Source organism: Oncorhynchus keta, chromosome 7, assembly GCF_023373465.1.
Source record: "Oncorhynchus keta strain PuntledgeMale-10-30-2019 chromosome 7, Oket_V2, whole genome shotgun sequence".
In the NCBI taxonomy this organism is placed as follows: domain Eukaryota; kingdom Metazoa; phylum Chordata; class Actinopteri; order Salmoniformes; family Salmonidae; genus Oncorhynchus; species Oncorhynchus keta.
Genome location: NC_068427.1, coordinates 32197001 through 32341179, shown reverse-complemented (window position 1 = coordinate 32341179; position 144179 = coordinate 32197001). Strand labels below are relative to the sequence as shown.

The window sequence follows — 144179 nt, the reverse complement described above, 5'->3', positions numbered from 1 at the left end:
ATAGTGCATGGGGCTGTACCGAGACCACAGCTGTGATCATAGGAAGGAGCAGAACAGGGCTGTGTACTGCAGTCAGATACATTGCATTTAAAAGTAGCAAGAGGGGGCCTAGTAGATCCATGACTGAACAAGAGCCCCCTTTGTTCTGTGATGGACGCGCACACACAGACTTGGCCCAGTGCAGCAGCAGTGCACTTATTTTGGCCCAGCACCTACTGTATGTCTGAGTCAAGCCCTGCTGTTTGTACTGAGGCGTGGAGGGCGGTGAGTCCCATGGCAGGTTACAGGGGGAGGAGTCGTCGCTGTGATTAATAACCCAGGACTAAACTTCCTCCAGCAACCAGTGAGAGTAAATGTCATTCTGGTTCATCAGTTTCGATGTATTGCCCATGTGAGGACAATACAACAGAACTGATAAGGTTGAGAGCATTGACACTTTTGTAGCTTTAATGAGGCTTACACAAGAGTTTGAGTTCCTCAAGTGCCTATTCCAATGTTGAGATAGTTGCAACTGTTATATTTCAATAATGTATATTAAAGTATGTAATGTGCTAAAATATTGAATAAAACTAAGATGTACAAACTTCACATGATGAACACCAATTACTTTTTGCTATCACGGGTGACCAAAAACAACTACCCGGAAGCCACTCCCCCAATAGGCCATGCCTCCTGAAAATAACAAGATTACCCAAATATTGGTTAATTTAACCAGCAGTTAACATTTCATTCACTATTTTAAGGAGGCTTGGCCTAATGGGGTGTGGCTTTAATATTGTTATTTTTGGCCACCCGTGAGAGTAAATGTAATTCCTGTGTTTCATATTAAGTTTGTACAATGCAAATTCAAATTTTCCTTCAATATTTCAGTATACTTTTAATAACATTATTATTTCAACATTATCACAAAGTGGTAACTATCCTGACATTGGGATATGCATAACCACTTGCAAAATGCCTCATTAAAACAACCGAAGTGTCAGTGCTCAGCCTTAATGTGTGATGACAATACAACAGAACAGATTAATCAGAATTACATTTACACTCACAGGTGACCAAAAATAACTTTCTGAAAGCACACGCCCCTACTAAGCCACACATCCAGTCTTCACACCTCAACATTTTTGTATCATCAGTTATGCTTACAGAAGTGTATAAGTTCCTTAACACTAGAACCGCCATAGGCCAATGGCCACTTACGTTTGATTTTGTAAATAAGATTAATCTGCCCCCCAAAAAGCAATGTTCTGCTCCATCCCTGACTGTCCTAAATGTTTGTATTTTACATTGCTCATTTGTCAGAATTTTTAAATCACAAACAGAAAAATATTTAGAGCCTATTTACCAGTTTTTTCACACCTATTCCCAACTTAATCCGCCAAGACAATTCACAGTAGGACGTTTGTACTCAGTCAGGCGCTAATACGTCCTACTTTCCCCACTGAATAAATTACAAATGGATGAATGGACAATAATTGTGCACCTTCACAATTTAATTTAAATTAAAACCAAACTGAACAATAAAGAGGGTGAAGTGGTTGATTTAATTTAGAAAGACAAGAGTGTAATTTTGAGCTTGTGTTATGCCTATTTATCAGCGTTGGTGCTCATGATAATAATTTGAACGTGCACCTTATGGGTCGATACCATTCTCTTTTCAAATCAAATCAAATCAAATGTAATTGTATATGTCACATGCGTCAAATACAACAGGTGTAGTAGACCTTACAGTGAAATGCTGAATACAACAGGTGTAGTAGACCTTACAGTGAAATGCTGAATACAACAGGTGTAGTAGACCTTACAGTGAAATGCTGAATACAACAGGTGTAGTAGACCTTACAGTGAAATGCTGAATACAACAGGTGTAGTAGACCTTACAGTGAAATGCTGAATACAACAGGTGTAGTAGACCTTACAGTGAAATGCTGAATACAACAGGTGTAGTAGACCTTACAGTGAAATGCTGAATACAACAGGTGTAGTAGACCTTACAGTGAAATGCTGAATACAACAGGTGTAGTAGACCTTACAGTGAAATGCTGAATACAACAGGTGTAGTAGACCTTACAGTGAAATGCTGAATACAACAGGTGTAGTAGACCTTACAGTGAAATGCTGAATACAACAGGTGTAGTAGACCTTACAGTGAAATGCTGAATACAACAGGTGTAGTAGACCTTACAGTGAAATGCTTACTTTACAAGCCCTTAACCAACAATGCAGTTTTAAGAAAATACCAACAACCCCCCCCCCCAAAAAAAAGTAAGAGATAAGAATATAAGAATAACAAATAATAATTAAAGAGCAGCAGTAAATAACAAGAGCGGGTCTATATACAGGGGGTACCGGTACAGAGTCAATGTGCCGGGGCACCGGTGTCGAGGTAATTGAGGTAATATGTACATGTATGTTTTACTATATAAAAATAAGCTGTTATGGGACTGTTTCATGTATTGTTACTATATTACTGATGACATTTAAGGGAAACAAAAAAATGTTACGTGTTGCGGTAGCCCAGAATATTGCAAAACATATCCTTGACTGTATCCAAGTTGATATGCACGAAAAAAACTATGTGTAATCTGATGAGTGACAATATTATCAGTTGTCAAATTGTACATGAAGAGGTGGGCACATCTTGTAATTGACAGATGCAGGGAAAGGAGCATAATTTCATAAAATCCTCAGTCAGAGTCACATGCAGGTAAAACATGTTTATTTCTATATAGTAGCCTGACTGCAGTTTGGCTTCGTTACTGACATGAGGGCAAATGCTCACCTTCGATGGCCACTGGCACGCTGGAGGTGCGCTCTTCAATAATCAATTTTGGTTTCAACCAGGTAGTGTGCGAGCGTTTTGCTGATGTCAACATTGTGAGCAGAGTGCCCCAAGGTGGCGGTATGGTATGGACAGGCGCTAGCTACGGACAACGAACACAATTGCATTTTATTGATGGCAATTTGAATGCACAGAGATACAGTGACGAGATCATGAGGCCCATTGTCGTGCCATTCATCTGCCGGAATCACCTCATGTTTCAGAATGATAATGCACAGCCCCATATCGCAACGATCTGTACACAATCCCTTGAAACTGAAAATGTCCCAGTTCTTCCATGGCCTGCATACTCACCAGACATGTCACCCATTGAGCATGTTTGGGAAGCTCTGCATCGAAGTGTACGGCAGCGTGTTTTAGTTCCCGCCAATATCCAGCAACTTCGCACACAGCCATTGAAAAGGACTGGGACAACATTGCACAGGCCACAATAAACAGCCTGATCAACTCTATCTGAAGGAGACGTGTCACGCTGCATGAGGCAAATGGTGGCCATACTGACTGGTTTCCTGATCCGCGCCCCTACTTTTTGTCCATAAATTAGGGAGTAATGAATTTATTTAAATTGGCTGATTTCCTTATATTAACTGTAAGTCAGTAAAATCGTTGAAATTGTTCCATGTTATATATATTTTTTGTTCAGTGTGTATGTTCAGCATTTCAGTTCACAAAGTTTGAAATAAAGCTAAGCAATACGTCAAAAGATGGAAGATGAAAGGGCAACTTTCTATAACCATAATGACTCAACTTTTATTCATTCTATCAATTTGAAACTGATTGAGAATCTTGAAAGCACTAGTAGGAAGGTGTATGTGGAAGCAGCTGTTGATAGCTAAAAAAACATGGGAACAGCATACAATTCAGTTGTGAATCTCGAACTGTTAGACATCTTTTTAGTATTAGAATAAATGCTAAGGGTAAGCCCCGGTACCCAGTTACATGTACAACCACAAATCCTGGTACATGAGTGTTTCTCAACATATGGTACAAATTTGCCACATGGACCTATCACTTCCGCCATATTAGATTTTCCGCCACCTGGATCTTTGATCAAATCTTCAGAAATCTTCTTATCATGAACCGTATATCCGATTGACTCGAAACTCAGAATGTATGTTACCAATCTCTGTCCCTAGTACGTTTGTGAAAAGCTAAGCAATGTGTCAAAAGATCAGAGAGAAAATGTAACAACGTTCGTGTGTTGTAAGAAGAGAGTCAGACCGAAATGCAGCGTGTAGGTTACTCATGACTTTAATGAATGAAAAGGTACATGAAATAACTGAATAAGAAAACAACAAACGAAACGTGAAACTAATTACAGCCTATCTGGTGACTACAACACAGAGACAGGAACAAACACCCACAAAATACAAAGCGCACTCAGGCTACCTAAATACGGTTCCCAATCCGAGACAACAAGAATCACCTGACTCCAATTGAGAATCGCCTTAGGCAGCCAAGCCTAACTAGACACACCCCTAATCATACACAATCCCAATTAATACAAACCCCAATACGAAACACAACATATAAACCCATGTCACACCCTGGCCTACCCAAACATATACCAAAAACACAAAATACAATGACCAAGGCGTGACAGAAAAATAAAATACAAATGTCCTCAATTAACACCATATATCTCCACTTCTCTTTGCTTGATCAACTTGAAACTTGCACATAAAGTGTTTTCAATTGCTACATGTACACAAGAGAGGATGTATAATGATTCCATGCAAATGTCTCTTTCAGTCTGCTAATAAGCAAGCATCTATTTTATTGTTGCTTGCAGATATATTTTGTATTGATTTCAATGGAGAAAACTGAGGGAAAATCATGAATGTTCAACCTGTGTACTTGCTTGCTCATAAATAAACCACTGAGTCGTGGTATGAATATCAACATTCTGTAATTCTGTATAGCCAGAATGTAACAACATATTCAAAATCAACAACCACCCACAAGTACATATAGACACTCTCTACAGCTGAGGGAAATCCTCATTCAAACATACACTTACTAGGTTTGCATCCCAAATGGCACGCTATTCCCTATGTAGTGCAGGTATTGCATAGGGGGCCATGGTCAAAAGTAGTGCACTACATAGGGAATATGGTGTCATTTGGGATGCAGAGAAACCTGACGTCTCAGAAGAGCCTTCATACTTATAAATAAAAAATACATTCTCGATAATAAATAATGCAATTCCTGCGTCTCTAGTCTCTCGCTCGAGGAAACGTTTCCATCAATTGCACGGGTCTTGTTTGTTATTACCCAGCCCTGCAGGATAAATTTGTTCAACACAATCTAATACCATGAGGCGTTACAAGGCGCGGAGGCTGACAGATTTGTTGCAGTGCGAGTTAATCTTTCATAATCACTGATAGAGCCATTGAACAGACGTGATGGTGTGTGTGTGTGATGGTGATGTGCAGGTTGACTCATAACCCACAGTCCCTGCGGTTACATACGTGGGGCCAACAGGTTTAGGATCATGAAATATTCTGTGGATGAAGGGCTGGTGGGTGGTGGGCGGTTTGAATAAAGAGAAAAAAAATCCATAAATGTATATTTATTGTGCAATTTATACTTATAGGCTACATTGAGTTATTTTTACTTTTTTTTTAATTGTGGGGGGGGGGTTGGTAGATCAGCTTTAATATTGCATACACATTGTAGGTTCTATCAATTTAATTGTTTGCATAAATTCAATTGATTGGACATGATTTGGAAAGGCACACACCTGTCTATATAAGGTCCCAGAGTTGACAGTGCATGTCAGAGCAAAAACCAAGCCATGATGTTGAAAGAGTTGGATTGGGTTGGGTAGAGGCACAGCTCTGGGGAAGGGTACCAAAACATTTTTGCAGCATGGAAGGTCCCCAAGAACACAGGGGCCTCTATCATTCTCGGCGCCGACAGAGATGGCCGCCTCGCTTCGCGTTCCTAGGAAACTATGCAGTTTTTTGTTTTTTTACGTGTTATTTCTTACATTAGTACCCCAGGTCATCTTAGGTTTCATTACATACAGTCGAGAAGAACTACTGAATAAACGACTACCGCCCCGTAGCACTCACTTCCGTCATCATGAAGTGCTTTGAGAGACTAGTCAAGGACCATATCACCTCCACCCTACCTGACACCCTAGACCCACTCCAATTTGCTTAGCGCCCAAATAGGTCCACAGACGATGCAATCTCAAGCACACTGCACACTGCCCTAACCCACCTGGACAAGAGGAATACCTATGTGAGAATGCTGTTCATCGACTACAGCTCGGCATTCAACACCATAGTACCCTCCAAGCTCGCCATCAAGCTCGAGACCCTGGGTCTCGACCCTGCCCTGTGCAACAGGGTACTGGACTTCCTGACGGGCCGCCCCCAGGTGGTGAGGGTAGGCAACAACATCTCCTCCCCGCTGATCCTCAACACGGGGCCCCAAAAGGGTGCGTTCTGAGCCCTCTCCTGTACTCCCTGTTCACCCACGACTGCGTGGCCACGCACGCTCCAACTCAATCATCAAGTTTGCGGACGACACAACAGTGGTAGGCTTGATTACCAACAACGACGAGACGGCCTACAGGGAGGAGGTGAGGGCCCTCGGAGTGTGGTGTCAGGAAAATAACCTCACACTCAACGTCAACAAAACTAAGGAGATGATTGTGGACTTCAGGAAACAGCAGAGGGAACACCCCCTATCCACATCGATGGAACAGTAGTGGAGAGGGTAGCAAGTTTTAAGTTCCTCGGCATACACATCACAGACAAACTGAATTGGTCCACTCACACTGACAGCGTCGTGAAGAAGGCGCAGCAGCGCCTCTTCAACCTCAGGAGGCTGAAGAAATTCGGCTTGTCACCAAAAGCACTCACAAACTTCTACAGATGCACAATCGAGAGCATCCTGGCGGGCTGTATCACCGCCTGGTACGGCAACTGCTCCGCCCCTCAACCGTAAGGCTCTCCAGAGGGTAGTGAGGTCTGCACAACGCATTACCGGGGGCAAACTACCTGCCCTCCAGGACACCTACACCACCCGATGTTACAGGAAGGCCATAAAGATCATCAAAGACATCAACCACCCGAGCCACTGCCTGTTCACCCCGCTATCATCCAGAAGGCGAGGTCAGTACAGGTGCATCAAAGCTGGGACCGAGAGACTGAAAAACAGCTTCTATCTCAAGGCCATCAGACTGTTAAACAGCCACCACTAACATTGAGTGGCTGCTGCCAACACACTGACATTGACACTGACCCAACTCCAGCCACTTTAATAATGGGAATTGATGGGAAATGATGTAAATATATCACTAGCCACTTTAAACAATGCTACCTTATATAATGTTACTTACCCTACATTATTCATCTCATATGCATACGTATATACTGTACTCTATATCATCGACTGCATCCTTATTTAATACATGTATCACTAGCCACTTTAACTATGCCACTTTGTTTACTTTGTCTACATACTCATCTCATATGTATATACTGTACTCGATACCATCTACTGTATGCTGCCCTGTACCATCACCCATTCATATATCCTCATGTACATATTCTTTATCCCCTTACACTGTGTATCAGACAGTAGTTTTGGAATTGTTAGTTAGATTACTTGTTGGTTATCACTGCATTGTCGGAACTAGAAGCACAAGCATTTCACTACACTCGCATTAACATCTGCTAACCATGTGTATGTGACAAATAACATTTGATTTCATTAGATTTGATTTGATTCTTTAATGGAAGAAGTTTGGAAACACTAAGACTCTTCCTAGAGCTGGCTGCCCAGCCAAACTGAGCAATCGAGGGAGAAGGCCCTTGGTCAGGGAGGGAGAACCCAATGGTCACTCTGACAGCTCCAGTTCCTCTGTGGAGGAACACCACTGTTTATATTCGGCCATATTCCCAGTCATCTTTCAGTGGTTAAATGCGATGATTCGCTCTTTCAGTTTTGTGCTAATGCCACAGTGGGCACAACATCTCCATATGCACTTCCTTATAAACTCACTCACCGAATCAGCTTATAAATCGATGTTATTTTTTGAGGCTGCCCGGAACATTTCCCAGTCTGTGTGATCAAAACAATCTTGAAGTGTGGATTCCGATTGGTCAGACCAGCGTTGAATAGTTCTTGTCACAGCTAAATCCTGTTTGAGTTTCTGCCCATTGGATGGTAGGAGAAAAATGGAGTCGTGGTCGGATTTGCCGAAGGGAGGGTATGCATTGTGGAAATATTGAGTAGCAGTGATCCAGTGTATTGCCCGCACAAGTGCGACAATCAATATGCTGATAGAATTTATGCAGCCTTGTTCTCAAATGTGCTTTTAAAAAAAAAATTCCCAGCTACAATAAATGCAGCCTCAGATTATGGTTTCCAGTTTGCATAGAGTCCAGTGAAGTTCCTTGAGGGCCATTTTGTATCGGTTTGAGGGGGTATATACACGACTAGAATTCTCTTGGTAGATAATATTTGTCAGAATTTGATTGTAAGGAATTCTTGGTTAGGTGAACAAAAGGACTTGAGTTCCTGTATATTGTTATGATTACACCATGAGTCGTTAATCATGAAGCATACACCTCCGCCCTTCTTTTTCCCAGAGAGATGTTTATTTCTGTCCTGAGAGAGCCATGTTTCCATGAAACAGAGAATGTTACAGTCTCTGATGTCTCTCTGGAAGGCAACCCTTGCCCTAATTTCATCTACCTTGTTATCTAGAGACTGGACATTGGCGAGTAATATACTCGGAAGTGTTGGGTGGTGTGCCCGCCTTCGAAGTCTGACCAGGAGGCCAAGAGATGAGATATACAATGCCTTGCAAAAGTATTCACCCCCATGGCATTTTCCCTATTTTGTTGCCTTATAACCTGGAATTAAAATTGATTTTTTAGGGGGGGTTGTATCATTTGATTTACACTACATGCCTACCACTTTGAAGATATAAAATATTATTTATTGTGAAACAAACAAGAAATAAGACAAAAAAACAGAAAACCTGAACATGCATAACTATTCACCCCCACAAAGTCAATGCTTTATACCTTTTGCAGCAATTACAGCTGCAAGTCTCTTGGGGTATGTCTCTATAAGCTTGGCACATCTAGCCACTGGGTTATTTGCCCATTCTTCAAGGCAAATCTGCTCCAGCTCCTTCAAGTTGGATGGGTTCCGCTTGTCTATAGCAATCTTTAAGCCATACCACAGATTCTCAATTGGATTGAGGTCTGGGCTTTGACTAGGCCATGTAACAGCAGCTCTTCAACTTCAGCAGGCTGAAGAAAGACATTTAAATGTTTCCCCTTAAACCACTCTAGTGTTGCTTTAGCAGTATGCTTAGGGTCATTGTCCTGCTGGATGGTGAACCTCCATCCTAGTCTCAAATCTCTGGAAGACTGAAACAGGTTTCCCTCAATAATTTCCCTGTATTTAGCTCCATCCATCATTCCTTCAATTCTGACCAGTTTCCCAGTCCCTGCTGATGAAAAACATCCCCACAGTATGATGCTGCCACCACCATGCTTCACTGGTGGATGATGGTGTTCTCGGGGTGATGAGAGGTGTTGTGTTTGTCAGATAACGCAGCGTTGTCCTTGATGGCCAGATTACCTTCTTCCGTGTATTTGGGGAGTCTCCCACATGCCTTTTGGTGAACACCAAACGTGTTTGCTTATTTTTTTCTTTAAGCATTGACTTTTTTCTGGACACTCTTCTGTAAAGCCCAGCTCTGTGGAGTGTACAGCTTAAAGTGGTCCTATGGACAGATACAGCTTAAGCTGCATCCCTGTCTCACCCCACGGCCTTGTGGGAAGAAATGTGTGTGTTTTTTGCCAATTTTAACCACACACTTGTTGTTTGTGTACATAGATTTTATAATGTCGTATGTTTTACCCCCAACACCACTTTCCATCAATCTCTCTCTCGCTCTCAAGCTAGCCATCTAGAAGACCAGGAATAAACTGTTTTACAAGGGGTTAGTGGCAGCAAGACTGAATGTGTATTTTTTAAAATTATTATTTATTTTTATATTGCAACAATAATATCAATATTATACATCAATAATCAAATCAAATGTATTCATATAGCCCTTCGTACATCATCTGATATCTCAAAGTGCTGTCCAGAAACCCAGCCTAAAACCCCAAACAGCAAGCAATGCAGGTGTAGAAGCACGGTGGCTAGGAAAAACTCCCTAGAAAGGCCAAAACCTAGGAAGAAACCTAGAGAGGAACCAGGCTATGTGGGGTGGCCCCAAAAATACTATTGTTATAATAATTTAGGACATAATTTATATGTGACAAGGCAATGAGACATTGACAGACATTCAGAGACTTTTTACATTTCACAAGTTTGATAGATTTAAAAAATTGTAACAGTTCAATGAAAAAAAAACTACAAAATAAGGAATTTTTACACCCAATTTACATTTGGCCAAGAGAATAATAATGTTAATAAAATAGTTATGATGGGAATTACAAGGAGAGGGCATAATTCCATTTAATATCATCAACAGTAAACATGGGTCATTCTGGAAATGTTAGACACAACCATTCATTAATTACAATCCATAGTTTACTAGAATGGAGGCATGAATTTTTAAAAATATCTATAGATTCTGAATCAGAGGATCAAAAAACAATTATATTGTCATCTTTTGTGCAAGAAATCATTAACAGGGTAGATGGAAGAAAATATTTTAAAAGTAGTTTCATTAACTTTTGGGATAACTGGACAATTAAGGAAAAAGGTAGTTGCTTTTGACCATAGCATGGGTTGGTCACTTCCATAGCAATATATTGAATTATAATCACCAAAAATTACTTCATTAACTGTCAATCGTATCCACTTGTTGTTGAATTTTTTGTCGAAAAGATTCAAGTCACTAATTTGTAAAATTGGATAAGAGGGAACAACCTCATAATATAACAAAGTGTTCTTAATAAGTCCAAGTAAAGCAAGTGGAATTGCTTTGCAAACCTTCTGGGTAATTGTATGGTCCTGCAGGGCCTTATATTATGTAGTAGGTCTACCTGTTTGAGCTCCTGTTAGACAGATTCCATTTGGTTTCTCAAGGGAGGTTGTACAGTCTTGCCCTCTACCAGTCTCCATTCAGATAGGACAGTTTAAGCCTGATACAGAGGCTATTTCTTTTGGGCTATTGCCTAGTTTATATTTGGTAAATCTACTCAAAAATGTTGTATGATATGGCACTTTCACCATTGGATCACCAAGGCCTGTAAATAAATATAGTCTCTGAGCACGTCAACCTGCCTTGCCTTCTGCTGATGTCATGCCCTTACAACTGCTACAAGGTCTCTATTTTACAATGACATAGGGTAATCAAAATGTGTTGTAGACAAAATAATGAAAAGGGCTGTCTGGTAGTGTCACGTTCGTCATATTGATGAGACCAAGGCGCAGTGTGATAAGCATACATACTTCTTATAATGAAGGAAAAAAACACTAAACAAACTAACAAAGAAACAAAACCAACGTGAAGCTATATAATAACGAGTGCTGACATGCAACTACACATAGACAATAACCCACCAAACCAAAATGGCAAATGGCAACCTAAAAAGGATCCCCAATCAGAGACAACGATAAACTGCTGTCTCTGATTGGGAACCAATTCAGGCCACCATAGACCTACATTTACCTAGACAAAACCAAAACCCATAGATGTACAAAAAACCCTAGACAAGACAAAACACACGTACCACCCTCGTCACACCCTGACCTAACCAAAATAATAAAGAAAACAAAGATAACTAAGGTCAGGGCGTGACAGTACCCCACCCCCCAAAGGTGCGGACTCCCGGCCGCAAACCTAAACCTATATGGGAGGGTCTGGGTGGGCATCTAACCTCGGTGGCGGCTATGGATCTGGACGCCGCCCCCCTTCTTTACTCTGAGTCCGCTCTTGTAGCACAGACCCGTGGATCATCGTCGGAGGCTCTGGACTGCGGATCCTCGCTGCGTGGATCATCGCCAGATGTACTGGACTGGGGACCATCGCTGGAGACTCCGGACTGGAGACCGTCGCTGGAGACCCCGGGCTGGGGACCGTCGCTGGAGGCCCCGGACTGTGGCCCATCGTTGGAGGTTCCGGACTGTGACCCGTCGTTGGAGGTTCCGATCTGTGAACTGTCGCCGGAAGCTCTGGACTGGGTACTGTCGCCAGGCGCTCTGGACTGGGTACTGTCGCCGGATGCTCTGGACTGGGTACTGTCGCCGAACGCTCTGGACTGCCGAACCGCACTGTAGGCCTGGTGAGTGGTGCCGGCACTGGTGGTACCGGGCTGGGGACACGCATCTCAGGGCGAGTGTGAGGAGCAGGAACAGGGCCTACTGGACTGCCGAGGCGCACTATGGGCCTGGTGCGTGGTGCCGGCACTGGTGGTACCGGGCTGGGGACACTCACCTCAAGGCGGGTGCGAGTAGCAGGAACAGGGCATACAGGACTGCCGAGGTGCACTATAGGCCTGGTGCGGGGTGCCGGCACTGGTGGTACCGGGCTGGAGACACGCACCTCAGGGCGAGTGCGGGGAGGAGGAACAGGGCGTACTGGACCCTGGAGGCGCACTGAAGTCCTGGTGCGTGGTGCTGGAATTGGTGGTACCGGGCTGAGGACACGCACCTCAGGGCGAGTGCGGGGAGGAGGATCAGGGCGTACTGGGCTCTGGAGGCGTACAGGAAGCCTGGTGCGTGGTGTTGGCACTGGTGGTACTGGGCTGGTGACACGCACCTCAGGGCGAGTGCGGGGAGGAGGCACAGGATACACTGGACCGTGGAGACGCATTGGAGATCCAGAACATAGAGCTGGCTCAATACATCCTGGCTGGATGCCCACACCGGGCTAGAATAGCGCACTGGAGACACCGTGTGCATCTCTGCATAACACGGTGCCCGACCAGTTACACGCTCCCCCCGGTAAGTACGAGGAGTTGGCTCAGGTCTTCTACCCGACTCAGCCAATCTCCTTGTGTGCCTCTTGGGCTTCCGTGCTAGCCATGTACCATCATATCGTTGGCGTTCCTCTATACGCCGGTATTGTTCCTCGTAGTGTCGCCGTTCCGCTTTCGCTGCCTCTCCTTAGGACGGCGATACTCCCCCGGCTGTGTTCAGGGTCCTGCTCCATCTAATATCTCCTCCCAGGTCCATTTCCCCATTAAGCGCTGTTCCTCCTTTTCACGCTGCTTGGTCCTGGTTTGGTGGGTTATTCTGTCACATTCGTCATATTGATGAGACCATGGCGCAGCGTGATAAGCATACATGTGTCATGTCCTGACCTTAGTTCCTTTTTTATGTCTCTATTTTGGTTTGGTCAGGGCGTGAGTTGGGGTGGGCATTCTATGTTTTTCATTCTATGTTTTGTTTTGTGTGTTGTATTTCTAGGTTTTTGAACTGGTATGGTTCCCTATCAGAAGCAGCTGTCAATCGTTGTCTCTGATTGAGAACCATACTTAGGTAGCCTGTTCCCACCTGTGTTTGTGGGTAGATGTTTTCTGTGTCTGTGTTTTACCATACAGAACTGTTTCGGTTTTCATTTATTTCTCTTGTTGTTCTGTATTCAGTGTTCGGTTACATTTCATTAAAATATGGACACCACGCTGCGCATTGGTCCGATCTTTCCTACTCCTCCTCAGAAGAGGAGGAAAACCGTCACAGAACTACCCACCACCAAAGGACCAAGCAGCGTGGAAGAATTGACTCCTGGACATGGGAGGAAATCTTGGACGGCAAGGGACCATGGGCACAGCCGGGAGAGTATTGTCGTGCTAAAGAGGAGCTGGAGGCAGCCAAAGTGGAGCGATGACGCTACGAGGAGTTGCCTCGAAGAAAAGTGCACGAGAGGCAGAACCAGAAATGTTTTGGGAGGTGGCACACGGGGAGTTTGGCGGAGTCATGTAGGAGACCTGAGCCAACTCCCCGTGCTTACCGGGTGGAGCGTCGTACTGGTCAGGCACCGTGTTATGCGGTGGAGCGCACAGTGTCTCCGGTGCACGTTCACAGCCCGGTACGCTCCTTGAATCGGCCGGGCTAGAGTGGGCATTGAGCCAGGAGGGATGAAGCCGGCTCAGCGCAACTGGTCTCCAGTGCGTCGCCTCTGCCCGGGTTATACGGCACCAGCCCTACCCACGGTGTCCCCGGTTTGCCAGCACATCCCAGTGCGGCCTGTTCCAACTCTCCGCACTTGCCGGCCTACAGGGGGTATCCAGCCAGGACGAGTTGTGCAGGCTCGTTGCTCGAGACCTCCAGTGCGCCTCCACGGCCCAGTGCATCCGGTGCCTCGGCCAAGGAAGAGGCCGCCTGTAGGTCTCCCCAGCCTGTTGAGTCCTGTGCCTGCTCCCAGAACCAAGTCTCCCTCCAGTCCGGATATGCCAAAGCCGCCCTCCAGTCCGGAACCGCCAGAGCCATCCTCCTGTCAGGAGCCGCCCTCCGCCCGTCTGTCCGAAGCCGCCAGAGCCGCCCTTCACTCCAGAGCCGCCCTTCACTCCGGAGCTGCCAGAGCCTCCCGCCTGTCCGGAGCCGCCAGATTCTCCCGCCTGTCCGGCACCGCCAGAGTCTCCCGCCTGTCCGGCGCCGCCAGAGTCTCCCGCCTGTCCGGCGCCGACAGAGTTTCCCGCTTATTCGGGGCTCGCTGTAAGGGTCCCCAGTTTGGGGTCGGCGGTGAGGGTCGCCACTCCAGAGGCGCCACCTAAGTGGGCCAAGACTAAGGTGGAGTGGGGTATACGACCCGCACCAGAGCCGCCACCGTGATGAAAGCCCCACCCAGACCTCCCCTATAGGTTCAGGTTTTGCGGCCGGAGTGGGGGGTACTGTCACGTCCTGACCTTAGTTCCTTTTTTATGTCTCTATTTTGGTTTGGTCAGGGCGTGAGTTGGGGTGGGCATTCTATGTTTTTCATTGTACAGTGGGGCAAAAAAATATTTAGTCAGCCACCAATTGTGCAAGTTCTCCTAATTAAAAAGATGAGAGAGGCCTGTAATTTTCATCATCGGTATACTTCAACTATGACAGACAAAATTATTTTTAAAAATCCAGAAAATCACATTGTAGGATTTTTTGTGGATTTATTTGCAAATTATGGTGGAAACTAAGTTAAAAAAAAACATACCACCCTCGTCACACCCTGACCTAACCAAAAGAATAAAGAAAACAAAGATAACTAAGGTCAGGGTGTGACAGGTAGCCTCAAGAAAAGTACAAAGATTTGTAGTTAAACAAGTCATTGCATGTATAGGAGGGGGGCTTATTCTAAATCTGCACTTCTACTCTGAGACGATGAATACATATGGCCCCATATCATATGCCATGTACAACAATCAAAAGTATTGTCACAACACCCATCTGACATTTCTCAGTTGATACTGTATACATTGTACAGTATATCAACAGTCACAACAGTCACACTATTATATGCAAGTCCTGGATGCATACCATAACATACCAATCACAATCAGGTGCAGGTCTGATAATAAAGCCTGCTTCATTAGGGGCATCCAGTGAACTAGTGTGCCTGCTATGATTCATTTAGAGAAAACAAGAGTGAGTTAATCCATAAAAACGAATTCTAAACAATGACTGGGGATTCTAATTGAACAAAAGGAGTTATAGAATGAGCCTGAACAGTACTCAGTTCTGGTCCTTTAGGATCCCGCTGTAGAACTCCAGTGGTTAAGAATTCTCATAAGAACCAGGGAGAGGGACAGACTGAGTAAGTGGATCACAGTAGTCGGAGAGGTGCCTTGTCTTGATCCTTCGAGTCTATTGAAGGCAGGCCAGCCACTTTTGAGAGATTACTCAGGTCCTACTCTACAGAGAGAGAGAGAGAGAGAGAGCTCCCCTTGAGGTTTGTGATAGAGGTGATCATAGTCTTGCTATTGAGAGAGGCCGCCAAAGGCAGACCTGGCTCTCAAGAGAAGACAGGCTATGTGCAGGCTAAGCTGCACTTCCTAACCTCGTGCCAAATGTATGACCATATTAGAGACACATATTTAACTTTTGTTTATTATCTATTTCACTTGCTTTGGCAATGTAAACATATGTTTCCCATGCCAAGAAAGCCCTTTGAATTGAATAGAGGGAGAGCTAAAAAGTGAAGAGGTCACCCCCAGAGGGCCAAGACAGAACTGGAGTTGTCCCGGTCAGAGTGAAATCTGTGAAGCCCCCTGCCGTCTCCCTGCGCTGTCATCTTTTTCAGAGCTAGTCATCTTTTTCAGAGCTAGTCATCTTTTTCAGCCGTGTGTATTTTTAGAGTGCATTTACAGTGTAGGTCCATCGGGCTCAATCATGTGCTTGCTGAGTCTGTAGGACCAGGAGACAACCATCACACACACACACACACACACACACACACGCACACACACGCACACGCACACACACACACACACACACACAATCATCATTCTCTGCCCTCTCTCACGTCGCTCTCCCCTCTCATGTCGCTTTCCCCAGATAGCTCTGTGGCAGCCACCTTTCATACCCCAGCAGCTAAATTATACTGTTTCGAAAGCACTCCACAGCCACACATTTTATGTCACTCCACAGCCACACTCCAATCTAAATTTCACAGCTGCCCCTGGGAAGGAGTTGACTGGGATTATGTCCCAAAAGGCACTATATCCCCTATATTGTGCACTACGTCCTTTGGCCCTGGTCAAAAGTAGTGTACTAAATAGAGAATAGGGTGCCATTTGGGACTGGGTGATTTAGAGGCTGCAGGTGCATGGCCTGCCAAAACATGGTTCTCAACAGAGAGAGACACAAATATAGTCTGGGCTGTAAAGGTACGTAAATCTCCAGTATATCTGTTCAAATAAAAACATTGTTTTGTGTTTGTAAAAAGATGTTTTTGAAAAATATTGAATATCTGAAACATAGCAGTTGGAAATAGATGCTTATGGGGCCGGGGTGTCTGCTATATCGCAGTGATACAGAGGAACGACCCATTGACACACATCACATTACCAATGTCCAAAATGGCATCCTATTCCCTATTTAGTGCACTACTTTTGACTAAGGCCTACGGGCCTTAGTCAAAAGTAGTGCACTAAATAGGGAATAGGTTGGCATTTGGGATGCATTCTTGTCAATGGCCCTGTGAGGACATGGTTGTCAGTTGGGGATATCCTTCATCAGTCGCAATATAGTGGCATGAGATTGAAAGGAGGGTGTCATTACTCATCTGGCTGTCAATACAACAAGTAATCTAGACTGTCCCAAATGGCACCCTATTCCTTATTTAGTGTGCTACGTTCGATCAGGGCCCATTGGGAGACAGCCTAGATTACTTGTTGTATTGACAGCCAGATGAGTAATGACACCCTCCTTTCAATCTCATGCCACTATATTGAGACAGCCTATTCTCTCCCCTTCAAAACCTGCGTCTGCACACAGCACCCTGGGGCGTCAATCAGCTAGTAAATGATGAAGAGTACCTGGAACATTATGAAGCAGTTCTGTCTGTCTCTCTCAATTGGCTGTTCATTGAAGGCTATAATGGATGGAGCATTCAGTATTCATTGATTTTCACCAGAAGTTTTGATCACTTAGAATGTGTCCTAAATGACACACTATTCTCTTCAGAGTGAATAGGTTGCCACTCTTCTCTTCAGAGTGAATAGGTTGCCACTCTTCTCTTCAGAGTGAATAGGTTGCCACTCTTCTCTTCAGAGTGAATAGGTTGCCACTCTTCTCTTCAGAGTGAATAGGTTGCCACTCTTCTCTTCAGAGTGAATAGGTTGCCACTCTTCCCTTCAGAGTGAATAGGTTGCCACTCTTCTCTTCAGAGTGAATAGGTTGCCACTATTCCCTTCAGAGTGAATAGGTTGCCACTCTTCTCTTCAGAGTGAATAGGTTGCCACTATTCCCTTCAGAGTGAATAGGTTGCCACTATTCCCTTCACTGAAAAGGGAATAGGTTGCCATTTGTGTCACAACTGAAGAATGGGCTGATTGCTTGATCAGCCATTCTGAAAAACAAAACACTACAGGGTTAACATCATCATTTAACATAGTTTTTCCTGTAATGTTTTTTTTTATGACATGTTTGTAGAATATATTCATTTATTTAACCTAACTTTTTTATAGGAAGTCAACAGAGATTGTCCTCTCTCCAGCCTTCACCCTGTGTGGCTGATTCCTCATGCAACTCTGTCCAACCCTCATCTCTTTATCATACACAGCCAGCACCACAGGGGCACATCAATCAGGTATTTATGAGGACCCAAGGTCAGCTCTAACCTTACTGGAACAAATGGCTGAAATATATCTGGGGTAGATACAGCCGAGAATTTGATATACCTACAGATCCTACAGAGGGAATAATAAGTATACAAAGAATCATGTACTGTATGTCATGAATCGTGAATATATGTCATACTGTATATTGTGTGCAGGTTCATTCAATTTATGCTGTGGAATATTGAACCCTTGGTGAAGAGAAGAAGTGAAGGGCTTAGTTGAGTTGATAGTAACAGAATTCTTTCTCTGTGACTATAAGCCTTCTTCATCATTCTCACGATAGACCACCTACTCAGTAATTCATCCTGTTGACTGTGTCCGCATCAAGAATAAAGACATGATGTGTTATGAAAGTACAAAGAGACCAGTGTGAGGATGACAGCCAGGAAGAGATGAAGGGGTTAGTAGGAGGAGAAGATGGAGAGAGGGATTCCTTGAGGAGTACTTGACGCTGGAGGGTGTGAGGTACAGTGAGTGCTGATTTACATATAAATGTAAGAATATGATAAAATGGCTTGAGGGAGATTGAGAGACTACGGTTCCTCAAACTGGACCACAGACAATGGACACCCTGATGGGTAACAATAGTCATCACTTTTGAAGATAATCATCATTTTCAAGATTAACTGAACTAAAATCATCAAGTTTGAAAATGATCAGGTTGATAGAAATAGGAAACAAATTCAAAATACAGTAACAGTAAAGCAGGTTTGGAAAACAGTGAAAATCATTGTACTGCCAGCTAACACTGTCTACCTCCATCCCTGCAATGCATTGTTCCAACCATCTTTAACAGTAAAACCACAAAATAAAATACAACACTATCCTAATTGACTCTGCATAGAAACCATAGACTCACAAAGAGGACAAAAGAATCCAAACGAATACAGCTGCTGTCTTTGACTGCATCCCTAATGGCAGCCTATTCCCTATATAGTGCATTACTTTTGTCCCGAGACCTATGGGCACTGCACAAAAGAAGTGCAATATAAAGGGAATAGGGTGCTATTTGAGACGCAGGTTGAATGTTCTGTAATCCTCTCTCTCTGCCCCAGGCTGCAACAAGAGAGAGAGAGAGAGAGAGAGAGAGAGAGAGAGAGAGAGAGAGAGAGAGAGAGAGAGAGAGAGAGAGAGAGAGAGAGAGAGAGAGAGAGAGAGAGAGAGAGAGAGAGAGAGAGAGGAGAGAGAGAGAGAGAGAGAGAGGGAGAGAGAGAGAGAGAGAGAGAGAGAGAGAGAGAGAGAGAGAGAGAGAGAGAGGGAGAGAGAGAGAGAGAGAGGGAAAGAGAGGGAGAGAGAGAGAGAGAGCCTGCCTGCCTGCCTCTGTCTGGCTGTCTGTCTGTCTGTGCCTCTTTCTCTCTCTGTCCATCTGTCTATCTCAATTCAATTCAAGGGGCTTTATTGGCATGGGAAAGATATGTTAACATTGCCAAAGCAAGTGAAGTAGATAATATACAAAAGGGAAATAAACAATAAAAATGAACAGTAAACATTACACTCACAGAAGTTGGAAAATAATAAAGACATTCCAAATGTCATATTATGTATATTTACAGTGTTGTAACAATGTGCAAATGGTTAAATACAAAAGGGAAAATAAATAAACATAAATATAGGTTGTAATTACAATGGTGTTTGTTCTTCACTGGTTGCCCTTTTCTTGTGGCAACAGGTCACAAACCTTAGTGCTGTGATGGCACACTGTGGTATTTAACCCAGTAGATAAGGGAGTTTAACAAAATCGGGTTTGTTGTCGAATTCTTTGTGGATCTGTGTAATCTGAGGGAGGTATGTGCCTCTAATATGGTCATACGTTTGGCAGGAGGTTAGGAAGTGCAGCTCAGTTTCCACCTCATTTTGTGGGCAGGATGCATATAGCCTGTTGCGAGTCAGGTCTGCCTATGGCGGCCTTTCTAAATAGCAAGGCTATGCTCACTGAGTCTGTACATAGTCAAAGCTTTCCTTAAGTTTGGGTCAATCACAGTGGTCAGGTATTCTAACACTGTGAACTCCCTAGGGCCAAATAGTATTCTAGTTTGCTCTGTTTTTTTGTTAATTCTTTCCAATGTGTCAAGTAATTATCTTTTTGTTTTCTCATAATTTGGTTGGGTCTAATTGTGTTGCTGTCCTGGGGCTCTGTGGGGTCTGTTTGTGTTTGTGAACATGGTATGTAGAATTTTATGTTCCTTTCGATGGCATAGAATGCCCTTATTTCTCTCTTTCTCTGTCTATATATCTCTCTGTCTCTCTCTCCCTCTGTCTATATATCTCTCTGTCTCTCTCTCCCTCTGTCTCTCCATCTCTCTGTCACTCTCTCTCTCTCTCTCTCTCTCTCTCTCTCTCTCTCTCTCTCTCTCTCTCTCTCTCTCTCTCTCTCTCTCTCTCTCTCTCTCTCTCTCTCTCTCTCTCTCTCTCTCTCTCTCTCTCTCTCTCTCTCTCTCTCTCTCTCTCTCTCTCTCTCTCTCTCTCTCTCTCTCTCTATCAATTAAATTCAAAGGGCTTTATGGGCATGGGAAACATATGTTTACATTGTCAAACAAAGATAAATATATAATAAACAAAAGTGAAATAAACAATAAAAAATTAACTGTAAACATTCAACAGTTACAAAAAAATCTATACATTTCAAATCTCTCTCTCTCTCTCTCTCTCTCTCTCTCTCTCTCTCTCTCTCAGTAACAACAGACTCTACTTCTGCAGTCATATGTTATAATCTTCCTCATCCAGACTACTGTTAAGAATGACATTGAAATCACACTTAATTCTTATGTAGTGCCATTCAGAAACAAAGCATGAGAGCAGAAGACGATGCCAGATTTAGTCACCTATCAGTCTCTCTAAGGCAACTAATCCTCAGGGGCTCATCTCAGTCATCGACACACTGACCATTGGCTCTCTATGCACTAGAATAATGCCATGTCATAGATTTGAATATTGCTTCACTGCATCCACAGCAAACGTAGTAATTTCAAAATATACAGTGCCTTGCGAAAGTATTCGGCCCCCTTGAACTTTGCGACCTTTTGCCACATTTCAGGCTTCAAACATAAAGATATAAAACTGTATTTTTTTGTGAAGAATCAACAACAAGTGGGACACAATCATGAAGTGGAACGACATTTATTGGATATTTCAAACTTTATTAACAAATCAAAAACTGAAAAATTGGGCGTGCAAAATTATTCAGCCCCCTTAAGTTAATACTTTATATCTTTATGTTTGAAGCCTTAAATGTGGCAAAAGGTCGCAAAGTTCAAGGGGGCCGAATACTTTCGCAAGGCACTGTATATTTTGAAATTACTACGTTTGCTGTGGATGCAGTGAAGCAATATTCAAATGTACGATCTTTGTCCCCATCTGCAGTTGCAAACTGTAGTCTGACTTTTTTATGGCGGTTTTGGAGCAGTGGCTTCTTCCCTGCTGAGCAGCCTTTCAGGTTATGTCGATATAGGACTCGTTTTACTGTGGATACAGGTACCTTTGTACCTGTTTCCTCCAGCATCTTCACAAGGTCTTTTGCTGTTGTTCTCGAATTGATTTGCACTTTTTGCACCAAAGTATGTGCATCTCTAGGAGACAGACTGCGTCTCCTTCCTGAGCGGTATGATGGCTGCCTGTTCCCTTGGTGTTAATACTTCCGTACTATTGCTTGTACAGATGAATGTGGTACCTTCAGGCGTTTGGAAATTGCTCCCAAGGATGAACCAGACTTGTGGAGGTCTACAAAAAAGAATTCTGAGGTCTTGGCCGATTTCTTTTGATTTTCCCATGATGTCAAGCAAAGAGGCACTGAGTTTGAAGGTAAGGCCTTGAAATACATCTACAGTTACACCTCCAATTGACTCAAATGATGTCAATTAGCCTATCAGAAGCTTCTAAAGCCATGACATCATTTTCTGGAATTTTCCAAGCTGTTTAAAAGGCACAGTCAACTTAATGTATGTAAACTTCTGACCCACTGGAATTGTGATACAGTGAATTATAAGTGAAATAATCTGTCTGTAAACAATTGTTGGAAAAATGACTTGTGTCATGCACAAAGTAGATGCACTATCTGACTTGCCAAAACTATAGTTTGTCAACAAGAAATTGAAAAAAAGGGTGGTTGAAAAACAAGTTTTAATGACTCCAACCTGAGTGTATGTAAACTAGTTTTAATGACTCCAACCTGAGTGTATGTAAACTAGTTGTAATGACTCCAACCTGAGTGTATGTAAACTAGTTGTAATGACTCCAACCTGAGTGTATGTAAACTTCCCACTTCAACTGTAGATCAAATAAAATAAAATATTATTGGTCACATTCACACATTTAGCAGATGTTATTGTGGGTGTAGTGAAATGCTTGTATTCCTAGCTCCAACAGTACAGTAGTATCTAACAATTCACAACAATAGATAGACATCCATAGACATCTAGTGCCATGGAAAATACATTTTATTTCACCATTTATTGATTTTTTTTACATAGGGGAGGTTTTCGCTCAGGTTAATAACCAATGTAGGTTGGTGAGATTGGTTTGACATGTTGCTGAGTGGATGGGGATTATGAACCAAAATGGGTAATAATGATGACTAAATTTTCCTTCCCAGCACAAAATGAAAGAAAGAAGCAGCAATAAGAAGAAAGAGAAAGACAGAGAGAGGAAAGAAAGAGAGAGAGAAATAGAGAGAGGAAAGAAAGAGATAGACAGGGGGAGAGACATAGAGACATAGAGAGGGAGAGACAGAGACACATGGAGAGACAGAGAGAGACATAGAGAGGGAGAGACAGAGACACATGGAGAGACAGAGAGAGACATAGAGAGAGGAAAGAAAGAGATAGACAGGGGGAGAGACATAGAGAGGGAGAGACAGAGAGACATGGAGAGACAGAGAGAGACATAGAGGGGGAGAGACTGTCACGCCCTGATCTGTTTCACATGGCTTTGTGATTGTCTCCACCCACCTCCAGGTGTCACCTGTTTCCCCCATTAGTCCCTGGGTATTTAATCCGGTGTTCCCTGCTTGTCTGTTGCCAGGTCATATTATCAAGTCAACCAGCGTGTTTTTACGTGCTCTTGCATATTCTTATCTCTTTTGTGCTAGTCCTCCTGGTTTTGTCCCTTGCCTGCCTTGTCTCTGAACCCGCCTGCCTGACCATACTGCCTGCCCTGACCTCGAACTTGCCAGTCACTCTGTACCTCCTGGACTCTGACCTTGTTTATGATATTTTGCCTGTCTACGACCATTTTCTTGCCTGCCCCTTGGATTATAATAAATATCAGAGACTCAAACCATCTGCATCTGGGTCTTGCCATGTGCCCTTATAGAGACATATATATATATAGAGAGAGAGACATAGAGAGAGAGAGACATAGAGAGAGACTTAGGGAGAAAGACATATAGACAGAGAGACTTAGAGAGAGACTTAGAGAGAGAGACAAAGAGATAGAGAGACGGAGATGGAGAGACAGAGAGACAGAGAGACTTAGAGAGAGATAGAGGAAGAGAGAGAGACATAGAGAGAGAGACATAGAGAGGGAGAGAGAGACAGAGAGGGAGAGCCAGAGATACTGGACAGAGAGAGAGAGAGAGAGAGACAGAGACATAGAGAGGGAGAGACAGAGAGAGACTTAGAGAGGGAGACATAGAGACTTAGAGAGAGACAGAGGAAGAGAGAGAGACATAGAGAGAGAGACAGAGAGGGAGAGAGAGATGGAGAGGGAGAGACAGAGATGCTGGACAGAGTGAGAGAGAGACAGAGACATTGAGAGGGAGAGACAGAGAGAGACTTAGAGAGGGAGACATAGAGACAGAGAGACAGAGAGGGAGAGACAGAGAGACTTAGAGAGAGACAGAGGAAGAGAGAGAGACATAGAGACAGAGAGGGAGAGAGAGATGGAGAGGGAGAGACAGAGATGCTGGACAGAGTGAGAGACAGAGAGAGACAGAGACATTGAGAGGGAGAGGGAGAGACAGAGAGGGAGAGACAGAGACTTAGAGAGGGAGAGACAGAGAGAGACAGAGAGGGAGAGACAGAGAGAGACATAGAGAGGGAGAGACAGAGAGAGACAGAGAGGGAGAGACAGAGAGAGACAGAGAGGGAGAGACATAGAGAGACAGAGAGAGACAGAGAGAGACATAGAGAGGGAGCGACAGAGAGAGACAGAGAGAGAGACATAGAGAGAGAGACATAGAGAGGGAGAGACAGAGACACATGGAGAGACAGAGAGAGACATAGAGAGGGAGAGACAGAGAGACATGGAGAGACAGAGAGAGAAATAGAGACAGGAAAGAAAGAGATAGACAGGGGGAGAGACATAGAGAGGGTGAGACAGAGAGACATAGAGAGGGACAGACAGAGACACATGGAGAGACAGAGAGAGACATAGAGGGGGAGAGACTGTCACGCCCTGATCTGTTTCACATGGCTTTGTGATTGTCTCCACCCACCTCCAGGTGTCACCTGTTTCCCCCATTAGTCCCTGGGTATTTAATCCGGTGTTCCCTGCTTGTCTGTTGCCAGGTCGTATTATCAAGTCAACCAGTGTGTTTTTACGTGCTCTTGCATTTTCTTATGTCTTTTGTGCTAGTCCTCCTGGTTTTGTCCCTTGCCTGCCTTGTCTCTGAACCCGCCTGCCTGACCATACTGCCTGCCCTGACCTCGAACTTGCCAGTCACTCTGTACCTCCTGGACTCTGACCTTGTTTATGATATTTTGCCTGTCTACGACCATTTTCTTGCCTGCCCCTTGGATTATAATAAATATCAGAGACTCGAACCATCTGCATCTAGGTCTTGCCATGTGCCCTTATAGAGACATATATATATAGAGAGAGAGACATAGAGAGAGAGAGACATAGAGAGAGACTTAGGGAGAAAGACATAGAGACAGAGAGACTTAGAGAGAGACTTAGAGAGAGAGAAAGAGATAGAGAGACGGAGATGGAGAGACAGAGAGACAGAGAGACTTAGAGAGAGATAGAGGAAGAGAGAGAGACATAGAGAGAGAGACATAGAGAGGGAGAGAGAGACAGAGAGGGAGAGCCAGAGATACTGGACAGAGAGAGAGAGAGAGAGAGAGAGAGAGAGAGAGAGAGAGAGAGACAGAGACATAGAGAGGGAGAGACAGAGAGAGACTTAGAGAGGGAGACATAGAGACAGAGAGACAGAGAGGGAGAGACAGAGAGACTTAGAGAGAGACAGAGGAAGAGAGAGAGACATAGAGAGAGAGACGGAGAGGTAGAGACAGAGATGCTGGACAGAGTGAGAGACAGAGAGAGACAGAGACATTGAGAGGGAGAGGGAGAGACAGAGAGGGAGAGACAGAGATGCTGGACAGAGAGAGAGAGAGAGAGAGAGAGACAGAGACATAGAGAGGAGAGACAGAGAGAGACTTAGAGAGGGAGACATAGAGACAGAGAGACAGAGAGACTTAGAGAGAGACAGAGGAAGAGAGAGAGACATAGAGAGGGAGAGAGAGACGGAGAGGGAGAGACAGAGATGCTGGACAGAGTGAGAGACAGAGAGAGACAGAGACATAGAGAGGGAGAGGGAGAGACAGAGAGGGAGAGACATAGACTTAGAGAGGGAGAGACAGAGAGAGACTTAGAGAGGGAGAGACAGAGAGAGACAGAGAGAGACTTAGAGAGAGACTTAGAGAGGGAGAGACAGAGAGAGACTTAGAGAGGGAGAGACAGAGAGAGACATAGAGAGGGAGAGACAGAGAGAGACAGAGAGAGACAGAGAGGGAGAGACAGAGAGAGACAGAGAGAGACATAGAGAGACAGAGAGAGACAGAGAGAGACACAGAGAGGGAGCGACAGAGAGAGACAGAGAGAGACATAGAGAGAGAGACATAGAGAGGGAGAGAGAGACAGAGAGGGAGAGCCAGAGATGCTGGACAGAGAGAGAGAGAGAGAGAGAGAGAGAGAGAGAGAGAGAGAGAGAGAGAGAGAGAGAGAGAGAGAGAGAGAGAGACATAGAGAGGGAGAGACAGAGAGAGACTTAGAGAGGGAGACATAGAGACAGAGAGACAGAGAGGGAGAGACAGAGAGACTTAGAGAGAGACATAGGAAGAGAGAGAGACATAGAGAGAGAGACAGAGAGAGAGAGAGAGACGGAGAGGGAGAGACAGAGATGCTGGACAGAGTGAGAGACAGAGAGAGACAGAGACATAGAGAGGGAGAGGGAGAGACAGAGAGGGAGAGACAGAGACAGAGACTTAGAGAGGGAGAGACAGAGAGAGACTTAGAGAGGGAGAGACAGAGAGAGACAGAGAGAGACTTAGAGAGAGACTTAGAGAGGGAGAGACAGAGAGAGACAGAGAGGGAGAGACAGAGAGAGACAGAGAGAGACATAGAGAGGGAGCAACAGAGAGAGACAGAGAGAGACATAGAGAGGGAGAGACAGAGAGACAGAGAGAGACAGAGAGGGAGTGACAGAGAGAGTCATAGAGAGGGAGGGAGAGAGAGGAAGGAGGAGAGGAATCACACGAATCCCCCTTTCACTAGCAATAATTAATGAGAGATATTAGTGCATCACATTTAACATGCAACATACACTGTAATAATCATACTGGCAGAGAACAATTGGGACACATGGACAGAGTGAGGGGGAGGGAGGGAGGGAGGGAGGGAGGGAGGGAGGGAGGGAGGGAGGGAGGGAGGGAGGGAGGGAGGGAGGGAGGGAGGGGAGGGAGGGAGGGAGGGAGGGAGTTTTGTGAGTAATGTTGACTGTTCATTTTTTATTATTTATTTCACTTTTGTTTATTATCTATTTCACTTCCTTTGGCAATGTAAACATATATTCCCCAAGTCAATAAAGCTCCTTAAATTGAATTGAATTTGAAGTGAGAGAGAGATATGAGAGAGAGAGATGGGAGTGAGAGGTTGAGAGAGTTTTGTGAGTGTAATGTTTACTCATGAGAGAGAGGGGTTGAGAGAGAGAGTGTGTAATGTGAATATAATGTTTGCTGTTAATGTTTTATTGTTTATTTAGCTTTTATTTATTATCTATTTCACTTCCTTTGGCAATGTTAACATATGTTCCCCAAGCCAATAAAGCCCCTTAAATGGAATTGAATTGAAATTGAATGGAGAGAGAGAGAGAGAGATGGGAAAGAGAGGGAGATGGGAGTGAGTGAAGGTGAAAGGGAGAAAGATGGGGGAGAGAGAAAGAGGGTATGTCTTTAAAGGAGGTCTTTGTACCGTACATCAGCTTTATACTGTATATTAATCTAGGTCAACAGAGAGCAGATTGGAGCTAAAACACAATCCTGTTTAATAAATCTACAGCGATTAAGACCAGAGTTGTGTTCGCTCGGATCCAGACTGAAACAGGGAGGGTTTAGATGGCTTCATCCAATAAAAAAAACACACATTTTTGTTTTCTAAATAACCCTAATGTGCCCTAATGAACATAACCCTGCCCATAAATGCTGTGTGTGAACCACTTTCCCCTTGTCACTGTCTCATTCAGTTCCAGAGTCTTTTGGTCTGACTTTGTTTCATGTTTCCTTACCTGCAAGTTGTAATACACCTCAGGGTTCATGAATGAATGAATGATATTAATTGACAGATTCAGTTTGTCCCCCTCCGAGCAGCACTTCTAATCATCACACTGTTGTAACGGAGCAAAATCATATGTTTCTGTGGCCCAGTGTCCCAGTGGCCCAGTGGCCCAGTGTCCCAGTGTCCCAGTGGCCCAGTGGCCCAGTGTCCCAGTGTCCCAGTGGCCCAGTGGCCCAGTGGCCCAGTGGCCCAGTGTCGTCAAGATCATACTTTACATAGTGGTCCAAGACAAGCTGTATAGTGCATTACATAGGGAATAGAGTGTCATCTGGAATTGAACCATTGTGATCAAAGAGGGCGTATATCCGCTCTGAGCCCTCCCTTTGGCACGACTCCAGATATGTTAAATCTACAAACCAATCAGTGAACATACACAGTCAGGAGTTATTCACACAATAACCTCCCCCACAAAAGACAGCATAACTATGAACTTGTGACCACTTCTTTTAGACCACCTTTGTGCTATTGGATTACAACAAAGTCAATATTTGTTGTCTTTTGACAAAATCCATTGCAGAGAACAATCTATAAGAAATGTCACGATGAGCTGTTTGTACACTGCTCAAAAAAAATAAAGGGAACACTTAAACAACACAATGTAACTCCAAGTCAATCACACTTCTGTGAAATCAAACTGTCCACTTAGGAAGCAACACTGATTGACAAGAGATTTCACATGCTGTTGTGCAAATGGAATAGACAACAGGTGGAAATTATAGGCAATTAGCAAGACACCCCCAATAAAGGAGTGGTTCTGCAGGTGGTGACCACAGACCACTTCTCAGTTCCTATGCTTCCTGGCTGATGTTTTGTTCACTTTTAAATGCTGGTGGTGCGTTCACTCTAGTGGTAGCATGAGACGGAGTCTACAAACCACACAAGTGGCTCAGGTAGTGCAGCTCATCCAGGATGGCACATCAATGCGAGATGTGGCAAGAAGGTTTGCTGTGTCTGTCAGCGTAGTGTCCAGAGCATGGAGGCGCTACCAGGAGACAGGCCAGTACATCAGGAGACGTGGAGGAGGCCGTAGGAGGGCAACAACCCAGCAGCAGGACCGCTACCTCCACCTTTGTGCAAGGAGGAGCAGGAGGAGTACTGCCAGAGCCCTGCAAAATGACCTCCAGCAGGCCACAAATGTGCATGTGTCTGCTCAAACGGTCAGAAACAGACTCCATGAGGGTGGTATGAGGGCCCGACGTCCACAGGTGGGGTTGTGCTTACAGCCCAACACCGTGCAGGACGTTTGGCATTTGCCAGAGAACACCAAGATTGGCAAATTCGCCACTGGCGCCCTGTGCTCTTCACAGATGAAAGCAGGTTCACACTGAGCACATGTGACAGACGTGATAGAGTCTGGAGACGCCGTGGAGAACTTTCTGCTGCCTGCAACATCCTCCAGCATGACCGGTTTGGCGGTGGGTCAGTCATGGTGTGGGGTGGCATTTCTTTGGGGGGCCGCACAGCCCTCCATGTGCTCACCAGAGGTAGCCTGACTGCCATTAGGTACCGAGATGAGATCCTCAGACCCCTTGTGAGACCATATGCTGGTGCGGTTGACCCTGGGTTCCTCCTAATGCAAGACAATGCTAGACCTCATGTGGCTGGAGTGTGTCAGCAGTTCCTGCAAGAGGAAGGCATTGATGCTATGGACTGTCCTGCCCGTTCCCCAGACCTGAATCCAATTGAGCACATCTGGGACATCATGTCTCGCTCCATCCACCAACACCACGATGCACCACACGCTGTCCAGGAGTTGGCGGATGCTTTAGTCCAGGTCTGGGAGGAGATCCCTCAGGAGACCATCCGTCACCTCATCAGGAGCATGCCCAGGCGTTGTAGGGAGGTCATACAGGCACATGGAGGCCACACACACTCCTGAGCCTAATTTTGACTTGTTTTAAGGACGTTACATCAAAGTTGGATCAGACTGTAGTGTGGTTTTCCACTTTCATTTTGAGTGTGACTCCAAATCCAGACCTCCATGGGTTGATAAATTTAATTTCCATTGATCATTTTTGTGTGATTTTGTTGTCAGCACATTCAACTATGTCAAGAAAAAAGTATTTCATAAGAACATTTCATTCATTCAGAACTAGGATGTGTTATTTTAGTGTTCCCTTTATTTTTTTGACCAGTGTATATAATTGTGTGAGGCAGGTAGAATTTCAGAAGCCATTCAAACAAAACTAGATGCATGTTATAACTTGTCAATGAGCAAAGAAATGAAGACTACAAAATCTGAATAAAGAAATCAGATCAGTTATCTAATAGCCAGATGCAGCAAAAACACACCAAACCTTTTCTTTCAAAATACTGCATTTAACTTTATAAGAACCATATGGGAAACATCCACAAAGACATCAGGGGTAACACCTTATAATGACATAACTGGACCATACTCTTAATGAAATACTATAATCTTGTCTACCAACTGTTCTTTTCCCACAGAGTAAACCTGATTAAATCTCAGCTACAGTGAAAACAAATAGCTCTACTGCTCTAGCCAGTATGAGAACATTGGGTGGCAGTCCTCTACAATACTGCATTTAATGTCTTTCCCAAATGGCACCCTAGTCCCTATATAGTGCACTACTTTGACCAGAGTGTGGTCAAAAGTAGTGCACTATATAGGGATAGAGTGCCATTTTGGTTGCAACTTTGTCTCTGGATAAGTTACAGCCCATAACTTGGTTAGCGAGGTGCCTGCCTTCCATGTCTCACCGGGAGTTAAATATCAGTGTGAGGAAAATATTACTTCCTCTACAACCACACCAGAGAGAGAAAACAACATCAGATTACACAATGTTCTTCTGCGGGTGTTATCTTTGGCTGCATGGAGCCTCTGACATGGCGGAGTGTCATGTCTAGGAGTCTGTATCTACCAATGTGGTGTTTCAGCCTCTAGATCCAGGAGAAGCAGGAGCACTTCCTTGAGGAATGGAGGCTTCTCTCTTCTTAAAAAAATGGACATCAGATTTCTAATGCCCTTTCGCTTTTTAATTATTCTTTGAAGTTACATAGAGGGAGATAAACAACAGAGAAGCTTAGACAGAGTAGCCAAAAAAGGGTCTCAAACTCTGCTGCCCCTTCTTCACCACGCTGTCTGTGTGGGTGGACCATTTCAGTTTGTCCGTGATGGGTACGCCGAGGAACTTAAAGCTTTCCACCCTCTCCACTACTGTCCTGTCAATGTGGATAGGGGGCTGCTCCCTCTGCTGTTTCCTGAAGTCCACGATCATCTCCTTTGTTTTGTTTACATTGAGTGTGAGGTTGTTTTCCTGACACCACACTCCGAGGGCCCTCACCTCCTCCCTGTAGGCCTACCACTGTAGTGTCATCTGCAAACTTGATGATTAGTTGGAGGCGTGCATGGCCATGCAGTCGTGGGTGAACAGGGAGTACAGGAGAGGGCTCAGAACGCACCCTTGTGGGGCCCCAATGTTGAGGATCAGCGGGGTGGAGATGTTGTTGCCTACCCTCACCACCTGGGGGCAGCCCGTCAGGAAGTCCAGGACCCAGTTGCACAGGGCGGGGTCGAGACCCATGGTGTTAAATGCTGAGCTGTAGTCGATGAAAAGCATTCTTATATATGTATTTCTCTTGTCCAGATGGGTTAGGGCAGTGTGCAGTGTGATTGCGATTGCGTCGTCTGTGGACCTATTGGGCCGGTAAGCAAATTGGAGTGGGTCTAGGGTGTATGGTAGGGTGGAGGTGATATGGTCCTTGACCAGTCTCTCAAAGCATTTCATGATGACTGAAGTGAGTGCTACAGGGCGATAGTCATTTAGCTCAGTTACCTTAGCTTTCTTGGGAACAGCAACAATGGTGGCCCTCTTGAAGCATGTGGGAACAGACTGGGATAAGGATTGATTGAATATGTCAGTAAACACACCAGGCAGCTGGTCTGCGCATGCTCTGAGGACCAGAGTTGAACAGACCTGAGCGTGGGTGCTTCCTGTTCTAGTTTCTGTCTATAGGCTGGGAGCAACAAAATGGAGTTGTGGTTAGCTTTTCCGAAAGGAGGGCGAGGTTAGAATAACAATGATCTAGGGTTTTACCAGCCCGGGTCGCGCAATCGATATGCTGATAGGATCTGGGAGCCTTGTTTTCAGATTAGCCTTGTTAAAATCCCCAGCTACAATAAATGCAGCCTCAGGATATGTGCTTTCCAGTTTACATAGAGTCGAATTAAGTTATTTCAGGGCTGGGGGGGATATACATATATATCTATATATATATCTGCTTGGGGGGGAATATACACGACTGGGATTATGATCGAAAATAATTATCTTGGTAGATAATGCTGTCGGCATTTGATTGTGAGGAATTCTAAATCAGGTGAACAAAAGGACCTGAGTTCATGTATGTTGTTATGATCACACCACGTCTCATGGATCATAATGTATACACCCCCGGCCTTCTTCTTACCAGAGAGATGCTTGTTTCTGTCGGCGCGATGTCTGAAGAAACCAGGTGTCTGTACCGACTCCGATAGCGTGTCTCGAGTGAGCCATGTTTCCATGAAACAAAGAACGTTACAATCTCTGATGTCTCTCTGGAAGGCAACTCTTGCTCGGATTTCGTCTACCTTGTTGTCAAGAGACTGGATATTGGCGAGTAGTATGCTCGGGAGCGGTGAGCGATGTGCCTGTCAACGGAGCCTGACCAGAAGACCGCTCCGTCTGCCCCTTCTGTGGCGCCGTTGTTTTGGGTCGCCGGCTGGGATCCGATCCATTGTCCTGGGTGGTGGCCAAACAGAGGATCCGCTTCAGGGAAGTCGTATTCCTGGTCGTAATGTTGGTGAGTTGACATTGCTCTTATATCCAATAGTTCCTCCCAACTGTATGTAATAAAACCTAAGATTTCCTCGGGTAACAATGTAAGAAATAACACATAAAAAACAAAATACTGCATAGTTTCCTAGGAACGCGAAGCGAGGCGGCCATCTCTGCCGGCGCCGGAAGTCTGCAGCACTTCCACTATACCAGACTAATGCTCGTGGCTCTATCTACACTCGGTACTTGACAGAGGGCACCTTCAAAAAGATGGAAGATACACTTCCTGCTCTCTGAGTGTCTGACCTTGCTGACTCATATTCTTTATACAAACAGAGGCAGCTAATGCTTGGTTTTCCCTTCCATAACAAAGTTAAAAGAGAGGGGAAAGCTTAAGTGGCTCAATAGACTAACTTCAAATATAGACATCCCCGATACACAAACACTCTTAGTAAATATGATTTTAAAAAACTAACACACACTAGGTCCACCCTTGGGACATGCCACTTCCAACCAAAATACATACAGACAGCACAAGAAGTGGATGTTGGGTTTTGAAGAGCAATGTTCCAGTCCAGATGCAGTCTGTTTGTATGCACTTGAAGTGCTTGTTGTGAATCTCTGCCCTGTCTACTGTAGCTGTTTCCCTGGAATGGATGGATGAAAAGAGAGAGAGAGAGATCTGTGATCAAGTGATATGTGTATGTGAGAGAGAGAGAGATATGTGTGTGAGAGAGAGAGAACTATGTGTGATTAAATATTAATGTCCATTTCGTCTGCTTCTGTGTGCTGATGGTCTAATTAAGAACCCATTAATATTAAAGCAGGACAATCATTTTAGGGTTCAGGCAATTCCTAAATTTACTCTCATTTAACCTTTTAAAAGAACAAAGTGAGTGCCACAAAGTACGGGACATTTATTTATAGTGGTTTTGGAACTGTGTGTGTATGTGTGTGGGCAAATGAATCACTTTGGCTGTCTTGTAAATGCAAACTAATTGTCTTTAGAGTAGCTCTCAGTTTAGTTATGATTTACTTTATTCTATCTACCTGTCGTGCACACCAAAGGCTTTGATACACTTGAGTATAGCATTTTATGGTCTGACAAATGCAGTTCGCTGATTATGATCAGAAATATCTGCTCAGTATCTACCAGTAGAGTGGTATCTCTCTGTTATGATAAGGGGTTTTTCAGTCGCCAATTAACTGTTATTACACATATCATGGATGAGTGATTAAGGACATCCTGCAGCTTTTAGTCAAATGCAGGTGTATAATGTTCCTTTACTTTGCATACCTTTGAAAAAGGAGCTTGAAGGCTTCAGTTAAGCCCTAAAACAGTTAAATCCACTGGAAGTTGGATTTAGACAGTACACGGATGATAGCTTTGCAGATAACTATCAGTTGACCTACTGATTCATTCAAAGACATTCCTTACCTCCTGGGAAAATAAATACATGAATAATTAACTTGCACATATTCCCAGCCAACAAGTGCTGAGCATATGTGGAAACTCCTTCAAGACTGTTGGAAAAGCATTCCAGGTGAAGCTGGTTGAGAGAACGCCAAGCGTTTGCAAAGCTGCCATCAAGGAAAAGGGTGTCTACTTTGAAGATTCTGAAATATAAAGTATATTTAGATTTTTTTGAACACTTTTTTGGTTACTACATGATTCCATATGTGTTATTTCAAAGTTTTGATGTCTTCACTATTATTCTACAATGTGGAAAATAGTACAAATAAAGGCCCCTTAGTCACAGTGAAGGGAAATCGTAACGCTACAGCATACAATGACATTCTATATGATTCTGTGCTTCCAACTTTGTGGCAACAGATTGGAGAAAAAAACATTCCTGTTTCAGGACGACAATGCCCCGTGCACAAAGTGAGGTCCATACAGAAATGGTTTGTTGAGATTGGTGTTGAAGAGCTTGACTAGCCTGCACAGAGCCTTGACCTCAACCCCATCAAACACCTTTGGGATGAATGGTAACACCGACTGCGAGCCAGGCCTAATCACCCAACATCAGTGTCCGACCTCACTAATGCTCTTGTGGCTGAATGGAAGCAAGTCCCCGCAGTAATGTTCCAACATCTAGAGGAAAGCCTTCCCAGAAGAGTGGAGGATGTTATAGCAGCAAAGGGGGGACCAACTCCATATTAATGCCCATAATTTTGGACGGAGGTGTTCAATGAGCAGATGCCCACTGTTACGGTTTTCTTCCGTCGAAGGAAAGTCGGACCAAAATGCAGCGTGGTAATTTTCATACATGTTTATTGAACGACAAAAACACGAACAATACAAAACAACAAACGGAACGTGAAAACCTATACAGCCTATTTGGTGACTACAAACAGAGAGACAGGAACAATCACCCACGAAATACTCAAACAATATGGCTGCCTAAATATGGCTCCCAATCAGAGACAACGATAATCACCTGACTCTGATTGAGAACCGCCTCAGGCAGCCATAGACTAAGCTAGACACCCCCAAGACGAAACACACCACAATGAACCCATGTCACACCCTAGCCTGACCAAATAAATGAAGATAAACACAATATATTTAGACCAGGGCGTGACAGAACCCCTAAGGTGCGGACTCCCGGACGCACATCAAAACAATAGGGAGGGTCCGGGTGGGCGTCTGTCCATGGTGGCGGCTCCGGCGCGGGACATGGACCCCACTCTATCAATGTCTTAGTCCCTCTTCCTCGCGTCCTAGGATAGTCCACCCTCGCCGCCGACCATGGCCTAGTAGTCCTCACCCAGAACCCCACTGGACTGAGGGGCAGCTCGGGACTGAGGAGCAGCTCGGGACTGAGGGGCAGCTCGGGACTGAGGGGCAGCTCGGGACTGAGGGGAAGCTCGGGACTGAGGGAGCTCGGGACTGAGGGGAAGCTCAGCACTGAGGGGAAGCTCAGCACTGAGGGGAAGCTCAGCACTGAGAGTAAGTTCAGCACTGAGAGGAAGCCCAGCACTTTGAGGAAGCCCAGCACTGAGAGGAAGCTCAGCACTGAGAGGAAGCTCAGGCAGGTAGTTGGATCTGGCAGATCCTGGCTGGCTGGCGGTTCTGGTAGATCCTGGCTGACTGACAGATCTGAAAGAGTCTGGCTGACTGGCAGATCTGGAAGAGTCTGGCTGACTGGCGGATCCTGGCAGACTGACGGATCTGGCTGTTCCATGCTGACTCGCGTTTCTGGCTGCTCCATGTAGACTGACAGCTCTGGCGGCTCCTTGCAGACTGGCAGCTCCTTGCAGACTGGCAGCTCCATGCAGACTGACAGCTCCTTGCAGACTGACAGCTCTGGCTGCTCCATGCAGACTGGCAGCTCTGGCTGTTCCATGCAGACTGACAGCTCTGGCTGCTCCATGCAGACTGACAGCTCAGGCTGCTCCATGCAGGCTGACAGCTCTGGCTGCACTGAACAGGCAGGAGACTCCAGCAGCGCTGTAGAGGAGGAAGGCTCCGGCAGCGCTGAACAGGCGGGAGACTCCGACAGTGCAGGAGAGGAGAAAGGCTCTGGCTGCGCTAAACAGGCGGGAGACTCCAGCAGCGCTGTAGAGGAGGAAGGCTCTGGCAGCGCTGAACAGGCGGGAGACTCCGGCAGCGCAGGAGAGGAGGAATGCTCTGGCAGCGCTGAACAGGCGGGAGGCTCCCGACAGCACTGGAGAGGAGAAAGGCTCTGGCAGCGCTAAACAGGCGAGGCGCACTGAAGGCCTGGTGCGTGGTGCTGGCACTGGTGGTACTGGGCCGAGGACACGCACAGGAAGCGTGGTGCGGGGAGCTGCCACCGGAGGACTGGTGTGTGAAGGTGGCACAGGATGGACCGGACCGTGAAGGCGTACTGGAGAGCCTGAGAGCAGGACTGGCACAGGACGTGCAAGGCTAGGTAGGTACACAGGAGGCCTAGTGCGTGAGGCTGGCACAATTTTCACTAGCCGACTAACACGCACCTCAGGACGAGTATGGAGCGCTGACCCAGGTGCCATTAAATCCCCGACACGCTCCGTCGGGCGAATATCGTATTTAAAGCACCAAACTAGCAACTCCCTCATAACTCTCTCCTCCACTTTCTCCATTAACTCCTTCACAGTCTCTGCTTCACTCACCTCCAACACCGGCTCTGGTTCTGGTCTCCTCCTTGGCTCCTCACGATAAACAGGGGGAGTTGGCTCAGGTCTGAACCCTGACTCTGTCACACTCTCCCTGAGCCTCCCCCCAAGACATTTTTGGGGCTGACTCTCGGGCTTCCTTCTGCGCCGCCGTGCTTTTCTCTTCAACTCCATTCTCCTATAGCCCTCCTCGCACTGCTCCAGCGAATCCCAGGCGGGCTCCGGCACTCTCTCTGGGTCGACCGCCCACCTGTCTATCTCCTCCCAAGTAGTATAGTCCATACTCTTGCTGTCCATAACGTCCTCCCATGTCCATTCCTCTTTTCGCCTCTGTTGCTGTCGCTGCCTGTCACCATGCTGCTTGGTCCTGTTGTGGTGGGTGATTCTGTTACGGTTTTCTTCCATCGAAGGAGAGTCAGACCAAAATGCAGCGTGGTAATTTTCATACATGTTTATTGAATGACAAAAACACGAACAATACAAAACAACAAACGGAACGTGAAACGGTTTGGGGATAGAAGCTGTTCAGGAGCCTGTTAGTGTCAGACTTGATGCACCTGTACAGCTTGCCGTGAAGAAGCAGAGCGAACAGTCTATGGCTTGGGTGGCTGAAATTTAAAATTGGGACTTCCTTTCACACTGTCTGATATAGAAGTCCTGGATGGCAGGGAGCTCAGGCCCCAGTGATGTACTGTGCTGTCCGCAACATCTTCTGTTGGGCCATGCGATTGAGGGCAGTTCTGTTACCAAGCATACCAAGCAATGATGCAGCCAGTCAAGATACTCTTAATGGTGCAGCTGTAGGACTTTTTGAGGATTTGGCGGCCCATACTAAATGATTTCAACCTCCTGAGGGGGAAGAGGCGCAGTCTCACCTTCTTCACAACTGTGTGTGTCTGTGTGGACCATTTTAAGTCCTTAATGATTTTGAAACAGAGGAACTTGAAGCTCTTGACCCACTCCACTGCAGCCCCGTTGATGTGGCTGGGTGGGTGCTCGCCCCCCATTTTCTGTAGTCCATGATCAGCTCCGTTGTTACTGACGTTGAGGGAGAGGTTATTGTCCCGGCACCAGACCCACTCCACTGCAGCCCCGTTGATGTGGCTGGGGGGGGTGCTCGCCCCCCATTTTCTGTAGTCTATGATCAGCTCCTTTTTTACTGACGTTGAGGGAGAGGTTATTGTCCCGGCACCAGACCCACTCCACTGCAGCCCCGTTGATGTGGCTGGGGGGGGGTGCTCACCCCCCATTTTCTGTAGTCCATGATCAGCTCCTTTTTTACTGACGTTGAGGGAGAGGTTATTGTCCCGGCACCAGACTGCCAGGTCACTGACCTCCTCCCTGTAGGTCTACCACCATCGTGTCATCAGCAAACTTGATGATGGTATTCGAGTCATGTGTAGCCACGCAGTCATAGGTGTACAGAAGGGGACTATGCATGCACACACACCTGTGGTGCCCCCGTGTTGAGGGTCAGTGTGGGTCACCCTCACCACCTGGGTTCAGCCCGTCACGAAGTCCAGGATCCAATTGCAAAGGGAGGTGTTCAGTCCCAGGGTCCTGAACTTGGTGACAAGTTTGGAGGGGACAATGGTGTTGAACACTGAGCTGTAGTCAATGATCATCATTCTCACATACAGTAACTTGGGAAAGTATTCAGACCTCTTGACTTTTTTCACATTTTGTTACATTACAGCCTTATTATTATTATTATTAAATAAAAACAATTTCCTCAGCAACCTACACACAATACCCCATAATGACAAAGCAAAAACTGTTTTTTAGACATTTTAGCAAATTAATTAAAAACAAAAAACTGAAATACCTTATTTACATAAGTATTCACACCCTTTGCTATGAGACATGAAATTGATATCAGGTGCATCCTGTATGCATTGGTCATCCTTAAAATATTTCTACAACTTGATTGGAGTCCATCTGTGGTAAATTCAATTGAGTGGACATGATATGGAAAGGCACACGCCTGTCTATATAAGGTCCCAAAGTTGACAGTGCTTGTCAGAGCAAAAACCAAGCCATGAAGTCGAAGGAAATCATTTCTGCAGGGATCCTGTAGGGATCCTGGCACGATCCCTACGGTGAAGCATGGTGGTGGCAGCAACATGCGTGGGGATGTTTTCAGGGCTCAGGAGCTCAGACTGGGGTGAAGGTTCACCTTCCAACAGGACAATGAAAATAGCTGTGCAGCAACGCTCCCCATCCAACCTGACAGAGCTTGAGAGGATACGCAGCGAAGAATGGAAGAAACTCCCCAAATACAGGTGTGCCAAGCTTGTAGCGTCATACCCAAGAAGACTCGTGGCTGTAATTGCTGTCAAGGGTCTGAATACTTACGTAAATGTAATATTTCAGTTTTTTATTTTACATAAATTATATATTTTTTTCTAAAAGCCTGTTTTTGATTTGTCATTATGGGGTATTATGTGTAGATTGATGAGGGAAAAAAATAAATTAATACATTTTAGAATAAGGCTCTAACGTAACAAAATGTGGAAAAAGTCGAGGGGTCTGAATACCTTCTGAAGGCACTGTATTGATCTGTTGGGACGGTATGGAAATTGGAGTGGGTCCAGGGTGTCTGGGATGATGGAGATGATGTGTGCCATAACAAGCCTTTCATAACACTTCATGATTACACATATGAGTGCTACAGGGTGGTAGTCATTTCGGCATAAAGCCTAAGAGTTCTTGGGAACACGTGATGGTGGTCAGCTTAAGACATGTGGGGATTACAGACTGGGATAAGGAGAGGTTGGAAATGACTGTTAATATGCCTGCCAGCTGTTTTGCGCATGCTCTGAGAATACCGTCCAGCCTGCGGCCTTAAGATCACTCAGTTCTCTGGGTCAGTGGTGGCCCTCACGCATGGCCCTGTATTTTATTGTAGACGCGTGCATAAAATGCACTGAATTTGTCTGGTAGAGAGGCATCATTGGGCCGATCATGTCTGGGTCTTCCTTTGTTATCCGTAACTGACTGAAGCCCTTGCCACATGTGACGTGCATCGGAGCCTGTGTAATATTATTCCTCTTTATTCCTGTATTGTTCTTTTGCTTGTTTGATGACTCTGTGAAGGTCATAGTGGAACTTCTTGTACTTGTTCCTGTCCTCGGCCATAGCCTCAGAGTGGGGACAACGTCACCAGTGCATGTCCCAATGAAGCCGGTGACGGAGGTGGTTAGCTCGTTGATGTTATTGTCTGAGTCTCGGAACATATTCCAATCAGAGCAAGCAAAGCAGTCCTTTAGCATAATCTCTGATTCTGATTACCATTTCTCAATGGAGCAAGTCCCGGGTACTTCCTGCTTCTGCTTGTAAACAGGAGTTTGGAGTCATGATCTGATTTGCCGAATGGGGGACAAGGGAGGGCCTTGTATGCTTGCTTGTGGGTGGAGTAACAGTAGTCTTGGACTTTATCGCCCCTAGTGGCGAAGGAGACGTGTTGATGGAAGTTGCTTATGTATAGCCTCTTGCAGTTTGTTAAGTGTCAGCTTGTTATTTTTCTTTTCCTGAGGTGGTATGCATACAACCGTTACGAAAAGCTGAAAAATCTGAGCTGAGAACTCACTCGCGAGGTAGAAGTGTCGGCTTTTTACCATCAGGTATTCCAAGATGGGTGAACAATGGGTCAAGACTTCCACTGCGCTCAAGTCGGCACACCATTTGTTGTTGTTGAAGAGGCAAACCCCTTCCCCTCTCGATTTCCCTGACTCCACTGTCCTGTCCGCTTGGTGAATGGAGAATCCGTAGAGTTGGATAGCCATGGGGGATATCTTGTCCGAAAGCCATGTTTCAGAAAAGCAGAGAATATTGCAGTCCCGTTGGTTGCAAATCCGCGATCGGAGGTCATCCTTCTTATTATCAAGTGACTGGCCAGTAGAATGGAGGGAAGAGGTGGCAGGTTTTCCCTTCGCCTTAACCCCGGCAGGACTCCTGCCGTTTCCACTTGGAAACCCCCAAAATTGGGTCAAAATGACAGAAAGAATACAGGGCAGATGATTCAAATTCAAAGTTGAAACCAGAATTGAGGTAAGTAACTGCCGAGTTATTGTTAAAGTTATTGTTGGTTATAAGAAATAGCGGATACAGTTTGTGAAAATAAAATAAAAAATAAACGGCAAAAGAATCACAAAATAGCAAAGTTGGGTCGGAGCTAACAAAGTCGCAGCCGTACAGTACAGTGCCATCTCAGAATATTAACTGAGCTACAGAGGACCATGATCTACTCCTAATGTAACCGTTTGTTCATTCTATTCTATGCTCTAGATTTCTCTCCATACTGTACATCTGATTCATATCATGGGTAAGTTGAGCCTTGTATTTCACTTTTATGACATCAATAGGAAAGCAGGAATCCATGCAGCTCTGTTTCCCGTTTCTTTCCCTGTTGTCAGTGCGCTGTAACAGACGATAAGGCCCAGACGTCAGACACTTGCTCTCTCCTCTCCTCTCCTCTCTCAGGGGAGAGAGACATGGGGAGTGCTAGCCAGCTCTAGCCACACAGCCAAACCAAACAATCTTTCCATTCTCATTTCCCCTCCAGATTCTGAGAAGGAGCCATCAAAGATTCTGAGAAGGAGACATCAAAGATTCTGAGAAGGAGACATCAAAGTGTGTTGCAGCTGATACTGAAGCCTACACTGAGCAATTGTATCATTTTTGTCTACTATCTTGTAATTACAATGGCATGACATGTACTTAGCAAATCATTCACTGATAATGTGTTTTCCCCCTCTAGCAATCAACTATCTGTTTATCTGCCACGTGTCAAGAGTTGCAGCTCTTCCTCCTGTTTGCACATGCATCCTATGGGAGCTGCGGAAGTCGCAACATTTTCTGATTTCACCTCTCTTCCCTGTGAGTGAGAGGCTGACAACTGCACATTCCAGCCTGCCATGACAGTGTGTGACTTATTTCTGACTCCTGCGTTCTTCATGTTGACACCTGACACCCTGGAGACCCCTTTTATTTGTTTAGTTTAACCAAGCTGTCATCATGGCATTCATTTGAATGTGTGTATGTGTGTAGTGCAGAGAGGTATTCACAAATCAATTCCAATGTTTGAGGTTGTTGGCTATTCTTTCATGCTTCTGCCCTCAACCTTGACATAACTCAACCTACAACTGTGTGACCTGGCCTTGGAGACAGAGCCTGTTCAAGACCCAGCAACAGTTTACTATATCACACAGATAACCATAGGTGCTTCCTTTGTCTCTGAATGAATGGGTCAATGATAAAGTGCTGTAAACAGTCAATAGAACTGTACCTACAGTAGCCTATTCAAATGCCACTTGAAATAAAATCAGTTCTCCAATTATGATGAACATTTTAAATGAATTCTATGATGATACTATATTCTATTAATTATTAACGTTTAATGTAAAATAGATGCATGTTCCATGATAGAACACAATTACATTAGGTTTTTGGCCTATATATGTAATAAATTGACAAGTATTTGGCAACTTTCAATTTTTTCCAAAGATATACTATTACAGCCTTGTTTATTTACAATGTATCCCTTCTCCCGTCTCATGAATAGCTGCAGTCAAGGCAATAATCACAGCAAACTTTCACAAGGCAATTATTCAACTGTAGTAAATAATAACATACCAAGCATTGTTCCAACCTGTGTTATGTAATTCCCCTCTGCTGTTTAGAATCTCCAAAACAACAATAGTCCTACATGTGCTCCCTTACTCAAACGAATATCAGAGGACTGCAAGAAGTGACAGCCAGTTGATTTCGTGCCGTTTGCTCCATGACCATCATTTGGAAGAGAGAGTGAAAACGAACCCCTTGACTCAATGGACCCAAAGCAACGATTGACTCACTCGCTATCCAGCGCCACCTGGATTCCAGGCCAGTACTGCAGCATCTCCTTTCCTTCCGATTCTCCAATGTCCACAGCTTGGCCGGAGCTTGTCGTCTTCCCGGCTCCATTTCCACCGGATTTTTAACGCTCCTACCCGTCTCAGATTAAGACGAGACCACGCCAAAGGTAAAGAAGAAGCTCCAATGATCCGGGAGAGTCTAGGTTAGGCGGAGAAAGATCGTCCTTATTTGGTGTTTTCAGCGCTGTCGTGTTAGAGGGAGCTTGCTCGGAACTGACTTCATGCATCAGTTGGTACACCATGCTGATACTGGAGTGTCTCCTACCATAACAAACCTCTCCGTTCTACAAAGGATTCTAAGGTCGGATTCGAACCATTTATCGTTCCTTAGGATGCGTCAAATGACTTATAATCAATATGCTCATATTCGTCGGGTATATACGATTAATGCTCTCCTAAAGTGGGAGAAACATGCTGTGTTTTATTTAGCTCGCCTGCATGCCTTGCGAGCCCCCCTTACTGCAAATAGGTGCAATTATGTTTTCCCTGCAGCTCTTCATTCGCATTCTCCCAACCTATATTCGTGCGCTGGTGACTGTATGCTGTTTGAGTGTTCTGTGTTGTTTTCACCTATTGCTTGGCTTTTGACAGATAAAGCTCCCGGGATCTCACCACAAAACGAAGGTAGCCTAGTAACGTTAGTCAGTAGTCACAATGACTGAATCCGAGCCTGCTTTTATTAACGACAAGGCTACAAATGAGCTGCGATAATGTAGCCTAACAATATTTGCACTCGTGTTACGGTTCTGTGGGGGGGGATTATTCAAAGCCAATTGGACCGAGCTAATGGAATGATTTGGTGCTCCTTATCTAACCATCTAGCTTGCTATAGGCGTGTGGTGTGACCATTATGGAAACATCGTGAACATCGTTTGTCCTTCAAAATGACAGGAATTTGAATTAAGTACTCTAATGGATTTTATTTATAAATAGTCTATAGCTATTGTTTCTAAACAACTTTTGATGAATAGACGGTAATGTTCAACATCCAACCATGTAAGTCGACAGCAGGACACAGACTCTGAGAAATGAATACTAATGTAGGCTACGAACCAAAGACCAACCCACAAAGGGGTCTACCAGTCCAGAGAATTATGTAAAGTTGAGGTATGATAACCTACCTGTCTGATGAGCAGCATCTCTCTCTCTCTGTATGTATGTATCCCATTGATAGATCCAATTAAAAAGTGTCTATCTTTTCTTCTTTATGGGGGGAAATATATGTCCAGTGAAAGGCTATATGTTTATAGATGTCTATATGTCTAGCCTATATTGCATTGATCAGTTTGATAACTTTTCTGTCGTTCGTTTTCAGGGGGAATCAAAATGTCCAGTGAAAGACAGGGGCGGTCAGATGACGAGAGTCCAAGCACCAGCAGTGGTAGTTCTGATGCGGACCAGAGAGACCCGGCGGTACCGGAGCCAGAGGAGGCGGAGGAGAGAAAACAGCAGCCCCCCACACCTCCTCAGCAACAGAAGAAACCCACCAAATTATCCAGCAAGACTACCGCCAAGTTGTCCACTAGTGCTAAAAGGTAATGTCTTCATTATCATAATCACTGTATTCTTACAATCAGGGATACTGTAGTCTACATGATCCTTCTGTTAAACTGAGTAGCCTAATGAATGATTTATGGTTAATTTATAATGCTTTAATCCTTTGAGACACAAAGGAGAGATATTTATTTTTGAATTATTATTGTTCCTGTGCCAAATAAGATTGTTAAAAACTAAAGCCATGCAAGTACATTATCATAGTAATGCCTTTATTTGGTTAATTGGTCTATTGTCGCTGGATATGCATCGTTTGTCAAGTTAGGCTACAAGAGCAGAGCAGGACTTAATATTACTTGTTCACATCTAACTTAGCGTATCTGAGGATAAATTGTTTTTGAGTTCACATACTTGTGATGGTTGAGTATTGTAAAATAGGTGTTTTCACGCTCACAGTTGATGTCTTTCCTGTGTTGCAACCTGTGTTTGTTTGGTTGTAGAAAACTGTTTCTAAGTTTGGGGAGAAAATGGTCAAAAATATTTTTATGACAAATGTCCTATTCCTCTTATTAGGCCTATGCAACTATATTTAGTGTTGGTAAGAGGAGAATGATCACTTTAACGTCCAACTAATAAATATAAAGCAGTTGCATGCAATTTTATCTGAGCTTCAAAAAGAAACTCACTTGTCTACACGATAGTCTTAAAAAAATGTATCAAGTACTAACAGTAGATGAGAAAACAAATGTATTGAGTGGCAAGTATGTCAAAATCCTCCCCTTTTCTCCCTTACACACCGTTAATAATGCTTTAGTAACAGCAATCTACTCAGCTCTCTGTTTAAAGGCCCTGTCAAATATACCCAAGGTCCTCCCCCCTCCCTCTCCCTCTCTACCTCATTTGCATATAAGCTTTAAAAGAAAATATTTTGTGCTAAAAGTGACTGGAATGGGTGGATGAGCGGCGGGATGGTAGGTGAGGGGGCTAGCTTTGTGCTGGGGGTGAGAGGGTTGTGTTGGGGTAAACGGACAGGGAGTAACGAAGGAGAGAAAGTTTTGCTGTTCTGGGCTTCGGGTTCTGCCTGGGAGAACAAAGAGGAAGCAGCCATGTTAGCTGTGCTGAGCGGAGAGAGAGAGAGGGGGGGGCGTGCAGTTAGAGCATCGCTGGTAGAGGGCAGTGTAAATCTCTAGTCTCGAGCTGTAAACTCTCTTCTCTTCTCACAGCTTCTCTTTTCCTCTCTCATTTCTCTCTCTCTCTGACAGCAAAGACCACGATAGAAACAAGTCTGTTGACTTCAAAGTGTTTTCAGTGTGTGTATTGTTCATCCCTCCAGTGTAGTGCTGTACATTCTCCTCTCACAGCCCTCTTCTCACAGCTTCAGCACATGTCTCATTTCTCTTCCACAGAATCCAGAAGGAGCTCGCTGAGATCACTCTAGATCCACCACCTAACTGCAGGTATGGCAAAGATTTCATATTCATTTATATTCTCAGTTTATGCTCTTTTTGTTGATAAGGCTTAAAGGCGTCAGCATGCTTCAGGTCGGCTGGCGCCTAGCCGAACTGTGCTAGTCGAACTGAAGGAGTGTGCTTGCATCCTCCCTTAAAAGACCTTCGCTTGAAAAATGATTCCTCTTCCTCAAAATAGTCAGAATTAATCTAAGATAACACAAGAAATCTGTCATAAATTTTGCAGTTTTTGCCGAAGAGATCTTAGTCGTGCAATTTGACATCGAACTAAAATGGGCATGAAAACAAGTTGAATGACAACAAAGACTTTATTGAAGAATTTCTACTGTTGACCAATCACCGAAGAAGGGGAGTGGACTTAGTCTCCGAAATTCGACATGCCTTCAGAAAAAATGCTGTGTACCCGAACAGCCGTAAAAACCTTAGCCGAAGTCCAAAACGAACAATGCTAGGCTTCAAAGCAGAGACAGAGAGGAAAGTCTGGTGTGGTGGTTTTTGATGTGTTAAATAATTTATGTTTAGCTATGGTCTTTGCACTGTCATGTTTTTAATAATGCAACAGATGCTGCATTTACGCAGACGGTCTTATATTCCATCTTTTGTAACGGGGTTGACATAGATTTGTGTTTATAACAGAGTTGACATAGATATGTGTTTATAATGGAGTTGACATAGATATGTGTTTATAATGGAGTTGACATAGATATGTGTTTATATCGGAGTTGACATAGATATGTGTTTATATCGGAGTTGACATAGATATGTGTTTATAATGGAGTTGACATAGATATGTGTTTATATCGGAGTTGACATAGATATGTGTTTATATCGGAGTTGACATAGATATGTGTTTATAATGGAGTTGACATAGATATGTGTTTATAATGGAGTTGACATAGATATGTGTTTATAATGGAGTTGACATAGATATGTGTTTATAATGGAGTTGACATAGATATGTGTTTATATCGGAGTTGACATAGATATGTGTTTATATCGGAGTTGACATAGATATGTGTTTATAATGGAGTTGACATAGATATGTGTTTATATCGGAGTTGACATAGATATGTGTTTATATCGGAGTTGACATAGATATGTGTTTATAATGGAGTTGACATAGATATGTGTTTATAATGGAGTTGACATAGATATGTGTTTATATCGGAGTTGACATAGATATGTGTTTATATCGGAGTTGACATAGATATGTGTTTATATCGGAGTTGACATAGATATGTGTTTATATCGGAGTTGACATAGATATGTGTTTATATCGGAGTTGACATAGATATGTGTTTATATCGGAGTTGACATAGATATGTGTTTATATCCAGACTGTATCACAACCGGCTGTGATTGGGATTCCCATAGGGTGGCGCACAATTGGCCCAGCGTCATCAGGGTTTGGCCGTTCCTAGGCCGTCATTGTAAATAAGAATTTGTTCTCAACTGACTTGCCTAGTTAAATAAAGGTTACATTTTTTTTAAATGACAGAGTTGACATAGGTAGGTGTTTTATAAAACAGATGTGATGCTGCAGATTCAGTGTAATTATGTTTAATTAGTGAATGTATGATTTTATGTTTTTGATGACCGCAGAGGAATTTTGCTTTATATTCTTTTTACTGTTCGTTTAATGAAACATGTTTTTGGGAGGTATTTTTTGTGGTCTGTTTGTAAAGATTCTTGAATGCCATTTTGCTAGTCTTGAGTCTCCTGTAATTGAATAGATGTCATGCAACCTGATAAACTTTACAATACTTTGCTTACTGGGGTGGGCAATCATTCTTTAATCAAACCAGTGTTGCACAGATACCGGCAGAGGGTATTTTCACTGTTTTTTAATTGCATTTTAAATGTTTACAACCAAGGAGAAATTACACACAGTGACCAAATGATTTGGATTGCATTGAGTTTGAGTTATCCCTCCAAATATGTGTTTCATTCATGAAGTCGGTTAGCTCTAATGACTTTGACCCTGGCCCGGGATTTTCCTTCTAGGATTTATTCATGAAGCAGCACTATGACATATGGTCTTTGTTTTGTTCTCTAGACCCGGGGTTTAAAGGGGGGGTTTTGGCATTCTTTAGACTAGCCCCTTCACCCCTCTATTGGGCTGCAAACATTAATTATTTCCTGTTAAACAAACCTCACCGTGCCCACTGACCCTTTGAAAGGCCCTCTCTTAAGACGCCGTGTGATATGATTCATGTTGCAACAATATCACACTAAGATTCGACATGAATTCCTTTGACTCCACATTTGTGGTTTTAAATTGGAAGCAGTTAGTGTGTGGTGTCATAGACGTGAATGTAATTTCTGCTACCTTTAGTCAAGAGCCATTTATCAGAAACTACTTTGCACAAACATTCTGTTGTCTAAAAAGCTGATGTTGCATGTATGCATCGGTTAAGTTAACCTTCGCCATGCAATACTTCCTTACTAAGATGCAGCTCAGGTCACTATATCCCTGTGAGGACGTGGATCATGGACCACTGATCAGCAAGATGTGGCTTAATGTCTGTGGGTGAATGTGTGCTCCTTCTCCGCTTCCTGTTGTGGTAATGCGGTATTGGTGAGCTCCAGCCCACACCGTGTGTCTTCTGAATAGAAAATTGGGGGATCAATATCGTGCCGCGGCACGACTAGGGGATTCCTGAGACAACGTTGATAATGGTCATTGACAATGCAGGGATTTGATGGCCTTTCATGGTCTGATCCTCTGCTCTGCGCTGTGCACTCTCAGAGTATAAGTGCTGATGTAGGATCAGTTTAGCCTTTCAGATTATTATGGCTATCATAAAATGGACAGGGGGGCCCTGATCCTGTTCTCAGCAGAAGGAGATAATAACCCCACAATGCCTATATATCAGCTCCATCCCTGGCTCATGATTTCCCTTTCAATTAGTAGGACAGTCAGTCAGTCAGTATGGTTGCATCCCAAATAGCAACCTATTCCTTATATAGTGCACTACATGTGAGGCTCTGGTCAAAAGTTGTTTACTGTATAGGGAATAGGGTGCCATTTGGGATGCAGACTCGGTCTCCGCAGTGTGTTGTTTACCTGGAGGCTGCCTGGGATGTTACATTAATTTGATGATAATGCATCACATTTCAGCAGCACTGCCTGGCCTGGACATATCATGGAAAATAAAAAAGGTACCTGGATCTGGTTTCAGTTGTTTGACCTAGCCTAGTTCACTGTTGTCAGTTTGGTTGCATTATCAACTATCAATTAACACACATACCCACACACACAAATCTGTCATTGTGCCCTTGAGCAAGGCACTTAACCCCAATCGCTCCATGCGCGCTGGACAATGGTGAACCTGGCCATGACCCCACTCCCAGCAGGTGTCTCAGGGGGAGTTGGGATTTGCAATGAAACACATATCCATTACACTCTTGTACAAGTGTCCACCCACAAGTGTGTAACTGGACAAATATAAGCACCCCCCAAATTAAATTATTATAATGACTAATCTAAGTGCAAGCTCACCTGCAATTTGACACAAAGAAATACAGACTTAATGGACTGAATGCCATTCTTAAACAGATTAATTCAAACATTGTCTGTGTTCTGCTAGTCCACAGTGGCCAGTGACTCGTTCCCTCTAGGAAAAATAAACATTTTATATTATATTTGATTAATCATTAACCCAAATACTTATTATACCTGATGGATGAGGGATATCCTGGTTTCTATGTCCCTGTTTATGCTGATAATATTATATAATAATGCAGACATACCGTATATTACCGTCCAATATCATCCAATATTTCCCCACTGAGAAACACTAATATTGTTTGTCAGACCACACATAAACATACATATTTATGATCAAAGGACATACAGTGAGCTCGAAGAGTATTGACAATTTATTACATTTTTGGGGCTCTGTACTCCAGCAAATGATACAACGACTATGGGATTGAAATGCAGACTGTCAGCTTTAATTTAAAGGTATTTTTATACATATCGGGTGAACTGTTTAGAAATTTCAGCACATTTTGTATATAGTCCCCCCATTTTAGGGGAACAAAATTATTGGGACAAATTCACTTATATGTGTGTTAAAGTAGTAAAAATGTAATTATTTGGTCCCATACTCATAGCACGCAATGACTACATCAAGCTTGTGACTCTACACATTTGTAGGATGTATTTGCTGTTTGTTTTGGTTGTGATCCAGATCATTTTGTGCCCAATAGATATTCATGGTAAATAATCTATTGTGTCATTTTGGAGTCACTTTTATTGTAAATAAGAATAGAATATGTTTCTACATTAATGTGGATGGCCGATTAATTAGGGCCGATTTCAAGTTTTCATAACAATCGGTAATCTGCATTTTTGGACGCCGATTATGGCTGATTACATTGCATTCCACGAGGAAACTGCACGGCAGGCTGACCACCTTTTACACCAGTGCAGCAAGGAGCCAAGGTAAGTTGGTAGATAGCATTAAACTTATCTTATAAAAAACAATACATCTTCACATAATCACTAGTTAACTATTAATAATGCAACCGAACTGACAACAGTGAACTAGGCTAGGTCAAACAACTGAAACCAGATCCAGGTAGTGCTGCTGAAATGTGCAGTAGCAGGCTCATAAGCATTCATTCAAACAGCACTTTCCTGCGTTTGCCAGCAGCTCTACGCAATGCTTGAAGCACAGCGCTGTTTATGACTTCAAGCCTATCAACCTCTGAGATTAGGCTGGCAATCCTATAGTGCTTATAAGAACATCCAATAGTCAAAGGTATATGAAATACAAATGGTATAGAGAGAAATAGTCCTATAAATTCCTATAATAACTACAACCTAAAACTTCTTAACTGGGAATATTGAAGACTCAAAGGAACCACCAGCTTTCATATGTTCTCATGATCTGAGCAAGGAACTTAAACGTTAGCTTTTTTACATGGCATATATTGCACTTTTACTTTCTTCTCCAACACTGTTTTGGCATTATTTAATCAAATTGAACATGTTTCATTATTTATTTGAGACTAAATTGATTATATACATGTATAATATTAAGTTAAAATATAAGTGTTATTTCAGTATTGTTGTAATTGTCATTATTACAAATATATATATACATGTATAAAAATCGTCCGATAAATCAGTATCAGCTTTTTTGGTCCTCCAATAATCGGTATCAGTATCGGAGCTGAAAAATCATAATCGGTTGACCTCTAGTCCACAATCAGCTCTTTTGGCGTACTGACGTTGAGGGAGAGGTTGTTGTCTAGGCACCACCCTGTAGGCTGTCTCATCGTCATCGTTGACATCGTCGTGTCTTTGGCTGTAATGAATTTCCTCCTCTTCTTCCGAAGAGGAGAGGCGAAATGGATCAGACGACCAATACGCGGCGTGGTAATTGTCCATGGTTCTTTTTAATAAATCACTACACATGAACAAACTAACAAAAACAAGAAATGTGAAAACTCAAAACAGTCCTATCTGGTGCACACACAGAGACAGGAACAATCACCCACAAACACACAGTGAAACCCAGGCTACCTAAGTATGATTCTCAATCAGAGACAACTAATGACACCTGCCTCTGATTGAGAACCATACTAGGCCGAAACATAGAAATTCCCAAAACCTAGAAAAACAAACATAGACTGCCCACCCAACTCACGCCCTGACCATACTAACTAAATACAAAACACAGGAAATAAAGGTCAGAACGTGACATTGGCAAACTTAGTGATGGCGTTAGAACCATTTTATCTTTGGAGTGTTCTCCCTAGAACCCTCTATGAACGGTTCCACCAGCCTTATTATCATTTAAAATGTAATTACATATAGCATAAGACCTTTCTTTGAGGGACAGGTTATACCCTAACACAGGGGTGTTAGAAATCTCCTGGTTTACAGGTCACACCAGGCCTGCAAGTCACATAATGGTGGCTTGCAAAGTGCTGTGTAATTCCTATTGGAATCCATCCAGTTACGATATCCAACAAATGGAATGTTTTAATCACCCGCAACCTGCATTCAAAAAGACTGCCACAGTAAGGAAGATTTGAATACTGAGACTACCTCAATCATCTAAACTGGAATAACCATCTCTGTAACGGGTGCAGTAAATCCAATCATTAACATTTGGATTAGTTTAGAAAACTGTATGTTATTTATCTTTGTGTAGCCTAAAATGTATCATCCAGTCAATATACATGCACAAATACAGATATTATAGTAAAACAAACAATAGAGAATGCTGGGAAATATGATATATGGTTCTATTTAGAAGGCTTCTTGTCTTCCAAAGAATCATCAAAGAACCCTTTCTTCCAAAAACGGTTCTTAGGATGTTAAAGGTTTTAGGTAGAACCCATTGCCTTACAAAGAACCTGTGTCTTCCAAAAAGCAGTAATTCTGATCAAAATGGTTCTTGGTAGAAACCTATCCCTCAGAAAAGAACCCTTTTGTAACCCTTTTTTCTAAGAGTGTAGGTATTACAAACTGGGTCAGGGAGAGCTTGAAAATGTCAGTGAAGACACTTGCCAGCTGGTCATCGCATGCTCTGAGTATACGTCCTGGTAATCTGTCTGTTAACCTGTTTAAAGGTTTTACTCACATCGGCTACAGAGAGCGTGATCACATAGTCGTCCGAAACAGCTGGTGCTCTCACACATCGTTCAGTGTTGCTTGCCTCGAAGTGAGCATAGAAGGCATTTAACTCGTCTAGGCTCGTGCCACTAGGCAGCTCGTGGCTGGGTTTTCCTTTGCAATCTGTGATAGTTTGCAAGCCTTGCCACACCCGACAAGAGTCAGAGCCGGCGTAGTAGGATTTGATCTTAGTCCTGTATTGACGCTTTGCCTGTTTGATGGTTTGTCAGAGGACGTAGCAGGATTTTTTATAAGTGTCTGGATTAGTGTCCCTTTCCTTGAAAGTGGCAGCTCTAGCCTTTAGCTCAGTGTGGATATTGCCTTTAATCCGTTGCTTCTGGTTGTGATATGTATAACGGTCACTATGGGGATGACGTCGTCGATGCACTTATTAATGAAGCCGGGGATTGACGTGTTGAACTCCTCAATGCCATCGGATGAATAGCAAAATAGTCCTGTAGCTTTACATCCGCTTCATTGGACCACTTCCGAATTGAGCGTGTCACTGGTACACAGAAAAAAATGTGCTATCTAGAACCTAAATGGGTTCTTTGGCTATCCTCATAGGAGAACCCTTTGAAGAACCCCCTTTGGTTCCAAATAGAACCCCTTTGGTTCCAGGTAGAACCCCTTCCCTAAAGGGTTCTACATAGAACCCCAAATAGTTCTATCTGGAGACAAAAAGGGTTCTACCAGGAATCAAAAAGGGTTATCCTATGGGGATAGCCGAATAACCCTTTGTTCTTAGAGTGTACTTCCTGTTTGAGTTTTTGCTTGTAAGCCGGAATCAGGAGGGTATAGTTATGGTCAGTTTTCCCAAATGGAGGGCGAGGGAGAGCTTTGTATGCGTCTCTTTGTGTGGAGTAAAGGTCATCTAGAGTTTGTTTCCCTCAAGTTGCACAGGTGACATGCTGGTAGAAATTAGGTAAAACCGATTTCAATTTTCCTGCATTAAAATCACTGGCCACTAGGAGTGCTACCTCTGATGAGCATGTTCTTGTTAGTTTATGGCCCTATTTAGCTTGTTGAGTGCAGTCTTAGTGAAAGCATCGGTTTGGGGTGGTAAGTAGACAGCTACTAAAAATATAGATGTAAACTCTCTTGGTAAATAGTATGGTCTACAGCTTATCATGCAATATTCTAAGTTTGGCATTCAATACCTCGAGACTTCCTTAATATTAGAGATCGTGCACCAGCTGTTGTTAACAAAGATACATACACCCCCGCCGTTGAGCTTACAAGACGCTGTCGCTCTGTCCTCGTTCAGCCACGACTCCGTGAAGCATAATCTCGAACTGCGCTCATCTAGTTTGTTCTCCAATGATTGCACATTCGCCAATAGAACAGAGGGTAGAGGAGGTTTATTTACTCGCCTCCGTAGTTTCATCAGGCTGCCCCCATGTCGGCCTCTATATCTCTGTTTTTTCCTCTTCCGCGTGTCGTGGATTAGGGGCTGGTCCCAGATGAGCAGTATGTCCTGCGCGGCCGAGTCATTGAAGTAGAATTCTTCAACTAAATCGAGGTTAGTGATCGCTGTTCTGATGTCCAGAAGCTCTTTTCAGTCATAGGAAACAATGGCGGAAACATTATGTCCAATAAAAGATCAGAAACACACACAACAGCAGAATTGGTCAGTAGCCCTTAAATCGTCCGATTTACATGTCAGCGCCACACTACTAATCAATATATTTGCAGAGAAAGAGAGAGAGGTGTTAGAGGAAGCGAGCGAGAGAGAGAGAGAGAAGGAGGGAGTGGGAAGGGGAGAGGGGGGGGGGGGACAGCATATTCAATCTCCTTTTTATGCATCGTTATCAGATTCCTCTTTATGAGGGAGGGAAGCCCAGAGTGTGAAAGTAGTGGTTTTGTGACTGTATTATGGTCGGTTGTTAACATTGCAATTTTGAATATAAAGATGTGTAGACAGGTAGGCCTAGATGGAGGTGAAATAGGTTACTACACTACAGGGTTTATAATACAGTATTAAAGACACCTGACTTTAAAAAGCAACCATCAACAGCACTAGAACATGGATTGAACCATCTATGTCTGCCCTGCATAACCAGCTCACTTGAAAAGAGGATGTCAATCTCAATATGACTTCCCTGGTAAAATAAAGGATACATAGTAATTCAAATGATTTTGTTAAATATACAATTGTGTGGTTCAAATTCCCAACTTTAGGTCCATGTATACGTTGGAGCTGTTCTTGTTGTTTGCTTGTCTTGTGTATTGATTGTTAATTCTGCATGGCGGGGTAGATTTCACCATCTGTCCATCCCTAGCTCTCTTCTTATTAGGAAACAGCAGGTGGAAAACATCAATCCTTTTCATCATCTGGTTTCCAGAGGGATACTGTTGAAGAATAATTTAGGGATATTATCAAAATTATGAAAAAGCCTACTCTTATTTATCCATGTTCCATTTATTTATTCATACAATCTAGTTTGTATGTAATTGGTAAATGAGTTATGTGATTGGTGATCTGCTTTGCATTTAGCCTACTGTAGTTCAGAAAGAGATCAGGGGAAGAAGCATTGTTAGTGTGTATGCTACGAGCTTAAAGAAAAAAAGGTTTCCAAAGGGTTTCACCATAGGACAGACGTTTTTGGTTCCAGGTAGAGCCCTTTTTCATTCCAGGTAGAACTATTTTAGGTTCCATGCACCTGGAACTGAAACGGTTCTACCTGGAACCAAAAACTGTTCTTCAAAGGGTTCTCCTATGGGCACAACCAAAGAACCCTTTTAGATTCTAGATAGCAACTTTTTTTCAAAGTATATAGACCATAGTCAACCAGAGAAACTCATACCCCTCAACATAGGCAAGTATTATATTTCTCTTGTCATTATTACACCTAGATGAAGCAGTGCATTTAGAGTGGACTATGAAGAAATATGATGCTGCTACCATTGTCCTGTTCATCCAAGATGATCCACCTCCAAGAAATGTTTAAAGAAAGCTCTAGGCTGGAACTTGTCATTAAGGTTTGATGCCCATGTCTGATATGAAAAATAATGAGTTGATAGTCATGCTGCTGGCAGTTATCTGCCCTGTTACTTTCTCAGCTGTACTGAGCGTCTTGGACATTCTACCCTGCATTACTGACGGGTCAGCCAGTGAAACATTGTTTCCATGTACATGTAAGCCACAGTACATGTACGCCCCCTCCTCACTCCTCCCTTCACTCTCCTCCCTCCCCCCTTCACTCCTAAGACTGCTTAGAAGGTTATTCTGTCCTGTCATAACACTATACCTGTGATCTTGTGTGGTGTCGTGGGTTAAATTCCCGTTGGGATCGTATACACATGCTAAAAATCACATGCACTCACCGTACTGTAAGTGGCTTTGAATAGAAACTAAGTGCCATGCGTTATTTAAGTTATAATGCCCGAGACGATGTTGAAGGCCGGCAGACCGTGCCAATATATCCTCCAAACACCGGCTTCGAGGGCATTATCACTTTTATACACCGGGTTACCAACATATTCAAATAATGATTTACATTCGGAAAGTATTCATACTTTTTACACATTTTGTTAAATTACAGCCTATTTCTAAAATGGATGACATTTTTACATCAATCTACACACAATACCCCATAATGATGAAGAAAAGACAGGTTTTTATTTTAGCTAAAAAATATAAATACATTTACATAAGTATTCAGATCCTTTACTCAGTACTTTGTTGAAGCACCTTTGGCAGCTATTACAGCCTTGAGTTTTCTTGTTTATGAAGTTTTCTTGGGTATGACACTACAAGCTCACACCTGTATTTGGGGAGTTTCTCCTGTTCTTCTCTGCAGATCCTCTGAAGCTCTGTCAGGTTGGATGGGAAGTGTCACTGCACAGCTATTTTCATGTCTCTCCAGAGATGATCTGTCTGGGCCACTTAAGGACATTCAGAGACGTGTCCTTAAGCCACTCCTGTGTCGTCTTTGCTGTGCGCTTAGGGTCGTTGTCCTGTTGGAAGGGGAACCTTTGCCCCAGTCTGAGGTTCTGAGCGCTCTGGAACAGGTTTTCATCAAGGATCTTTCTGTACTTTGCTCTGTTCATATTTCCCTCTATCCTGACTAGTCTCCCAGTCCCTGCTGCTGAAAAACATTGCCACATCATAATGCTGCCACCACCACGCTTCACCGTTGGGATGTTGCCAGGTTTCCTCCAGACGTGTCACTTGGCATTCAGGCCAAAGAGTTCAATCTTGGTTTCATCAGACCAGAGAATCTTGTTCCTCATGGTCTGAGAGTCTTTTGGTGTCTTTTGGCAAATTCTAAGCTCCCAGTGGCGCAGCGTTCTTAGGCACTGCATCTCAGTGCAAGAGGCGTCACTACAATCCCTGGATCAAATCCAGGCTGTATCAAATCCGGCTGTGATTGGGAGTCAGATAGGGTGGCGCACAGTTGGCCCAGCGTCATCTGGGGTAGGCCATCATTGTAAATAAGAATTTGTTCTTTTAACTGACTTGCGTATTTAAATATAGGTTAAAAAAATAAATAATTCAAAGCGGGCTGTTATGTTCCTTATACTGACGAGTGGCTTCCGTCTGGCCACTCTACCATAAAGGCCTGGTTGGTGGAGTGCTGCAGAGATGGTTATTCTTCTGGAAGGTTCTCCCATCTCCACAGAGGAACTCTGGAGCTCTGTCAAGAGTGACCATCGGGTTCTTAGTCACCTCCCTGACCAAATCAAATGTATTTATTTATATAGCCCTTCTTTCATCAGCTGATATCTCAAAGTGCTGTACAGAAACCCAGCCTAAAACCCCAAACAGCAAGCAATGCAGGTGTAGAAGCACCAAGGCTCTTCCACCAAGATGTATCAGTTTGACCTTGCGGCCAGCTCTAGGAAGAGTCTTGGTGGTTCCAAACTTCTTCCATTTGAGATGGAGGCCACAGTGTTCTTGGGGACCTTCAATGCTGCAGAGATTTTTTGGTACCATTCTTCAGATCTGTGCCTCGACACAATCCTGTTTCGGAGCTCTACTGACAATTCCTTCGACCTCATGGCTTGGTTTCATGCACTGTCAACTTTGGGAACTTATATAGACAGGTGTGTGCCTTTCCAAATTATGTCCAATCAATTGAACTTACCACAGGTGAACACCTATCAAGTTGTAGAAACATCTAAAGGATGATCAATGGAAACAGGATGCACCTGAGCTCAATGTCGAGTCTCATAGCAAAGGGTGTGAATAGTTATGTAAATAAGGTATTTCTGTTTTGCAAAAAAAAAAATCTGTTCTCGCTTTGTCATTATGGGGTATTTTGTGTAGATTGATGAGGAAAATTATTTATTTAATCCTTTTTGGAAAAGGCTGTAACGTAACAAAATGTGGAAAAAGTCTAGGGGTCTGAATACTTTCTGAATGCACTGTATTTTAATTAAAACATTATATAGATGAATTTATTCACACTATTTCATCCTTCCACAAGATATAGTCCAGACAGAAATCTAGGGTTGCTACCCAAGCTGGCTGGTCGTTCGTTCTATCAGTTCGTTTGCCAGAGACGCGACCCAGTCATTCAGTCTTTTTGTTCTGTATCTATAGACGAGACCCAGTCGTCTGTTGTAAATGTTTCATTGCCATACTGGCTTGTAACTCTTTTATCTCTTGCTAGTTTGCCAACAACGGCTAACTTAGTCATGTCAAAAAGCCAGAATAACAGCAAAGTAGCTGCATTTGCGTTTGTTTAAGCTGTTTTCTAGTGACATTTATTTGGACACAGCTAACACAATCACTTCAAACTGAAGCTGGAAAGATTGCAAACTAGCTGCATTTTGTTTTGTTTCACCTGTTTTCTATTGATAGTTCTTTGTTTATATCCCAACTCCCGACACATGCATTACTATGGGACAGCTGGAGATCCAATTTGAATATTGAAACAATGTTGCAAATGTCGGAGAGACAGACAGCAAGTTAATACAAATCTCCGTTGTTGAAAACTAAATGTTAGTCTAAAATAAACGTGAGATAATGTGTAGATGCTTTTTATAGTGGAGATCAAGTTTATAAATTGCCTGGCTGGGTTGACGAGACAGTGGATTGCACAGTCAGATGGAACAGAGTAAATAGGCATTTTATCGTCATAGATTTAGCCCGTGGTAACTTGTGGAATAGACACCATCTGGAATGCGGATTTAACTAATCAGCATTCAGGATTAGATCCACCCGTTGTATAATTATTATCTGACAGTACCTGCAGTCTTTTCCTAAGGTAAAACTGCTGTCCACTCCAGTCCTGGCTCTTCCTCTCTGTACTCTTTCTAACTTCCTTCTGTGCTGGCTGCCTTTCAAACACATATTTACTCCTGAGATGACATACAAGTATTTATCTGGCTGAGCCTACCCTGTCAGAGTCCCACTGGGGTTTGTTGTGGCAGAAAATGACCCAACAGACACCACCCTACACGCACATACAGTTCACACACGCTCCCTGTCCCCTGTGCCCCATCAGTCTGCCCCTTCCCACACCTCTATATAGGAAACAACAGGCGCCAAACCACTATTGATCTGTTATCAGTCGGAGATGCATGAACAGTTTCCCAGTTTCCCCACCTCCCTCGTCCATTCTCACACACTTTATGTGTTATTGAAATGTGCTGTGTTGTGTTTGTTGCCTCTGTTCTGAGTGATTCATTCAGTGTATTAAGATCACCTGTGTGAAGCCTTGTCATGCTTCTGATTAATGCATTCGGTCGTTTGTGAATTAATTACACTTAGCTTGTCTCACAGGGGGACGAGGGTGTTTTAGATTACAGTCTGACCTTCTGGTCCTAGTCTTTCAAAAGTGGTCTATTTATCCAGATTTCGGCTATCGGATAGGATTAAATGCATAGAAATAGAATGAATTGAACGGGAGTCCCCATTCAAGTCAATGATTTGACCATTCTATTCATTCTATTTATATGCATTTAATCCTATTCAAAAGACGACGTCTGAATAACTTTTGAAAAACTGAGCCCCGGAGAATGTCCTGTAATCTGGGCCTGACTAAAAGCTGCATCCTTCGGATCCACTTGCACACTCCCTCTCATGGATTTATCAACAGTGGAAACCCATTATAATTAAGTCATTTAGCAGATGCTCTTATCCAGAGAAACTAGGACTAAGTGCCTTGGTCAAGGGCACATCAGCAGCTTTTTCAACTTGTCGGCTCAGGGATTCAAACTAGCAACCTTTCAGTTACTGGCCCAATGCTCTTAACTGCTAGGCTACACCAATCCACATTATTTAGCTCACCACTTAGTGCAGCAACCTCTCCTCTCTTGTTAATGTTACTGCATTACAACAACTTGTTTTATAGGCTTACAAAAAGACTAGAGTGTCTAACCTGTGAATAATATGAAAGAATGATTCCTGATTGCTGTTTGGGGAATGGAATATGAAAGCCGGGGTTTTTATAAAAGGCAGCTAAGAGAGATTCTAACTACTTAGAGAGGGTTCTCTGCCTTGGATGTTATGTGAAGCCAGTCCTGCTTCAATTCCTCCAGATATGGTAAATGTAGATAATGATCCTTTATCTCTGTGTCATGCTTGTCCTCCCCCGCCCTTAAATCCGGTTTCCACTAGATTCCACAGCCACAAAGTCAAAATGGGCTAAATCGTAAATCAGAAATGAGCTTTTTGGTTTTAATTTAAGGTTTATGGTGGGCATAGGGTTAGCAGTGTTGTTAAGGTTAGAGTTAAGGTTAGGGTTAGGTTTATTGTAGAAATAAAAGGGGTTTAGACATAATTTTGACTTTGTGTCTGTGCCCTTAGGGCCTCTTTACACTACACTACAAACTAGGTCCAGGAGAGATACGTGTGTAGTGTAAAGGCTGCATTCTTCGGTTTGGCTGGCTAGGTGAACCGAATGAGTGTGCTCGCATACTCCCAAGACCTTCGCTTGAAAAACAAGAAAAGGTGCCAATAGTGTGTCCGTTTTGAGACACCGTAGCCAGTATACACTTCCTCAAAGTAGTCAGAATAAATCTAAGATAACTCAAGAAATGTGTCATTCATTTTGACGGTTTTTCTGGGGAGATCTTAGTCACACAATTTTACATCTAAGTTTGGTGTAATATTTCTCAAGTAAAACAATGTGCATGAAAACGAGCCGTCTCTTGTTCAAGAATCCCTACTGTTGACCAATGACTGTTATTTGTGTGCGCGAACCGATGAAAAATAGTTGCCTAAAACGAAAAAGAAAATCTCTAATAGTCGTCATAATATATGCACGAAGCATGCGGCCATCTTAAAGAGACAGATCTAGATTTAAATCTAGATTTAAGAGATATCTCCCCGCCTAACTCCGGAGGTAGTGTGGGAGACATCTACAACACATAACCCCCTCTGAGTGGTATAATGTAAAGACAATGGCTCTCCCACACCACATGTCCCTGCAAGAATGACCTTAATTAACTTAACTTAATACCAGTAATTTGCCAAATTTAAAATGAAAGGCTTTAAAAATGTATCAACATATTTCCTTGTCCCATAGTTGTCTAAAATCAAGTAACATTTTATTGGTCACATACACATATTTAACAGATATTATTGCGGGTGTAGCGAAATGCTTGTGTTCCTAGCTCCAAAAGTGCAGTAGTGTCAAACATTTATTCAAAACAATACACACAAATCTAAAAGTAAAATAATGGAATTCAGAAATATATAAATTAGATTGAGCGGTGTCGGAGTGGCATTGACTAAAATACAGTAGAATAGAATACAGTATATACATATGAGATGAGTAAAGCAGTATGTAAACATTATTAAAGCGACTATTGTTCCATTATTAAAGTGGCCAGTGATTCCAAGTCTATGTATATGGGGCAGCAGCCTCTTAAGGTGCAGGGTTGCGTAACCAACCGGGGGGAAGCCGGCTAGTGATCTTCTCAGTCTAGCGACTCCTTGTGGCAAGCCGGGCGCCTGCAAGCTGACGGTGGTCGCCAGCTGAACGGTGTTTCCTTTGGTAAGGCTGGCTTCCGGGTTAAGCGAGCAGTGTGTCAAGAGGCAGTGCGGCTTGGCGGGGTTGTGTTTCAGAGTACTCATAGCTCTCGACTCTCCTGAGTCCGTAGGGGAGTTACAGCGATGGAACAAGACTGTAACTACCAATTGAATATCACAAAATTGGAGAGAAAAGGGGTTAAAAGTTAAACAAACAAAAAAAAGTATAAGATAAGAAGCTCCTGTATAGCTGGAATTGCTATCTTATTTTGTTTTTCTATATACTATGGTATTTACTGTATTCCAGTAGCTGCACTCATCAATGAAGCAGGAATGTGGCTTTAGCTACACCATATCCAAGCCTAGTGTAAATAGAAAGTTGCAAATCTGACTTTGAAGAGATAGATCTCACTACACATATTTTACTAATGTAAATCCAACTTTAAATCCCGGGTATGTCATAATGTCATAATGTAATGTGCTAGGCTGCTGGCTCCTTGCTCTGTCTAAATCCAATGTCTCAGGAGTGGGCTCTGGGCTGGCTGTTCCTCACCCTTCCCCCTCTACAGTGTCTCCTGAGTGGGCTGGCTGTCCCAGTATGATCCCCTCCCCCCTTCTATGCTCAGAGCCCATCACTCAGGCCTGATAACACAGAGAACAGAAACCTTTTCATGCCACGGCCGTTTGGCCTAGACCTCAGATAACACACACACAAACAAACGAATGCACACATGTAGCATGAGATAACAATATGTAGCATAAGATAACAATATGTAGCATGAGATAACAATATGTAGCATAAGATAACAATATGTAGCATGAGATAACAATATGTAGCCTGAGATAACAACAGTACCCCCTCATGTCACAATGCTACTAGGTGAGGGATCGGAAGAATAAAGGTCTCATTTCTTTGTGATCGCTGTTATTTTTTCCCGCCTCCAGCTATTTGTGGCTTTGTCTCTTTTTCATTCAAGGACAATCCAGGATTCTTGTCCAGCAAGATATTGTTTTCCTTTTGCAATCGCTCTCCTCCTTCTCTGCTGATTTCATGGATACCTAACCTCGTTAGTCTATTCGTTTTGGGTTAAAGGCCAGGCCACTCAGCATACAACTGTTCTGTTGCTGAGTTGTGGGTGGTTCACTTTTCCACTTTTGAGTGTTTTTCCTTTGCAATCATGGTCCGTATTCACACAGAGTGCTAGCTAGGAATGCTGATCCAGGATACAGTTTTTCATTTTAGATCATAATGAATAAGATTATATAGACGGGTAGAACCTGAACCCAGATCAGCATTCCTACTCTGAGACGCTTTATAGGGAATAAGGTGACATTTAGAATGCAGATCTAGCTTCTTACTGTAACACTGAGAGCACAAGGCCACACCACTCAGTTTCACACCAGCCGCGGCCCGGGTAGTGGTGACAATAGAAAGCCAAGGGTCCCAGAGAGGGAGTCTCATCTCATTACATCTCCGGGACAAAAGAGACCAGACCCTACAGACCTATAGGCCAGCTGCCCTTCTCCTCGACACACACACATACACACACACAAAGGGAAGACCAGCTACACAACACGCTAGTCCAATTGGGCTAACCGTTTTTTTTTACTGCCTGGCTCCCTTTGAATCAGACAAAAGAGCTCATCCTGTTTTCAAAGTGGCCTATCAACGAGCCGCTCTCCACATCAGGCACTTGTTGTTGTCAGTGAAGCCTGCCCGTTTCCTACATTAGCATTTCTCTTTTCCTCCTCCAAGCCTCCATGGCTGAGTCCCAAATAGCACCCTATTCCCTATGTGGTGCACTACTTTTGACCAGGACCCATAGGTTGTGTGATGATTCACTATATAGGGACTAGGGTGCCATTTGGAACGTAGTCTCCTCTCTGCCCCTGGCCCGGCTGATGCTGAGCTAGCTGAATCTAATCACGGAGCCCCAGTAGGGAAGCCGGCCTGTGGGCCGCGTCTGTCTCATCACTGTGTACCTGTCAATAGACCTGGGATGTGGTGGTGTTGTTGTGCATCATCACCAGTAGTTTGTCTTGTATGACATGCTCACTGTGCACTATGCTCATCCAACCTAGAGACATTCTGTTTATCTGTAATTCCTATTGTTTGACAATGCTGGTTTGGATACTCGCTCCCCCTCCTTGTTTTCATGATGTGTATTTTCTGTGTGCTGTTTCCCTGTGAAGAATTCATGGCACATATGATTGTACCAATATCTTATGAGTCAGAAGACTGTCTCACAGAACAGCATCACAGGGACACGACAGATACAGTACCTTGTCCAGACTATTCCGTTCATGTTTTTGTGTCTATTTTCTATGAAGAATATAGCCAGGTTTGAATTATGTTGAAAATTACTTAGCATCTGTCAGAAACAGCAATGTTATGGCATGTTTACTGATTAAAAACATGTTCATAGAGGTGTAACAAGTTCAAATGAATAGGTATCTTCTTAGATGTTCATGAACTTGATGAGGTCGAGAGGAGAGCAGAGCTGTTACAGGATACACAAGTGTGGGTTGTCCTCCATATTCATTGTTGAATGTGGATTTGAATTATGACTTTATAAACACAACACCACAAGAAACATTTCATTCGTGTCAACATCTGTGTCAGGCCTCAAACAGAACACTGTTTTGAAGTGCCCCTCTCTCGCTCTCTCTCTCTCTTTCTCTCTTTTTGTATCATAGCAGGATGAAGTGAATAGGGCTGCTCTCTTTCATGGCTGTCTGCCTTGTCATAATCCACAATTAAAAGTCTTGGCAGATCTCTTAGCAACAAGTCTTAGCAGAGATAGTTCTTACACACACACAAACACACACACACAAGAACGCGCGAGTGCATACACACACACATTTGGGAAAACACAGTCAGGCACACACACACACACACACACACACACACACACACACACACACACACACACACACACACACACACACACACACACACACACACACACACACACACACACACACACACACACACACACACACACACACACACACACAAAGGCAATAACTCATCAGTAGTGATTCATCTCTCAGTCAGTCTCTGCTCCTCCTCAGATCCCACCTCCTCAGTCCTCTCTTGGGACATACATTATAGAAGGGTTTCCTCCCACTCTGCCCAGAGTGGGTGAAAACACACTTTGGCGATGAAAATTCACTTCCTTATGTTATAAAATACATTTCACCAAGACAAATATGATCCTTCATGTTCTGAATTATTCAGAGGGGTCTTTCTCAAACATACCATTGACATTATATCCAAAAAGGCAGATTTTGTAGCCTAATACATCCTATAATAAGCACTGAGCTCTGTTGACAGAGTGGTGCCGCTTCTCGCAGCGAGTTTTGTGGATTTTACTTGTTGTGGTGGTCTCCTCCAAAGTTGTTTCCGCGGGATCGCAAAAAGGTCAATTCAATGACGAGTTCAGCTCAGGGCTCCTTTGACATTTCACAGAGGTACGCTTGTTTTTCGGATACATTTTAGAAAAATATCAGGAATTTCGCGTTAATATGGAAAGTGTATGCTAAACTATGAAAATACATGTCATGTCTCAAAATCGATATCCATCCTACTTCTTTATTGCCAAGACAATGCAGGAGTGGCTTCGGGACAAGTCTCGGATTCGAGAAGAAAGATGACGAGTTCAACGGTGAGCCTGTCAGGTAACCTTAATAATCACACAGCATCCAGCCTAGATGACGCAATGCTATTTTCCTTTACCACTTTTTTTCTCTGGCCTCCATTGATTTAGTAACCCTAATCGTGGCCATCCTACAAGGGTAAATACTCCAGTACATTTACAACGGATTGTTATTTTACTGCTGCTCTTTCATTTTTTGTTACTTTTATTTCTTATTTTTATTTACGTATTTTTCTTAATTAAAACTGCATTGTTGGTTAAGGTGTTGTAAGTAAGCATTTCACTGTAAGTTCTACACCTGTTGTATTCGGCGCATGTGACAAATAACATTTAATATGATTTGATTTGATCGAGACATGATGTTTGGACCATTGTTTTTCTTAGAGGAGTGTCTACACAAATTGGTCAAAATATGCATTTTTGATTGGACACCCTAATTATAGAGGCACTGCTTTTCTACTATTGGTCGACCTAGTTGTTATGGATTGTTTTGTAGTGGTCTGATTTGATTGTGTGTTGCTTGGTTGGTCTATCTATTGTAGTAGTGGTGGAATGACAAATCTGAAATTGTGAATGGATTACTACCTCAGGGCTTTTCAAAAGGGGAGTTCATGCTTGCTAAAAAGTATATCTACTGTATACAGTGCATTCAGAAAGTATCCAGACCCCTTCCCCTTTTCCACATTTTGTTACGCTACAGCCTTATTCTAAAATGGATTAAATAAATCTAAATAAATCTACACACAATACCCCATAATGACAAAGTGAAAATAGGTTTTTAGAAATATTAGCAAATGTATAAAACACAAACATATCTTATTTAAATAAATATCTTATTTACATAAATATTCAGACCCTTTGATATGAGACTCAAAATGTATGGTAGAGTGGCCAGACGGTAGCCAATCCTCAGTAAAAGGCACAGCCCGATTGGAGTTTGCCAAAAGGCACCTACAGGTCTCTCAGACTTTGAGAAACAAGATTCTCTGGTCTAATAAAAACAAGATTAAACTATTTGGCCTGAATGCCAAGAGTCACATCTGGAGGAAACCTGGCACCATCCCTATAGTGAAGCTTGAGGGTGGCAGCATCATGCTGTGGGGATGTTTTTCAGCGGCAGGGACTGGAAGACTAGTCAGGATCTAAGGAAAAATGAACGGAGCAAAGTACAGCGACATCCTCAGACTTTGGCGAAGGTTCACCTTCCAAAAGGACAACGACCCTAAGAACACAGCCAAGACAATGCAGGAGTGGCTTCGGGACAAGTACTTGAATGTCCTTGAGTGTCCCAGCCAGAGCCCGGAAAATATCTGTGCTGTGACGCTCCCCATCCAACCTGACAGAGCTTGGGAGGATCTGCAGAGAAGAATGGGAGCAACTCCCCAAATACAGGTGTGCCAAGCTTGTAGCGTCATACCCAAGAAGAATCGAGGCTGTAATCACTGCCAAAGGTGTATCAACAAAGTACTGAGTAAAGGGTCTGAATACTTATGTAAATGTGATATTATTATTATGTTTTTGTTTTTTAGTTTTTGCTTTGACATTATGGGTTATTGTGTGTAGATTGATGAGGGGGAAAAACAATTGAATCCATTTTAGAATAAGGCTGTAACATAACCAAATGTGTAAAAAGTCAAGGGGTCTGAATACTATCCGAATGCACTGTATATGAAACCATGTTGTGCTTGTTGACCAGTGAGTGTATCTTTGTTTTTCTGGGCTGGCATGATGTTCTCAGCATAACTAGAACAGGACTAGAAGAGAATCTCTACTCTCATACATCACATGCATTGCTGTACGCTTTATGCACTCAATACTCTCTGCCATTGCAGAGACCACATCCTGTCGTGTGTTTCGGAATAGCACCAGACAGTGTTGCTCATTCACCATCTTTGAAGCTGGAAAGATCTGGGTTGTAGAGCACCTTCTGCTCTCACTGTAAGGTATTAGTGGTAATAGCAGAGACATATATTACACCATGTTTTGCAAGAATGACTATGCTTGAGGAATTCCCCAGGGCAAGGTTCCCCAAATGATGGCCCGCGGGTGATTTATTTGTCCCCCCAAGTTTTCTGATCTGTTTGGGCTTCTTGCGAAATGATTTGTAATTATGTTCCGGCCCGCCGACCATTCCAAGGGCATATGGAATCCCCACTCTAGACAGCTGGGTAAGAGGTGGGTAATTGAATAAACTATGAGCCCTGGTCAAAAGTAGTGCATGATGTAGGGAATAGAGTGCCATTTGGGACGCAGGCCTAGTCTTTCAGACCAGAAGCTCTGCTATATATCTGGATTTTTGCCGAACTGGCTGCTTTTTAAAAGCACTATCATGCAAATCTAAACAGTTGCAGATCCTGTCACACTGAGCCACTGAACACATTTAATTCAAAGGCTTTAAGATTGATGAAAGTTGATGGATTTAAAATCAATAATTAATTAGAAAAGTGCCAGAAGTGAAAGTGTCCCAGTTTGATCCCGTAAATACGCACATGCAGCTGCAGAGCAGTTGAGTTCACTTCAGCAATCAGGACTAGTAGTTTATCAAATCAAATCAAGCTTTATTTATACAGCACATTTCAGACATGGAATGCACCGCAAGGTGCTTTTCAGGAAAAAATGAATAAAAAACTATGAAAATAAAAGCTTAAATTAAAAAGCTGAAAAGTTTAGTTTTAGTTTATGAGGATCCCCTTTAGCTACTTCACATGCAGCAGCTACTCTTCCTGGAGTCCACATAAAATGTACAAATACACAACTAAGTACAGAACAACTATAGACAAGGATATTAAGTAAATGAAATATGTAATACGAAAAAATATATAAAAAAATATGAGTTATATATTAGAAAGACAAAAAAATACAAAAAACACTATTTACAAATTATTCATATATACTGTACATATTAATATTCTTAGTCACAGTTAAATGAGATCTTTAGATAGAGAGGCTTTGTGTTACAATATGTTTTTTTCATCTGTTTTTTAATGCTCATCTTGCCTTTTCTCTGACTTACCTTTGGTGGCAAAGCATTCCATGATGACATGGCTCTATACGTAACAGAGCAACGCATTACATCTGTTTTTGGTTTGGGTACAGTGAAGAAATGCATAGGGTGGGGGTATGTATGTCTGTTTGAAGTGTATGCAAATAGATTATACAAGTGGTTAAACATTTTCAACATGACACATATTTCATAAAAAGACTTGAAGAGAAGTAGTCAATTTCTCCTCAACCCTCAGCCGTGAAAGACGATCATGCATGTTGTGGATGTTAGATGTGTGTGCAGTTAAGGGCAGGGAGTGCTGTTTTGTTTTGAGACCGCTGCAGCTTTACTACGTCTTCTCTACTGCACCTGGCAATATTACCGCACAGTAATCAAGATGGGACAAGATCAGAGCTTGAAAAACTAGTACAGTTTATCTTTATGTCAAAAACGCACTTTCTTGGGACTTGAGTTTTCCCTGTTACTCTCTGTATTGAGCAGGAGCATCAGGACATCAGCATGGCTTGTCTGAAATGTCGCTCCAGATCACAAACTTTATGTCATGATCATTTTGCAGGCAGCTGGGGTGAAGTGCACTCAGTGCAGTGGTGGGGCTCGCTTCTCCGAGCTCTATGCATCCGTCATGCTCTTCCTTCAGAGCTCTGTCAGGTTTCTGCATGTACTGCTCTCTTCCTCCCAGGTGTGTGCGGAACAGAACAACTCAGTATGCTTAGTTAAGTACTGTATCAATGATGCAGTGAGATACCACTGCCTACTGCTGCAAATACTTCAGCTATTTAGATACAGACGGTTGAAAGAACAACCCATTTTCCCCTCTGCGGATCGATACATTTTATTCAATCAATCAGGCCCTTAGATGATCCCCAAAATTCATTTTCAAGTTATTGATGAATCTTTCCGGAAGCTGCTTCAGGCCCCCAGCTGATTGTCAGCAATGTTTGTGCTCTATGACATATAGCACCAATTCAGATAAGGGAACTCCTGTTTAAGAACATCCCCTCTGTCGGATTCTGTCGTTTCACCGTTTGTTTGCCTTTATAGATGATTTTGTTATTTTTAAGATGCTGGGTACTTTACTGTGATAGCTTTAGCTTGCCGTGGTGATAAATTGTAGTCGTTTTGTGGCGGAAATAAAAACTTTATTTTTTTGATTCATGATTCACAAATATTTCACAAATAATGCACAAATGTCTCGTAAATTATTCCCAAACATGTTTTTATAAAGGGCAGTATCTGTGATTAATGGCATATAAATATCTGTTTATTTTCTCTGGAAGCCGTTTCATCTCATTCTGCCTGTGATGTAATGGCTTGTGATAAAGCTGACAGTTTATATACCATATCAGGTTCAGATGCAGTCTTGCTTAGCATACGGATATCTATTTGTGTCATATGTAAAACAACAACACGCCTAAAGGAAAATGATGATTCTTGAAAAGATCTATAAAATCCATCTTTATTAACCCTTGAGGAGAGCACTATAGACCAATGTCTCGGAGAATGTACTGAAGTCAGGACGATCACAAAAAGGGGGTGATGAATTATTGTAGTGGTCTATCAAAAGAGTTACGTGTTCCTTTCTCCACTCGCAACTAGCTAGTTTACCTCCGTCTTATACCATTATGATTGAGGATAAATGTTAAATGAATCCTAAAGATATAAATTACGTGAAGTGAAACATAAATTGAAATAGTGTGTGGTAATGATGCGTGTGGCTGTTATATTCAACCATAGCAAATCTGAGGTGTGGTGTATTGATTGTTTCAGCATTTGTTTGGTGTAAAGTGTTGGATGGGAGGCATAGCTAGACACTTTCATTTGATTGCGCTCCGCTCTTCTCCAGGCAGATGTAGCATCATTGTTCTGCAGTATTACCTCCACTTCTCATGTCTCTTTGTGTCGTAATAAAGTGCTCTGTATTTGACACTTTAAGAGCTGTGGATTATGGTTATTTATATAATAACATCATAATTACAGAGAGCTGACTGGCCACTGACTTTACACACACTCTCTCTCTCTCACTCACACACACACACACACACACACACACACACACACACACACACACACACACACACACACACACACACACACACACACACACACACACACACACACACACACACACACACACACACACACACACACACACACACACACACACACACACACACACATGGATAGATAACAGTCTAAGTCATATCCTGTAACATGATTATAGCTTCTGGTGCCAGCAGGAGGGAGAGGGAGGAGGGGGAGTGCGGGAGAGATGGGAGAGCGGAAGAGAGAGGGGTGGCCTAGGGAGGGGGAGAAAGGAGCCCTATTGGCTCTGGTAAAAAGTAGTGCACTACATAGAGAATCAGGTGTAATTTGGGACACAGACCATAGCTCTGGATCGATGTGGGACCACAAACAGGAAACACCATCAGTCAGTATTTTTTTTTTTTTTTTTTTAGTTTTGAATGTTTTCTCAATTTTTTCTAGCTATTTATTCTGGATTTCCTATTTTGCCTCTGGCGTGGAAGGACTGCCCTGGAAAAGGCTTTTATACTGAAGTGCTTGCTTCTGTAAAGTGAGTGTGAAAGAATCAAAACCTTGTCTTGTTAATAGCAAGAGTTTTCTGTGGAGCGTAAAGTTAAAGGGGCAATCAGCAGTTGCTACACCCACTTCTTGTGACGTATAAATTAATTATGTGCCCATTGATATGAATATAACTTGTAAATTCCTCATGAGCTTAGTTCAACTGTTGTTCCCCATCAGAGCCCAAAATATAAGCTTGTTTTACTCCAATGTTTGTAAACGAATACAATTTTAAACAAACACTGTATGGCATCCTAACATGGTTAAAACTGGTTAAAACTGGGGTTTGGAACTAGTCAGTGTGGCTATAAATGAATGTGTTGTATATATTTTGTCTCCAGTGGGGTTTGGAACTAGTCAGTGTGGCTATAAATGAATGTGTTGTATATATTTTGTCTCCAGTGGGGTTTGGAACTAGTCAGTGTGGCTATAAATGAATGTGTTGTATATATTTTGTCTCCAGTGGGGTTTGGAACTAGTCAGTGTGGCTATAAATGAATGTGTTGTATATATTTTGTCTCCAGTGGGGTGTGGCTATAAATGAATGTGTTGTATATATTTTGTCTCCAGTTGGAACTAGTCAGTGTGGTGTTGTATATATTTTGTCTATAAATGAATGTGTTGTATATATTTTGTCTCCAGTGGGGTTTGGAACTAGTCAGTGTGGCTATAAATGAATGTGTTGTATATATTTTGTCTCCAGTGGGGTTTGGAACTAGTCAGTGTGGCTATAAATGAATGTGTTGTATATATTTTGTCTCCAGTGGGGTTTGGAACTAGTCAGTGTGGCTATAAATGAATGTGTTGTATATATTTTGTCTCCAGTGGGGTTTGGAACTAGTCAGTGTGGCTATAAATGAATGTGTTGTATATATTTTGTCTCCAGTGGGGTTTGGAACTAGTCAGTGTGGCTATAAATGAATGTGTTGTATATATTTTGTCTCCAGTGGGGTTTGTCAGAAAATGAATGTGTTGTATATATTTTGTCTCCAGTCAGTCAGTGGCTATAAATGAATGTGTTGTATATATTTTGTCTCCAGTGGGGTTTGGAACTAGTCAGTGTGGCTATAAATGAATGTGTTGTATATATTTTGTCTCCAGTGGGGTTTGGAACTAGTCAGTGTGGCTATAAATGAATGTGTTGTATATATTTAGTCTCCAGTGAATGTGTTGTATATATTTTGTCTCCAGTGGGGTTTGGAACTAGTCAGTGTGGCTATAAATGAATGTGTTGTATATATTTTGTCTCCAGTGGGGTTTGGAACTAGTCAGTGTGGCTATAAATGAATGTGTTGTATATATTTTGTCTCCAGTGGGGTTTGGAACTAGTCAGTGTGGCTATAAATGAATGTGTTGTATATATTTTGTCTCCAGTGGGGTTTGGAACTAGTCAGTGTGGCTATAAATGAATGTGTTGTATATATTTTGTCTCCAGTGGGGTTTGGAACTAGTCAGTGTGGCTATAAATGAATGTGTTGTATATATTTTGTCTCCAGTGGGGTTTGGAACTAGTCAGTGTGGCTATAAATGAATGTGTTGTATATATTTTGTCTCCAGTGGGGTTTGGAACTAGTCAGTGTGGCTATAAATGAATGTGTTGTATATATTTTGTCTCCAGTGGGGTTTGGAACTAGTCAGTGTGGCTATAAATGAATGTGTTGTATATATTTTGTCTCCAGTGGGGTTTGGAACTAGTCAGTGTGGCTATAAATGAATGTGTTGTATATATTTTGTCTCCAGTGGGGTTTGGAACTAGTCAGTGTGGCTATAAATGAATGTGTTGTATATATTTTGTCTCCAGTGGGGTTTGGAACTAGTCAGTGTGGCTATAAATGAATGTGTTGTATATATTTTGTCTCCAGTGGGGTTTGGAACTAGTCAGTGTGGCTATAAATGAATGTGTTGTATATATTTTGTCTCCAGTGGGGTTTGGAACTAGTCAGTGTGGCTATAAATGAATGTGTTGTATATATTTTGTCTCCAGTGGGGTTTGGAACTAGTCAGTGTGGCTATAAATGAATGTGTTGTATATATTTTGTCTCCAGTGGGGTTTGGAACTAGTCAGTGTGGCTATAAATGAATGTGTTGTATATATTTTGTCTCCAGTGGGGTTTGGAACTAGTCAGTGTGGCTATAAATGAATGTGTTGTATATATTTTGTCTCCAGTGGGGTTTGGAACTAGTCAGTGTGGCTATAAATGAATGTTGTTGTATATATTTTGTCTCCAGTGGGGTTTGGAACTAGTCAGTGTGGCTATAAATGAATGTGTTGTATATATTTTGTCTCCAGTGGGGTTTGGAACTAGTCAGTGTGGCTATAAATGAATGTGTTGTATATATTTTGTCTCCAGTGGGGTTTGGAACTAGTCAGTGTGGCTATAAATGAATGTGTTGTATATATTTTGTCTCCAGTGGGGTTTGGAACTAGTCAGTGTGGCTATAAATGAATGTGTTGTATATATTTTGTCTCCAGTGGGGTTTGGAACTAGTCAGTGTGGCTATAAATGAATGTGTTGTATATATTTTGTCTCCAGTGGGGTTTGGAACTAGTCAGTGTGGCTATAAATGAATGTGTTGTATATATTTTGTCTCCAGTGGGGTTTGGAACTAGTCAGTGTGGCTATAAATGAATGTGTTGTATATATTTTGTCTCCAGTGGGGTTTGGAACTAGTCAGTGTGGCTATAAATGAATGTGTTGTATATATTTTGTCTCCAGTGGGGTTTGGAACTAGTCAGTGTGGCTATAAATGAATGTGTTGTATATATTTTGTCTCCAGTGGGGTTTGGAACTAGTCAGTGTGGCTATAAATGAATGTGTTGTATATATTTTGTCTCCAGTGGGGTTTGGAACTAGTCAGTGTGGCTATAAATGAATGTGTTGTATATATTTTGTCTCCAGTGGGGTTTGGAACTAGTCAGTGTGGCTATAAATGAATGTGTTGTATATATTTTGTCTCCAGTGGGGTTTGGAACTAGTCAGTGTGGCTATAAATGAATGTGTTGTATATATTTTGTCTCCAGTGGGGTTTGGAACTAGTCAGTGTGGCTATAAATGAATGTGTTGTATATATTTTGTCTCCAGTGGGGTTTGGAACTAGTCAGTGTGGCTATAAATGAATGTGTTGTATATATTTTGTCTCCAGTGGGGTTTGGAACTAGTCAGTGTGGCTATAAATGAATGTGTTGTATATATTTTGTCTCCAGTGGGGTTTGGAACTAGTCAGTGTGGCTATAAATGAATGTGTTGTATATATTTTGTCTCCAGTGGGGTTTGGAACTAGTCAGTGTGGCTATAAATGAATGTGTTGTATATATTTTGTCTCCAGTGGGGTTTGGAACTAGTCAGTGTGGCTATAAATGAATGTGTTGTATATATTTTGTCTCCAGTGGGGTTTGGAACTGTCAGTGTGGCTATAAATGAATGTGTTGTATATATTTTGTCTCCAGTGGGGTTTGGAACTAGTCAGTGTGGCTATAAATGAATGTGTTGTATATATTTTGTCTCCAGTGGGGTTTGGAACTAGTCAGTGTGGCTATAAATGAATGTGTTGTATATATTTTGTCTCCAGTGGGGTTTGGAACTAGTCAGTGTGGCTATAAATGAATGTGTTTTGTATCATATTTTGTCTCCAGTGGGGTTTGGAACTAGTCAGTGTGGCTATAAATGAATGTGTTGTATATATTTTGTCTCCAGTGGGGTTTGGAACTAGTCAGTGTGGCTATAAATGAATGTGTTGTATATATTTTGTCTCCAGTGGGGTTTGGAACTAGTCAGTGTGGCTATAAATGAATGTGTTGTATATATTTTGTCTCCAGTGGGGTTTGGAACTAGTCAGTGTGGCTATAATTTTGTCTCCATGAATGTGTTGTATATATTTTGTCTCCAGTGGGGTTTGGAACTAGTCAGTGTGGCTATAAATGAATGTGTTGTATATATTTTGTCTCCAGTGGGGTTTGGAACTAGTCAGTGTGGCTATAAATGAATGTGTTGTATATATTTTGTCTCCAGTGGGGTTTGGAACTAGTCAGTGTGGCTATACATGAATGTGTTGTATATATTTTGTCTCCAGTGGGGTTTGGAACTAGTCAGTGTGGCTATAAATGAATGTAATATATTTTGTCTCCAGTGGGGTTTGGAACTAGTCAGTGTGGCTATACATGAATGTGTTGTATATATTTTGTCTCCAGTGGGGTTTGGAACTAGTCAGTGTGGCTATAAATGAATGTGTTGTATATATTTTGTCTCCAGTGGGGTTTGGAACTAGTCAGTGTGGCTATAAATGAATGTGTTGTATATATTTTGTCTCCAGTGGGGTTTGGAACTAGTCAGTGTGGCTATAAATGAATGTGTTGTATATATTTTGTCTCCAGTGGGGTTTGGAACTAGTCAGTGTGGCTATAAATGAATGTGTTGTATATATTTTGTCTCCAGTGGGGTTTGGAACTAGTCAGTGTGGCTATAAATGAATGTGTTGTATATATTTTGTCTCCAGTGGGGTTTGGAACTAGTCAGTGTGGCTATAAATGAATGTGTTGTATATATTTTGTCTCCAGTGGGGTTTGGAACTAGTCAGTGTGGCTATAAATGAATGTGTTGTATATATTTTGTCTCCAGTGGGGTTTGGAACTAGTCAGTGTGGCTATAAATGAATGTGTTGTATATATTTTGTCTCCAGTGGGGTTTGGAACTAGTCAGTGTGGCTATAAATGAATGTGTTGTATATATTTTGTCTCCAGTGGGGTTTGGAACTAGTCAGTGTGGCTATAAATGAATGTGTTGTATATATTTTGTCTCCAGTGGGGTTTGGAACTAGTCAGTGTGGCTATAAATGAATGTGTTGTATATATTTTGTCTCCAGTGGGGTTTGGAACTAGTCAGTGTGGCTATAAATGAATGTGTTGTATATATTTTGTCTCCAGTGGGGTTTGGAACTAGTCTAGTCAGTGGCTATAAATGAATGTGTTGTATATATTTTGTCTCCAGTGGGGTTTGGAACTAGTCAGTGTGGCTATAAATGAATGTGTTGTATATATTTTGTCTCCAGTGGGGTTTGGAACTAGTCAGTGTGGCTATAAATGAATGTGTTGTATATATTTTGTCTCCAGTGGGGTTTGGAACTAGTCAGTGTGGCTATAAATGAATGTGTTGTATATATTTTGTCTCCAGTGGGGTTTGGAACTAGTCAGTGTGGCTATAAATGAATGTGTTGTATATATTTTGTCTCCAGTGGGGTTTTGGAACTAGTCAGTGTGGCTATAAATGAATGTGTTGTATATATTTTGTCTCCAGTGGGGTTTGGAACTAGTCAGTGTGGCTATAAATGAATGTGTTGTATATATTTTGTCTCCAGTGGGGTTTGGAACTAGTCAGTGTGGCTATAAATGAATGTGTTGTATATATTTTGTCTCCAGTGGGGTTTGGAACTAGTCAGTGTGGCTATAAATGAATGTGTTGTATATATTTTGTCTCCAGTGGGGTTTGGAACTAGTCAGTGTGGCTATAAATGAATGTGTTGTATATATTTTGTCTCCAGTGGGGTTTGGAAAATGAATGTGTTGTATATATTTTGTCAGTGTGGCTATAAATGAATGTGTTGTATATATTTTGTCTCCAGTGGGGTTTGGAACTAGTCAGTGTGGCTATAAATGAATGTGTTGTATATATTTTGTCTCCAGTGGGGTTTGGAACTAGTCAGTGTGGCTATAAATGAATGTGTTGTATATATTTTGTCTCCAGTGGGGTTTGGAACTAGTCAGTGTGGCTATAAATGAATGTGTTGTATATATTTTGTCTCCAGTGGGGTTTGGAACTAGTCAGTGTGGCTATAAATGAATGTGTTGTATATATTTTGTCTCCAGTGGGGTTTGGAACTAGTCAGTGTGGCTATAAATGAATGTGTTGTATATATTTTGTCTCCAGTGGGGTTTGGAACTAGTCAGTGTGGCTATAAATGAATGTGTTGTATATATTTTGTCTCCAGTGGGGTTTGGAACTAGTCAGTGTGGCTATAAATGAATGTGTTGTATATATTTTGTCTCCAGTGGGGTTTGGAACTAGTCAGTGTGGCTATAAATTAATGTGTTGTATATATTTTGTCTCCAGTGGGGTTTGGAACTAGTCAGTGTGGCTATAAATGAATGTGTTGTATATATTTTGTCTCCATTGGGGTTTGGAACTAGTCAGTGTGGCTATAAATGAATGTGTTGTATATATTTTGTCTCCAGTGGGGTTTGGAACTAGTCAGTGTGGCTATAAATGAATGTGTTGTATATATTTTGTCTCCAGTGGGGTTTGGAACTAGTCAGTGTGGCTATAAATGAATGTGTTGTATATATTTTGTCTCCAGTGGGGTTTGGAACTAGTCAGTGTGGCTATACATGAATGTGTTGTATATATTTTGTCTCCAGTGGGGTTTGGAACTAGTCAGTGTGGCTATAAATGAATGTGTTGTATATATTTTGTCTCCAGTGGGGTTTGGAACTAGTCAGTGTGGCTATACATGAATGTGTTGTATATATTTTGTCTCCAGTGGGGTTTGGAACTAGTCAGTGTGGCTATAAATTAATGTGTTGTATATATTTTGTCTCCAGTGGGGTTTGGAACTAGTCAGTGTGGCTATAAATGAATGTGTTGTATATATTTTGTCTCCAGTGGGGTTTGGAACTAGTCAGTGTGGCTATACATGAATGTGTTGTATATATTTTGTCTCCAGTGGGGTTTTGAACTAGTCAGTGTGGCTATAAATGAATGTGTTGTATATATTTTGTCTCCATTGGGGTTTGGAACTAGTCAGTGTGGCTATAAATGAATGTGTTGTATTTTCTCCAGATGGGTTAGTTAGTATACATGTAGCTAACCTGTCTACGAAAATGCATCCACCCATGACTGTAAGCCTCTTTGGATAAAAGTGTCTGCTAAATTGAATATATATTATACTAATATAAATTCACGTGTTATATGTTCTTCTGCGGGATTAGTATAGCCTGGTCCCAGATCTGTCTTTGATGTCATGCCAACTGCTGAAAGATGTTGGACCAGGCTATGTTAGCATGGTGGTGGTGCTTCTTTCTGTGTACCACACCAGGAAGGCTGTCTGTCTTGGCCAGCAGACAGATACTATACCTGGGAGGATTTCTGATCTCTGTATGTCAGCTGTGTTCATGCCACTGCCCCAGAGATTAGTGGTGTTCCAACACTTAAACGTTAAAACGTTTAAATTAACTTGGAATTGTTAATAACGTGAAGAAAAATCCCATAAAGTTAAGATTGCAGTGCAGTTATCACAAAACATTATTTTCTGTGTTATAGCCTAAATAGACAATAGGCTATAAAGGCCTGGGGAAGGTTGTGTAATTTAAACAAATCCAGAGAGAAAGAGGCAAACTTTAGGTTACTTTGGTGAATTTGCAAAGAATGCAAGACAGATTACCAAGACATATGCACACCAAATATTTTTCTGCCAACCCCCTCCTCTCTCTACATTGCACTGGCTTGCCCGGGGTGTATTCATTACGCCAATTCTGTTGCAAAACATTTCTTAAACGGAAGCAAACGGAATGACACGGAAAGGGATCTACCTATAGAAACTATAGAAACTCTTGTTTTAGTTGCAAACCCTGCTCTTTCTCTTGGCTTATGATGTAAGTGTGTGTTCAGTCTTCGGTCTTTTGGGTGTAGAGTATCCTAGCCTATTCATTGATGATAGGCCCTGCTTTACTGAAGTTGCGAGACATTGCAAACCAAGAAATCGAGAATTCAATTATTTTGTAGTCGACTCTCCAACACTATGTCATCATCGTTAACAGCTAGAAAAATGGCGAACTCCTGTATGGCAATACTTTGAGAAGCTAAATGAAAAGGAATAGCAAACTTTGTGAGGTGAAATTGAAGTACAGTAATGGAAGTACTTGTGCAATGCTTAACCATCTGAAAGGGACTCACTGTGAGACCGAAACCGTTGCTGGCAGCAGCACAGTTGAATTGTGAAAAATTAAAAAAGGAAACCGAAAACTGATTTAAAAAATGCAGTTTAAAAGTTAAAAACAATTGTCCATTTGTCACATCCCTACCAGAGATTCTAGAGTAGTCTGTAATTCTGCCAGACGAGTTTAGGAGTAGTAGCCCTTGTAGTATGACTGACTGAATACGGTGTGGCTGCTGAGGTGTTGCTGGCTTGGCTTGGTGATTTTTACATTTTTATTTCACCTTTATTCAACCAGGTAGGCCAGTTGAGAACACCTTTATTTAACCAGGTAGGCCAGTTGAGAACAAGTTCTCATTTACAACTGCGACCTGGCCAAGATAAAGCAGTTCTACACAAACAACCACACAGAGTTACACATAAATAATAATAAACAAACGTACAGTCAATAACACAATAGAACAAAAAAATCTATATAAAGTGTGTGCAAATGGCGTGAGGAGGTAAGGCAATAAATAGGCCAATAGTAGCGAAGTAATTACGATTCAGCAATTTAACACTGGAGTGATAGATGTGTAGATGATGATGTGCAAGTAGACATACTGGTGTGCAAAAAGTTCATATTAGCAATATGTGGATGAGGTAGGTAGATTGGACGGGCTATTTACAGATGCTGTAAGCATCATTGCTCAGACAGCAGTAATGCTATATGGTTTAGTAGTAGTAGCTAGGGTTGAATAGCGGGAAACGGGTTACCGAGATTTACTGAGATCTCCTGCTCAAACCCACTCTCTTTTCCCGCAATCAATAACTGTGAGAAACCTGTAAATTATAATAAATTATTTTTATGAACAGGATTATGTGAAATGGAACTGTTACATTTCTAAATCTGGCTTCTCTATGGCCTACTCTCAGTTATCTGCATGATCAATCATCAACGCTCAGGGTGGGGACAGACAGCACATTTCGGTATGGAGTGCAGTTTACAATGCATGTATCATCTCATCATGGTAACTTTTTTCTTGTGACAGGTATATATTTGCTGCAGATGAGCAGATACAATAGTAATATAAAAACTGAGTGCATGTCTAATTTATACATATCCATCTCGCTTTCAGGGTTACCTTCATTTTGTTTGGAAAGATATTTTTTTAAATTCCAGATGCAAAGTTTTAAAACAGGCTATCACTCGAATATCGTTGCTTTAAATAATTGTGCATGTGAGCACTCTCTCATAGTATTTTTCTCTCTCCATCAATTCCATTCAAATTGCATCCAAAATAAATAATCATTTTCAAGATTGAACAAAAATATAAATGCAACTTGTAAAGTGTTGGTCCCATGTTTCATGAGCTGAAATAAAAGAGCCCTGAAATGTTCCATATGCATAAAAAGCTTATTTCTCTCAAATGTTGTGCACAAATGTGTTTCCATCCCTGTTAGTGAGCATTTCTCCTTTGCCAAGATAATCCATCTACCTGACCTGTGTGGCATGTCAAGAAGTTGATAAATAGCATGATCATTACATAGGTGCACCTTGTGCTGGGACATGTCTCAAGCTTTGCAGGAGTGTGCAGTTGGCATGCTGACTGCAGGAATGTCCACCAGAGCTGTTACCAGATCATTTAATGTTGTTTGAGATAATTTGGCAGTACAGTGGCTTGCGAAAGTATTCACCCCTCTTGGCATTTTTCCTATTTTGTTGCCTTACAACCTGGAATTAAAATATATTTTTATGGGGGTTGTATCATTTGATTTACACAATATGCCTACCACTTTGAAGATATAAAATATTTTTCTGTTGTAAAACAAACAAGAAGTAAGACAAAAACACAGAAAACCTGAGCATGCATAAATGTTCACCCCCCCCAAAGTCAATAATTTGTAGTGCCACCTTTTGCAGCAATTATAGCTGCAGTCTCTTGGGGTATGTCTCTATAAGCTTGGCACATCTAGCCACTGGGAATTTTGCCCATTATTCAAGGCAAAACTGCTCCAGCTCCTTCAAGTTGGATGGGATCCGCTGGTGTACAGCAATCTTTAAGTCATACCGCAGATTCTCAACTGGATTGAGGTCTGGGTTTGACTAGGCCATTCCAAGACATTTAAATGATCCCCCTTAAACCACTTGTGTTGATTTAACACTATGCTTAGGGTCGTTGTCCTGCTGGAAGGTGAACCTCCATCCCAGTCTCCAATCTCTGGAAGACTGAAACAGGTTTCCCTCAAATATTTCCCTGTATTTAGCGCCATCCATCATTCCTTAATTTCTGACCAGTTTCCCAGTCCCTGCCGATGAAAAACATCCCCACAGCATGATGCTGCCATCCCCATGCTTCACTGTGGGGATGGTGTTCTCAGGGTGATGTGAAAATTGTTGGGTTTGCGCCAGACATAGTGTTTTCCTTGATGGCCAAAAAGCTCAGTTTTAGTCTCATCTGACCAGAGTACCTTCTTTCATATGTTTGGGGAGTCTCCCACATACCTTTTGGCGAAAGGCATGTGGGAGCAATGCCTTTTTCTCTGGCCACTTCCGTAAAGCCCAGCTCTGTGGAGTGTACGGCTTAAAGTGGTCCTATGGACACATACTCCAATATCCGCTGTGGAGCTCTGCAGCTCCTTCAGGGTTATCTTTGGTCTCTTTGTTGCCTCTCTGATTAATGCCCTCCTTGCCTGGTCCGTGAGTTTTGGTGGGCGGCCCTCTCTTGGCAGGTTTGTTGTGGTGCCATATTCTTTTACATTTTTTAATAATGGTTTCGTGGGATGTTCAAAGTTTGGGATTTTTTTATAACCCAACCCTGATCTGTACTTTTCCACAACTTTGTCCCTGACCTGTTTGGAGAGCCCCTTGGTGGTGCCCCTTGCTCAGTGGTGTTGCAGACTCTGGGGCCTTTCAGAACAGGTGTATATATACTGAGATCATGTGACACTTAGATTGCACACAGGTGGACTTTATTTAATAATAATTTGACTTCTGAAGGTAATTGGTTGCACCAGATCTTATTTAAGGGCTTCATAACAAAGGGGGTGAATACATGTGCACGCACCACTTTTCAGGTTTTTGTTTTGTAGTAATTATTTTCATTTCACTTTACCAATTTTAACAATTTTGTCCATTACATGAAATCCAAATAAAAATCTATTTAAATTACAGGTTGTAATGCAACAAAATGGGAAAAACACCAAGGGGTGAATACTTTTGCAAGGCCCTGTACGTCCCACCGGCCTCACAACCGCAGACCATGTGTAACCACGGCAGCCCAGGACCTCCACATCTGGCTTCTTCACCTGTGTGATCATCGGAGAACCAGCCACCCGGACAGCTGATGAAACTGTGGGTTCAGACAACCAAAGAATATCTTCACAAATTGTCAGAAACCGTCTCAAGTTCACTCATTTACGTGCTCGTTGTCCTCACTAGGCTCTTGACCTGACTGCATTTTGGCGTCGTAACCGAAGTCAGTGGGCAAATGCTCTCCTTCGATGGCCACTGGCATTGTGGAGAAGTGTGCTCTCCACGGAGGAATCCCAGTTTCAACTGTAGCGAGCAGATGTCATGGTGAGTGCGAGCGGTTTGCTGATAACAGCGTTGTGAACAGAGTGATCTATGGTGGCAGTGGGGTTATGGTATGGGCAGGCAGGCAGAAGCTACAGACAACGAACACAATTGCATTTTATCAATGGCAATTTGAATGCACAGAGATATCGTGACGAGATCCTGAGGCCCATTGTCATGCCATTCATCTGCCGCCATCACCTCATGTTTCAGCATGACAATGCACGGCCCCATGTCGCAAGGATCTGTACACAATTCCTGGAAGCTGAAAATGTCCCAGTTCTTCCATGGCCTGCATACTCATCAGATATGTCACCCATTTGAACATGTTTGAGATGCTCTGGATCGACTTGTACGTCAGCGTGTTCCAGTTCCCGCCAATATCCAGCAACTTCACACTGCCATTGAAGAGGACTGGGACAACATTGCACAGGCCACAATAAACAGCCTGATCAACTCTATGTGAAGGAGATGTGTCGCACAGCATGAGGCAAATGGTGGCCACACCAGATACTGACTGGTTTTCTGATCCACACCCATACTTTTTTAAGTATCAGTGACCAACAGATGCATATCTGTATTCCCGGTGATGTCAAATCCATAGATTAGGGCCTAATGAAGTTATTTCAATTGACTGATTTCTTTATGTGAACTGTATTTCACTAAAATCTTTGAAATTGTTGTATGTTGCGTTTATATTTAGTTCAGTATATATATACAGTACCAGTAAAAAGTTTGGACACACCTATTCATTCAAATACATTTTAGAATCTTCACAGTAGCCACCCTTTGCCTTGATGACAGCTTTGCACACTCTTGGCATTCTCTCAACCAGCTTCATGAGATAGTCACCTGGAATGCATTTAAATTAGCAGGTGTACCTTGTTAAAAGTTAATTTGTGGAATTTCTTTCCTTCTTAATGCGTTTAAGCCAATCAGTTGTGTCAAGGTAGGCGTGGTGTTCAGAAGATAGCCCTAATTGGTAAAAGATCAAGTCCATATCATGCCAAGAACAGCTCAAATAAGCGAAGAGAAACAACAGTCTATCATTACTTTAAGACATTTGAAAGTTTCTTCAAGTCAATCATCAAGCACTACATTGAAACTGGCTCTCATGTGGACCGCCACAGGAAAGGAAGACCCAGAGTTAGCTCTGCTGCAGAGGATAAGTTCATTAGAGTTAATTGCATCTCAGATTGCAGCCCAAATAAATGCTTCACAGAGTTCAAGTAACAGACACATCTCAACACCAACTGTTCAGAGGAGACTGCGTGAATCAGGCCTTCATGGTTTAATTGCTGCAAATAAACTATTACTAAAGGACACCAATAATAAGAAGAGACTTGCTTGGGCCAAGAAACACGAGCAATGGACATTAGACTAGAGGAAATCTGTCCTTTGGTCTGATGAGTCCAAATTTGAGATTTTTGGCTCCAACCGCCATGTCTTTGTGAGACATGGAGTTGGTGAATGGATGATCTCTGCATTGTGGTTCCCACTGTGAAACATGGAGGAGGAGGTGTGGGGGTGCTTTGCTGGTGACACTGTCGGTGACTTATTTAGAATTCAAGGCACACTTAACCAGCATGGCTACCACCCCATTCTGCAGTGATATGCCATCCCACCTGGTTTGCGCTTCGTGGGACTATAATTTTTTTTCAACAGGACAATGACCCAACACACTTCCAGGCTGTGTAAGGCCTATTTGGCCAAGAAGGAGAGTGATGGAGTACTGCATCAGATGTCCTGGCCTCCACAATCATCCGACCTCAGCCCAATTGAGATGGTTTGGGATGAGTTGGACCGCAGAGGGAAGGAAAAGCAGCCAACAAGTGCTCAGCATATGTGGGAACTCATTTCAAGTGAAGCTGGTTGAGAGAATGCCAAGAGCATCTTGAACATCTTGGCCACGTTCTGTTATAATCTCCACCCGGCACAGCCAAAAGAGGACTGGCCACCCCACATATGCTCTCTCTAATTCTCTCTTTCTTTCTCTCTCTCTCGGAGGACCTGAGCCCTAGGACAGTGCCCCAGGACTACCTGACATGATGGCTCCTTGCTGTCCCCATTCCACCTGACTGCTGCTGCTCCAGTTTCAACTGTTCTGCCTTATTATTATTCGACCATGCTGGTCATTTATGAACATTTGAACATCTTGGTCATGTTCTGTTATAATCTCTACCCGGCACAGCCAGAAGAGGACTGGCCACCCCACATAGCCCGGTTCCTCTCTAGGTTTCTTCCTAGGTTTTGGCCTTTCTAGGGAGTTTTTCCTAGCCACCGTGCTTTTACACCTGCATTGTTTGCTGTTTGGGGTTTTAGGCTGGGTTTCTGTACAGCACTTTGAGATATCAGCTGATGTACGAAGGGCTATATAAATAAATTTGATTTGATTTGATTTGAAGAGTGTGCAAAGCTGTCATCAAGGCAAAGGGTGGCTACTTTGAAGAATATAAAATATGTTTTGATTTGTTTAACACTTTTGGGGGGACTACATGATTCCATATGTGTTATTTCATAGTCAATGAGAATGGTAAATCACTGGAATAATCATTTATTGAATGCATTAACAGAAATGACTGTAAACAAACAAACATTGTAGATTAGAAATGAATGGTCAATTTACTAGCGGTGATATATTTAATGGGGAATTGATAGACACTAACAATCAAACACAAACAATTCAAACAATGAAGTTATGAAACAATGAATGTGCACAAATTGGTGGGAGGGAACGCATTCTGGATAGAGATGTGCATTGTGCATCTTAGCCACATTCTCTTTCTTCTTGGCCTGTGCCATCCCTGCAGCCCCCGCAATGTATCAGTTCACTGAGATGGGCGTGAATAAGACAGGCATCTCGTGCACCGTAAAATATATATATATATATATATTTGCTACTGCTCGACAAAAGAAAATCTCGGTCAACCAACAGCCTATCGACCAAACAATTGGGGTTAGCCCTACATTCTACACACTCACACTCACACTGACACTCCAATACACACACACACACACACACTTAATTTGCTCACACACACACATAACACATACTGAATCTACACACACACACACGCACACACACTCACATACAATCATATTAAACGCGGCTGCTACTCTGTTTATCACATATCCTAGTCACCTTACCCCTGTACATATCTAACCCAAACACTCCATTATCGGTGCACATTCGCTCATGACTGCACGGCCAGGCACAACTCCAACACCATCATTACGTTTGCTGATGACACAACAGTGGTAGGCCTGATCACTGACAACAATGAGCCTAAAGGGAGGAGGTCAGAGACCTGACCGTGTGGTGCCAGGACAACAACCTCTCTCTCAACGTGATCAAGACAAAGGAGATGATTGTGGACTATAGGAAAAGGAGGACCGAGCACGGCCCTATTCTCATCGACGGGGCCGTAGTGGAGCAGGTTGAGAGCTTCAAGTTCCTTGGCGTCCACATCACCAACAAACTAACATGGTCCAAGCACACCAAGACAGTCGTGAAGAGGGCACAACAAAACCTATTCCCCCTCATGAGACTGAAAAGATTTGTCATGAGTCCTCAGATCCTCAAAAGGTTTTACAGCTGCACCATCTTACTGATTCCGATATATCTGCTAAAATACTGTTTTACATCGGGGAAATAAAAAGTTAAAACATTTCACACTGAATTCTCATAAATTGCAATCCAAAAGACCAATTGTCCAATAACTATGCTTCAAATGTTGATTTCATACATTGTGATAATAATGGCACATCTTGACAATGGCCACACGTGTTCTGATAAGCATGAGATTCCCTTTTCATCCTACTTATTGAATATCGGTATCGGTGGAGTTATCGGCCCATACCGTTATATAGCGTTAAAAGGCCAATATCGGCCGATATATGAGTTGTAATTATACTATAATACAATATTTTTTATTTATTTAACCAGGCATGCCAGTTAAGAACAAATTCTTATTTTACAATGACTGCCTACCCTGGCCAAACCTTCCCCTAACCCGGATGACGCTGTGCCAATTGTGTGCTGCCCTATGGGACTCCCGATCACGGCCGGTTGTGATGCAATCCAGGATCAAACCAGGGCCTGTAGTAACGCCTCTAGCACTGAGATGCAGTGCTTTAGACCGCTCCGACACTCGGGAGCAATTAATACGGGATTAAAAAATATTAGCCTACTGGAGCTTGTTTCATCTATTTACCCAATTGCTACACTGTAACACCATGAAACGTGGCACGTTTATAACTTAAACGTCAGTGTTGAAAACTTACACATTAGGCATTTAGATTTGCCAATAGGTGTTCTCATCTTCAACACAGGTGTTTAGAATGCAAGATTAAACATGACAGTCAGTTTTCCAGTCAGTTTCCAACCAGGAAAACACCTATCTTCTTAATGTTCAGATTTGAAACACTTTTCCTATCATCCTGTTCAGAATTACTTTTAGTCATTGATGTGGTTTTCCATGCATTTTAATCAGATCAGTGTTAGGAATGTCTGTGACCTTACCTACATTTCAGCAAAACAGAACAGGACATTTGATTCAAGAAATAGTTTCAGTCATGTGGTGTTGTTTCTCGATCGTGTTAATTTCCGTGAACTCTCTGAGTGGAACGATCGGCTACATGACTTGAGCAGGGGAATCAGTTTGAGTTTGAAGTGGAGGGAGTAAAGGGCTTAGCATGTCTCGAGGAGGCTAAAAAGAGATTTGGGCTTAAAAATATTTTCAGAAGGTGTAGGGTAATTGGTGAAGGGAGGAGCATGTGATTGAATCTGTAAAATTCAAATCAAACTGTATTTGAGTACAACATGAGTACAACATGTGTAGACCTTACTGTGAAATGCTTACTTACAAGCCCTTAAGAGTTAAGAACATATTTACCAAATAAATAAAAAGTAACACAATAAAATAACAACAACAAGGCTGTATCAAAGGTGTACCGGAAACTGTGCAGGGGTACAGGTTAGTCAAGGTCATTTGTACATGTAGGTTGGGGCTAGCGATGATGGGGAAGAAGGTATGTTGAGGAAGATTTTTGTCAACTTCAAACAGAGTGAGCCGGGCGCCAGTTTGAGTTCTGGAGGTGAAATGGAAGGGGTAGAAGGTGTTGTGAGGAGCTCGAAGCCCGAGCCTTGCATTGATAGACATGGTTAGGATAAAGATACATTTGTTCCAGTGGGAGGGAGATTTTTGAAGAGGGTGGAACCAGGCCTTTTTGCTGATCCATGGGTGGTTTCAGGTTGGGTGGAAAAGATGGTGGGTGCTCTTGAGCCGGTGAAGGTAACCCGAAGTGGACTTGTGATGTTTGTTTGTATTACCTTAGCTCGGAGGGCACAGGCGCTCCATGCGATGCAACTTGGGGAAAGCCCTGTATCTTGCTTTGCACCATTGAAGGGAGTGATTTCTGGGGTAGTGTTAAATGTGGAGGTGGAGCAATTTAAGTTGAAGATTCCTGGTGTTTGTGACACCCACCGTTCGTTGCGACACAGATTCGGTGGTGAAACAGAGGTGACACAGTCTGTTATTTTGAGCTTTGATTCAGAGTCTTTACCTGACAAAGTCATGTTATGATATATGAGTTATGCTGTTAGAGCTGTTGTGCCAAATACACTGCGGTGTTCTAGGTGTCACGTTTATGGGCATGTTGCAGCAGTGTGTAGGAGGGAGACTCCAGGATGTGGGAAGTGTGCAGGAGGACATGGGACAGAGGAATTTGTAGTTTTTGTGGGAAAAGTTGTGTGTGTCAACTGTAGTGGTGCCCATGTTACTGGGGATCGGAGGTGTCTGGTGTGAGAGAGGCAGGTTGACGTGGCCAGGGTCAGAGTAGTGCAGAAGGTGTCGTATTCTGAGGCAGTGAAGAAAGTAGTGGAGGGTGGATGAAGGGTGAGGGACTCTGAGAGGATCCCTGGGAATAGTAGATATGTGCCAGAACAGAGGAATAGGGCAATGAGTGATATACAGAGTGGACAAAATAACTTCTGTTTTCCAATGGCACATAAATTTGATCAGAAATACAATGTAGACATTGTTAATATTGTAAATGACTATTGTAGCTGGAAACGGCTGATTTTTAATGGAATATTTACATTGGCGTACAGAGGCCCATTATCATCAACCATCACTCCTGTGTTCCAATGGCACGTTGTGTTAGCTAATCCGAGTATAATTTTAAAAGGCTAGTGATCATTATAAAACCCTTTTGCAATTATGTTAACACAGCTGAAAACTGTTGTTTTGATTAAAGAAGCAATAAAACTGTCCTTCTTTAGAGTATCTGGAGCATCAGCATTTGTGGGTTCGATTACAGGCTCAAAATGGCCAGAAACAAATAACTTTCTTCTGAAACTCATCAGTCTATTTATGTTCTGAGAAATGAAGACTATTCCATGCGAGAAATTGCCAAGAAACTGAAGCTCTCGTACAAGCGCTGTGTACTACTCCCTTCACAGAACAGTGCAAACTGGCTCTAACCAGAATAGAAAGAGGAGTGGGGGCCCCAGTGCACAACTGAGCAAGAGGACAAGTACATTAGAGTGTATAGTTTGAGAAACAGGCGCCTCACAAGTCCTCAACTGGCAGCTTCATGAAATAGTACCCGCAAAACAACAGTCTCAACGTCAACAGTAAAGAGGCGACTCCATGATGGCTGGCCTGAACAGGTTGTAGGCTGTGGATCTTTGCACGTAACATATCCTAGTTTCCTTGAGATATGTACATTAAGGGACAGGTTTACATAAGCCTGGTCCCAGATCTGTTTGTGCTGTATAGCCGACTCCTATGGTCATAGTTGGGTCACGCTTTTTTTGGATAGTCCTGCTTTTCCATCTGTAGATGGTCATACTATCAACAAACTCTCTGTTGATAAGCAACTGCTTGCTAAGGTTACGGTTAGGGTAAGGTTTAGAATAAGGGTTAGGGTTAACGTTAGGGTTACAGCTAGGGTCTGGCTTAGTAGATCGTTTAAATGTTAATGCTAGTCTGTAGATTGTCTGTAGAGCATCTTCAGATAGCCTATCCAAATAAAGTGTTACAGTTGAAATGTTACTGATAGTCTGTGCATAGTCTGTAGAGCATCTTCAGATAGCCTATCCAAATAAAGTGTTACCTAAAGTTAACTATAATACAGGGCAAACAGATCTAGCACCAGGCTAGATGTACCGTTATTCCTAAATGAAAGTCTCCTGTATAGTAAGTAACAGTGAGATCAGGTAACAAGGTGAGGGAGTGTCTCTCAGACAGCCAGGTTGGCAGCTTAAAGAAGGGCTTCTCATGCCTCTGCTGAAGGCTTGTCAGATTGATGTGTGGAGGGAAGAGGTGAAAAGATTGATCTGTCTCTACCACCAGATATCTCCAGTGAAGGACAGATGGCTATAGTTAAAGCATCATCACCTGTTCTGGCATTCTGTCCCTTTGTCTTCTAGCTCAGAGTTCTTTGTCTAGATCTTATGGGTAAAACGAACTGTTTTATTTTGCTCTAAAACCAGGATTATAATAATGATCAGCCTGTGTTTGATTTAACTTCTCTAACTGACATCATATACAATATGGGACAAGGCTGGTGATCATACATTTGTACAGTCGTATTGATTTTATTTATACCCATATTATTGACAGTGCTGTAATCAGGGTGTATTTTTATCAATTGTCCTATTGACAATGGGTCGAGTACTTTACTGAGAGACTGGTGAGTGGTGAGTGGCCTCTCTATCTCTCTCTCTTTCTCAAGGCTACTGACAGACGTGTGTGTGTGTGTGTGTGTGTGTGTGTGTGTGTGTGTGTGTGTGTGTGTGTGTGTGTGTGTGTGTGTGTGTGTGTGTGTGTGTGTGTGTGTGTGTGTGTGTGTGTGTGTGTGTGTGTGTGTGTGTGTGTGTGTGCGTGCGTGCGTGCGTGCGTGCGTGCGTGCGTGCGTGCGTGCGTGCGTGCGTGCGTGCGTGCGTGTGATGTCTTTTCATCACATGGTAATAGAGCCGAGGGTGAATAGTGAGGACAGTGTAGATAAGTGTCTGTCTGCTCAAGGCAGCTTCCACCCCCTCATTCACCTGCTTGTCTGAGTGCTACATTAACACATAGCTAGCTATCTCTCCTGTTAAGATATGCTTCTACAGCCTATTCAGGCAGAGCCCTGACTGTGTGACTTTCCCCTGTGATAGCTTGTCCATTTACATCCATTTAAATGGGTCTGGAGGAGTGATGCTGGTCTCTAACTGAGGAACAGAGGTGTAATAGGTAGCAGCAGGGTCCAAAAATCAAGTCATGAAATAAAGACCCTCACATTATTGAATTTTTCCACAGTTTTATTGAGTGCAACATTTTGACCTGTAGGTCTTTGTCAGGCTTAACAATAAAGGCAGAAAGGGTTTCACTTACTCTGGCTGTTGTCTTTGTGTATTTGCAGTGCGGGACCCAAGGGAGACAACATCTATGAATGGAGATCCACCATCCTGGGACCACCAGGCTCTGTGTACGAGGGAGGGGTCTTCTTCCTAGATATCACCTTCTCATCCGACTACCCCTTCAAGCCACCAAAGGTACTGTACGCTGTATTCACTTGCTTTATAGGTTTAGAGGTGGTTGGTTAAACAGTTCAGTAACATGGGAGCCTCTGCTTGCGTCCCAAATGTCACCTTGTTCCCTATGTAGGGAATTAGGGTGCTGTTTAGGACGCAGACTCTGTCTGCAGTTAGTCCTCTATTGTTCTACATGGAGGTCAGGGCTGACAGGAGTTTGCTGAGGTCATCAGTTGAAACCTTGAGGCTGATTAACATGATGTCTTGTCTTGTGTTTTTGACTAACTGGCGCTGCCCAGCCATCATCTCCTTGAGGCTACTACACAGCAGCAGTTACACTACAGCACTCTGCTCTACTGTCACATGACTGTGGAGACCAGGGGACCAAAATAACCCTGAGCCATTTAACACAATGCTGTTATTATTGAGAAAGAGAGGCAGCAGCAGCAGAGAGAAGAGAGAAGCCCAGCAGAGTCTCTGTGTGTCCCAAATGCCCACTATTCCCTACATAGTGCACTACTTTTGACCCAGGCCCTTAGGGCTCTATAGTGCACTACAGTGCCTTCATAAAGTATACACACAATACCACATAATGTCAAAGTGGAATTATGTTTTTAGATATGTTTACAAATTAATAAAAAAGGAAAAGTGGAAATGTCTAGGATCAATAAGTATTCAACCCCTTTGTATGACAAGCAGGAGTAAAAATGTGCTTATCAAGTCCCATAATACGTTGCATGGATTCACTCTCTGTGCAATAGTGTTTAACATGATTTATGAATGACTACCTCATCTCTGTCCTCCACACATACAATTATCTGTAAGGTCCCTCAATCAAGCAGTGAATTTCAAACACAGATTCAACCACAATGTGATGGGAGAAAACTGAGGATGGATCAACAACATTGCAGTTACTCCACAATACTAACCTAACTGACAGAGTGAAAAGAAGGAAAACATGCATTCTGTTTGCAACAAGGCACCAAAGTAATACTGCAAAAAATGTTCCAATGCAATTTACTTTTTGTCCTGAATACAAAGTGTTATGTTTGGGGCATATCCAATACATTACTGAATAACACTCTCCATATTGTTATTTTACCCACTTTTTTCAATCTTGGCTCATCGCTGCAACTCCCCAACGGGCTCTGGAGGGGCGAAGGTATGCAGACTAGCTGGCTGGTATGTTTACTGACGTCGCTCTCTATCCCAGTCTGCTGTCCCCACAAGCTTCAAGATGGCCACCATTGTGCCTGTACCCAAGAAGGCAAAGATAACTGAACTAAATTACTATTGCCCTGTAGCATTCACTTCTGTCATCATGAAGTGCTTTGAGAGACTAGTCAAGAATCACATAACCTCCACCTTACCTGCCACCCTAGACCCACTTCAGTTTGCATAACAGGTCCACAGACAATGCAATCGTCATCACACTGCATACTACCCTATCCCATTTGGACAAGAGGAATACCTATGTAAGAATGCTGTTCATTGACTATAGCTCAGCATTCAACACCATAGTACCCTCCAAGCTCATCATTAAGCTTGAGGCCCTGGATCTCAACCCTGCCCTGTGCAACTGGGTCCTGGACTTTCTGACGGGCCGCCCCCAGGTGGTGAAGGTAGGAAACAACATCTCCACTGGGGTCCCACAAGGGTGCGTGCTCAGCCCCCTCCTGTAATCCCTGTTCACCCATGACTGCGCGGCCATGCACGCCTCCAACTCAATCATCAAGTTTGCAGACAACACAACAGTAGTAGGCTTAAATTACCAACAACGACGAGACAGCCTACAGGGAGGAGGTGAGGGCACTCGGAGTGCGGTGTCAGGAAAACAACATTTCACTGAATGTCAACAAAACAAAGGAGATTATAGTGGATTTCGGTAAACAGCAGAGGGAGCACCCCCCTATTCACATCGACGGGACAGCAGTGGAGAAGGTGAAAAGTTTTAAGTTCCTCGGCGTACACATCACAGACAAATTGAAATGGTCCACCCACAGAGACAGTGTGGTGAAGAAGGTGCGAAATTTGGCTTGTTACCTAAAACCCTCACAAACTTTTACAGACGCACAATTGAGAGCATCCTGTTGAGCTGTATCATCGCCTGGTATGGCAACTGCACTGCCTTCAACCGCAAGGCTCTCCAGAGGGTGGTGCAGTCTGCACAAAGCATCACCGGGGGCAAACTACCTGCCCTCCAGGACACCTACAGCACCCGATGTCACAGGAAGGCCAAGAAGATCATCGAAGACTACAACCACCCGAGCCACTGCCTGTTCACCCCGCTACCATCCAGAAGACGTGGTCAGTACAGGTGCATCAAAGCTGGGACCGAGAGACATGTTGACATGTTTACATTACTCATCTCATATGTATATACTGTATTTTATACCATCTGTTGCATCTTGCCTATGCCACTCGGCCATCGCTCATCCATATATTTATATTTACATATTCTTATTCCATCCCTTTACCTATTTTATTATTTATTTAATTTATTTAACCTTTATTTAACCAGGTAGGCAAGTAGTTAGTTAGTTAGGTAGTTGTGAAATTGTTAGAATACTTGTTAGATATTAACAAGAACTAGAAGCAAAAGCATTTCGCTACACTCGCATTAACATCTGCTAACCATGTGTATGTGACCAATAAAATTTGATTTGACAATGTCCTTAAGACCCACCAGCCAGCCGCACCAATGTTTCAGAGGATACACCGTTCATCTGGCATTTGGGGTCAGCCTGCCCACCACAATGAGTCATTAGAGCACAATGAGCCAAGTAAAGCTCCATCTGCCAAACCCTCCCCTAAACCAGACGACGCTGGGCCAATTGTGCACCATCCTATGGGACTCACGACCATAGCTGATTGTGGCACAGCCCAGGATATGAACCCAACACTGTAGTAATGCCTCTAGCACTGCTGCATGCAATGTAGTGCCTTAAACCGCTGCGCCACTCTGGAGCCCCATTATAGTGGTGGCTGCATTATGTTATGGGTATAGTTGTAATCGTTAAGGACTGGGGAGTTTTTCAGTATAAAAAATAAACGGAATGCAGCTAAAACACAAGGCCAAATCTACACTGTAGTTGCTTACCAAGAAGCCAGTGAATGTTCCTGAGTGGCCGAGTTACAGTTTTGACTTAAATCTACTTGAAAATCTATGGCAAGACCTAAAAATGGTTGTCTAGCAATGATCAATAACCAATTTGACAGAGCTTGAAGAAATTTCAAACGAATAATGGACAAATGTTGTGCAATCCAGGTGTGGAAAGCTTAGAGACTTACTCAGAAAGACTCACAGCTATAATCCCTGCCAAATGTGCTTCTACAAAGGATTGACCCAAGGGTGTGAATACTTATGTAAATGAGACATTTCTGTTTTTAATTCTCAATAAATGTGCAAAAATTTCAATAAACATGTTTTCCCTTTGTCGTTAGGGGGTATTGTGTGTAAAAAAATATATTTAATCAATTTTGAAATCAGGCTGTAACACAACAAAATGTGGAATAATTCAAGGGGTATGAATACTTTCTGAAGGTAGGGTGCCTTTTGGGATGCAGCTTCTTGTCTGTTATAGGCACTGCAGGGGCTCCTCTTTTTTAGAAGCGTATATTCTCAGTAATATGCTACAACAGGCTACACTGCCTATTATGTTTCTGAGAAAACTATACGGGAGGTGGATATAATCAGGATCATAATAGCTTTCTGCTAGTGGAGGGAGCAATAGGGTTATTTCATAGAAAGCAATCCCATTTCACATAAAACTAACAATCTATTTAGGAGAAATCACCCTCAGAACTAAACGCTGTACCACTCTATACTCTATACTGGACTGAGGGGGTGTCATGATATGTTTGCTCTGTCTAACAGTTTTATTATTCAACACAAATCCGCTGTTTACAGTGATGGGATTAGCCTTTACAGTGGTTATGGTAATACAAGACTGAGTCTGGCTCGTCTGGTTTCTATTAACATGTCATAAAGATGGCATATACAGTTTGACTGGAGAGGGAGAGGGAGTCAGACCCTAGGGTAATTGGTAGCATGGAGGGGAACCACACCGCCTCTGAACAAGTCTGCTCTCGCTCTACTCTCTCTCTCCTCTCTTTCTCTCTCGCTCTCTGTCTCTTTCTCTCTCTCTTATCTCTCTCTCCCTGTAATGTCAAAGCCATAAACAGCTAGTGGTATCATTAAGATCATTGGCTGTGCGTGGCCCTAATTGGTTTCCCCTGAAATAAGGGCTGCTCAGAGAGAGAAGGCCTCAATGGGATGGATGTTAAAAGACTTCCCTTATGTAAACACCACATAATTTCACATGTGGAAAATCACATGATTTCACATGTGACATTTCCACATGTTTTGCACACGTGAAATCATGTATTTTTAGAATAATTCACATGTGGTGATGTGGATTTTCACATGTGAAACCATGTGTTAATGCAACATTTCACGTGAAACTATGTGTTTTTGGAACACTTCACATGATGATATTTCACACGTGGATTTTCACGTGATTGCATTACCTTTCACTTATGGACTCAAGTTTTCACACGAGATTTCACAGGTGATGCCCTGCAAACAAATATGCATCTTCATGATACACACACAGTGTTTTCAACTTACATATTGGACACATAACTACATTGTGTATGTTTATTTATATAGTACTTATTATTCAACCTGTCTTTACCTGGGATTAGACCTCACAACCTCTTGGTTCACTGCATTCCAATCGTCCTGCTACGCCACCATGTCTGTGTCATTAACTCATTTCACCCGTATTCCTAGACTTTGGAATTCAAAGTACATCTCAGATTTGCTAAAAAATACTCTCACCTGATTCAGTGTATTTTTTTTAGCAAATCTGAGATTCAGGTGTAACATTAAAGTAAAATAATATGCCCACCAACATTAGACAACATCACAGAAAACCCTCAAATTGCTGTAATAAGTAAATGTAATCAATGATGAGAGAATAGTCAGAATAACTGATAACTGAAATAGCAGTGCAGATGGCACTCTTTTGCTAAGTGCAGAGATGTATTATAGTTGTTGAATGTGTATGCGAATGTTACAGACTTTGTTGTGCAGCAGTAAGGGCAGCATACCTCAAATCCAGAGGTTGTGTGTTCAAATCCCAGGTGGTGTCATACTTTAGCTGAACAGTGACTTCACATGTGAAAAACATATGTGAAGTTTCAAAACCAAATTTGTAAAGCGTTCCAAAAACACATTTTCACAAGTGAAATGTCACATGTGAAGTGTTCCAAAATCACGCTTTCACGTAAAATATCACACGAAGTGTTCCAAAAACACATTTTTACATGATTTCATATGCGAAATGTCACGTGAAGTGTTCCAAAAACATGTTTTCACATGTGAAGTTTTCACAGAATTTCACATGTGAAATGTCAAATCATGTGATTTTCCACATGTGAAATAATGTGGTCCTACATGTTAGCCATTGCTGTAATAGGATACTGTATTAGTGTTTTGATACATGTTTACTGTCAATTGCAATGCAGACTACTTTTTGTGCGTCATGCAAATGAACATGATACACTGATTATTTTATAGTAAGTTACCAGCTACTTTTTATGTATTTCCACAGCTGAACTGTATTTTGTCATTAAATTTACAACAACGAACTATGCTGCCAATCAGCAAGTGATGCACGTTGTCAACAGAAGAGTTGGTGAATGCACAGTAGGTTACGAGCAAAGATTGGTTACTGTCCCCCCAAAATTGGCAGTATCTATCTGTTAATTTGACAATAACTTACTAACTCGTAGTTTCCAAGTAAAAAATGACAAATTCACAGCAACTTCTTGCAACAAGTTGCAATTAACTTACTGTAAAAAGCACAATAACCTCTTTACAGTGCAGCTCATTAGTGACGCATGCTCTTACACAGTTTGCAGAAAAGAGGTGCTTGACTTGCATCGGCATAACCATCAAACACTTAAACTGCTACAACAGCTACTTGAGCACTACTAGTTGTACCTAAATGTTACGTTGGTGGTGATAATTGCACAATTATTTACTTGATTCTGGGCAGCGTTGAATAATGCAGAAATGCATTCCTGCCAATATGTATGTGGCCCATATTTATTTCACACTCACAGATCTGGTGGTGAAGCTGCACTGTAGCAGGACATTTCAGGTTGTTAGCGACTGAGAGGTTATGAATTCAAATTCCATTCAAGGTCCCAATGGTGGTAACAGTACAATATTCTACAGTAATTGAAATCAGAATTTAAAAAAATATATATATATTTCACATTTATTTAACCAGATAGGCCAATTGAGAACAAATTTTCATTTACAACTGCGACCTGGCCAAGATAAAGCAAAGCAGTGCGACAAAAACAACAACACAGAGTTAGTTACACCTAAACAAACGTACAGTCAATAACACAAAAGTAAAGAAAAATAGAAAAATCTATGTACAGTGTGTGCAAATGTAGAAGAGAAGGGAGGTAGGCACTAAATAGGCATTAGAAAATAATTACAATTCAGCATTAATACTGGAGTGATAGATGTGCAGATGATGATGTGCAAGTAGAGATACTGGGGTGCAACAGAGCAAGAAGATAAGTAACAATATGGGGATGAGGTAGTTGGGTGTGCTATTTACAGATTGGCTGTGTACAGGTACAGTGATCAGTAAACTGCTCTGACAGGTGATGCTTAAAGTTAGAGAGGGGGTTATAAGACTCCAGCTTCAGAGATTTTTGCAATTCGTTGGCAGCAGAGAACTGGAAGGAAAGGCAGCCAAAGGAAGTGTTGGCTTTGGGGGTGACCAGTGCAATATACCTGTTGGAGCACGTGCTACGGGTGGGTATTGCTATGGTGAACAGTGAGCTGAGATAAGGCAGGGCTTTACCTACCGAAGACTTATAGATGACCTGGAGTCAGTGGGTTTGGCAACGGATATGTAGTGATTGCCAGCCAACGAGAGCATACAGGTCGCAGTGGTGGGTAGTATATGGGGCTTTGGTGATAAAATGGAAGTCACTGTGATAGACTGTGTCCAGTTTGCTGAGTAGGGGGCTATTTTGTAAATGACATCGCCAAAGTCAAGGATCGGTAGCATAGTCAGTTTTACGAGGGTATGTTTGGCGGCATGAGTGAAGGAGGCTTTGTTGCAAAATAGGAAGTCGATTCTAGATGTAATTTTGGATTGGAGATGCTTAATGTGAGTCTGGAAGGAGAGTTTACAGTCTAAACAGACACCTAGATATTTGTAGTTGTCCACATATTCTAAGTCAGAACCATCCAGAGTAGTGATGCTAGTCGGGCGGTTGGGTGCGGGAAGAAATCGGTTGAAGAGCATGCACTTAGTTTTACTAGCATTTAAAAGCAGTTGGAGGCCACGGTAGGAGAGTTGTATGGCGTTGAAGCTCGTTTGGAGGTTAGTTAACACAGTGTCCAAAGCAGGGCCAGATGTATACAGAATGGTGTTGTCTGCATAGAGGTGGATCAAATAATCACCAGCATCAAGAGCGACATCAGTATAATGTTTCTTGATATAAATAACGCCTACAAGTTGTTGTGTATATATTTACTTTATTTTCACTGCAACTTTAGTAGGCGAAGTGCACAAGTGTGTTCTTGGCAATAAATATATAGCTGATCTCCTTTATGTCTACAGACCTGGTGACACAGCAGGAATTTCAGATAGCTAGAAACCAAGCGGTTCTCAGGTTGGTTACCAAGTGATTCAAATAATAGGGCTCCTGAGTGTTACAGCAGTCTAAGGCACTGCATCCCGGTGCAAGAGGTGTTCCTACAGTCCTTGTTTCAATTCCAGGCTGTATCACATCCGGCCCGTGACCGGGAATCCCATAAGGCGGCGCACAATTGGCCCATCGTCGTACGGGTTTGGCTGGGGTAGGCTGTCATTGTAAATAAGAATTAGTTTTTAACTGACTTGCCTGGTTAAATAAAAAAGAAAGTGGACTGTTTTTTAATAAAGCATCATACTGTCCATTAACACCATAATTTAGCAATAAAAATACAGTGTCATATTCATGGGATCATATGTATACATTTTTCCTCCCCATGTCACATTTATTTCACAAGATTGTTTTTTTACATGCTGTCTGTCACTTGTAGTTTCATGTTATCACATGTTGATATTTTTCCTCCCCATGTCACATTTATTTCACGAGATTTTTTTTAAACATGCTGTCACTTGTAGTTTCATGTTATCACATGTTGAGATTTTGCATCCTCTTTTTGTCACATTTATTTCACGTTAATTTCACGACATCACGTTCTCACATCTGCTAACATGTTGTCATGTGTATTTTTATGTTATCACATGTTGCTTCACATTACCTTTACATTAAATCACGTGATCATATGAGATTTGCAATTCATGTGTTTTTTTCTTAAGAGTTATTAGCTCAACACATGTCACCGACTGGCCTAGCTACCAGATATAGCAGGGAAATGCTAATAGATATTCACACACCATTTGCTGGTACCTGAGGTCTCCCGGTCTTATCTACTGTATGGTGGCTTAATTATGGGATGTGTTAAGTTGCCATACACATTTATGCCAATTGCCTGTCTTTATGCTGTTTTATAAAGGCAAATGTGAAGAATGTGTGAGGTTTAGATGATGAAATGTGAAGGACCTTTGTGAGGTTTAGATGACGACAGTATCTGCAGACTTAACAGCCAGGGAGCTGTGGATGGTTGGGAATGTTCTTGTTCCACAGTAAATGTTCTCGCTCCTCAGGCGGCAGGTAGCCTAGCAATTAAGAGCTTTGGGACAGTAACCGAGAGGTTTGGTTTCAAATCCCAGAGCCGACTAAGTGAAAAATATGTCGATGTGCCCTTGACCAAGACACTTAAACATAATTGCTACTGCAAGTCGCTCTGGATAAGAGCGTCTGCTAAATGACTAAAATGTAAATGTCAGTAAATGTTCTTTGTCCTCTGTAAATGTTCTAGCTCCTCAGTAAATGTTCTAGCTCGTGACCCTTGCATGCTTTATTGTTGACCCAATTGTTAACACTGTAGCTTATCTTATCTGGCTGGCTGATAAAGCCTGAATGTGTTTCATGCCTTCCTCCTCTTCCACAGGTCAGTTTTCATTTGAGGAAAGTGGGCCTAACAAAAACAATCAGGTCGTACTGATCTGTATGTATGTGTTGTTTCCTAGCCAGTGTACAGTTGAAGTCGGAAGTTTACATACACTAGGTTGGAATCAATTAAACTCGTTTTTCAACCACTCCACAAATGTCTTGTTAAACTTGTTAGGGCTAGGGGTTCCACTTTTTTGAAATATTTAACTTTCATACATTCACAAGTGCAATACACCAAATTAAAGCTTAACTTCTTGTTAATCTACCCATTGTGTCTGATTTACAGCGAAAGCATGCCATATGATTATGTTAGGTCAGAGCCTAGACACAAAAACACATACAGCCATTTTCCAGCCAAAAGAGAGGAGTCACAAAAAGCAGAAATAGAGATAAAATTAATCACTAACCTTTGATGATCTTCATCAGATGGCACTCATAGGACTTCATGTTACACAATATATGTATGTTTTGTTCGATAAAGTTCATATTTATATCCACAAATCTCAGTTTACATTGGCGCTTTATGGTCAGTAATGTTGTGCCTCGAAAACATCCGGCAAAATTTCAGAGAGCCACATCAATTTACACAAATAGTAAACTTTGATAAAAGATACAAGTATTATGCACAGATTTATAGATATACTTCTCCTTAATACAACCACTGTGTCAGATTTTAAAAAAATCTTGACGGAAAAAGCCAACCATGCAATAATCTGAGTACGGCGCTCAGACACAAAAACAAGCCATGCAGATACCTGCCATGTTGTGGAGTCAGTAAAAGTCAGAAATAGCGTTATAAATATTCACTTACCTTTGATGATCTTCATCAGAATGCACTCTCAGGAATCCAAGTTCCACAATAAATGTTTGTTTTGTTCCATAAAGTCCATCATTTATGACCAAATACCTCCTTTTGTTAGCGCTTTTAGTAAACAAATCCAAACTCACGAGGTGCGGGCAAGTCCAGGTGAAAATTCAGACGAAAAGTTCAAAAAGTTATATTACAGTTTGTAGAAAAATGTCAAACGATGTATAGAATAAATCTTTAGGATGTTTTTAACATAAATCTTCAATAATGTTCCAACCGGAGAATTCCTTTGTCGTTAGAAATGCAATGGAACGCAGGTCGCTCTCACGATTGTGCGCGTGATCAGCTCATGCCACTCTGGCAGACCTCTGTTTGAATCAGCTCTCATTCGCCCCCACTTCACAGTAGAAGCCTCAAACAATGTTCTAAAGACTGTTGACATCTAGTGGAAGCCTTAGGAAGTGCAACATGACCCCACAAACACTGTATATTCGATAGGCAATGAGTTGAAAAACTACAAACCTCAGATTTTCCACTTCCTGGTTGGATTTTTCTCAGGTTTTCGCCTGCGATTTTTCTCAGGTTTTCGCCAGCCATATGAGTTCTGTTATACTCACAGACCTCATTCAAACTGTTTTAGAAACTTTAGAGTGTTTTCTATCCAATACTACTAATAATGCATAATAATATGCATATATTAACTTCTGGGCCTGAGTAGCAGGGAGTTTACTCTAGGCACGCTTTTCATCCGAACGTATGATCTCTGTAATTGCAAACAAAGGTTTCTGTACCAAATATTAAGTTCTGCTTTTCTGATGTATCAAATACTTATGTCATGCAATAAAATGCAAATTAATTACTTAAAAGTCATACAATGTGATTTTCTGGATTTTGTTTTAGATGGGGAAAATAAAAAGAAATCAGCCAAGACCTCAGAAAGAAAATTGTAGACGTCCACAAGTCTGGTTCATCCTTGGGAGAAATGTCCAAATGCCTGAAGGTACCACGTTCATCTGTACAAACAATATTACGCAAGTATAAACACCATGGGACCATGCAGCCATCATACCGCTCAGGAAGGAGACGCGTTCTGTCTCCTAGATATGAACTTCCTTGGGGGGTGCAAATCAATCCCAGAACAACAGCAAAGGACCTTGTGAAGATGTTGGAGGAAACAGGTACAACATGATCTATATCCACATAAACGAGTCCTATATCGAAACATAACCTGAAAGGCCACTCAGCATGGAAGAAGCCACTGCTCCAAAACCGCCATAAATAAAGCCAGACTACGGTTTGCCACTGTACATGAGGACAAAGATCATACTTTTTTGAGAAATGTCCTCTGGTCTGATGAAACAAACACCATCCCAACCGTTAAGCACGGGGGTGGCAGCATGTTGTGGGGTGCTTTGCTGCAGGAGGGACTGGTGCACTTCACAAAATAGATGGCTTCATGAGGCTGGAAAATGATGTGGATATATTGAAGCAACATCTCAAGCATCAGTCAGGAAGTTAAAAGCTTGGTCACAAATGGGTCTTCCAAACGGACAATGATCCCAAGCATACTTCCAAAGTTGTGGCAAAATTGCTTAAGGACAACAAAGTCAAGGTATTGGAGTGGCCATCACAAAGCCCTGACCTCAATCCCATAGAAAATTTGTGGGCAGAACTGAAAAGGCGTGTGTGAGCAAGGAGGCCTACAGACCTGACTCATTTACACCAATTCTGTCAGGAGAGATGGGCCAAAACTTATTGTGGGATCTTTTGGATTGCTACCCAAAACATTTGACCCAAGTTAAATAATTTAAAGGCAATGCTACCAAATACTAATTGAGTGTATGTAAACTTCTGACACATTGGGAATGTGACAAAAGAAAAAAAGCTTAAATAAATCATTCTCTACTATTATTCTGACATTTCACACTCTTAAACTAAAGTGGTGATCCTAACCGACCTAAGCCAGGGAATTTTTACTCTGATTAAATGTCAGGAATTGTGAAAAACTGAGTTTAAATGTATTTGTCTAAGGTGTATGTAAACTTCCGACTTCAACTGTATATATTTACTTTATGTTGTCTCCTAGTTAACATTCTGCGCCTGGAACTACCACTGTTTCATCGACAGTCAGGGTTTGATCTGTCTGGATCAACTTTATGTTATTTCTTAGGTGATGTTAGATCTGCTTTATTTCATTCCGTAGGTGACATTCCGCACCAGGATCTACCACTGTAACATCAACAGTCAGGGTGTGATCTGCCTGGATATCCTGAAGGACAACTGGAGCCCCGCCCTCACCATCTCCAAGGTGCTGCTGTCCATCTGTTCCCTGCTCACAGACTGTAACCCTGGTGAGTGACACAGTGGTCAACCAATCAGACATATAGTATATATACTGTACACATGTAACAGACTGCAACCCTGGTGAGTGACACAGTGGTCAACCAATCAGACATATAGTATATATACTGTACACATGCAACAGACTGCAACCTTGGTGAGTGACACAGCGGTCAACCAATCAGACGTACACTGAGTGTACAAAACACTAAGAAAACCTTCCTAATAGTGAGTTGCACCCCCCTCCCTCTCAGAACAGCCTGTATTCATCGGCACATGGACTCCACAATGTGTCAAAAGCGTTCCAAAGGAATGCCTACCCATGTTGACTCCAATGCTTCCCACAGTTGTGTCAAGTTGGCTGGTTGTCCTTTGGGTTGTGGACCATTTTTTAAACACACGGGAAACTGTTGAGCGTGAAAAACCCCAGCAGCGTTGCAGTTCTTGACGCAGACCGGGGTGCCTGGCACCTACTACCACTTAAAAAAGGCACTAGAATCTTTTGTTTTGCCCATTCACCCTCTAAATGACACACATACACAATCCATGTCTCAATTGTCTCGAGGCTTAAAAATCCTTCTTTAACCTTTCTCCTACCCTTCATCTAGACTGATTTGAAGTGTTTAACAAGTAACATCAATAAGGGATCATCGCTTTCACATAGATTCACCTGATCGGCCTGTCGTGTAAAGAGCAGGTATTCATAATGTTTTGTACACTCAGTGTATAGTAGATACAGACTGCAACCCTGGTGAGTGACACAGCGGTCAACCAGTCAGCCATACAGTAAATATACTGTACACCAGTAACAGACTGTAACCCCAAAGCAAGCCTCAAAACCAAAGAGATTACACTGCACTTGACTTGTGGAATGTTTGCGCTGTGTCAGGGATGGGACAAGGGGACAGCCATAAATGTGGAAATCCTACTCAATCTTTCTTCTACCTTGATGCATGCTTCAATTTCTTCTTGAATGAAGTAATTTATACAAAAACAAAAAACGCAGTCCTGTATGCCTGGCTTGAGACTTGATCTAAGTTCGTCCTCTTACCAATGACTAAGGCCTCTTACTCATGACTGTCTCATCCCTTTCCTCTTCTGTCATTTTAGACTTCCGCAACCCTCTTACTAATGCGTTGCTCATCTCTTTCCTGTCTTCTCCCTTTCCTCTCCTCAGCTGACCCTCTGGTTGGTAGCATTGCCACTCAGTACCTGACCAACAGAGCCGAGCATGACAGGATAGCCCGACAGTGGACCAAGAGATACGCCACTTAGAGGTCACGACTCCTAACCCCGTCCTGTCTGATCCCCTGTCCACCCAGTCCCCCTGCCTGCAGTGTGAAGGTCCCGGAGGCGACGTCACATCGTGCAACAAATCTTTATAGCCTTTACAATACGGACTTCTGTGTATATGTCTGATTACTGATTCTACTCCTCCACATTTTTTCTCTGCTATGAGGACTGGGTCTGAAGAGAGACAGAGAGAAAGATCCAAGCAGGCATTGTCTCACGTCAGATAGCGAAGTGTCTGCACTGATAGTTCATGACAACACAGAGCGTTAGAATGACGCCATCTGTCGGAAGACAATGCCCAACAAAAGGTAAATGTATATTGGAGTAGAATTTTGTCGCTGTAGATTTTAGTTATGTTTAAATGCCTCTACTTGCAAGTCTTGCTTCTTTGGGATATTAAAAAATAAAATGTATTTTGTGATGTAATAAAGGAAACTATTCCTAAAGTCTCAACCAAATATTATGGTGCATTTTAGCCTTCTCCATTATCTGTATGAAGTTAAAGAAGAAAAAACAACTAGCTGATGTAGATTATTAGAGATGATGATGTCATTTATATGAAAGCCAGACACCCATTTCCAGTTATGTAGTTACATTATACTGTTGTGATGACTCTGTTTTACCTTGTCAATTTGTAATGAAAACGAGATTTCATTGAAACCTTTTTGTAGCTCAACAAAAGATGAGCCACCACTGTAACATCCCCAAAACACAATAAACTTGTCCCCAAGGGTTGAATTGTACAGTGTAAACTCATGGATGATTGACATTGGCAGTTAGCATTCAATAACCAGGGTTGCATCCCAAATGACACCATATTCTGACTTGTAACCAGAGCCCATGCAAAGAAGGGCACTACATAGAAGATAGGTTGCCATTTGGGACATAGAGAAAGGCTCAATTTGTTCAGGGCCAATGAGAGGAATGAGAGAACCCCGGGAAATGACCAAGACAATGTCATTATGTTACATAAAGTTGGACACTCAGAACTGCTGCTCTGCAAACTGCTGTACTGTTATCTCTTGAGATGTATAATTTCATACTGATTCTACACCTGCTATTACCATATGAGGACTGATGTCTGTAGGAAAAGACGGTGCTCAAATCGACCTAGACTTGAAGTACACATAAAAGGGGAAACAGACGCAGCTCTCCATCTCTTGAAGTTAAATCCTATGAGAATAAAAGAAAACGTTGAAGGATGGAAAGAGAGAAACTGGTAAATGCTATTCAAGTAGAATTTTGTAACTGTAGTAGATTTAGTAGATATAGTGTTCTCTATTTTTGCTAGCTGCCTCTGTACTCTATAAACATAGATACAGGTTTTCGTTTTAATTGACGTGGGTTTTTTCATTATTCTCTATTGATCTCGGACTTGTTTGATGTGTGGTTCAAGAGTTGGTCTCTGAAGAGTAGCTGCTGTCAGTGTTCGGGCTAATTTTTATATTTTCACTGTCTAGCCTCAACAGTGGAGTGAGAGATAGATATTCTCTGGCCCGTATCATAACCCTGGAGATGGATAGAAGAATACCTGGTAGTGGTGCTTTAGGATTAAGGCATATGTACCACTACATACTGGTCTGTGTTTTATCGCAATTGTTGAGGTTAGGCTGTTGGTATTGCAAGCTGATCCTAGATCTGTTTCTAGGGACAATTTCACCCTTAAAATCACCCTCTCATAGTTAGACCACCCCCTTGTGGTTGGATCTTTGAACTACACACACCTGGAAGAGGCTATTGTTCTAGTACTCATGGTCTTGTTCTACATTGAATTATGCTCTATGACCATAGATAGATAGCATGTTGCTGGTTTAATGAAGCAATATTCATATGATGCGTTGAGAAACCACAGTAAGTAAATGATTACTTGCGGTGTATCTGATGATTCAGACTTTTTAAAGACTAGATGGGAAGAGATGCTTATAAGATAAATGGCTAGTTGTAATTCTAAACTATACTGAACAAAAATATGAAAGGTACGTGCAACAATTTCAAAGATTTTACTCAGCTACAGTTCATATAATGAAATCAGATCTGAAATAAATAAATTAGGCCCAAATCTATGGATTTCACATGACTGGGCAGAAATGCAGCGATGGGAGCCAGACCCAGCCAATCGTAATGAGTTTTTCCTCACAAAAGGGCTTTATTACAGATAGAAATACCTCTCAGCACCCCCCAATCCCCCCTCAGATGATCCCGTAGGTGAAGAAGCCGGATGTGGAAGTCCTGGGCTGGCGTGGCTACATGTGGTCTGTAGTCTCTAAAACAGTGTTGGAGGCAGTTTATGGTAAAGACATTTACATTCAAATCTCTGGCATCAGCTCTGGTGGACATCATTCCAGTCAGCATACCAATTGCATGCTCCCTCAAAACTTGAGACATCTGTGACATTGTGTTGTGTGACAAAACCGCACATTTTAAAGTGGCATTGTATTGTTCCCAGCACAAGGTGCACCTGTGTAATGATCATGCTTTTTAATCAGCTTCTTGATATGCCACACCTGTAAGGGGGATCAATTATCTTGGTAAAGGAGACATTTTCAGCAACAGGGATGTAAAATAACCTTTTGTGTTCATGGACAATTTCTGGGATTTTATATTCCAGCTCATGAAACATGGAACCAACACTTTACATGTTGCGTTTATATTTTTGTTCAGTGTAGTTATCACATTGTGTATAACATGAATTACGCTGTGTATATCAGTAATTCTGACTGGAATTATCACAGTAGGGACACAGAGGAAGAGAAATTGAAGCATAAGGAGAGAGTAATTAATTATCCTTTCAAAGATTGAAAGAGTGGAGATCATAAATGGACATATCACAGACACACACATACATTGAGAGAATCCCTATGGCTGGTAGGGCAAGCTGTAATGCTTTCCCTACCATGGGCCAAGTGGGGCCTCACTCTCCACTGAATTTCTCTCAGACAGCAGGACTGCTGTCATGAGACAAGGTAGAGTATAGCCCACAAACTCAGGGGTGAGTCACCCCTGAGTTTGAAGCCCCACTTGGCCCATGACTGACAGCAATCCTGCTGTCTCTGAGAGAAATTCAGTGGAGAGTGAGGCCTTTCCCACCACCGTGTGTGTGAGTCTACACAGCAAGACCGGACTAAGATAACATGACTGGTGAACAGGTCAGGGTTCCATAGCCACAAGCAGAAACTGAATCAGTAGCACATCCAGGTGGACTGCGGACAGGGACAGTCAGGAGTCGTCAGGCCATGTAGTCCTGAGGCACGGTCCTAGGGCTCAGGTCCTCCAGGAGAGAGAGAGATGGGAGAATTAGAGGGAACATACCTAATATCACACAGGACACCAGATAATACAGGAGAATTACACAAGGTTTGACAGACTGACCCTAGCCCCCCCCCCGGCGCATAGACTATTGCAGCATAGATCCTGGAGACTGAGAAATGGGGGGGGGGGTCGGGGGACACTGTGTCCCCGTCCAAAATTACCCTAGGACAGGGCCAACCAGGCAGGATATGACCCCACCCACTTTGCTAAAGCACAGCCCCCACACCACCAAAGGGATATCAACAGACCACTAACTTACTACCCTGAAAGAAGGTGGAGTATAGCCCACAAAGATCTCCCCCACCGCACAAGCCCGAGGACAGAAAGGATGGGAGAGCGAGAGCAAGCCAGTGACTCAGCCCCCGTAATAGGGTCAGAGGCTGACAATCCCAGAGGAGAGTGGGGAGCAGGCCAGGAAGAGACAGCAAGGGTGGTTCGTCGATCCAGGACATTGACATTCACCTTTGCACCCCTGGGCTAGACTACACTCAATCATAGGACCTATTGAAGATATGAGTCTTTAGTAAAGACTAAAAGGATGAGACAGAGTCTGCGTCTCTCACATGGATCGGCAGACCATTCCATAAAAATGTAGCTCTATTAGGAGAAAGCACTGCCTCCAGCTGTTTGCTTAGAAATTCTAGGAACAATAAGAAAGCTTGTGTCTTGTGACCGTAGTGTACATGCAGGTATGTACGGCAGGACCAAATCGGCAAGATAGGTAGGAGCAAGTCCATGTAATGCTTTTTATGTTATCAGTAAAACTTTGGAAGTCAGCCCTAGCCTTAACGGGAAGCAAGTGTAGAGGTTAGCACTGGAGTAATATGATCAAATGTTTTAGTTCTAGTCAAGATTCTAGCAGTCGTATTTAGCACTACCTGAAGTTTATTTAGTGCCTTATCCGGGTAGACAAAGTGAAAAAATTATGGATTAGCTTTTCTCCCTAATTTTGGGACAAAAAGTTTTACATTATTGCAAGAAGATGGAAAAAGACTGCTCTTGATATATTTTGTATGTGTTCGTCAAAAGCTAGATCAGGGTCCAAAGTAACTCGGAGGTCCTTCACAGTTTTATTTGAGACAATTGTACTGAGCAACCTTTGAGATTCATTGTGAGATCCGATGGGCAGATCTCCTTTTCCTTCTTGGGACCTAGAACTAACATCTCTGTTTTGTCTGAGTTTAAAAGTAAAACATTTTCTGTCATCCACTTCATTATGTCTGAAACACACGCTTCCAGGGTAGGCAATGTTGGGGCTTCACCATGTTTCATCGAAATGTACAAATGTGTGTCGTCTGCATAGCAGTGAAATTTGACATTGTGTTTCCAAATGATATCCCCAAGAGGTAGCATATAAAGTGAAAACAATAGTGGTCCTAGAATGGAACTTTGAGGAACACCGAAACGTACCACTGATTTGTCAGAGGACAAACTATCCTATCCACAGAGACAAAATTATCTCTTTCCAACAGATAAGAACTAATCCAGGCAAGAACTTGTCCGTGTATACCAATTACGATTTCCAATCTCTCCAAAAGAATGTGGTGATCGATCGTGTCAAAAGCAGCACTAAGGTCTAGGAGCACGAGGACAGGTGCAGAGCCTTGGTCTGACGCCATTAAAAGGTAATTTACCACCTTCACAAGTGCGGTCTCAGTACTATGATGTGGTCTAAAACCAGTCCGGGGGATTTCGTATACAGTATTTGTCTTCAGGAAGGCAGTGAGTTGCTGAGCAAATGATTTCAAAAACAAATGTTGAGAGGAATGGGAGATTCGACAGAGGCCGATAGTTTTTGTAATTTTCCGTGCCAAGGTTTGGCTTTTTCAGGAGAGGTTTTATTACTGACACTTTTAATGAGTTTGGTACACATCTGGAGGATAGGGAGCCATTTATTATGTTCAACATAGGAGGGCCAAGCACAGGAAGCTCTTTCTAAAGTTTAGTTGGACTAAGTCCAGTAGACAGCTTCAAGGTTTAGAGGCCATGACTATTTTTGTGAATGTATAGAAAACTTGAGTATCTATTGATCCGAGGTCCTGGCAGTTCTGTGCAGACGCAGGACAAATTAGTTTTGGAGAAATATGCATATTCAAAGAGGAGTCCGTATTTTTTATTAATTTTTTATTTTCATCTAAGAAGTTAATGAATTCATCACGGCTGAAGTGAAGGCCATCCTCACTTGGTGAATGCTGCTTTTTAGTTAGCTTTGTGACTGTATCAAAAATACATTTTGGATTGTATTTATTCTCCTCAATCAGGTTGGAAAAGTAGACTGTTAGATCAGCAGTGAGAGCTTTTCGATATTGCACGGTACTGTCTTTCCAAGCTAGCCAGAAGACTTCCAATTTGGTGGACCACCATTTCTGTTCAAATTTTCTGGAAGCTTGCTTCGGGTCTTGGGTATTTTCTGTATACCAGGGAGCTAGTTTCTTGTGACCGATTTTTTTTGTTTTTAGCAGTGAAACTGCATTTAGGGTATTACGCAAGGTTAAGTTTAGATCCTCAGTTATGTGGTTAACTGATTCTTGTACTCTGACATTCTTTGGTAAGGGGAGGGACTCAGGAAGGGCATTTAGGAATCTTTGGGTTGTTCAAGAATTTATAGCGTGGCTTTTGAGAATCCTTGGTTGAGGTCTAAGCAAATTCTTTGTTGTGATTGTAAACATAATAAGATGGTGGTCCGATAGTCCAGGATTATGATTAAAAAACATTTAGATCCACAATATTTATTCCACAGGACAAAACTATGCATATGTCCCGAGACATGTAAAAACTCAATGAGTCAATGATGGCTCCAAAAGTTTCTCTGTGTGAATATTGAAGTCACCAAAATGTTTTAATGTATTATCTGCCATGACTACGAGGTCCGATAGGAACTAAGTGAACTCAGTGAGGAGTGCTATATACGGCCCAGGAGGCCTGTAAACAGTATCAATAAAAAGTGTACAGAGGCAACTCTCTTCCTCTCTTGTGCCAAGTGGTCAGAAATAGAGTAAGCAGACCCCTCTCTGTCGGCATAGTCACACTCTCCTACCTCCTCTCCCCTCTCCTCTTTAATCCTCTCCCGTGGTGTTAGAGCCATTACAAGTGGCAGACACAATGAGTTAATTGAGATTAAGTGATCTGTGGTCTGCTCTCTGTGTGCTATGGATCTCTGAATTACCATAAGCCAGAGTCACAATAGAAGACCTCGGATGGAGGGTGTGTGTGTTTGTCTGTCTTGGGCGGCTAAAACCGTCCTTAATGTTTCTGAAGGACTATGTGTTTCTAATGGCAGGCCGTGCAACATTTCCTTTAATCTGAAACCCTTTTCACTAGGCCTACATGGTCATAATGAAATCACACAAACCTGAGTTCGGCTGTAATTTAATTAGAAATAAAAAATTGCCTGGGTGTTATTTCTTCCTTGTAAAGGATGCAGTGTTGAATTTATCACCCAAGGACACACTTTCCAAACATGTACTGTACCTGTATTATCCAGATGGATAAGGAATGGATAGTGTGTAGGAGTGTTGCTCTCTTGGCTGGCTAAAAATCTTTTGGCTTCCTTCATGCGGTGTTTTGCCCTAGTTCAAAAACCAGAGCTTGTGTCTTTTGACAGGGAAAGACAGAGCCATCCAAACTGGACATAGGCTTTGGTCCAGGATATAAAACTATTCCAAAAACCTTCCTTCCCACCAAGGTTTTTAAGAGAAAATAAACTTGGAATGACTATCACGCTTTAAACACTACATTTCCGTTACAAATTTGAGGTATTTCTAATGTAGAATTCTCACCACAAGTAATTGTTTGCACATTGGTTCTTGCTTTTTTATACGCATGTAAAACAAGGAATTTCCTCCTTGAGGACCTGTGGGCCCCCAACTCCCTATTTAAATGGCTTTAATTGGGTCAAACTATCCATGACTCAGATGAGATTATGTATAATGCATTATAATGTGGTTATGCATGGTCAAACTAAATATCAGCCATTTCGAGTCATTTGAAATTGTTCTACATGTGTTCTAGTAATAATTCCTAGCACTTGTGCTGTACTAGAAAGTGAGCCTGTGTGTCATCCAGTCAAAGGTTAAGAAGAACCAATGAAGAGGGGAGATTGAACAAATCAAATCAAATTGTATTAGTCACATGCTTCATGAACAACATGTGCAGACTAACAGTGAAATACTTACTTACAGGCCCGTCCCAACAATGCAGAGAGAAAGAAAATAGAGAAATAATAGAAAAGTAATAATACAAGTAATAATAAATACACACCAAGCAACAATAACTTGGCTATATGCATGGTGAACCAGTACCGAGTCAGTATGCAGGAGTACTAGGCAATTGAGGGAGATACACTATATATATAAAAACAAGTATGTGGACAACCCATTAAATTAGTGGCTTTGGCTATTTCAACCACACCTGTTGTTGACAGGTATATATAATCGAGCACGCATCCATGCAATCTCCATAGACAAACATTGGCAGTAGACCTTACTGAAGAGCTCAGTAACTTTAAATGTAGCGCCGTCATAGGATGCCACCTGTCCAAACAAGTCAGTTTGTCAAATTTCTGCCCTGCAAATTTCTGCCCCAGTCAAGTGCTGTTATTGTGAAGTGGAAAAGTCTAGGAGCAACAATGGCTCAGCTGCGAAGTGGTAGGCCACACAAGCTCACAGAATGGGACCACAGAGTGCTGAAGTGCGTAGCGAGTAAAAATCGTCTGTCCTCAGTTCAATACTCACTACCGAGTTCCAAACGGCCTCTGGAAGCAATGTCAGCACAAGAACTGTTCGCCGGGAGCTTCATGATATGGGTTTCCATGGCCGAGCAGCCGCAAACCAGCCTAAGATCACCATGCGCAATGCCAAGCGTCGGTTGGAGTGGTGTAAAGCTTACCCCGTTGGACTCTGGAGCTGTGGAAACATGTTAGTTAAAAGAGGGCCAAAGTTAGTTCAAAAGGGGTCCATGCAGATTGTCCAGCTATGTATTCATTTAACTATTTAACAAACTATATAGCAGTCTTATGGCTTGGGGTAGAAGGTTTTCAGGGTTCTGTTGGTTTCAGACTTGCCGTGTTGTAGCAGAGAGAGTCTATGACTTGGGTGGCTGGAGTCTTTGACAGATTTTAGGGCCTTCCTCTGACACCGCCTGGTATAGAGTTCCGAGATGGCAAGGAGCTCAAACCCAGTGATATACTGGGCCGTACATATTGCACTCTGTAGTGCAGTACCCGCAAAACACTAGTCTCAACGTAAACAGTGAAGAGGCGACTCCGGGATGCTGGCCTTCTAGGCAGAGTTCCTCTGTCCAGTGACTGTATTCTTTTGCCCATCTTAACCTTTTCTTTTTATTGGCCAGTCTGAGATATGGCTTTTCCTTTGCAACTATGCCTAGAAGGCCAGCATCCCGGAGTCGCCTCTTCACTGTTGACATTGAGACTGGTGTTTTGCGGGTGCTATTTAATGAAGCTGCCAGATGAGGACTAGTGAGGCATCTGTTTCTCAAACTAGACACTCTAAAGTACTTGTCCTCTTGCGCAGTTGTGCACTGGGGCCTCACACTCATCCTTCTATTCTGCTTAGAGCCAGTTTGCGCTGTTCTGTGAAGGGAGTAGTACACAGCATTGTACCAGATCTTCAGTTTCTTGGCATTTTCTCGCATGGAATAGCCTTCATTTCTCAGAACAAGAATAGACTGACAAGTTTCAGAAGAACGTTTTTTTTTGTCTGGCCATTTTGAGCCTGTAATCGAAACCACAAATGCTGATGCTCCAGATACTCAAATAGTCTAAAGAAGGCCAGTTGTATTTCTTCTTTAATCAGAACAACAGTTTTCAGCTGTGCTAACATAATTGCAAAGGGATTTTCTAATGATCAATTAGCCTTTTAAAATTATAAACTTGGATTAGCTAACACAACGTGCCATTGGAACACAGGAGTGATGGTTGATGATAATGGGCCTCTGTACGCCAATGTAAATATTCCATTAAAAATCAGCCGTTTCCAGCTACAATAGTCATTTACAATATTAACAATGTCTACATTGTATTTCTGATCAAATTTATGTTATTTTAATGGACAACAAAAGTGCTTTTCTTTCAAAAACAAGAACATTTCTAAGTGACCCCAAACTTTTGAACGGTAGTGTTGGTGTTCCTCTTGGTGTAGATGTGGTAGATTTGAGCCATAACCAGCCTTTCAAAGCATTTCATGGCAACAGATGTGAGTGCTACAGGGCAATAGTCATTTAGACAGGTTACCTTGGCTTTCTTGGGCACAGGGACTTTGTCTGCTTGAAACATGTAGGTATTACAGCCTGGGTCAACGAGAGGTTAAAACCATGCATGGTGCTCTCATGCATGGTTCAGTGTTGCTTGCCTCGACGTGAGGATAGAAGACATTTAGGCTTGCGTCACTGTGCAGCTCGATTCTGGGTTTCCCTTTGTAATCCATGATAGTTTGCAAGCCCTGCCACATCCAACGAACGTCAGAGCTAGCGTAATAGGATCGATCTTAGTACTGTATTGACACTTTGCCTGTTTGAAGGCTTGTCGGAGGTCATAGCGGGATTTCTTATAAGTGCCGGGATTAATGTCCCGCATCTTGAAAGCGGCAGCTCTAGCCTTCTGGTTGGGATATGTGCTTACGGTCACTGTGGGGAAGACGTCATCGATGCACTTATTAATGAAGCCGGTGACTGATGTGGTAAATTCCTCAAAGCCATTGGATTAATCCACAAACATATTCCAGTCTGTGCTAGCGAAACAGTCCTGTAGGTTAGCCTCTGCTTCATCAGACCGGTTCTGTGTGTGGAGTAAAGGTGATCTAGAGTTTGGTTGCCTCTAGTTGCACAGATGACATGCTGGTAGAGGCGGATTATGTACTCACCGACATAGTTGGCCTCTCTAATGCCATCTCTTCCTTTTCCGAGTCTCTGGGATTAGGGCCTGGTCCGGGGTGAGCAGTATGTCCTGTGCCACAGACTCTCTGAAGTAGAAATCCTAATCCAAATCAAGGTTAATGATCACTGTTCTGATGTCCAGAAGCTCTTTTCAGTCATAGGAAATGATGGCGGAATCTTTATGGACAAAAAAAGTTAAGATCATCGCAAAAACACATACAAAATAGCATAATTGGTCAGGAGTCCGTAAAATAGCAGCTATCCATTGCAGCTCCATTCTTCACAGCCATCCACTAGCAGCACGGTGTCAGCAGGCATGTCACAGTGTCATGATAGCGTAAGGGCAGTGTGCTGTGTCCCTACAGTCAGCTGATCCCATGAGCCAAGCCTGACTTGGAACAGAAAGCCAGAAGGTGTATAATTGGCCCCCAAACACATGCTGTAGTCAAAAACTACTTTGAGACAGCCATTGTTGTTCCATCCATTATCTTATCAGATTCACGATGAGATTCTTCCAAGGAATAGTAGCTACATCTGTCAAATGTAATCTAGCAAACCTAATCTTAATCTCTAAATTGATGTTTTTATTTCTATCTCTAGTGTATGTGTGCTAGTTTATGTGACCAACAGATGGCGGTGTATCCACACTGTTCCAGATTCTGGTTGAACAGCCAGTGACACAGAGATTGGAGTTGCTTTGTTTTCATGATGGAGCTTAGATGAGTGGCTAAGTATGTCGTCTCGGGTGCTGTTGTCATGGCAGTTTAGCAGTCAGCCAGCCAGCCAATCAGACTCCAACATGAGATTCTCTTCTCTCACAAACCATAGCAGCTGCTGCTGCCGCAGAGATCATTGGCCCATTTTATTTATTTATTTATTTAACCTTTATTTAACCAGGTAGGCCAGCTGAGAACAAGTTCTCATTTACAACTGCGACCTGGCCAAGATAAAGCAAATCAGTGTGACAAAAACAACAACAGAGTTACACATAAACAAACATACAGTCAATAACACAATAGAAAAGTCTATGCACAGTGTGTGCAAATGTAGAAGAGTAGGGAGGTAAGGCAAAAAATAGGCAATGGAGGTGAAATAATTACAATTCAGCATTGATACTGGAGTGATAGATGTGCAGATGATGATGTACATGTAGAGATACTGGGGTGCAAAGGAGCAAAAGAATACATAATATGGGGATGAGGTAGTTGGGTGGGCTGTTTACAGATGGAATATGTACAGGTGCAATGATCAGTAAGCTGCTCTGATATCTGATGCTTAAAGTTAGAGAGGGAGATATGAGACTCCAGCTTCAGTGATTTTTGCCATTTGTTCCAGTCATTGGCAGCAGAGAACTGGAAGGAAAGGCGGCCAAAGGAAGTATTGGCTTTGGGAATGACCAGTGAAATATACCTATTGGAGCGCGTGCTACGGGTGGGTGTTGCTATGGTGACCAGTGAGCTGAGATAAGGCGGGGATTTACCTAGCAAAGACTTATAGATGACCTGGAGCCAGTGGGTTTGGCAACGAAGATGTAGTGAGGGCCAGCCAACAAGAGCATACAGGTCCTAGTGATGGGTAGTATATGGGGCTTTGGTGATAAAACAGATGGCACTGTGATAGACTACATCCAGTTTGCTGAGTAGAGTGTTGGAGGCTATTTTGTAAATGACATCACCAAAGTCAAGGATCGGTAGGGTAGTCAGTTTTACGCGGGTATGTTTGGCAGCATGAGTGAAGGAGGCTTTGTTGCGAAATAGGAAGCCGATTCTAGATTTAATTTTGGATTGGAGATGCTTAATATGAGTCTGGAAGGAGAATTTACAGTCTAACCAGACACCTAGGTATTTGTAGTTGTCCACATATTCTAAGTCAGAACCGAGTAGTGATGCTATTCGGGCGGTTGGGTGCGGGCAGCAATTGGTTGAAGAGCATACACTTAGTTTTACTTAGTTTACTTACATTTAAAAGCCTCGGAAGGAGTGTTGTATGGCGTCGAAGCTCGTTTGGAGGTTTGTTAGCACAGTGTCCAAAGAGGGGCCAGATGTATACGGAATGGTGTCGTCTGTGTAGAGGTGGCTCAGAGAATCACCAGCAGCAAGAGCGAGATCATTGATATATTCAGAGAAAAGAGTCGGCCCGAGAATTGAACCCTGTGGCACCCCCATAGAGACTGCCAGAGGTCCGGACAACAGGCCCTCCGATTTGACACACTGAACTCTGTCTGAGAAGTAGTTGGTGAGTCATTTGAGAAGCCAAGGCTATTGAGTCTGCCAATAAGAATGTGGTGATCGATGGGCAGGTCGATGAAGATGGCTGCACAGTACTGTCTTTTATCGATGGTGGTTATGATATTGTTTCACTATGATTACCGTTTCACTCTAGAGAAGAGAGGAGAGGACATTATGTAGTTCCTCTTTTTGAGAACCACTGTGTCACGTTCTGACCTTTATTTCCTGTGTTTTGTATTTAGTTAGTATGGTCAGGGCGTGAGTTGGGTGGGCAGTCTATGTTTGTTTTTCTATGATTTGGGTATTTCTATGTTTCGGCCTAGTATGGTTCTCAATCAGAGGCAGGTGTCATTAGTTGTCTCTGATTGAGAATCATACTTAGGTAGCCTGGGTTTCACTGTGTGTTTGTGGGTGATTGTTCCTGTCTCTGTCTCTGCACCAGATAGGACTGTTTTGAGTTTTCACATTTCTTGTTTTTTTGTAGTCAGTTGTTCATGTGTACCTTAACGTATTAAAAGGAACCATGGACAATTACCACGCCGCGTATTGGTCCTCTGATCCGTTTCGCCTCTCCTCTTCGGAAGAAGAGGAGGAAATTCATTACACACTGTTTCTTCATTTTCACCTCTTGGTGCTGCTGATGATTCAAGAAGCAATGAGGGAATTCAGTTTATCGACAAACCTTTTTGGGTGGTGTAATATTGGGTTAAATGGGGTGAATTTATATAATTTGCGTGAACTGCAGCACACCATATAGTACTATGAACCTGTCTGCATGAAATAGATTTTTATCCTCAGTTGATTTTTATCCTTGGTCAGTCTCAACTATATCCCTCTTTTTTTTATAGCAATCAAAGCAAGACGGTAACAAGTGGACCACTTCTGTGTGTCTGCTCTTGCTATAGTGACTCAGTACTAGACTGTATGTAGAAACCCTGTTTTTCACTCCCCTTCAAACTCAAGCAGGGATTTCAAATCAAATGTTATTTGTCACATACACATGGTTAGCAGATGTTAATGCGAGTGTAGCGAAATGCTTGTGCTTCTAGTTCCGACAATGCAGTAATAACCAACAAGTAATCTAACTAACAATTCCTAAGCTACTGTCTTATACACAGTGTAAGGGGATAAAGAATATGTACATAAGGATATATGAATGAGTGATGGTACAGAGCAGCATAGGCAAGATACAGTAGATGGTATCGAGTACAGTATATACATATAAGATGAGTATGTAAACAAAGTGGCATAGTTAAAGTGGCTAGTGATACCTGTATTACATGAGGATGCAGTCGATGATATAGAGTACAGTATATACGTATGCATATGAGATGAATAATGTAGGGTAAGTAACATTATATAAGGTAGCATTGTTTAAAGTGGCTAGTGATATATTTACATCATTCCCATCAATTCCCATTATTAAAGTGACTGGAGTTGAGTCAGTGTCAGTGTGTTGGCAGCGGCCACTCAATGTTAGTGGTGGCTGTTTAACAGTCTGATGGCCTTGAGATAGAAGCTGTTTTTCAGTCTCTCGGTCCCAGCCTTGATGCACCTGTACTGACCTCGCCTTCTAGATGATAGCGGGGTGAACAGGCAGTGGCTCGGGTGGTTGATGTCCTTGATGATCTTTATGGCCTTCCTGTAACATCGGGTGGTGTAGGTGTCCTGGAGGGCAGGTAGTTTGCCCCCGGTGATGCGTTGTGCTGACCTCACTACCCTTTGGAGAGCCTTACGGTTAAGGGCGGAGCAGTTGCCGTACCAGGCGGTGATACAGTCATTTAGCCGCCTTATCCAGAGCGACTTACAAATTGGTGCATGCACCTTATGACAACCAGTGGAACAGCCACTTGCATCTAAATCTTGTTGGGGGAGAAGGGGGTGAGAAGGATTACTTACCCTTACTTACCCTAATACAGCCCGCCAGGATGCTCTCGATTGTACATCTGTAGAAGTTTGTGAGTGCTTTTGGTGACAAGCCGAATTTCTTCAGCCTCCTGAGGTTGAAGAGGCGCTGCTGCGCCTTCTTCACGATGCTGTCTGTGTGAGTGGACCAATTCAGTTTGTCTGTGATGTGTATGCCGAGGAACTTAAAACTTGCTACCCTCTCCACTACTGTTCCATCGATGTGGATAGGGGGTGGTCCCTCTGCTGTTTCCTGAAGTCCACAATCATCTCCTTAGTTTTGTTGACGTTGAGTGTGAGGTTATTTTCCTGACACCACACTCCGAGGGCCCTCACCTCCTTCCTCCCTGTAGGCCGTCTCGTCGTTGTTGGTAATCAAGCCTACCACTGTTGTGTCGTCCGCAAACTTGATGATTGAGTTGGAGGCGTGCGTGGCCACGCAGTCGTGGGTGAACAGGGAGTACAGGAGAGGGCTCAGAACGCACCCTTGTGGGGCCCCAGTGTTGAGGATCAGAGGGGAGGAGATGTTGTTACCTACCCTCACCACCTGGGGGCGGCCCGTCAGGAAGTCCAGTACCCAGTTGCACAGGGCGGGGTCGAGACCCAGGGTCTCGAGCTTGATGACGAGCTTGGAGGGTACTATGGTGTTCAATGCCAAGCTGTAGTCGATGAACAGCATTCTCACATAGGTATTCCTCTTGTCCAGATGGGTTAGGGCAGTGTGCAGTGTGGTTGAGATTGCATCGTCTGTGGACCTATTTGGGCGGTAAGCAAATTGGAGTGGGTCTAGGGTGTCAGGTAGGGTGGAGGTGATATGGTCATTGACTAGTCTCTCAAAGCACTTCATGATGACGGAAGTGAGTGCAACGGGGGGGTAGTCGTTTAACTCAGTTACCTTAGCTCTCTTGGGAACAGGAACAATGGTGGCCCTCTTGAAGCATGTGGGAACAGCAGACTGGTATAGGGATTGATTGAATATGTCCGTAAACACACCGGCCAGCTGGTCTGCGCATGCTCTGAGGGCGCGGCTGGGGATGCCGTCTGGGCCTGCAGCCTTGCGAGGGTTAACACGTTTAAATGTCTTACTCACCTCGGCTGCAGTGAAGGAGAGACCGCATGTTTTCGTTGCAGGCTGTGTCAGTGGCACTGTATTGTCCTCAAAGCGGGCAAAAAGTTATTTAGTCTGCCTGGGAGCAAGACATCCTGGTCCGTGACTGGGCTGGATTTCTTCCTGTAGTCCGTGATTGACTGTAGACCCTGCCACATGCCTCTTGTGTCTGAGCCGTTGAATTGAGATTCTACTTTGTCTCTGTACTGACGCTTAGCTTGTTTGATAGCCTTGCGGAGGGAATAGCTGCACTGTTTGTATTCGGTCATGTTACCAGACACCTTGCCCTGATTAAAAGCAGTGGTTCGCGCTTTCAGTTTCACGCGAATGCTGCCATCAATCCACGGTTTCTGGTTAGGGAATGTTTTAATCGTTGCTATGGGAACGACATCTTCAACGCACGTTCTAATGAACTCGCACACCGAATCAGCATATTCGTCAATATTGTTATCTGACGCAATACGAAACATATCCCAGTCCACGTGATGGAAGCAGTCTTGGAGTGTGGAGTCAGCTTGGTCGGACCAGCGTTGGACAGACATAAGCGTGGGAGCCTCTAGTTTTAGTTTCTGTCTGTAGGCAGGGTTCATCAAAATGGAGTCGTGGTCAGCTTTTCCGAAAGGGGTGCGGGGCAGGGCCTTATATGCATCGCGGAAGTTAGAGTAACAATGATCCAAGGTTTTTCCACCCCTGGTTGCGCAATCGATATGCTGATAAAATTTAGGGAGACTTGTTTTCAGATTAGCCTTGTTAAAATCCCCAGCTACAATGAATGCAGCCTCCGGATAAATGGTTTCCAGTTTGCAAAGAGTTAAATAAAGTTCGTTCAGAGCCATCGATGTGTCTGCTTGGGGGGGGATATATACGGCTGTGATTATAATCGAAGAGAATTCTCTTGGTAGATAATGCGGTCTATATTTGATTGTGAGGTATTCTAAATCAGGTGAACAAAAGGATTTGAGTTCCTGTATGTTTCTTTCATCACACCATGTCTCGTTAGCCATAAGGCATACACCCCCGCCCCTCTTCTTACCAGAAAGGTGTTTGTTTCTGTCGGCGCGATGCGTGGAGAAACCCGTTGGCTGCACCGTTTCGGATAGCGTCTCTCCAGTGAGCCATGTTTCCGTGAAGCACAGAAAGTTACAGTCTCTGATGTCCCTCTGGAATGCTACCCTTGCTCGGATTTCATCAACCTTGTTGTCTAGAGACTGGACATTGGCAAGAAGAATGCTAGGGAGTGGTGCACGGTGTGCCCGTCTCCGGAGTCTGACCAGAAGACCGCCTCGTTTCCCTCTTTTTCGGAGTCGTTTTTTGGGTCGCTGCATGCGATCCATTCCGTTGTCCTGTTTGTAAGGCAGAACACAGGATCCGCGTCGCGAAAAACATATTCTTGGTCGTACTGATGGTGAGTTGACGCTGATCTTATATTCAGTAGTTCTTCTCGACTGTATGTAATGAAACCTAAGATGACCTGGGGTACTAATGTAAGAAATAACACGTGAAAAAACAAAAAACTGCATAGTTTCCTAGGAACGCGAAGCGAGGCGGCCATCTCTGTCGGCGCCGGAAGTTATCAAGAGGAGGGCTTTGTGTGTTTATTTTCCTTGGCGTCCAGTCTAAAACCAGTCCAAACAGAAGGTCCTACATGACGCAGCAGACTGAGAATGCGTCCCAAATGGTACCGATATAGTGCACTAATTTTGACCAGGACCCATCCTATTCCCTATGTAGTGCTATTGCCATTATATTCCCTATATTTATGGTTGCACTAAAACATTCAATCATCTAGTCTGTGTCCCAAATAGCACTCTATACCCTACATGGGACCTATGGGCCTTAGTCAAAAGTAATGCACTTTAAAGGGATTTGGGAAGCAGTCTGTATCTCCTCCTCTAGGACCCCTAGCCTGACCTCCCCTGGGCAGAGTCAGTCAGTACTATAAGCACCTTGATCTGGGTATTTTCCCATAAAAAGTTAGGATTATTATTCCTCCACTCGTCAGTTTGAGGTGTGGTGTGTTTGGTTCATATATACCTCCTGTGTGGGGCTTGAGTGAATCCAGCGTCCCTGTCTTTCAGTTTATAAAAGATGAGGTAGGAACATGGGGAGTGTGTTTCTGGAGAAGACATAAGTAGGAGGACATGAAGATGTCAGAAATCTCATAAGATGTCATGTTTGGAAATGCCTTGTCAAACATGTTTAGAACCAAGGTATTTCTCAGGCCAGAAAACATAACCCTGTTGTCCCAGTAACTGTCTGATAGTTGACAAAATAGTGGGATTAATGTTCAAATAATGTATTTTTAGAACACAACGCCAAGAATTTCATATTTGAAGAAGAACAGAGACCATAGTAATGAAGGATTTTTTACATGGCCATTTTACATGGCCAGGTTTGGACTATAGCTGTCCTGAGGTCCCCCCGAAGTACTTAGGATTCTACCCCACTAAACACATCTTATTCTCGAAAACAATTCCTGCTCCTGGTCTGCTGAATATGAATACAGACCCCACGTCCCTTGTCCTTCGCAGCCAGAAAAACTCTATATGAGGCAAAGCTACCCTACCCACGCGTCTAGCTGCCTGCCAGGCATAAGTCACCAGAAAGTTGTCTTTCATATTCATTTTCAGTGAGATCAGCTCTGTGGCCACACTGATTGGCCCCCACTTTGAACTCAGAGCACATACATGCGTGCATGTGTGTGTGTGTGTGTGTGTGCGCAGCCATGTGTGTGCGCGTGTTTGTGGTGTGTGTGTCTGAGCCGGGCTGATGTGTGTGGAATTCTGAGAGCTCTCATTCATTCACACAGACAGGGAAACACAGGAAGAGGGTTGTCCACACGCCCAAATAAGGTCACAATGTGTGACTGATCTGTTTCCTACTTCTTCTTGTGTGCTGAAGAGTATAATGTGGTTTTAGCTGTAGGCAATATACTCAATCATCTCTGTTTGCCTCCCTAATGGCACCCTATTCCCTTTGTAGTGCACGATATAGGGACTAGGGTGCCATTTGAGATTCAGCCTCTTCTGTCTTCTCACATCAAAGAACAGCAGGAGCTTTTAAGACATACAACTGTTGAGAACAAGCAGTTAGTCAGCCATGAATATAAACTTCACTTAGTCAGCCTAGGATAATGGATATAAATGTCCATGACGCTAATAGAAGAGCTCTTCATAAACATATGTTTTCTGTTAACTAGCTAATGGTGACACTGTTCAAAGACATGATCGGTATTCTAATGGGAAACTTTGAAAACTTAATTGGGGTTTTATAATCTCATCATAGTCTGGAGTGTTCAGGGTTTGATGAAGGGATCAGTAGACATGGATGACTCCCTGGGTGAATCACTGAATGTGTAGAAAACGCCAGAACAGAACACACGATTGATTTGTTCTGACTGAAGGCTATAACATTGAGTATTTAAAGAAAGAGTTGTCAAGTAGAGAATGTTGTCTAGCAGGCTCTCGGTTTAAATTCCATTGGCGCATCCTTCAGGTTGACAGCGCTGGCGACTCTGAGGACAGATTTCACAATAAAGCCTCTTTCTCCACCGCACTTTTTCTACCAACATGATCTCACAAGAGAACTAGCATGTTCCTACTCTTGAATACTTGAGAGTGACCAACTGAGCACACTGGTTGAATCAAAATCTAACTTTGTCACATGCGCCGAATACAAATGTAGACCTTACTGTGTACAAAACTCATTTGCACCTCATTTGGCCGCCTTTCCTTCCAGTTCTCTGCTGCCTGTGACTGGAACGAATGGCAAAAATCGCTTGAAGTTGGAGACTTTTATTTCCCTCACCAACTTTAAACATCTGCTATCTGAGCAGTTAACCGATCGCTGCAGCTGTATATAGTCCATCGGTATATAGCCCACCCAATTTACATACCTCATCCCCATACTGTTTTTATTTTATTTACTTTTCTGCTCTTTTGCACACCAGTATGTCTACTTGCACATGATCATCTGATCATTTATCACTCCAGTGTTAATCTGCTAAATTGTAATTATTCGCTCCTATGGCCTATTTATTGCCTACCTCCTCATGCCTTTTGCACACAATGTATATAGACTATTTTTTTCTACTGTGTTATTGGCTTGTTTATTGTTTACTCCATATGTAACTCTGTGTTGTTGTCTGTTCACACTGCTATGCTTTATCTTGGCCAGGTCACAGTTGTAAATGAGAACTTGTTCTCAACTAGCCTACCTGGTTAAATAAAGGTGAAATTAAATAAAACTGTGAAAAGCTTACTTTCATGCCCTTAACCAATGCAGTTCAAGAAGAGTTAAGAAAATATTTACCAAATAATTTAAAAATAATTAAAATAATTAACACAATAACGAGGCTATATACAGGGGGTACCGGTGCGAGTCAGTGTGCGGGGTACAGATTAGCTCAAGTAATTTGCACATGTAGTTAGGGGTGAAGTGACTATGCATAGATAATAAAACAGCAAGCAGCAGCAGTGTACAAAACAAATGGGGGGGGTCAATGTAATAGTTCAGTGGCCATTTGATTAATTGTTCAGCAGTCTTATGGCTTGGGTGTAGAAGCTGTTAAGGAGCTTTTTGGTCCTAGACTTGGCGGTAGCAGAGAAAACAGTCTATGACTTCGGTGACTGGAGTCTCTGACAATTTTATGGACTTTCCTCTGACACAGCATATTACATAGGTCCCCGATGACAGGAAGCTTGGCCCCAGTGATGTACTGGGCCATGCGCACTACCCTCTGTAGTGCCTTACGGTCAGATGCCAAGCAGTTGCCATACCAGGTGGTGATGCAACCAGTCAGGATGCTCTTGATGGTGCAGCTGTAGAACTTTTTGAAGATCTGGGGACCAATGCTAAATCTTTTCAGTCTAATGAGGGGGAAAAGGTTTTGTCTTGTCCTCTTCACTACTGTCTTGGTGTGTTTGAACCATGATAGTTTGTTGGTGATGTGGACACCAAGGAACTTGAAGCTCTCAACCTGCTGCACTACAGCCCCGTCAATGAGAATGGGGGACTTAGTGATGAGCTTCGTGGGCACTATGGTGTTGAACGCTGAGCTGTAGTCAGTGAACAGCATTCTCACGTAGGTGTTCCTTTTGTCCAGGTGGGAAAAGGGCCGTGTGGAGTGCGATTGAGAATGCGTCATCTGTGGATCAGTTGGAGCGGTATGCGAATTGGAGTGGGTCTATGGTATCCGGGAATGTGCTGTTGATGTGAGCCATGACCAGCCTTTCAAAGCACTTCATGGCTACCGACGTGAGTACTAAGGGGCAGTAATAATTTAGGCAGGTTACTTTCACTTCCTTGGGAACAGGGACTATGGTGGTCTGCTTGAAATATGTAAGTATTACAGGCTCAGTCAGGGAGAGGTTGAAAATGTCATTTAAGACACTTGCCAGTTGGTCCGCACATGCTTTGAGTACACATCCTGGTAATCCATCTGGCCCTGCTGCTTTGTGAATTTTGACCTGTTTAAATGGTCTTGCTCACATCGGCTACTGAGAGTGTTATCGCACAGTAATCCAGAACAGCTAGTGGTCTTGTGCATGCTTCAGTGTTGCTTGCCTCGAAGCGAGCATAACATTTATTTAGATAGGCTCGCGTCACTGGGCAGCTCACGTCTGGTTTCCCTTTGTTGTCCGTAATAGTTTTCAAGCCCTGCCACATCCTTCGAGCGTCAGAGCCAGTGTAGTAGGATTCAATCTTAATCCTGTATTGATGCTTTGCTTGTTTGATGGTTCGTCTGAGGGCATAGTGGAATTTCTTATAAGCGTCCGGATTAGTGTCCCACTCCTTGAAAGCGGCAGCTCTAGCCTTTAGCTCAGTGCGGTTGTTGCCTGTAATCCATGGCTTCTGGTTGGGATATGTACGTATGGTCACTGGGGAGATGATGTCGTCGATGCACTTATTGATATCGCCAATGACTGAGGTGGTATACTTCTCAATGCCATTGGATGAGTCCCGGAACATATTCTAGTCTGTGCTAGCAAAACAGTCCTGTAGCTTAGCATCCGCGTCATCTGACCACTTCCGTATTGAGCGAGTCACTGGTACTTCTTGCTTTAGTTTTTGCTTGTACTGTACGCAGGAATCTGGAGGATAGAACATTATGTACAAAATAATTAACAAAGTAAGTTAAACAAAAAAATGAACAAAATAGCACATATTGGTCAGGAACATCTAAAAAGTCAGCCATCCTCTTCGACGCCATCTTATCAAACAATTGTTTGACTCCAAGTAATTTCAATGAACTGATGTTGAACCAACGTGGAATAGACATCGATTTGACCTCTGTGCCCAGTGGGAATCTTGACTGTCCATTCTCACATTGTATCTCATAAACCCTATTAAAGGAGAAGTTTACCCAAAGTCCAGAAACTCCCAAATGGTTCCATACACTGAAACTAGTTCAGTGGTGTTTTCCCTCTACTTCTCTCTCTCTCTCCCTGTAGTGCTGTACTAAAACAGATGCAGAAACGGGTCATGTAGCTCGTGATGTTGGTGGATGCAGGCCTTGCTCTGATCCGTTGCCGGTGAATTCATGATTCAGAAATCTGCAGCATGTGGACAAATGTGTTGTTTTACTGAAAGTGTACGGCCGAATTAGCTATTTTTTGTCAAAAGTACTATCAGCTTTGATTCAGCAAATGTGTACTTTTCCACCTTAAAATAATGATATAAAATAATCACAAATGTTTATGTAATCGACTGCCACAGCAGTGGAGATGGTACATAGAAACTGCACCTTAAGTCCTTTATTGACAGATGAAAAGATTTTCTGGCAGAGAAGTGAAGACAACATTACACATTAGTTATACAAAGTAGACAACATACAAAAAATGATGTCTGATGACTGAAACTCGCGAGTGATGAAGAAAACTCCTGGAGGGGCGCCCATGATGTCATCGAACCGTATTTATTTGCGTTTCAGATGGCCGCTGCCACTCTAGCCTGCGAAGCCACAGCAGTAGCTCGACCACAGCCCCAACCCATCCTTAGGATCAACACAGACTGGTGGTGCAATTGTGGAAATTGAGCTCCAAATTCAAATACGTGACTAAAAGTCTTACAGAAATGGAGGAACATAATGATGGTGAGGAGCAGTTAGTTTGCTTTTGGGACCACAGGGATATTGCTAGCCACAAACTCTGGTGTCCTTGAAACATTTTTCAGTATTACAAAGACAAATTGGAGACGCACCTCTGTTCCGGTTGGGCCAAATGGACAGTTATCTAACGAGTACGTAGCTAAACTTTACTTTACTGAATGATCGCTTATCATAAACCTCAATGAATGGGGCCGTTATTGGGTTTTATGTTTTCACATTAGCCCAAAACACTCTATAACCTATGTTGAATTATCACAATGCTTTTTGGGATAGTCTATTCTGCAATGTAAGGTAACACAATGTCTACTACTCAACCCCCCCTGTCGTAAATACATAGGGAACATATGGTAACCTGTAAAGCACCTAGGCCTATATGTGTACATAATGTGATGTAATGGTAATAACACAATAAGAACAACTGTTACTTTAATTTCTTACCTTTTTTTGTGGAATTTTTCTTACAAGATCTTAACCAACAATGCAGTTGTAAGTAAGCCTTTCACTGCAAGGTCACACATTTGATTTGATTTGATTTGAGAATCAGGCTAGGCTACATACAGTTGAGGTCAGAAGTTTACATATACACTTAGGTTGGAGTCATTGAAACTCCTTTTTCAAACACTCTACAAATGTCTTTTTAACAAACTATTGTTTCGGCAAGTCAGTTAGGATATCTACATTGTGGATGGCACAAGTAATTTTTCCAACAATTGTTTATAGACAGATTATTTCACTTACAATTCACTGTATCACAAGTCCAGTGGGTCAGAAGTTTACATACACTAAATTGACTGTGCCTTTAAACAGCTGGCAAAATTTGAATAAATCATGTCATGGCTTCAGAAGCTTCTGATTGACTCAAATGATGTCAATTAGCCTATTGGAGGTGTACCTGTGGTTGTATTTCAAGGCCTACCTTCAACTCAGTGCCTCTTTGCTTGACATCATGGGAAAATCAAAAGAAATTAGCCAAGACCTCAGAAAAAAAATTGTAGACCTCTACAAGTCTGGTTCATCCTTGGGAGCAATTTCCAAACACCTGAAGTTACCATGTTCATCTGTACAAACAATAGTACGCAAGTACATACACCATGGTACCACGCAGCTGCCATACTGCTCAGGAAGGAGACGCGTTCTGTCTCCTAGAGGGTTAAATGTCAGGAATTGTGAAAAACTGAGTTGAAATGTATTTGGCTAAGGTGTATGTAAACCTACCGACTTCAACTGTACCTCTGTAGACTTGCTTTCTCTTCTCAAACGCGCCTTTGCACTTTGGCCAGATCCAGTCCATGGAAATAGAGTAGCAACAGCTGTATCTTTTAGTATTCTTCAGTTTTCTGATTGCATATCTCATTCATATGCATCGTCACTGAAGTACTTTCTACACACACGCTGTGATGTAGGGTTGGCTGCAGGAGTATTTATGTAACAATGTACGCTGAGAGTCTGGAAGCAAGTTCGGGGTGTGAATACATTTAATTAATAAATGAAAAAAACAAGAACCACGAACAGACACCGACATGAACAGGAACAATGACGATTGGGGAAGAAACCAAATGGAGTGACATATAAAGGGCAGGTAATCAAGGAGGTGATGGAGTCCAGGTGAGTGTCATTATGCACATACCGCTGGTTACAGGTGTACGCCCTAATGAGCAGCCTGGTGACCTAGACGCCAGAGAGGGAGCACACGTGACAATTTACATTATATTAACTATTTTGAATTGCTACTAACCATCCTCTGTATCTCTCCCTATCTTTTAGAGGAAAAAAGTGAAATTTTGTGCCTTCTTACCTTGATTCCTTGTGTAAAATTCAGATGAACACCAGCTTTTTATTAAATTTTTGTACATTTATTTAACCTTTATTTAACCAGGTAGGCTAGTTGAGAACAAGTTCTCATTTGCAACTGCGACCTGGCCAAGATAAAGCATAGCAGTGTGAACAGACAACAACACAGAGTTACACATGGAGTAAACAATAAACAAGTTAATAACATATTAGAATTTTTTTTAAATTTATATACATTGTGTGCAAAAGGCATGAGGAAGTAGGCAATAAATAGGCCATAGGATGAATAATTACAATTCAGCAGATTAACACTGGAGTGATAAATGATCAGATGAACATGTGCAGGTAAAGATACTGGGGTGCAAAAGAGCAGAAAAGCAAATCAAATAAAAACAGTATGGGGATGAGGTAGGTAAATTGGGTGGGCTATATACCGATGGACTACGTACAGCTGCAGCGATTAGCTGCTCAGATAGCAGATGTTTAAAGTTGGTGAGGGAGATAAAAGTCTCCAACTTCAGAGATTTTTGCAATTCATTCCAGTCGCAGGCAGCAGAGAACTGGAAGGAAAGGCGGCCAAATAAGGTTTTGCTTTTAGAGATGATCAGTGAGATACACCTACTGGAGCGCGTGCTACGGGTGGGTGTTGCCATCGTGACCAGTGAACTGAAATAAGGCAGAGCTTTACCTAGCATAGACTTGTAGATGACCTGGAGCCAGTGGGTCTGGCGACGAACATGTAACGAGGGCCAGCTGACTAGAGCATACAGGTCGCAGTGGTGGGTGGTATAAGGTGCTTTAGTAACATAACGGATGGCACTGTGATAAACTGCATCCAGTTTGCTGAGTAGAGGTTTGGAAGCTATTTTGTAGATGACATCGCCGAAGTTGAGGATCAGTAGGATAGTCAGTTTTACTAGGGTAAGTTTTGCGGCATGAGTGAAGGAGGCTTTGTTGCGAAATAGAAAGCCGACTCTAGATTTGATTTTGGATTGAAGATGTTTGATATGAGTCTGGAAGGAGAGTTTGCAGTCTAGCCAGACACCTAGGTACTTATAGATGTCCACATATTCTAGGTCGGAACCATCCAGGGTGGTGATGCTAGTCGGGCGTGCAGGTGCAGACAGCGAACGGTTGAAAAGCATGCATTTGGTTTTACTAGCGTTTAAGAGCAGTTGGAGGCCACGGAAGGAGTGTTGTATGGCATTGAAGCTCGTTTGGAGGTTAGATAGCACAGTGTCCAATGACGGGCCGAAAGTATATAGAATGGTGTCGTCTGCGTAGAGGTGGATCAGGGAATCGCCCGCAGCAAGAGCAACATCATGTATATATACAGAGAAAAGAGTCGGCCCGAGAATTGAACCCTGTGGCACCCCCATAGAGACTGCCAGAGGACCGGACAGCATGCCCTCCGATTTGACACACTGAACTCTGTCTGCAAAGTAATTGGTGAACCAGGCAAGGCAGTCATCCGAAAAACCGAGGCTACTGAGTCTGCCGATAAGAATATGGTGATTGACAGAGTCGAAAGCCTTGGCAAGGTCGATGAAGACGGCTGCACAGTACTGTCTTTTATCGATCATACGTAGCATCTCTATGCCTCGGAGCTCCAGTATCAAATGTAACATCACTACTTAAACCCCTTTTGGGGCTATATAGAACCCTTTTTATAGAACCTTGAAGAATGGTTATATGATGGAGCTTTCTCAAATTCAAAGGTTCTTCGTAGACCAATACTCTTTTTTAAATTCTGGTTTAATAGCCACATTATATATGTTTTTAATTCATGGGTTTCAATATTGTGTTTATTAACAAATGTAATCAGGTGTGCTAGCTCTGAGAAAGGAATTGAGAGCTACTGACTTAAATAACAGTCCTCAATTGGCCATGTGTGATTCTTTCACGAGACATGGAACACTGGCCATAGTGAAATGTAACATGTAATAGCATAAGACAACACATTAGAAAAACTGGAATGGCAGTCTCGCTTACCGTTTGAAGAAAAAGAGGTGTGCACAAACCACTGCCTCAATATTTTAATTTTCACTAGAAGAGGAAATAACCTTTTTTTTTTAAACTTCTTAAAGACGTGGTACCGAGGTGGGAACCACAATCAGCGGAAATGTTAAAGAGCGCCACCTATAGAGGTTGATAAACCTCAAACTTTCATTAAAATTTACATACAATATACTGAATTAAAGCTACACTCGTTGTGAATCTATCCACCAAGTCAGATTTGTAAAATGCTTTTCGGCGAAAGCATGAGAAGCTATTATCTGATACCATGCACCCTCAAAATACTGCAACGTCACCTAACACGACAGATTTTGCGTTAGCCGGTGCAAACCAAAAACGCTGAAATAAAATATAAAACATTCATTACCTTTGACGAGCTTCTTTCTTGGCACACCTAGATGTCCCATAAACATCATTTAGGGTCTTTTTTCGATTAAATCGGTCCATATATAGCCTAGATATCGATCTAAGAATACTGTGTGATAAACGGAGAAAAATAGCGTTTCATAACGTAACGTCATTTTTTAAAATTCAAAAAGTCGACGATAAACTTTCACAAAACACTTCGAAATACTTTTGTAATGCAACTTTAGGTATTAGTACACGTTAATAAGCGATAAAATTCATCAGGAGGCGATGTAAATTCATTAGCTGTCCGTGTCCAAAACATGTCCGAAGAGAGCTCGATCAAAACATCCGGTCGGAGACCGGAGGGAAGGAGTTCCCCTGATTCGGTTAGACCAAGAATCAATTGCGAATCAAATGACAAGACTCTAGACAACGTGTGGAAGCTGTAGGCACTGCAACCTCGGCCTACTTTAATTCGGTTCACTTTGAACAAATCCTTGAAGTCGCGGATGGATATTTTTTTCCATTTTCAGTGATCATATTTTCATGCACTTTTCAATGAAACACACATTCTGTTATAGTCACAGCCGTGATTTAACCAGTTTTAGAAACGTCTGAGTGTTTCTATCCACACATACTAATCATATGCATATACTATATTCCTGGCATGAATAGCAGGGCGCTGAAATGTTGCGCGATTTTTAACAAAAAGCTGCGAAAAGCTGCTTGAATTCTCAACTTCCTTAACAGGTTTTAACTGCAAAGAACCATTGAAGGGTTTAACGGGAGCTTTAAGACAGTATGTTTCCACATAGAACCATTACCTTTCCCAAAGAACCCTTAAGGATACAAAAATGTTTCTGTGTATTTTTTAAACCTTTATTTAACTAGGCAAGTCAGTTAAATAACACATTCTTATTTACAATGATGGCCTACCCCAGCCAAACCCTAAGCCGGATGACGCTGGGCCAATTGTGCTTCGCCCTATGGGAGTCCCAATCACGGATGGTTTTGATACAGCCTGGAATTGAACCATGTATCACATCTCAGATGCCTCTAGCACTGAGATGCAGTGCCTTAGACCGCTGCGCCTCTCGGGAGCCCTATATAGGTATGTATAGGGCGACATTTGGGGATGTCGCCCTAAGGGCATTTATGTCATCGCTTTTAAAAGGAAGGAACCTTTATTTCGGCTCACTGCCCCTTGACTTCCTGTTACATTCCTACATCACCACCCAGCAAGATAAACTTTCTCATTGGCTCCCAGACCTGGGTTCAAATAGTATTAGAAAATGTTTCAAAGAGAGAATCTCATTGCATACTCCTTGCGTCCTCGCTCCTCGCCTTCTTCTCAAAACCCATTGGATGAGAAGCAAGAGGTCCCGCCCCTCTGACCTTCTCCTCCAATGGATTTTGAGAAGGAGGCACAGCAAGAGTAGAGAGGACGCGAGGAGTATGCAATTGAGATTCTCTCAAATACTTGATTTGTGCTTGATTGAGATTGCCTGGCTTAATGGACCAATAGAATAGTTCCAAAACTGAAAACTCTGTTGATTTGTCACTGAAGGCAGGCTAGAGCAAACAGGCAAAATATTTGAACAATTTGAAATAGTATTTGAAACCAGGTCTGTTGGCTCCCACAACCAGCACTCAGCTGCTGCCAGATCAAACCCCATTTTCACAAGGGGACCTCTGAACACTTAATTCAATCAAAAGGTTAACAGCTTAACTCAATCACCTAGGCCGTAGGGTATAGTGAACGCATATGGGTTAGCAAACAATGATATGCAAGAGTTATTCTGGACAATCTGGCCATTGAAACCATTGAAACACAAGGGCCTCCTCCCATGTTTCATTTATGTTTATTTTTCTGTGAGTGAGAATGAATGCTCATTGAATTCTGCTGTTTGCTCTTGTGGTTCTTGTGTTTAAGTCACACTAAATACCAAAGAACAGATGTACTCCATTACCAGCGAGATGTCTCCTCCAGTCTGCTAACATGTGACCTGGGAACCCCTCTTAGCCCATATTAGCTGCTTCACCCCTCTGGTACCCCATGTACAGAAGTGGAACCAAGACCTGTGGAACCAAAGTGTTTGGGGAAGTTATTTATGGTTGTACTAAAACATTAAATCATCCAATAATTCAGAGGCACTGCTGGAACTCTGATATATTTACAACCAAGGAAACAACTTAAAACACATATTAAACACACATATTAATGGAATGTGAAATCAGTAAAGGTGTTCTTCACCTTGCTCCGGTCAAAGTCAGTGTGTGTGATAAGAACTTCTTGACCCTTGGCTGCAGTTGAGAATGATAATCAAGTAAGTATACTGGTACCTACACAAGTGATTGTGCCAGATGCCCAAGAGGCATGCTGAACTGTACTATTTTCATGATTTACATGAAAATAGCAATTTACAGTTTTGATGTTCTTGTAAAAATGCTGCATTTGCAGAGATTTTGCTTGCGTGTCACCCAGAACCACATGCTCCAAAACACAACCTGTAATATCTGGAAACGAACCACATTGATTTAAGGATGATTTACAGAGCAGAAATTGAACCAACATTTCCCTGTTAATTAACAACTCAGTCAACTGACCTTCCCTGAAACTTCAGTACTGTATAACAGTTAATGTAAATAGCTGTGAGACTTGAATAGTTGGCCTTTAGACTGTGTAAAGTTTGGCTCGAGCATCAGCTCTGTTCAGTATTATTACACTGTGTGGATCCCAAATGGCACCCTATTCCCTATGTGGTGCACTACCTTTGACCAGGGCCCTTAGGGCTCTGGTCCAAAGTAGTCCACCATGTTGAGAATATAGGGGTATCATTTGAGACGCACACAATAATACACTGTGTCTTATCGACTGAGGAGGTAAAGGGAAGCATACTGCACACTGTAATTTCGACAGTAAAACACTGTAGAATTCACAGTAAAATACCGTAAATGTGTTTTACACCACACTGTAAGATGTTCTGTAATTTGAACAGTAAATTGTTGCCAATGTTGTCCATTGTTAACCCATTCAGTCCTGAGACCTCAACAAAAATGTGCTTTTCTTTTATCTGACTTTCATTGATCTGCATGTCCAGGCCTTATATTTAGCCTCACAATTAAGTGTTTTGCCATTTTATTTTCAAGACAACGAGGGGTAGAAGGAAAACACAACAATTGGACATAAACAGTTGCATTCACGAGTCTTATTGACAAATGTCAATGAAAAATAAATTGTCCGCCAAAGCAAAAACCTGATAAAAAATGTATTTATATTAATGCTGTAAGTACAGAGATTGTTTACGCGGTGGGAAAAGCAAGTACCCAGCTAGTCAGTGACAACTGTGTGGAGTTTGGAGTTTGCGACAGCAACAGTATTATGGACACTATGTAGAAGAACCCTTTACCTTGGAATGACTCTTGTGTAGCTTGTGAGTGTCACAGAGCAAAACATATATGTATTTTCATAGATAGCTCTTATTAGTTTGTAGCTCAAACCATTCGGACACAACAGACGTTTTTGTAAAAAGACCCGGCCCGGGCCTCTTTGGGACAATTGTCGTTTCTGACTAATTAATATATTTGGAGGTGTGCCTCGTAAGAGGATATATTTGTTGGACCCGTTAGTAAGAATGCTGTATGAATTTAACTAGTACCAACGGTTGTATGGTCAATAATGGACTTTTGATCTGTTTTTCCCTGTAGTACCTGTCAGCTCAGAAGACTTTGAAGTACTCAAGTAAAAGTGATAAAAAACACTAAATATAATTTGGTTTGCTGTTTATAATTATAGAATTATAATATAATGTTATTATGGTGCATTGTGGAAAACAGATTGTGGGAGGGGAAAGAGGAGTGCCTTCTACATGGCTATGTTTGTAGCATCCGTTAGTATCAATGCTGTACCAATTGAACAGATATGAGGTAGTAGTGAAATGGCAATTTGTTGTGTATAGGGTACAGATGTTTTCTAAACCTTTAATGGAAGACTTGAATTTTTTTTTTTGTCTCAACACCCCTATGTCAAATGATGACTAAATGCTGAAGACCAAACAAACAAAAGACCAGCCCCTAAGACCACCTGAGAACCAAAACACTGACGGCAGCAAACACAACCCGCAAAACCCCTTATCACCTCAGTCTCCTCCTTCAAGACCCCTCACCATACCACCCCCTTCCCCCACAGTCCATTACTTCCTCTGATTGCCCCTTCCGATCCCTGATCCCCCCTCCCACCACCAACTGCCCTTGACCCCCTCCTGGCTCTTCTCCCCTGCTCCTTACTGACCCAGATCCACCTGCATGAGCCCTTCCTGCCCCTGATCCCGCACAGCAGCAAGCCAGCCAGCCTCAGTTCAGACCCCCTGGACCCTTCAAACCGTCTTCACCCCTCCCAGCACCCTCCATTCTATCATCAAGTCAGTAAAGGGGAGGCACGCCAAGGCATGCCAAGACCTGTGAGGGGAGGCACGCCAAAACCTGTGAACAGCCAAGAATCACCCAACAACACAAATGACACACTAGAGGCCCTCATCCACCTCTTCAATGAAATTATAAAACCCAGACCCCCGCAATAACCCATCACCATGACCTTGGCAATACACTCAGAACAGAAAGACACACCCCAGATGGCTGTTCATGGTTACCTTCACCCTAAGGAATCCATCCATAGACAGCCCAAGGTAGGTACAGAGAACTGCCCCCACGAATGCACTCACAAACTGAACACAACTGACCAACTGTTTGTGAGTGCTCCGTGGCCAGGTGGGACTGGGCCTGATTAGTTCCCTCTGTCCTCCATCATCCAGCTTTGCTGCCACAGTGCTCCTCCTCCAGCACTAGCCCAGGCCAATGGACATACCCTCCACCACCCCATTCTCCTTCTCCATCTCTCTCCCCCTTCCTCTTTCTACATTTATCCATCTCACAGAATCCGAACCAGGCCAGAATCAGGAACCATTCATCACCACACCAGAAGAGACGTGGAGGAAGGACCAATGATCTAGACCTATGTCCGAAACGAGCAGGCCACATGGTATACCATCACCGACCTTTGGGTCCTGGGCTCCCATGTGTGTCTGCTTGCTCCTCAGCTTGTCCTTCCTTCCCTCTGCAGTTCTAGCACCAGACCCAGCACCAATCGCAATACCAGAACACCGAAAGAGGCGCATAGGACGGACCAAAGCGCTAACCTTCAACCGGGGCGAGCAGACCACAGGGGAGTGCCACCATATTGATCTCCGGGCTGAGATTTGTGTTGTCATTTTTGATCACAAGTTCCGGACTTGTATCCATGCTGCTGTGAGGTTTGTTGCTAATTTGTTGCTACTTGCTTCCTGCCAACTTTACAGTTTTTACTTTTTAATAACCATATTATATTTACATTTCTCCCTCGCTCAACTTTTTTCATTCAACTTTTTCACCCCGGACACTTTATCTGGATATGGTTCTACAGGACCTCCACCAGCCGAAGCTAAGTAGTAACATTAACATTATGCCATCTAATTGCATTCGCTGTGCTAATAATATACAGAAGAACTATCGCCTTATGGTGAGGATAGCCATGTTGCAAGCCCAGCTTCAGACGCAATCATTAGGCAAGGGTAATTTAAGTGTAGGAAAGGTTGAAACAGCATCTGTACCACCAATAAGTAAAGATAGTAGTATAAATCCCCTCATCCAGTCCCCGCAGCTGGACCATTTTTTGGGTTGGCTTCTGGAAGGAAATGCTGTCGGAATGGTCAATCGGTGTCGCTCATTCAGCCGGCAGAAACTTTCAACCGGTTCTCCATATTAAGCAACGAGTCAGAATCAGAGGCTGAGCATTCTCCTGTCTCTCCTCCACCCGTTACAGGGTCTGAGACGCCGAAGCCTCCCACCATTTGCTCTGACAAATTGAAAACCCTAGTCATTGGCAAATCCATTACCTGCAGTATTAGACTTAAAAATAATGATCCAGCGATCATACACTGTTTACCAGGGGTCAGGGCTATCGACGAAAAGGCTAATCTGAAGATGGTGCTGGCTAAGGCTAAAACTGGCAAGAGTAGAGCGTATAGGGATATTGTTATCCACGTCGGCACCAATGATGATAGTCTGGTTTTAGACCCCATGATAGCACTGTAACTGTTCTCGTGAAGGTGGTAAATGACCTTTTAATGGCGTCAGACCAAGGCTCTGCATCTGTCCTCATGCTCCTAGACCTTAGTGCTACTTTTGACACCATCAACCACCACGTGTAACAGACATAAGGAAGTGGATGGCGGTGAGAGATTTGGTTTCTGAGCTTTGTATATTATTAATCATTAGGAAAAGTAGAGACATAAGGGAGTGCCATAAGTAAGCTTGGGAGGCGCTGAGTGCAGGGAAACGATCACATGTAGCAGTACTGATAAGGGGAGGAACTATTTAAGGCCCATATCACTCAGCTCCCTGCCTCGCAATAATGTTTTGTGATAAGGAGGAGACTCCACCCAAAGTGGGGTATGTATACTACCACAGGTGAAACCAAGTTTTTGTCCAATGCAGCTGTATTGACCCTCTGGGCAGAATAAACTTGGTTTAAAGCTTTCATAATGTCTGTTGAGCTTGTACTCTGAAAAATAGAACCTAACAGAGGCACATTTTTTACTTTTAAACTCAGACAAAACAGAGATGCTACTTCTAGGTCCCAAGAAACAAAGGGATATTCTGTTGGATCTGACAATTAATCTTGATGGTTGTACAGTCGTCTCAAATAAAACTGTGAAGGACCTCGGTGTAACTCTGGACCCTGATCTCTCTTTTGACGAACATATCAAGACTATTTCAAGGACAGCTTTTTTCCATCTCCGTAGCATTGCAAAAATCAGAAACTTTCTGTCCAAAAATGATGCAGAAAAGTTAGACTAATGCAATGCTCTACTTTCTGGCATCCCGGATAAAGCACTAAATAAAATTCAGTTAGTGCTAAACATGGCTGCTAGAATCTTGACTGGAACCAAGAAATTACTCCAGTGCTAGTCTCTATACACTGGCTTCCTGTTAAGGCTAGGGCTGATTTCAAGGTTTTACTGCTAACCTACAAAGCATTACATGGGCTTGCTCCTACGTATCCTTCTGATTTGGTCCTGCCGTACATACCTATACTGTATGTACGCTACGGTCACAAGACACAGGCCTCCTTATTGTCCCTAGAATTTCTAAGCAAACAGCTGGAGGCAGGGCGTTCTCCTATTGAGCTCCATTTTTATGAAATGGTCTGCCTATCCATGTGAGAGACGCAGACTCAGTCTCGACCTTTAAGTCTTTATTGAAGACTCATCTCTTCCGTCGGCCCTATGATCCAGCTTTGCTGCCACAGTGCTCCTCCTCCAGCACTAGCCCAGGCCAATGGACATACCCTCCACCACCCCATTCTCCTTCTCCATCTCTCTCCCCTTCCTCTTTCTACATTTATCCATCTCACAAAATCCGAACCAGGCCAGAATCAGGAACCATTCATCACCACACCAGAAGAGACGTGGAGGAAGGACCAATGATCTAGACCTATGTCCGAAACGAGCAGGCCACATGGTATACCATCCCTGACCTTTGGGTCCTGGGCTCCCATGTGTGTCTGCTTGCTCCTCAGCTTGTCCTTCCTTCCCTCTGCAGTTCTAGCACCAGACCCAGCACCAATCGCAATACCAGAACACCGAAAGAGGCGCATAGGACGGACCAAAGCGCTAACCTTCAACCGGGCGAGCAGACCACAGGGGAGTGCCACCATATTGATCTCCGGGCTGAGATTTGTGTTGTCATTTTTGATCACAAGTTCCGGACTTGTATCCATGCTGCTGTGAGGTTTGTTGCTAATTTGTTGCTACTTGCTTCCTGCCAACTTTACAGTTTTTACTTTTTAATAACCATATTATATTTACATTTCTCCCTCGCTCAACTTTTTCATTCAACTTTTTCACCCCGGACACTTTATCTGGATATGGTTCTACAGGACCTCCACCAGCCGAAGCTAAGTAGTAACATTAACATTATGCCATCTAATTGCATTCGCTGTGCTAATAATATACAGAAGAACTATCGCCTTATGGTGAGGATAGCCATGTTGCAAGCCCAGCTTCAGACGCAATCATTAGGCAAGGGTAATTTAAGTGTAGGAAAGGTTGAAACAGCATCTGTACCACCAATAAGTAAAGATAGTAGTATAAATCCCCTCATCCAGTCCCCGCAGCTGGACCATTTTTGGGTTGGCTTCTGGAAGGAAATGCTGTCGGAATGGTCAATCGGTGTCGCTCATTCAGCCGGCAGAAACTTTCAACCGGTTCTCCATATTAAGCAACGAGTCAGAATCAGAGGCTGAGCATTCTCCTGTCTCTCCTCCACCCGTTACAGGGTCTGAGACGCCGAAGCCTCCCACCATTTGCTCTGACAAATTGAAAACCCTAGTCATTGGCAAATCCATTACCTGCAGTATTAGACTTAAAAATAATGATCCAGCGATCATACACTGTTTACCAGGGGTCAGGGCTATCGACGAAAAGGCTAATCTGAAGATGGTGCTGGCTAAGGCTAAAACTGGCAAGAGTAGAGCGTATAGGGATATTGTTATCCACGTCGGCACCAATGATGATAGTCTGGTTTTAGACCCCATGATAGCACTGTAACTGTTCTCGTGAAGGTGGTAAATGACCTTTTAATGGCGTCAGACCAAGGCTCTGCATCTGTCCTCATGCTCCTAGACCTTAGTGCTACTTTTGACACCATCAACCACCACGTGTAACAGACATAAGGAAGTGGATGGCGGTGAGAGATTTGGTTTCTGAGCTTTGTATATTATTAATCATTAGGAAAAGTAGAGACATAAGGGAGTGCCATAAGTAAGCTTGGGAGGCGCTGAGTGCAGGGGAAACGATCACATGTAGCAGTACTGATAAGGGGAGGAACTATTTAAGGCCCATATCACTCAGCTCCCTGCCTCGCAATAATGTTTTGTGATAAGGAGGAGACTCCACCCAAAGTGGGGTATGTATACTACCACAGGTGAAACCAAGTTTTTGTCCAATGCAGCTGTATTGACCCTCTGGGCAGAATAAACTTGGTTTAAAGCTTTCATAATGTCTGTTGAGCTTGTACTCTGAAAAATAGAACCTAACAGAGGCACATTTTTTACTTTTAAACTCAGACAAAACAGAGATGCTACTTCTAGGTCCCAAGAAACAAAGGGATATTCTGTTGGATCTGACAATTAATCTTGATGGTTGTACAGTCGTCTCAAATAAAACTGTGAAGGACCTCGGTGTAACTCTGGACCCTGATCTCTCTTTTGACGAACATATCAAGACTATTTCAAGGACAGCTTTTTTTCCATCTCCGTAGCATTGCAAAAATCAGAAACTTTCTGTCCAAAAATGATGCAAAAAAGTTAGACTAATGCAATGCTCTACTTTCTGGCATCCCGGATAAAGCACTAAATAAAATTCAGTTAGTGCTAAACATGGCTGCTAGAATCTTGACTGGAACCAAGAAATTACTCCAGTGCTAGTCTCTATACACTGGCTTCCTGTTAAGGCTAGGGCTGATTTCAAGGTTTTACTGCTAACCTACAAAGCATTACATGGGCTTGCTCCTACGTATCCTTCTGATTTGGTCCTGCCGTACATACCTATACTGTATGTACGCTACGGTCACAAGACACAGGCCTCCTTATTGTCCCTAGAATTTCTAAGCAAACAGCTGGAGGCAGGGCGTTCTCCTATTGAGCTCCATTTTTATGAAATGGTCTGCCTATCCATGTGAGAGACGCAGACTCAGTCTCGACCTTTAAGTCTTTATTGAAGACTCATCTCTTCCGTCGGCCCTATGATTGAGTATAGTCTGGGCCAGGGGTGTGAAGGTGAATGGAGCAACGAACCACCCTTGCTGTCTCTGCCAGGCCGGTTCCCCTCTCTCCACTGGGTTTCTCAGCCTCTGACCCTATTACAGGAGCTGAGTCACTAGCTTACTGGTGGATTGAGTCACTGACTTGATCTTCCTCTTCGGGTTGGCTCCCCCCTCGGGTTCATGCCGTGGGGGAGACCTTTGTGGGCTATACTCAGCCTTGTCTCAGGGTAGTAAATTGGTGGTTTGAAGATAACCCTCTAGTGGTGTGGGGCTGTGCTTTGGCAAAATGGGTGGGGTTATATCCTGCCTAGTTGGCCCTGTCCGGGGGTATCGTTGGACCGGGCCACAGTGTCTCCTGACCCCTCCTGTCTCAGCCTCCAGTATTTATGCTGCAATAGTTTATGTGTCAGGGGGCTAGGGTCAGTCTGTTATATCTGGAGTACTTATCCTGTCTTATCCGGTGTCCTGTGTGAATTTAAGTATGCTCCCTCTAATTCTCTCTTCCTCCCCTCCAGGAGGACCTGAGCCCTAGGACCATGGCTCAGGACTACCTGACCTGATGACTGCTTACTGTCCCCAGTCCACCGGGTCGTGCTGATGCTCCAGTTTCAACTGTTCTGCATATGGAACCCTGACCTGTTTACCGGACGTGCTACCTTGTCCCAGACCTGCTGTTTTCGACTCTCTCTCTTTACCTCACCTGCTGTCCCTTACTCTGAATACTCGGCTATGAAAAGCCAACTGACATTTACTCCTGAGGTGCTGACCTGTTGCACCCTCTACAATCACTGTGATTATTATTATTTAACCCTGCTGATCATCTATGAAGGTTTGAACATCTTGGCCATGCACTGTTATAATCTCCATCCGGCACAGCCACAAGAGGACTGGCCACCCCCCAGAGCCTATTTCCGCTCTTGGTTTCCTGCCTTTCTAGGAAGTTTTTTCATGCCACCATGCTTCTACATCTGCATTGCTTGCTGTTTGGGATTTTAGGCTGGGTTTTTGTCTTGCACTGTGTGACATTGGCTTATGTAAAAAGCGCTTTATAAATAAATTTGATTGATTGATGATCTTCGGGTCTAGGGCTTCCTTGTGGCTCTGCCCGCTCCTCAGGATGTCCTTCCTCCCCTCTACAGACCCAGATCCTGCCCCAGCCCCAGTTCATGGTTGCTAGTTCCCAGTGAAGTTTTTCCTCAGTCCCAGCACCAGAACCTGGTTTGCAGCCCTGGTCCCAGTACCAGCATGACTCCCGGTCTAAGGCACAACACCTGAAACAATCCTGGGCAGAGCACCAACCAGCCACAACTTCGACCTCAATACAACATTTGCCAGCCCAGACCCCACCCCTCCCCAAACATAAAGACACAGACACATTGTGTACTGACTGACTGACTGATGGACTGATTGTTTTTTTAATTGATTGCTTGTTTTTTGCTTTTGTTTGACGGGATTTGTATATCTATAAAGTTGAAGTTGGAAATGTACATACACCTTAGCCAAATACATTTGATCTAAGTTTTTCACAATTCCTGACATTTAATCCTAGTAAAATTCCCAGTCTTAGATCAGTTAGGATCATCACTCCATTTTTAAAGAATGTGAAATGTCAGAATAATAGTTTAAAGAATGTGAAATGTCAGAATAATAGTTGAGAGAATGATTTATTTCAGCTTTTATTTCTTTCATCACAATCCCGGTGGGTCAGAAGTTAACATACACTCAATTAGTATTTGGTAGCATTGCCTTAAAATTGTTTAACTTGGGTCAAATGTTTCGGGTAGCCTTCCACAAGCTTCCCACAATAATTTGGGTGAATTTTGGCCCATTCCTCCTGACAGAGCTGGTGTAACTGAATCAGGTTTGTAGGCCTCCTTGCTTGCAAACGCTTTTTCAGTTCTGCCCACACATTTTCTATAGGATGGAGGTCAGGGCTTTGTGGCCACTTCAATACCTTGCCTTTACCTTGCCTCTTAAGTCATTTTGCCACAACTTTGGAAGTATGCTTGGGATCATTGTCCATTTGGAAGACTCATTTGCGACCTAGCTTTTAACTTCCTGACTGATGTCTTGAGATGTTGCTTCAATATATCCACATAATTTTCCATCCTCATGATGCAATCTATTTTGTGAAGTGCACCAGTCCCTCCTGCAGCAAAGCACACCCACAACATGATGCTGCCACCCCCGTGCTTCATGGTTGGGATTGTGTTCTTCGGCTTGCAAGCCTCCCCCTTTTTCCTCCAAACATAACGATGGTCATTATGGCCAAACAGTTCTATTTTTGTTTCATCAGAGGACATTTCTCCAAAAGTACAAACTTTGTCCCCATGTGCAGTTGCAAACCGTAGTCTGGCTTTTTTAATGGTGGTTTTGGAGCAGTGGCTTCTTCCTTGCTGAGCGGCCTTTCAGGTCATGTCAATGTAGGACTCGTTTTACTGTGGATATAGGTATTTTTGTACCTGTTTCCTCCAGCATCTTCACAGGGTCCTTTGCTGTTGTTCTGGGATTGATTTGCACTTTTCGCACCAAAGTACATTCATCTCTAGAAGACAGAACGTGTCTCCTTCCTGAGCGGTATGATGGCTGCATGGTCCCATGGTGTTTATACCTGCTTACTATTGTTTGTACAGATGAACGTGGTACCTTCAGGCATTTGGAAAATGCTCCCAAGGATGAACCAGATTTGTGGAGGTTTTGACTGATTTCTTTTGATTTCCCCATGATGTCAAGCAAAGAGGCACTGAGTTTGAAGGTAGGCCTTGAAATACATCCACAGGTACACCTCCAATTGACTCAAATGATGTCAGTTAGCCTATCAGAAGCTTCTAAAGCCATGACATCATTTTCTGGAATTTTCCAAGCTGTTTAAAGGCACAGTCAACTTAGTGTATGTAAACATCTGACACACTGGAGTTGTGATACAGTGAATTATAAGTGAAATAATCTGTCTATTAACAATTACTTGGGTTATGCACAAAGTAGATATCCTAACCGACTTGCAAAACTATAGTTTGTAGACACGAAATTTGTAGAGTGGTTGAGAAACAAGTTTTAATGACTCCAGCCTAAGTGTATGTAACTTCAGACTTCAACTGTATATAGTTGAACACATGACAACACAGCATTTATTTAACTAGGCAAGTCAGTTAAAAACAAATTCTTACTTACAATTATGGCCTACCAAAAGGCAAAGGCCACCTGCGGGGACTGGGCTCTGGGATCTTTTTTTATATTTTTAAATACAATATAAATATAGGACAAAACACACATCACGACAAGAGAGACAACACTACATAAAGAGAGACCATAGACAACAACATAGCAAGGCAGCAACACATGACAACACAGCATGGTAGCAACACAACATAGCAACAACATGGTACCAACACAACATGGTAGCAGTACAAAACATGGTACAAACATTATTGGGCACAGACAACAGCACAAATTGTTAGAGACAACAATACATCACACAAAGCAGCCACAACTGTCTGTAAGTGTTGTCGTGTCTTTGACTATGCCGGATTAAGTGATATGACATGCTATTCTATGAATATGACATGCTATTCTATATTAATATTACCTGATTGAGCTAATCATGTAAATGTAATTAACTAGAGAGTCGGGCACCACGAAATAATATTTATAGAGCTGTTATCTTCCGAATAAACTCTTAAAGCCCTGGTAATATTTTACATCAATAGCAGTCAATATCAATCATCAGCTTAATTCAGTCTCATCTGAAAGTTGTAAATTATTTTATCTGCACGAACCCTGGCTAACAAGTTGAATTAGCAATACAACATTGGGTTTAATTATTTATTTACTATATACCTAACTAATCA

The 144179-nt window shown here is 42.7% G+C and overlaps 1 protein-coding gene and 1 long non-coding RNA gene across 3 annotated transcripts; one reads left to right on the top strand and one right to left on the bottom strand.

Moving 5' to 3' along the window:
- Positions 1-42400: 42400 nt before the first annotated feature.
- On the top strand, positions 42401-104509 carry ube2e3 (ubiquitin-conjugating enzyme E2E 3 (UBC4/5 homolog, yeast)). 2 transcript variants are annotated; one of them, XM_035773967.2, is made up of 6 exons: positions 42401-42561; positions 43770-43989; positions 45355-45405; positions 90109-90241; positions 102337-102484; positions 103651-104509. In XM_035773967.2, exons 2-6 carry the CDS (start codon positions 43781-43783, stop codon positions 103746-103748), a joined length of 639 nt encoding a protein of 212 aa, XP_035629860.1. In that variant the 5' UTR covers positions 42401-42561; positions 43770-43780; the 3' UTR covers positions 103749-104509. The 2 variants fall into 2 exon arrangements, with proteins under 2 accessions (XP_035629860.1, XP_035629861.1); XM_035773968.2 differs by lacking the exon at positions 42401-42561 and adding an exon at positions 42603-42755.
- Positions 104510-105750: 1241 nt separating this feature from the next.
- On the bottom strand, positions 105751-114498 carry LOC127931279 (uncharacterized). Its single transcript, XR_008140596.1, has 3 exons — positions 113954-114498; positions 111809-111979; positions 105751-107034 (listed from the first exon to the last, which is right to left on the bottom strand). It is a non-coding gene; the product is annotated as an uncharacterized LOC127931279 (long non-coding RNA).
- Between the last annotated feature and the right edge of the window lie 29681 nt (positions 114499-144179).

Excerpts from the sequence above, each read along its gene's own strand:
- ube2e3 (XM_035773967.2), top strand. The coding sequence starts at position 43,781 with ATGTCCAGTGAAAGACAGGGGCGGTCAGATGACGAGAGTCCAAGCACC. Across the intron at positions 45,406-90,108 it reads GATCCACCACCTAACTGCAG|TGCGGGACCCAAGGGAGACA; the intron begins GTATGGCAAAGA and ends GTGTATTTGCAG. Across the intron at positions 90,242-102,336 it reads ACCCCTTCAAGCCACCAAAG|GTGACATTCCGCACCAGGAT; the intron begins GTACTGTACGCT and ends TTCATTCCGTAG.